Source organism: Nuphar pumila, chromosome 4 (genome assembly GCF_984573655.1).
Source record: "Nuphar pumila chromosome 4, dmNupPumi1.hap1.1, whole genome shotgun sequence".
Classification (NCBI taxonomy): domain Eukaryota; kingdom Viridiplantae; phylum Streptophyta; class Magnoliopsida; order Nymphaeales; family Nymphaeaceae; genus Nuphar; species Nuphar pumila.
This window is the reverse complement of record NC_143252.1, coordinates 1,746,915-1,871,235: the sequence shown is the minus strand read 5'-3', so window position 1 is coordinate 1,871,235 and position 124,321 is coordinate 1,746,915. Positions and strand designations below refer to the sequence as shown.

The 124,321-nt window shown below is 36.8% G+C and overlaps 3 protein-coding genes across 3 annotated transcripts; 1 reads left to right on the top strand and 2 right to left on the bottom strand.

The window, feature by feature from the left end:
• Positions 1 to 506: 506 nt before the first annotated feature.
• LOC149839029 (FKBP-like peptidyl-prolyl cis-trans isomerase family protein) lies at positions 507 to 9,425 on the bottom strand. Its single transcript, XM_090003973.1, has 7 exons — positions 9,309 to 9,425; positions 8,085 to 8,362; positions 5,793 to 5,876; positions 5,083 to 5,132; positions 4,027 to 4,075; positions 1,919 to 1,993; positions 507 to 866 (listed from the first exon to the last, which is right to left on the bottom strand). The coding sequence occupies exons 1-7, from the start codon at positions 9,334 to 9,336 to the stop codon at positions 747 to 749; spliced, it is 684 nt and encodes a 227-aa protein (XP_089860099.1). The 5' UTR covers positions 9,337 to 9,425; the 3' UTR covers positions 507 to 746.
• Positions 9,426 to 25,049: 15,624 nt separating this feature from the next.
• Positions 25,050 to 33,536, top strand: LOC149839028 (uncharacterized). The gene is made up of 2 exons (XM_090002233.1): positions 25,050 to 25,450; positions 32,940 to 33,536. The coding sequence occupies exons 1-2, from the start codon at positions 25,088 to 25,090 to the stop codon at positions 33,354 to 33,356; spliced, it is 780 nt and encodes a 259-aa protein (XP_089858359.1). The 5' UTR covers positions 25,050 to 25,087; the 3' UTR covers positions 33,357 to 33,536.
• A 20,953-nt stretch (positions 33,537 to 54,489) lies between these two features.
• LOC149839027 (Ypt/Rab-GAP domain of gyp1p superfamily protein) lies at positions 54,490 to 108,618 on the bottom strand. The gene is made up of 10 exons (XM_090002234.1): positions 108,368 to 108,618; positions 99,267 to 99,414; positions 98,936 to 99,119; positions 60,344 to 60,414; positions 59,332 to 59,469; positions 59,126 to 59,217; positions 55,863 to 56,134; positions 55,449 to 55,534; positions 55,169 to 55,270; positions 54,490 to 54,844 (listed from the first exon to the last, which is right to left on the bottom strand). The coding sequence occupies exons 1-10, from the start codon at positions 108,451 to 108,453 to the stop codon at positions 54,683 to 54,685; spliced, it is 1,341 nt and encodes a 446-aa protein (XP_089858360.1). The 5' UTR covers positions 108,454 to 108,618; the 3' UTR covers positions 54,490 to 54,682.
• Positions 108,619 to 124,321: the final 15,703 nt, after the last annotated feature.

Genomic DNA, 124,321 nt, shown 5'->3' with positions numbered 1-124,321 from the left:
CAAAACATTTTGGCACAATGTGTAGAAGCTTGGCAGATGATGAATGAACAATGGTCATCACATATGAAAGCAAAACATTCATGGGCCATGTGTTTATACTTAAGCGCCCAAATATCACTGCAGGTAGAGTCTGTTTTATGGATGCAATCCAGTGATTGAAGAAATATTCTCAGTGGATGTCCTAGTTGACAATCAAGTTAATTAGCACAGAGTTACTAGTTACTTGTTTATCAGTGTAACAAAGATTTCAATTTTGAGGTACAATTTAGCATGAGTTAGTAGTAATTTGTGTATCACTTAATATGAGAGATACAATAGCATGTTAAAACAAGCTTTCTTCCCCATGTTTCTTTTTCCCGTAAAATCTTTATATTTTTGTTTTCTCCATTTTTTCCAAGACTCAGTTTTATTTTTTGCCTTAAACAACCAACTGCACCTTGTCTGGCTTATTGGCCTTTACAACTATCCTTTGCAGCTTCCCATGAGTTTCTATAACCAGTCCCACATAGCAGCAAATTGATTTTTGTTTTCACTAATTTAACAAAAAAGAGTATTTTAAGATTCTAGAGATTGACAACAGATACAAATACACTCATTTTATGGGGAAATCAGAAAAGGGGAAAAAGAATGCCCTTTAAACCAATAAACAAACGGAATATATCATTCAAGAAGTAATGAAATGGATTGTGCACCCATTCTGCAAGTTTGGCTTTGTACTTGAAAAGCGAAATAAAAAAGATCTGAATTTATTCTTCATCAGCTTCAAGACCAGGTATGTACTCCAAGCTAATATCAAAGACCACCGGGCTGTTGGGAGCTACTCTTGGCCTTCCTGGAGCTGAAGTGAGGCCTTTTGGGAAAGCCAACTGTCGAAAACAGCAAGCATCATTTCCTTGCAATGCATATATCACATATAGGGAAAATACAAGAAATGAGAGACAAAATAACATTATTTGCATCAATGCATATGATAGTTGCACATATTTACCACATACAAGGGATGTAACAATATTTTTGTTAACAAAAATATTTTTGAGACTTTGATGATATGAATCTCAGTGAAGCCTACTTGTCTTCTATACAGGTAATACGAAGCAGGGTTGCCAATCAGATGGGCATAAACAATTACCAAAAAAAAATGGTACGTGTTCCCTTCTGAGAAAAAAGCTATTGCATGACTGCATTTGTCTGTGTGTGTGTGTGCAAGTATCTATTTTTCCCTTAACAGTTCCACATCGGTATTTTGCTCAAACAAATAAATAAGCTATTTATTTCTCCTTTTCCCTGGATTTCCTCATAATTTTTCTAATCAAAATGACGTTACATCTATCTAGAGATCAACAATCATATGAAAGCTCTGATTGCAACATGATCGTCATATGAGAACAATGACACCCTAATTGATAGCATAGTCACCAATATCATTGTCATCAATTTCTCACCGAGGGTTTTTTCTAGAAGTTTTTTTTTTCAAAAAGTGGTTTTTCTTGAGAAATTTTTTGAAGTATTCAAAATTGAAAAATATAAAGAATAATAAGAAGATAATAGGTTTTGTATTATTTTTATTGCAAAAATATAAAGAAACAAAAAAAAAACTAGGCTTAATATATATATAAGATTTTTCTAAAATATTGCAAAAATATCATGATACTATTACAATATTATGTATTCTAGTGATATTTTGAAAATATCATGATATTTTGCCAACATTATTGGATTAACTTGAAATGCTAATTATATCACAATATGTTCAAAATATCAGCTATCAGTGACTATGATTGGTAGAAACCAATAAGGACATTACAGCAGAAGCATCTATGATTAACTCTCTATGATTCACTAGTTACAACCAAATAAAATAAAATTCCAGCACACAATATTACCAAAACATCTGTAATGAATCATGCCCATTACTTACAGATCCTGGAATATAGAGACGACGCTTCCCTCCAAGTTTCATGGTCAGAATGCCTTCATCCAGACCCTTGATCACCTAATGTCATATGAAACAAGTTCAAGCTAATAAGCAAAAAGGATCTCACTGGATTGAAAAGAAAAGTAGAAAAGGTTGGCTGGAGATGAAAAATAAAAATCAGAAATGTAGATATGATCAAGTGCACATTGCCTAAACAAATACCACAGTACATACCGATGTGCTTGCTTGGTTATCAGGCTTTTAATTTTCTTTCCCATCTCATACATCTAATCTCCCCTAAGCAGCTCCTCAGGGATGCCAAGTTACTTAGGAAGAGCATTGAGATGTCTGGAGGCCCCGGACATCACGAGTTTGATTGCCCCCTGGAATCAAACTCATGACAGGTTTGGAGCAGCACTGTGGGGTCATTCCACTCTCAAAGGATTTATCACTATAAGGTGGGGGCAATTTGGTTCAATCCTGGTAGGCTCCTTGTCCCCAAAACAAAAAATATCCCCTGGTCTGCTGCTTAACATCATACTCTTTATTCTGACAGCTTCACTGTTTGACTTTTTCTACTTCCCCATTATTTCTTCAATAGACTGAACACCATTTCCCTGTCAGAATGCCTCCATTCATCATGGTCAGAACCAAGGAAGCCACTCGATCAGATGTTTTCCTCCGGAATTCTCGCTGCTAAAGGGTTCACAAAGAAGGTAGCAATATAACAGGCAAACCAACTTTTGTGCATACATATCATGTTGAGAGATTGTCATTGGCAACAAATGGATCTATATTGAAGGCTACAATAGACCAATGTCAGGCTTCCCTTTGGTAGGAAATATGATCGGTAATATCATCTTACACTATAAAGGAGAACAGTGCTCCTATTGCCTGAATGGCTACTTATTTCACTATTCCTGGTGCATTTACATGTCTTGTACCATTAATATTAGTCTCTGTCTTCTACAAAAGTTGGATGTGAGTGCTCATAAAGAGATGCAGTCTCCTCCAAGACATTCACTTTCCTTAGCAGGGTATGTTTTTGTGAAAGGAATTCACAGAAATATACCTGAACCAATAGGTCCTTTACAATATGCACCCGAGTAACCGACGCACAAAACAAATGCATGCTTAAAGCACTTTATACCCATAATCGATAACAGCTCGAGACAACATGGACTTGAATTAATTCATACCCCATACATACAAAAAACAAGCAAACAAATAAATTTAAACCCGACTCAATTTGGACTCCATGTTGCTAATCAATATCTTCCTAGTATCTTCACACAATGCTACTTACCCTTAAATTGATGAAGCTTCTTAGTCAACATCAACCCTCTTAAACCTGTTTGAGACCAATCCAATTGCAACCTCCTCAGTTCATAGTTCATACCCAAAATAAACTGAATTGTCATAGGCTCAAATGACTTAATGTCTGAACCAATGCCCATAAACCCCATTCTCATGAAAATATCGATGAGGAAAAATTGCATGATATTTTGAAAAGCCTGTTTTTTCTGGAGAAAATCTCCAGAAAATATCTTCACATATAAAAATATAAACAATATAAAAGGCACTGAAAAATGTTTTTATCATGTTCATCATGAAAAAAAAAAACAATACTTTCAAAATAGATGGTATTTTTAGAATCCCACGTCTTTTTAGTATTTTCTCAGCCCTTGAAGATATCACAATAAAATCGTGAAACTTTCAAAATGTCAGCGTTAACTATGACATAGATCTGAACTGATTCTAGTCCAGACCATCACAAACCAAACCCACCCTATTTAATGCTTGATCAAATATTTACTCTATCCAGTATAAACCCAAAATTGATGACCATATGGGTCTGAAATAAATAATATATACACCTGTTTGAAGTGTCTATGCAATAATATCATGATATATGGAAATCTCATGATAATAACACTGTATTAAAAAACATTAGAAATATATTGATGGCCAGCAGATAATTTTGCAAAGTGAAAGCTCACAAGAATTGATTCAAGGTTCTCCAGGATCATGTTTAAATCCATGTAAGCAAGAGGAAACAAAAAAGAGGAAGTTCCATTTCATTAAACAATATTTCCACAACATACAAGTACCTGGCCAGAGCCAACACGGAAGATGTAAGGCTGCCCTTTCTCCAACGAGCTGTCATGCAAAATGGAAATGAAGTAAGGGCCCACATGTTTCATAAACTCAATTAACTTTTTTGTAATACAGTGGAAATTTTGGTAATTAAGTTAGCATCAAGTGAACATAATTGTTTCCCATTCCATAAAGGGATTATTTTTGGCTAAGAAGTATATGTTCAGAGCTATTTTTGGTTTAATGTCTTTTGCCCAATCTGGTCATTTACAAATTCACCAGTGAAGCTAGGAATGCACATTACCCAAGGCAAGCTTGAGCCTGAGCTGTTTATGCTCAGCTCAGGATGTGGCCAACCAGGCCAGCTTGAGCTCAAATTGTCCTTGAATATATATATATATATATATATATATATATATATATATATATATATATATATATATATATATATATATATATATATATATATATATATATATATATATATATATATATATATATATATGGGTGACTGAAATACGTTTACCAACCAAATATGTTTAATGGTATGAACCAAGATTTTCATAGTTTTTTTTTTTTACTTTTTTCGAAAATTATACCGTAAGGATGTGATCTAGATGCTTGGTTTTATAGAAACGGACTCTTGAATCATCCAATTATAATGTATAAGAACGATCTTTTAAGGGTTGAAAATCAATGGCTTAAAATGTTCATAAATATTTAAGCATAAAAAATCGCATTTTTTATCCGATTACGATGATCCAACAGTCGATTCCTAGCAAATGGACCACGCCGAATGCATCTACAGGGTTAGATTTACAAAAAAACCTATGAAAATCTCGATTCATACCAGCAAACATATTTGGTTGGTAAACATATTTCAGTTTCCCATATATATATATATATATATATATTTATATTAATCTCTTCATTGTTACTTTTCAGAAAAAATATCTGGACATAGCAAGAATATTTTGGCATTGTGAGAACCTCATATTACATGAACGAAAGAAATGCTAATGAGAATACTTCATAAGCATGAAAATGTGTATACAGGAACATATTAATACCTATCAAATATCTGCCCAGATGATACCATGGCCACATAATTTGCTGCAACCTGGAAGTGCAACAATTCGTTAGATACTAGAACGCTACTTAAAATAGAGTTTGTGTTATAAAAAAGCTTGTGATACAACAAGCAGCATGACAAGCACGGGAAGGTAAATATCTAGTATCCAAATGAATTAGAGTTATAGAAATTGAATAGTAACTTCGATATTAATTAAAAAATTATCAATATAGTAAGGCCATCATGGATCCCTTTCTCTTCCTTTAAAGGATACAAATGGTAAATAAGATACTGTGCAATTAATTCTGGTGGGCACTTCCACAGCTTCCACTTTTGTCCTGTGGCATGGCTGATGATTGGATAAGTCGGGTTGGAAGCCAGTGCACTGGACTTGGCCTTCCAACTTTAGAAATACGAGTTGTTCTAGATATATATTTGAAATGACATTTCATAGTTCATACTCAGAAAAGTCCCAACCATGCTTGTTTCCAAGTATTTCAGTTGCTCCAAAGTCATCTTTCTCTAAAATCACATGTTAGCATGATGACAATCGTGCAGGCTTTTCGAATCAAACATCACTTCCTGTACATCCATTTGTTAACAGTAATTTATCGGATCAAATGTTCAGATGTTATAAATGCACATCCAACATTTGATATACATTCTCATATACCAAAATTTTAAATTGTCAAGGCCTAAAAAATATACCTGAAAGCCAACAGGTGGACTGGGGCCAGCACCAACTTTAATGTCCTTATACTGTAGACCAGACTCAGTAGTTACCATAGGTACCTATGTAAAAAAGAAATAATAATGATAATAATTAAACTTGAACAGAATTTAGTGCATGAATTTAGTTGTTAGGAATACATACAAGCATTTGCAAAACTACTCTTAAAGATCGAAATTGAAAAAGTAGTTGGTCATGCAAACCAATCTATAAAGTGTATGATAGTTCTTCTAATTGTAAAAATCTATTGAATTGAAAAATAACAACCTACAACAACATATATAATAGATGTAATGGGGTCACACAGCAATAACTTACGTGTATTTCGATTAAAGTAACTGTGACTGTTCATTTATCAGAAACTATTAAATCAAGTCATAATATTCCAAAGAAAGAGGTAAATCCATGCCAATGAAGAAAAAAATGAATTCATGCTTTTCGGATTTCTGCAATGTTCCACCCTTTATTTCAATTTTCAACCCAACAACTCGTGCCTCAGTATAACTTAATAGATGCACTCTAATCAAAAGTAGAGATGAACAATGACCCTGAATTGACTAATTTAATTTAGGATCCAAGAGTTTTAATATTATAACCCCTATAGTACACTGATATTAAACCAAACATGCAATCCTCAGTGACATTTAAGTACAAATCTGAGTAAACAAATATTGAGAACGCCGCGAATAGGATATCCCTGAAAAAAACTTGATCTTTTATTTTGAGTTCCATGAAATGAAAGAAATTGAGTATTAATGTACTGATAAGAAAAGGGCTAATACAAATCCAAGTTAGAAGAACTTGTACAACCAAAATCATAGACGAAATGAAGGAGAAAACTCTACCATTTACTAAAGAAAGACCATCATATAAGTCACTTTTAGAGTCAATTTCTTTGAGTTTAATCAGTTCAAGATCCAAATCACTTTTTCCTGCTACAACACTTGATTGTATAAAAGAGGGTTACCGGAAGTGCCATAGGGCATGGGGAAGCGTGCTTTCCCGAAGCGCATTTCGGAAGCGCGAAACGTGGCGCTTTCGAAATGTGCTGGGAAGCGCCAAAATAAATTGGGATGCACGCTTCCCCTTTTTTCATTTATTTTGGTATTTTCATTTTTATTTTTCTCTTTTTTGCTTCCCCCTCGTTTCTCCCTTGCTTTCTAGTCGCTTCCGGTTCGCTTCCTATGTCACTTCCGAGACGATTCCTGGTTCGCTTCTATGTCGTCCTGCACTTTCCATTTCCTAAAATTTTAGAAGTGCCTCACTTCCAGCTTCCGCTTCCCGCTTCCCCAACTGGCAACTCTGGTATAAACAAAAAAAATGCTGGATGAAGGCTCCACAAACTCATATTGTCTATGTGCTATCAGAGTAGGGATGTCAATGGCATGGGTCGTCAGATATCTGACTGATCCAAACCTGTCTAGTTGGTTTGTTAAAAGAAATAATAAATCTGATTGGTTAAATCGGGCCAGCTTTGGTTTTACATGGTAGAATCTCAGATTTGGATCCTTAGAGCAATCAGGTTATATTCTTATGAATTTTCAAAAAGGTAGGCATTTGAGAGGCTTGAACCTGAGACTTGACTTAAAATGATGTCTTTAAACAAGGTAAGCTAACCACCCACAAACAGTTCAGATTGTTGTAATTGTATGCAAGCACTTTTTCAATAAAAACTAACAGCGGGTCTGTCCAAAAAGCAAATTTAGGTGAACTTCAATTTGAACTCAGGTATTATGCTCATAGTTGAACTTAGATTCTGTTTGGGTTATTGTATATTTGAGTTTGAATCTGAGTCCAATAGTGTACATCTAATTAGTTGGTTTTGGCAATATCCACAACTGACCCAAATCCAATCCATTTATATCCCCTGTATTAGAGGAACAGAGCTGTACAAATTCAGCTTGATGAAAGGAATAGAGAAACTTTCCCGGGCTACAGTAGTAAGCCTATGCCATCTCATAAGGTCAAACTAAATATACGGGAGGATATTTTCTGGAGTAGAATCATGTAAAAATTTGGCAATTTGCTGTCATTTCCATTAAACTTGTTGCACTAGCTTCTACAAGTGCTTCAAAAAAGCTTCTAGATTTTAAAAGCTTTAAAAACAAAGAAGCCCCCAATGATCCCAATAAAAACCAATTGGTGCGTTGTCTTCCTCATTCGGGACTGGGTTGGTGGATATCAGTGGTTAAAAATCATCATGATACTAATGCAGTGAACACATACAATGAACAAGAAATTGTACATAGGGCTACGAAATCTCACCATACATTTTCAAGCTCCTTTTCACATGCATCATCACATAGCTTTGCCTTCTCTTCTACAGGTAATCCAGCTCCAACAGCATCAACAACTTGGCTGCCCAGGCCAGACAAAAAGAGAAAAAATCCAAATGCATCCCTCCGAGAGACAAGAGCACATTGTTTTTCACACTTTACTCCACTCACAATTCCATTATCCCTAGTGGTGCACTGCATTTTCAGAGCATGAATCGTATTCCCATCAAATGTACCATAGTGGGGAACAACTTTCTTAGCAAATCTGCATCCTGGAAATAACACAAAGCTACATTATGGCCATTACATCTCTCCAAACACTTTCCCCGACTCAATAAACTTTCAGAAGAAGAAAAATTATTTCATATGGAAACTAATCAAAATACTACCCTTTTGAAAAAAAAAGGAAAAATCCACACACTTATCAACAGATTCAATGTGCTGGACTTGCAAGTTGCTTGTGTGACCACAATACTGAATTCTATTATAACATCACTTAGAGTTGTGTTAGTCAGAGGCTTATGATTCTTTCGGCTTTAATAAATGGACAAGTTAAACTTATACCCACATCAAAAAGTAACTGCATTGGTGTAGGTTCATTTGAAATGAATTTATGCCCAAAGCGATATACCAATAAAAAAACTGCGAACAACTAGAAATAAAAAAACAGACGAAATGTAAAAAGCACAAATCCTAAGCCGCCTTCCCAAGAATTACAACCTAAAATTACATCCCCACACTGCTAAAAAATGGAAAACCCATAAAACCAAAGTCAATGAGGTGCAACTCTTTCATTTCTTTTGATAAAACAATAGAATTCTAGTCCCTTCCTCTCCCAAGAATCTCATTGCCATCAAATTTTCGGATCCATAGATTGACGAGAAGCTGGAGAACAAGTGAGAATCAATGCCCTTTTCCATTCTTCTTACAAACTTATAGCGAACCTAATCACAAACAAGTACCTCCATGAAGCGGCAGATTTTTTTTTTTGAACGAAATAGCGGCAGAAAATCAAACACCCATAAAAAAACTTAAATTGATTACGACGATTTGGGATGGCAAGAATGGTTTGCAGTGCAGTTTTGCATTGAAACCATCTTAAGACACTGAAACAATAGCCAGATTTCAGAGTGACTTTTCTGTATGGTACTGAAAAAAAGAATAAGAAGGAAGAATTGAAGGGTACAGAATGAGAAAGAAGGAATTAGGGAATTCTACCCAATGGGAGAAGAACGGACGTCGACATCGTCCCTTTAAACGCTACTCTGGAGAGCGGCAGGCACGCCAGTTAAGTGGATGCGTTTGGATAACGTTACTCATGAACGATTTCCTTTTGTATTACAAGAGCCTTTCTTGGTCGTTATATATGAATATCGTATCATATTATTTTCATATTAAATATATGGAATATTTCAGTTAGACCCATCTTTTTTCTGTCATTTAAAAGACGACTCCTGTTTTCTGAAAAGACAGATCAAGACCCATCTTTTCAATGTAACTTTCAAATAAGGACCTCAGTTACATCAACTCAAGTTAAAACAATATAAAAATTACTGAACTACCCCTGCTTTGATAACATAAGCAAAACATTTTTTTCCAAACAAAGGTTAAAAGTTAGTAATGATACCTTGTATGTGTTTTATTTGTGTACGTAATCAAGCAGGAGTTAAGCATCAAGCAGGAGTTAAGCAGACCCTTACCAGATATATACACAATGGTTGAAAACTAATCCCCCATGATCACTACAAGGAAAACCCTGATTAGCGATAGATATTTGCGACGAATTTTTTTCGTCACAAATTAGCGACGGACTTAGTGAGAGAACATTATTCATCACCAATCTTTGAAATATTTTTGAAATTAGCGACGGTACAAATTCTGTCTCAAATCTGTCGTTAATTATCGACAGATCGACGACAAAAAAATTTTGTTGCAAAAAACTATAGGAAATTAACGACGGAATTAGCGAGGGAATTTTTCCGTCGCTAATCTATCGCTAATTAGTGACGGATTAGCAACGAAAAAATTCTCTCGCTAATTCCGTCGCTAATTTTCGATTTAACCCGTCTCACCTAAGGCGCGAAATTTTTCCTCTCTCCCCCGTTCAAAATTTAAACTGATGTTCGATTTAAACCATTCCCAAACGAGCGTTCTTGTAAGCAATTTCCCTGCACGTCCTTGTGGGTTTCTTCCTTAACCAGAGTACTAAGAAGATGGCAGTGAAGAAACTTGTTCTTATATGTCTTTTTTTGGTGTTAGTTGCTGCAATCGATGCTGATTTCTTCACAGACTGCCCAATCTCCAACTGCATAGGGGAGAGGCCGGAGATCAGGTGCCCTTTCACTCTCCTAAGAGAGACAGGCCACCGGTACCCGTCATACTGTGGCCGCCCGGGCTTCGAGCTAACCTGCAAAGGTAATAACACCTTGCTCAAGCTCCCATACTCAAGAGACTTCTACGCGCATAGCATAGAGGCGACGTCGTCGGTGGACCCGCGGATGCTGGACGCGATGCTGCCCTTCTTCACTGGTTACTTCGGCAACCCCCATTCCCGCACTCACCTCTACGGCTGGGAGTCGGACGAGGCGGTCGAGCGCGCCAGGGAGCAGGTCGCTTCCACGCCACCTACCTCCCCGTCGGCTCTGACAGCCTCCTTGACCTCGACTGCCTCCGCGAAGCCATCCGCCCCAACACCGGCCTCGTCTCCGTCGTGGCCGTCAACAACGAGATCGGTCTATTCCGACCTCTGCGAAACCCAATCGGAGATCTTGGGGCCGAGGGAGTACGACTTGTTGGGATCCGGTGGTGGGTCGTCTTCCTCCTCTGCCGCCGCCGACGAATCAGTCCAAGTCCGGCCTATTGCTGCCGGAATACCGCCCGACAGGGAGCAATTTTTTTTTTAAATGTAGCGACGGATTAGTGACGGATATTATCCATCGCTAATTTAAAATAGCGAAGGACTCACGATGGATATTATCCATCGCTAATTTAAAATAGTGACAGACTCACGATGGATCATTTCTGTCGCTAATCCATCACAAATTAGCGACAGATAAGTTTTGTCGCTACTTAGCATCGAAAAAATCGCAATGGAAGCTATCGGTCTCTAATCTGACGCTAATCCATTGCTAAACGGATTAGCGACAGATTTAGGTCGTCGCTAATCCACAGGTTTCTTGTAGTGGATCTTTTATTCCACAAAAGTCTTAATTGTAAACATCTTAAGGTTTTTAGGTGTTTATGCTATGCTCACAATATAAATCACTCCCACAAATTTGATAATAGAGAGAAAATTTATTTTCATTAGATATCCATATGGCCAAGCTCGTTTGTATGGCCTTGAGTCCCATGTTACTTTTACCACAGACATGATCTTTCATAAACACATTTTTCCATTTCAATTTGATACATGTACACCATCTAATGATGGAGATATTGTCTTATCCATTCCTTCTTTTGATTCCACACTAGATGATCTATTTTCAATCCAAGAAACTGATACCCAAGCCAACATTATGCTAGATTCTCTAAATCACAACATACCGAGTTCACAAGATTGTCCATCTGAACATTTTCCTCCCTCTCTAGTCAATCCAAACCCTTCTAGTTTGACCTAGCCAGGACCATTGGTCTCTGTTCCAATCAGGCGATCCTCTAGGGAGAGAACTCAACCCACTCATCTCAAGGATTATAAATGCTACGTTGTGTTTTGCTTGCCCACATCGAACGCTCAGAGTGTCAACCAAAAAGGTACAAGGTATCCACTTTTTCATTATCTCACATATGAAAAATTTTCTCAATCTCATCATGCTTTTCTTGTAGCCATTAACAAAAACCCCAAACCTGAAACCTTTGCCCAAGCTATAGGGTATGCTCATTGGAGGAAAGCGATGGTAGCCAAAATTCAAGCCCTCGAAGACAACCACACTTGGACGGTTATAAATCTTTCACCAGGTAAACATCTTATCGATTACAAATGAGTTTACAAGGTAAAGTACAAATCTGATGAGACCATTGAGTGTTATAAAGCACCTCTTGTTGCAAAAGGCTATACACATATAGAGGGCCTTGACTACCATGAAACATTTGCTTTAGTGGCTAAGCTCATCACTGATCGGTGCCTATTGGCAGTAGCTACCATAGAATTAGGTTCTTCATTAATTTGATGTCAATAATGCATTTTTACATGGAGATTGTGACGAATAAATTTACATGAAATTGTCTTCTGGTTTTAGTCGACAGGGAGAGCAGCGAGTTTGTTGGCTCAACAAATCTCTCTATGGCCTTAAATAGTCATCTCGAAATTGGTTTGCAAAATTTTTGAGTTTTCTTAAAGCGATTGATTTTATCCAATCTAAAGTTGACTATTCATTGTTTTCTTGCTTCACAAAGCATGGATGTATATTTGCTCTCGTATATGTCGATGATATTATTATTGCTGGTGACGACACTGCGAAAATCAATCAACTAAAGGTCCTTCTAAACAATGCATTTCACATCAAGGACCTAGGCTCACTTAAATATTTTTGGGAAATCAAAGTGACAAGATCTAGCAAGGGCATTTTCTTATCTAAGCATAAATACGTGTTGGACATAATTGGAGATCATGGATATTTAAAGGACAAACTGTCGAATTTTCCCATGGAGCAACATATGAAACTTAATTTAGAGGAAGGAGAACTATTGAATGACCCAAGCCATTATCGTCGACTAGTGGGTCGGTTGATATATCTTACTATAACACAGCCTGATATAGCATATTATGTCAATATCTTAAGCTAGTTTATGTATACACCAAAAAGGCCACGTCTTGACGTAGCACAAAGGCTTTTGTGATATCTCAAATCCACGCCCGGCCAAGGCATACTATTGTCATCCGACAACAAGCTCCAATTATCAGTTTATTGCAATTCATATTAGGCATCATGTTTAAAAACTCGAAGATCTACATCCTGTTATTGCACTATGTTGAGAAAAAGTCAAATATCTTGAAAAACAAAGTAATAGACAATTGTATCAAGATCGTCAGCTGAAGCAGAATACATATCGATGGCTCTTGCTAGTTGTGAGCTAACATGATTGAAATATTTATTGACTAACTTAGGAATCAAGCATCCTCAACCTATGTTAATGTTTTGTGATAATCAGGCAGTATTACATATTGCGGCAAATTCGGTGTTTCATGAGCATACTAAACACATAGAGATTAACTCTCATGGCATAAGGAAAAAATTTAGTGGCTTAATCAAAGCTCAGTTTGTTCCCACAAATCTACAGTGTGTAGATATGTTTACCAAGCCTTTGGGATGAGATTGGCTTCTTCAGCTCAAGTGCAAGTTGGGTGTCATTAATCCCCACACTCCAACTTGAGGGAGAGCATGTTGGAGATAAACCAAATCTCATTGATTGGTTATGCGGAAAGCCATGGATAAGCCAAATGCTCAACAACTTGTGCGTGAAGCTATGGATAAGTCAATGCTCAACAAAGGGGTTGAGGTTAATGTGGACCCTCAATAAGAATTGTGGATGTGAGTGAGGGTCATGTAGTTGGATCAGATGCAAACTTAAAGACTGAAGTTAATGTGAACCCTCTTCAAGAGTCCGAGGTTGATGTCGTAGAGGAGAAATTGCAAACTTCGAGGAAAAAGTCACAGGGGGGAAGAAGGTTTGGTGCTCGTGAACAAATATTTTGTTCATTTGTTATTTTGTAATCATTGTCAATTTTATATTCAATCATTGATTAAATTATCATATATATATATCATTAATTTGTTTAATGTTGCTACTATCTATAGATGCAATTGATTAGTTTGTCATGTATGTGTGAAACATGTAAAAATACATATTTGTATATGTGTGTAATTCATTCAATTTTTTGACTGATTCCAACAAAATTAATTTTGATTGCATGATCTACAACCAATTGATTTAGAAAAACCAACATCCTACATGCACTGATTCTACTGGAACCAAGCACACTAATGGTTTGTAACACTAACGAAGGAAGCGAAAAAGTTGCTGGATCGAATGAATTTTAAAAAATTCTTGAAGATCACACCATATAACATCAGACACTCCCTCTTAGAGGCCGTTATGCAGTTTTGGAATCCGACAACTAACATATTTCAGTTTAGAGATCTTGAGATAACCATTACATTGGAGGATATGACACGAATCACTGGACAGAAGTGCTATGGGGAGCCAGTGAGTTGACAGCAGTGGAGAGATTTCAAGCACTTGTGTGATATTTATTTGCAAGCAAATGATGATGTGTTCAAATGCAAAAAGACCATGTTTTCATGGCTTAGGAGCGACTATGTCCCTCATAGGGTAAGGAGGATGAAGATGAAACTACCGTGCGTTAGAGGGAAGGGCGGTAGTAGAGTGGACAATGCGATAAGAAAATTCATGCTATACTTCATTGGCTCATGCTTATTTATCGACACTGGTGGAAAGTTGGTCTATGCATCGCATATCAAACTGTTGGTGCACTTGGATTGCATCAATCAATATGCATGGGGAGCAACCTCACTTGCACACCTTTATGCAAGTTTAAGTAGCACAAGGAGTGAAAAAAAATATTATCGGGATGCTGGTATTGTTGGGGTATTTATTTCTTTATTGTACCTAAACTTTTGATTTATACTCATACATCATTTAATATTATACTTGCATATTGTGTATTAATCCTAAAGTTTTTATTTATAGATATATATTGTGTATTAATCCTTGCAGCTTTGCATATTGGATTACATATCCATTGAAAGACCCCAGATCCATGACTTTGTCCATGAATTTTCATGTGCCACAATGTAGAGTCGGTCATGCAACGAAGAGGGCCATGATCGAAGAGTGGTAGGTCCTCACATGTCACATGCCGAATATGTTGCATCACTTCACAAGCTGACCAGGGTAAAAGTAAGTATTGTCGTTGACATTTCTTACATTTTTTTATAAATGTATGCTTGTAAGCCTAACCAACAAAAAAATATAGGTAAATTGGTGCCCCTATGAAGGGACAAAGGAAGAAGAAAATGCCAATGTGGTTGTGGGGGCGAAGAACATTGTGAGTAAGGATATTTGGTTGCACAACATGAATAAAGTTGAGCACCAAATGACCAGCCGAGTCGTCTGGTAGTTTGGGTTTATTCAGCAACCACCCAGTCACCCTCACACAATTAGCAAATCTAAGTCACTTTTCACAAATGATCAAATGAAGGATTACCTCACGATATTCCTCTCTGAACTTCAAGACTGGTGTGAGGATGAAGAAGACATCGACTTGTTGTCTATGGTACATACACCAATGATGATTTTGTAGTTACTCAATAGGTTGCATGTTTTTCCTCCGCAAAGAGGGTCTTTCAAAAGAAGGATAAAGTTGGGGTAAAGCACAAAAGGACCTTAAGTGAATTATAAGCAAAGTTGGCTCTTGCACTTAAAGAAATCTACATGCTAAAGAATATGATATAAAGTCAAGCTGGCCTTCATGAGAACACAAATAAGGTCATCGAGGAGCTATGATCATGTCATTGACAACATCCACAACATTGTATTCATGTGATAAAATTTGGTCTTTGTAAATTTGTATTGTAAAATTCAAACATTAAGGTCCGAACATTAAGGATGTACTATAAACTTCAAACATTAAGAATGTAAATGCACACACACATATGAGTTATAGACACAATTGTTGTTCTTTTGTTATTGTTTGTATTGTTTAGATTCGATTTTTATGGTTTGTACATGCAGACACACACTTGTATGAATGAATAAATGCACAATGAGGTTCAATTTTTATGGTTTTTATGCAAATATTTACTGGAATGATGAAGTCTGCATAATTTGTATAATTTTGCAACTATTTTATGCGTAATATCAAGTTGCACAAACATGTTATGTGGAATATCAAGTTTCGCAACTATTTTACGCAAATATGAGACATGTCACATAAAATAATTGTGAAAATTATCAAATTTTGCAAATATATTATGTGGTCGTCTTCCTTCCACATAAAATAATTGCAACACTTGACATTTTGCACAAAATATTTGCGAAAGTTGAAAAATATTTGTGTCATTATCATCACAAATATTTTTCAATTTATGCAATTATTTTATATGGCATGCCTCATATTTGCGAAAAATAATTGCAAAACTTGATATTTCACATAAACTAGTTGCAAAAATTGATAAATATTTATGATAATGACACAAATAGTTATGTAAATTATAAAAATTATGAAAATTGATAAATATTTGCATAAATTGATAACTACAAAAACAATTACGGAAAATGACAAATATTTATGACAAGTAGTTGTGGAAATTGATATTCTACATAAAATATTTATGAAAGTCCATAAATATTTGTGTTATTATCACAAATATTTATCAATTTCTGTAATTGTTTTATGCAAAATATCAAGTTTCACAACTATTTTTCTCAAATGTGAGACATGTTGCATAAAATAATTGCATAAATTGACAAATATTTATGATGATAATGACACAAATATTTTTCTATTTTCACAAATATTTCATGCAGAATGTCAAGTGTTGCAATTATTTCATGTGGAAGAAAGGAAGAAGACCGTATAATGTATTTGCAAAAATTGATAATTTATGTGGAGTTTCTATTCTATAGATTTGCATACATTTATTAGCATTCATTTATTGAAAAATATACATGCCCGTACATGCTGATACATTCATTTATGTTCACACATATAGTTATTCATACATGTCAGTGTGCATTTACATCCTTAATGTTTGAAGTTTATAATACAAATTTATAATGAACCCATAATTGTCCACAGCTCAGTTACCAAGACAGCAACATCTAACACCTCACAGATCGATGTCTCAGCTTTTGTCTTCTCATTAGCCTTCATACCCTTCGAAGCTCACTTCTTCATGTGCTTATAGAAGTTGATTATATGATTCCTTATATCTGTAACATGTTGCTGAAAAAGAGTTATTACCAAACAACTGACTACAGAGAACATTTCAAAGAACTAAACTGACATATAAATGCATACTTGCGTAAAGTTAAATCCTCAGTTTTTGCCCAAGTACTGCATATACTCTGTGACAAATATATTATAATCATTAACAAATAAATGCAAAGTAATTACTCGTTCTCTTGTTGAGGAATACCCTCCATGGTTTGCGTCATCCAATCTTTACAACAATTAAACCCAAATTGCGCTAAGATAAAATAAGCATGCAACACATATGTAAGAAAATGAGATAACAAACATACACAACAAAGGGAGTATATTATTGAATATGTTATGTTATCATACTATTTATTTAAGGTTTTTATCTTCTAAATATGTGTTCTGCGTGAAATTGTATAGTCTGAAGTTCTTTTCCTTCATGTTCATTTCCCAAAGAATCCAGTGCTCGTTGCCCTAGTTGAAAGGAATTAAGAGTTGTAACATAAATCTAGTATAAGGTCATTGTGCACGTGAAAATTTAAGTTTTGTAAGTATGCAAAGTTATGTAAGTGATACCTTGTCAACTTCAAGGAAATGATACAGCAAGTCCGTGCTCTCCAAGCAGTTAGTTGCCCCACTTCACTGCCCTTTAGTTGCAATCATTTACTACAAACAAACAAGGTTTACCAGTTAGTTTTATTAATCAGTAGAAAAACAATATAAACATCTCTTTTCAGTCTCACAGAGAAATATAGGGTAAGGTGAAAATGTCTTTTGTAAGTTTGTTTTTTGTCCTGGTTGTGGGCCGCTTGTAGTCTATCTACAAATCTTACTAGATTCTACATAGTATAAATTTAGTGTAGTACATTTATGTTTGATTCAAATGAGTCTGCATGCAAACGTAACAAAAGAACAAACAAACAAACATACAGACCTAACACTTATATCACTTGCCAACAAAGTTTTTTTACCAAATTCATACTCTTTTGGCTCTTTTGTGTTCTGCTGTACAACTTTTTCTTTCAAATTTAACATGTTCTTAACAACAAAACAAATTATATATGATTCACATACATGTATAGTACGATAAATATATACACATGACTCAGGATATTGATTATACCTTATACACCATAATTTGTTTCGTGCACTTTAAAACTCGGGGCAGTTTGGTACCCTTTCTGCCATAGTAACCTTTATAGTCATATATTGCGAACCACCTAAGATATACATAAAAGATATACGACATTGGAGTAATTTATTAAAAAAATACTAGATATACATGCAAAAAAAATAATTCATTAAACAATGATCAACAAATTCTATATTTTAAAAAGTAATTCATTAAACCTGCATACTTTAACATACTGTTATTCGTGCTTTTGCATGTTGTGGCTAACCTCACTACATACACTGCACTTGTATGGCACAACTTCTTTGTGTTATGTTTTCTGTCTATTAACCTTAGGTCGCCTTGCTTTACGAGCCACTTATGGTGGATAGACAATTCTAAGATTAGATGTAGTGATATGTGAGACATTATCCGCCATCGAGAAGAATGAATATTGATTATATGTAGCTTAATATGATTCAACCATGAAGAACTTTTCACAATAATCCTTTAATAGGTTGCCCTCATATAAAATGCATGTGATCGCATGTTCGCAAGGAATCTCTCTAACCTAGTGCTCTTTACAAGAACATAAGTCATTCTAAAACTCAACATTATAACTGTGAGGTCGATCGTGAGCTTTGTACTGATGTCGGAGGCAATGCACTACTTGCACATGTATTTGTTGTGGCTTTTTCTTTGGTTCTTCTAGCTTTTCTTTTATCTTTGGCACCACAACACCTGTCATTCTTTCTTTTCTCAAAATGTTTTATCATCATGAGATAAAGTTTTTCAATAAGATGAATTAGGGGCTTGTCATGTATGGCGAGAATTCACAAATTGAAGCTCTTGGTTGTATTAGACGTTAAGTAACCATATATTTTTGCTAGAAAATGATAATTAGTCCAATGTTTCAGTTCCACATCAGTGGCAATATAATTGTATGCGTATTTGTTTTGTTTGTTAATTTTTTAAAGAAAATAAATGCATTATTTTCTCTTGGCTACTCTAGTTGTACTCCACCAAAGTGCACTGAGTAGTGAACCAAATTTCTTTAAAAAGTTTTTTGTCAAATGCTTTATGCAAAATCCAACATGACATGTAGGTCATGTGTGTGGAACAACATGTTTTAAACCTTTATGCCTATCTGAGATAACTGTCAATACTTCTCTCTCTCTAAACTCGTCAAAGTGTATCAATTTGTGTTTTAGACACTCTAAAAACCATGCCCATAACTCATTGAACTCCTTATCAACAACTGCAAATGCTAAAAAAAATATCTCACCACAATGATTAATACTATGGGTCGACAATAATATATTTGCATATCTTCATTTTTGAAGCATGTCATCTATCATAAGAACCGGAGGGCATCCTTTAAAAAACTCATTGATGCTTGGATGAAAGGATAATAAAAGGTACTGAAATAAATCTTTTTGATCGGTCTGAATGTACCCTAGCGATCCTCGATTAGCCTTCATCAGATGATCCAAATAAGCGAAAAGCATCTTGAAGGACTCTACGAATGAACCATATAGTGATTCATTAGTTTGTTCCCATCCATGCCATGCTTGTTTGTAAGTTACCTCCACACCTTCCTTTCGAATGATGTCATTTATGATTTTTCTTAGAGTTATCTTCGGGTTATCGTGCATGCATTTGTGAATAACACTTGAAAGACACTTTCTCCACTACAAGGTTGCTTAATGATCCACTACATGTATACTCGCTTTGATACTTCTTCACTTGAAAGAACTCTGCTCTGCGTACCTTTATGCAATGGATCTTCAAAGAAAATCAACCGCCATCTGTGAGTTCTTTCTCATTTATACTACAATGAGTCTCTTATTGCAACTCTTTAGAAATTTTGCTTTATAGTTATTCTTGATCACATAATCTTTCAAAAACTTGCAGCAATATTGGAGATCATTAAACCTTTTACCGAAAGTAAATTTTCAATTGTTTGAGTCTATTGTTAGCTATTGAAATTGTTCACAATTATTAAGCTTTTCGTTATGCAATTGGTCATACAAATGAGATGTCTTCGCTTCAATAATTTTCAACTGCACTTCATTGTATGAGAATTCATTGAACAAGAACCAAAGGTTCGACTTCTCAAATGTCATTGGTGCATCGCTATAACCCACCATTATTTGTCTCATGCTATCATTGTCTTAATCTTATCCCATCGATATGGTATACCCATCAACATCTATATCATCTAATTCTTTATTGTCAACATGATCGCTGCTATTGCTAATTGACTATTCAGTTTTACAAACTAAATAAAAATTCATCGTATCTATCGCTTTATTTGTTTTCATACATGCAAGATTCTTGCATTTTTAACATTCAAGATTAACCATCATGATCACACCTACCTCTCAACCATAAATTACATCAAAAATTATAACTTATACCTAGCTTTGTCGTATGTCTGGTAAGACTGCATCTCATTCAAATTACTACGATAAAGATCACTGGCATTGGTTTACCCATATGGCTTCACATTCTTTACAGTCATCCTTTGATCATGTACAACATCAATAGCATTCACTGTTTGAGAGAGTTGGATGATCGATAAAGGACTTAGCTCAATAGATGGTGTTTGAGATAGATGCACATTCTCCACTTATTCTTTATCTTTGTGAGCAACTAAGTAAATGTCACCACGAAATAACATCGATTTCACATCATCATCGTCTAACACAACCATCCATATATGTTGGATATCTAGGTTAGAAGAAAAACTATATCGAAGGATCATTGACTCTTTCACATATCCGGTTTTACGAGACACCAAAGCCATAATTTTTATATAGCTACTATTTTTTAAGACGATTATAGATCGTCAAGTAGGGTAATCAGTGCTACGGTAATATACTCTAACCATCTTAGAGTCCATTATTAAACTACTTATACCAACCAAACAACATATCATTCATCTAATGAAAATAGCATATGAGAGAAAATCATCTATATACACTTCATACCAAACATAAATCATCTATAATAAATATATATATATGAAAAAATACTAGACATAGCAATCCCTAAACGATAAATCTGAAGAAGTCGATGACAACACAAAAAAACATACAAAGAACATCCATAGCAACAACCATACAAAAATATGCATGGGGCTATTAAATGATCATATATATAAAAAAAGTTCAAAGTGAAAAATAAACAATATGCATTATTAACTGCCAAAGGTTCGACTTCTCAAATGCCATTAGTGCATCACTTTCACCCACCATTTTTTCTCACATGCCATCACTTTCTTCATCCTCTCCTATCGATATGGTATACTCATCAACATCGATATCATCTGATTCTTTATTATCAACATGATCACTGTTACCGCTAATTGACTGTTCGGTTGCATAAACTAAATAAAAATTTATCGTATCTATCACTTTATTTGCTTTCATGCATGCAACATTCTTGCATTTTTAACATTCAAGATTAACCACCATGATCACACCTACCTTTCAACCACAAATTATATCAAAATTATAACTTGAACCTAGCTTTGTCGTATGCCCAGAAAGGTTACATCTCCTTCAAATTACCACGATGAAAATCACTAGCACTGGTTTGCTCACATGGCTTCACATCCTTTGCAGTCATTCTTTGATCATATACAACATCAATAGCATTCATTGTTTGGGATATTTGGATGATTGACAAAGCCCTAAGCTCGATAGATGGTGCCTGAGATAGAAGCACATTCTTCACTTCTTCTTTATCTTTGTAAGCAACTAAGAGAATGCCACCATGAAATAACATCAATTTCACATCATTATCCTCCAACACAACCATCCATATATGTTGGATATCTAGGTTAGGAGAAAAACTGTATCGAAAGATCATTGACTCTTCCGCATATCTGGTTTTACGAGACAACAAAGCTATGAATTTTATATAGCTACTATTTTTTAAGACGATCATAGAGCATCAAGTAGGGTAATCAGTGTTATGATAATATACTCTAATAATTTCAGAGTCCATTATTAACTATCTATACCAACCAAACAACATATCATTCATCTAATAAAAATAGCATGTGAGAAAAAACCATCCATATACATTTCATACATTCAATTAACATAGCAACACACAACCACTCTGAAAATCAACTACCAACAATAAACTCTTAACCCCTAATTCAATGGAGCTCTGTTACACCAACACACAAACAACAAATATTAACTCAAGGATAAGAAACTAAACACAAATCATTTACAACATATATATATATATATATATACTAGACATAGTAATCCCTAAACGATAAATCCGGTGGTTGGGAAAGTTGATAACAACACAGAAAAACATACAAAAAACATTCATACCAACAACCATACAGAAATACACATGGGGATATTAAATGATCATATCTAAAAAAAAAGTTCGAAGAAAAAATAAACAATATGCATATATATATATATATATATATATATATATATATATGTGTGTGTGTGTGTGTGTGTGTGTGTGTGTGTGTTATTTGTATGAAACTAACCTGTAGATGAAAAAGTCGATGACAAGGATGTTACCGCAACTTTCTCGAAATACAGTGCCAAATTACACGGGAATCACTGTAAAGGGAGACAAATAATGCAAAGGGTTCTACAGGGAAGATCTTTGCAGACACAAACGAAAAGAAAAAACTCTAGGTACAAAAAAGAGTTTATATATGATTTATGAACTCCACAAATAATAAAAAAATTCATATATATGTAATAAATTTGCAAATATTTATTACGGATATTTGCATTGTTGTGACGTCCAGTTTAAGTGGTGGTTCATACAAATATTTTTGCGAATTCGTGAAGCATTGCGAATAAGTAAGATATTTACGATTTTAGTGGTTTCAATGTAATCGAGTATGCCCAAATAAAGAAAAAAATGATTTCTATTCATTAGTTCCATACCTTCACTATTCACTAGTAGCCAATATTTACCCATTTGAGTCAGATGAGATTCGAAATTGAGTTGTAGTCATGAAGTATCGAGCAGAGTACGATACCATTCTAAAAGCAGTCATTTTACGTAGCTTGTGATTATGCATTAGCCAAAAATATATGCCCTCCTCATGTTTACTGCCCTCTACTTTTACCACTCTCACTATTTTGTATTATTTTTTTATGTAAAGATATATAATTTCCACAATCATTTGTAGTTATAATTTAATTGGTAAGGATTTAAACATTTAGGATTTTGGATCGCAGAATACATTGGGGAGTTTGATCGAATAGAATTTGGGACAACCAAAATTTGCAGTCCTTTATGAATCCCATCATTTTGCAACTCTACTAATTGAGATCTTCTTATGATGCAAGTTGTTTTGATCCAATTGTATAGTCCATTTGTTTGAGATCGACATTTAAACCATGTTTTTTCTGTAAATTTTTTTTCTTATATTGACGAAATTTAGTGTGTTTATGATTGTTGATTCTTGTAGCCAAAAAACCTATGTGCCCATTTGATTTTAGCGATTAGTGTTGTTAAAAATGCGCCTCAAGGCATAAAAAGTGTGCCTTGCCTCAGGGCGAGGCCCCTTGTGCCTTGAGGCGCATGTATAAGGCGTAAAAGCCAACGCCTCAGGGTGAGTTGTGTCCCTTTTATTTGTTTGTCCCATTTGACCAAAAATTGGGGGAAAATAAAGAGGGGCCCGACCCTAATTAGGGTCGGGGGCCTCCCACTCTCACTCTCCCTAATTAGGGCCGGGGACCTCTCACTCTCGCTCTCCCTAATTAGGGCCGGGGACCTCTCACTCTCGCTCTCCCTATTCTCTCGTCTCTCCCTATGCTCTCGTCTCTCAAGGTACTCTCTCTCTCTCTTCTACATCTCTTCTTCTGCTCTTTCTTTTTTTTTTCTCTTTTTTTATTTTTCCCTCCTCATTTTCTTCTTGTTTCCCTCCTTTTTCTTCTTCCCTCTCTTCTTCTTCTTCTTCTTCTTTCTTCCTCATCTTTTCTCATCCTTCTTTTTCTTCCCTCCTCATTTTCTTCTTCTTCCCTCCTCCTTTTTTCTTCTTTCCTTCATCGGTTGCCACTTCTTCTTTCATCCATTTCTTCTTCTTCTTTTTCTTTATTCTTCCCTTACTCTTTTGTTCTCCTTCTTCTTTCCTCCTTTCTTCTTCCTCAGCTGACACTATTTCTTCTTCTTTTCTTGCATTCATGTTACTTTACATGTTATTCTCATATTTTTTATACTTATTTGATATTTTTGCTTTATGAATAAAATATTTTTTATATTTTTACATTTTTTAAGTTTCAACTTTTTTTTGACAAGTGTACGCCTCGTCTTAATTTTTGGTTGACCGTTTTGCTACGCCTCAATGCTTATGCTTTTCATAACGTTGTTAGCAATCCAACAGCCAGTTCCTACTAAATGTAACTACACTAGACCTAATATAACCCGACCCTGAACCCAAACCCGAACCCAACTACTAATATTTTTGGCCCAGATCAGGTACCCAATCAATCGATAACCAAAGTTGTGACCAATAGCGGACCTGTATCCACTTCTAGGGGTGGGCATCTGGAAGGGCTTGGGCCCATATATTAGGCCCAAGCTCGGCCCAAACTGTGGCTTTTGGCCCGGTGGCCCAAACTAGGCTGACACTGCCAGTCTGCGGCCCAGCTCAGTTCATGTGTGTATATATATAATATATATTATGTGTAATATAATAGGCTTGGCCAGGCTCGATTAAGCCCACGGTGGGCTGTGGGCCGGGTTTTCCCAACAGGCCGGCCCATCGTTGAGGGGCCAGGCTGTTCACCGGGCCGTTGGCCCACTGCCGCCTAAATGGCAGCTGGTTCGGATCGATCCAAACCCGAACCATTTGGAACCCTTTTTCAGTACTAAGTACCAACCAACAAGAATAAACAACTGGGAGATGGTAATCGACTAGAATTCTTTGGGGGACCTCCAAAAATGATGGGTCTCTTGCAAATTGGTTCTTGTGCCCTGGTGTTGAAGAAGAAACAGTCGCAAATCCATGAAGGTATTTCCCACACCCACCTCCTGTCTGCAGCAAATGGGACGAGGAGGGCCCTCCTCCTCCCAGACGTAACCTGTAGTCTGAGAGGTGGGCCAAGGAAGCCACTGTGGAGAGGGAGGATGATGAGCAGTGAGGCAATACAAGCTGTGCAGTCCCTGAAGTTGGCCAAGTCCTCCTCCCACACCCATAGGTTGGCTTCAGTGTTTGAGAGCAGGATCAGCAGGCTCATCAAGGCAGACCTCCTGGCCACCTTGTCTGAGCTGCAGAGGCAGAATGAGTGTGAATTGGCCATCATGGTAAAGTCCCCCACTACATTATTGGTTCATAGTGGTGGTTATGATGACCATTATTTTTTTAAACCTTTTATTGTGCTTTTCCTATGTGGTGGTTTTGTTTCCAGTCCTGGGTGTTTAGTTAGGTATTAGGGATACTAGTCTTTTTTTTTAAACAATATTAGGGAAACTAGTCTTGCATGGCAAAAACATCTCTTTGGTTTTTATGTCTTGTGGGGTTTTGTTTTCATGTCTTAGAACTGTGGTGTGGGTTGTTTTGAGAATTGTTTTATGTGAATGGATCATGTGGAGTAGAATTGACGTTTCGGGTTCTCGGTACTTGGGGATATTGTGATGATGGTGATGATCTTTCTGGGATGATATATCTGTTTTCGTGTTTTGGCATGTACTTCAGTTCATGCTTGCATCTTGATGAAATCTTGCTGTTGAGAAGTCCTTATTTTTCTCCTAACAGTTGATTTTGAGGTCGGTTTCTGTTTTTTTTGCAGTGTTTACATGATTAACTAGTTGCGGTCTTATCATCTTGTCCTTGGAAGGTTTTTTTTTAAATGGATGATGACTTTTAAACGGAACGAGGAGATACGTAAGAAGGTAGGTGTTGCACCCATTGAAAATAAGATGCGAGAGAATCGTTTACGGTGGTTTGGACATATTCGGCGAAGGCCTAATGATGCTCCAGTTAGAAGGTTGGAGAAATGGGAAAATATATTAGTTAAAAGAGGTCGGGGTAGGCCTAGGAAGACTTGGATGGAGATGATAGGAAAGGATATGAATGCTTTGAACCTCACCGAGGACATGGCATTGGATAGAAATGATTGGAGGAAAAGGATTCATGTGGAAGACCCGAAATGAATTTCTTTTTTGGTTCATATCGCTGACCCCAATTGTTTTGGGATGAAGGCATAGTTGTTGTTGTATGGCTTTTTTTTTTCAAAATTTTCCCTTTCTTGGTAAACTGGTTAATTTCAACTTGTTTCTATGTGGAGTAACTTTGTGGCTAAAGTTAATTCACTGTGGTAATCTATTGGGATAGATTGGAGAATTCATAGTTTATGTAGTTCTTGAATTTTGTGTGGAAAGAAAATTTTGATCAATTTAATGATGAGATGTTAGCATTCTGTTCCTTTTTTTCCGTCACTGAAAAGTTATCTTCATATTCCTGTTTTTTTTCCTTTTTCTTCTCAATTTATTAATTGAAGGCAAAACATCGTGTATTTTTGGTATACCTGAAGGGTCCATTTGAATCAAGTCAGAGTTATAAACTTTTGTAGTGTGTTCTATCAGGAGTCGTTATTTGCATTTAGCTTTTACTGGTTTTGGTGGTATTATTAATGGTGGTTTTAATTGTTGATCTTCATTTTCAAGACGTTATCTGATCTTTTAAATGTCATTTTTACATGTGGTTCACGTTGAGGTTCTAATCGTCCACTTGAATCAAATTCTTAATGTAATTTTCTAGATTTTGTGAAAACGATATTTTTGGATAAATAGTTCATCATGTTTTTTTCTTTGCTCCATAGCTCAATCAAATTGTAACTCTTACTTGCATGAAATGGATATTTTGGTTTCTTGGATCCCTTTTCCTCTACCTAATTAGAACCAAAGTGTGCATGATGGCTTATTATAAGTTTCATGTGTGATAATCCTTATTTGGCCGTTTAGTTTCTCTTGCATTTCATGTATATAAAAGAAGGGTTTTGGCTTTCCCCTTCACTTCATTCCTATATTATGGTTTTGTTCTGCTGGTTGAGTTCTCAATTAATTCTTCTTTCTTCCTCTTCTAGAATGTGCTTTGTATGCCATAGAAAATTGCTTGTTATGCATTGTCACGGGCCTACTTCTTCAATAAGCCAGTGCGGCACGACGGTCCTTCTTTACCATCGCAAGCCTTTTCGGTTGCTCGCTTGCCACTGCTTTGAGTATAGAGAGTGCTAGAGAGCGAAAGAGAAGAGAGGGAGAGAAATTGCAATCACTTGAAGGTAATCACAACTAGGGTGAACAAAGAAAGCTCAACGCATTTACATTCATTCACAATTTTGCCCACAAGCTCATTACAGTTCAGATCTACGTGCTAACCCTTTAGGGTACTGATCAAGGGTGGCCCGGAGAAAGTTATAAGTGACTCAACACTTACATCATGACTCAACCAAAGCAAAACAAACTCTAGACACAACTGTACAAAGTAGGTCACAGGAGAACATGCTCTCCCTTTCAAATCATGTGCTGCCCTCGGCGCCATCTGTTTCATGGTAGGCCCTGACTTCATCTGGATAGCGGCTCTTCATCTGGAATGCTGGCTTCCACGTCGGTTCTGTTGTTTCCTCCCACTGCACAAAATACTTCTTTGCTTCGCCCAAGTAGTTGACCTCGTGGCGAAGGATCTTGCTGAGACGCTTCTCGGTCCGTTGTGTTGTCGGGGCCCTTTGCAGAATAGGAGCGCATTCTGGCACGCTACGTTCCTTATCCCCCTCGTTCGTATAGAATGGTTTCAGGTTGCACACGTGAAATATCGGGTGCACCTTAAAGTCTGGGGGCAGGTCCAGCTTATATGCCAACTTGCCCATTCTCTTGGTGATGGTGAATGGCCCCTCGTACTTTCTGATCAGTCTGTGGTGTTGCCTACGGAAGATGCCTGTGCAATCCGGGTAAAGCTTTACCAACACCTAGTTCCCAACACGGAACTCGACATGTGGACGACGCTTGTCCACCCACTTCTTCATCCTCGTAGCTGCCTTGTGCAGAAACGCCTTCGCCAGCTCGGTCTGCTCATGCTAGTCTCGAACGAACTGATAGGCAAAGGATGTTCTTCCCTTCTTCTGTGCGGCTAGAGTATGCAGAGTTAGCGGTTGCTGCCCCGTAGCTATCTCAAACGGGCTGTGATAGAAGACTCACTCTTCTGAAGATTGTAGCAAAATTGGGCCACGTCCAAGAGCTTCACCCAGTCTTTCTGATTGGTACTAACAAAGTGCTTGAGGTACTGCTCTGCTCCAATAGTCTCTTGATGCACTCTGTTTGCCCATCCGTCTGTGGGTGAAAACTTGTTGAAAACAGTAGATCGGAGCCGAGTAGCCGAAACTCTTCACGTCAGAATTTGTCCATAAAGCGAGCATCGCGATCACTCACAATGCTTCTTAGTACACCTCAGTGCTTCACAACATGCTTAACGAACAACTCTGCAGTCTTCTCTATAGGACACTATTTAGAAGCTGGGATAAAGGTGATATATTTAGATAAATGATCCACCACCACTAGGATGGAGTTGAAGTCATCTATCTTCGGTAGACTAACAATGAAGTCCATGAAAATGCTTTCCCAAGGACATTCCAGAATAGGTAGAGGCTTAAGGAGGCCGACAATCTTCTGGTTGGTCCCCTTGTCTTGCTGGCAGACGAGGCATGTTCACACATATCCCTCCACATCGTCTCTCATCTGCGGTCAATAGTAGCCGCGCTCAAGGAGTGCTATGGTTCGCTCATGTTCTGGATGATGGGCCCATAGTGTATCATGGCAGTTCGCGGCGAAGGCTTCCCCACCGCGGCACGAAGACGCATCCCCCTTTAGTTACAAGGAAGTCATCCCATAGCCAGAATTGTCGAGTTTTTCTCGCTTGCGCTAGAGAGACAAGGTATTGTGCCGTTATGTCCTGCTGCATACCTTCGCGGATGCGGTCCAGCAATGCGCCCTCCAAGTGAACTTCGGAAGACTCTGCCTGCGCACCGCCAGTTTCGCCTTGCGACTCAGGGTGTCAGCAATAACATTGGTCTTCCTTACCTTATACTCCAAAGCGAAATCGAACTCCGCGAGAAACATTTGTCATCGAGCTTGCTGGGACATTAACTTCTTATGCGTCTAGAAATAGCTCATGGCGACATTGTCCGCCTTGACGATGAACTGGGCACCCAGAAGGTAGTGCCGCCATGTCCTAAGGCAGTGCACGATGGCCGTCATCTCACGTCCGTGTACAGTGTAGCACCTCTCCGCATCTTTTGATTTTTTACTCTCGTAAGCAATCAGATGACCCTCCTTCATAATAACTCCACCGATGGCGAAGTCTGAAGCATCTGTGTGGACTTCAAAGGGTCTTGTGTGGTCCGACAACCGCATCACTGACTCCCTCACCAAGGCCTTCTTCAAGCCATCGAAAGCATCTTGGAGTGAGTCTGTGAGGGGCTCAACAATGAGTGAGTAGCCTTCGATGAATCGTCGATAATAGTTTGCTAAGCCAAGGAAGGATCACAACTCTGGCACTTTGGTTGACAGACTCCATTCCTGGATGGCTCTTATCTTTTGTCCGTCCATGCGCAGCAAGCCATGCCCCATGACATGGCCAACAAAACTGATATCCTCTTGGCCAAAGAGACACTTCTCTCGCTTGACACAGAGGTCATTCTCCTTCAGCACCTGAAACACCGTTCGCAAGTGCTCGGCATGTTCTTTCATGCTACTTTTGTAGATCACGATGTCATTAAGATAGACTACCACAAACTTGTCTAAGTAAGAGTAGAAGATTTTGTTCATCAATGTCATGAATGTAGCTGGAGCATTCGTTAACCCGAATGACATCACCGAAAATCCATAGGCACCATAGTGAGTGACACAAGTTGTCTTTGGCTCGTCACCATCTGCAATCCTCACTTGTCAGTAACCCAATCGCAAATCTAGCTTCGAAAAGACACGGGTACTGCATAACTAATTAAACAAATCTACTATCAGTGTCAACGAATACTTGTTCTTCACCGTGACCTTGTTCAGTCACGGTAATCCACATAACCTTTTAGAACCATCATGTTTCACCTGAAAGAGCACAGGGACGCCAAAGGGTGCTTTTGAAGGACGAACGATGCCTGCTTCTAACATCTCGTCCAGCTGCTTGTGCAGCTCCTTCAATTCAGTCAGTCTCATGCGATAAGGGACCATGATTAGGGGCTTTGCTTCCGTGGTTAACTCAATCCTGTGGTTGACCTTGCGTCTCGGCAGCAGATGCTTCAGCAGTTCTGGGGGCATCACTTCTCAAAACTCCGCCAACAGTGGAGCAAGGGTCGGCGGCATTGTTGCTTCAACCTTCCTTTCTTACGTGCGCACCGCAACTAGAAATGTTTGCTCTCCCCGCTTGATACCCTTTTTCAATTGCATAGCAGACAACATTGAAGTCTTGCCTCTAAGAGTAAGGCACTGCACCGTGTGCGAAGAGTTTAGCCCCATGATTGTCAATGAGTTCGCCTTCGGCAACATCATTACATTTTGGCTGCGAAGAAACTCTATGTTTAAAATCGTCAAGGGGCACCACTGAGAAGTTGGCTTTGCCGACCCAACTCTCAATTTGGATAGCCACATCCTTTGCTTCACCAAGGATGGGCTTGGCCTCAGAATTCACCGTCTTTATGATCCTCTGTTTTGACCTCAGAGACGAAGTTATGTGTGGTCTCGGAGTCTACCATTACCATAATAGACTTCCCATTGACAATGACTTTCAAGTACATGAGTTATTTGCTGACCAATATGCTTTTCATTGCACAGCTTCTGACCGCATTTATGGTCTTCATGGCCCCTATCCTAGGCTGCACGACCTTGGTGTCTCTACTTTCTGCCTGTATTGCATTGGCCTGTGCGTCGTCCTTTACGAGGCGCTTAGGACATTGCCTTGCGATATGCCTATCGCTACAGAACCGACAAGTCAAAACCCGCCTTTTGTTGTCGTTATTGTTGTACTTCTTGTAGCTCTGTTTCCTGTCAAAATGGTGTTGGGTCGACACCTCACCCTTATTATCGTGCCAATCCTCTTTCTTGCCTCCATGATCTGGCTTCTTTCCGACCTTAGTCGATGGAGTGAAGGTCTTGTGTTGAGTATCCACTAATTGCTCGGTCGTCACATATGCATCTTTCAAAGTCTCGAGATTGCTCATTTCCACTTCGGACTGTGCCCACGGCCATAGTCCCACAATAAACCAATTGAGTTTGTCTTCATCTGACATATTGGGTACGTCCAACATGTGCTTCTAAAACGTCCTGATGTAATCAATCAAGGCTCCAGTGTGCTTCAATTTCGACACCATTCGATATGCTTGACGTTGTGTATTCCGCAGCATAAAGTAGTTTCGTAGCTCAATTTTGAAGGCCTCAAAAGTATCAATTACACAATACCCTCTTTCCATATCGCTACGTTTCCGTCTCCACCTGGCTATGGCATCTTCGTCAAACAGAGCTGCTGCAGCCTTCACTCTGAGGTCCTCGGCCAATACGTTCTAAATATCCAGATAGTCTTCCATCTGGAACAAAAAATTCTCTATGGCCTTGTTGTCTCTGGAACCATTGAACTTCGTTGGCCTCGACACATCTATCTTTGATGGCCTATCACCATTTTCACCATTTAGGGTCACCGTCCATTGTAAAGTGTGGTTCTTCAACTGAAGCTCCCCTACTTCAGTCTGCAGGGTGGTCACTGTCATAGTTAGCGAAGTAATTTGTCTCATCAACAAGTTCACTTGCTCTCGCAGGCTTGTTACCTCATCGTCCATTGCTCTGAACGACTCAACTGCGTGTGAAATCGCTTCTTTATGCGAAATCACATTAGCCACCAGTCTATTGACAGTCTTGGTCATCTGCTGATGGCCCCGAGGTGAACCCATCTCCTTGGCTTCGGCAAATGCCTTACTTTTGGTGCTACGCAAGTAGTATTGGGGCGCCACGTTGTCTTGCTCACAAATCGCGACCTATTGGCTTGTCTCTCGACACCGACTTCGAAGTCTCTTCTCTAGCTCGAGAACGGGCTCTGGTACCACTTGTCACGGGCTTACTTCTTCAATAGGCCAGTGCGGCGCGACAGTCTTTTTTTACCGCCGCAAACCTTTTCGATCGATCGCTTGCTGCTACGGAAGCTTTTAGTATAGAGAGTGCAAGAGAGCGAAAGAGAAGAGAGGGAGAGAAATTGCAATTGAAGGTAATCACAACGATGGTGAAAAAAGAAAGCTCAACGCATTTGCATTCATTCACAATTTTGCCTGCAGGCTTATTACAGTTCAGATCTACGGGCTAACCCTTTAGGGTACTAGAGAAAGTTACTAAGTGACTCAACACTTACATCACGACTCAACCAAAGCAAAACAAACACAACTATACAAAGTAGATCACAGGGGGAACATGAATAATCTCTCTTATTTATTTTCTTCCACCATCTTTGTGCTTCTACTTCTAATTTCTTGTTCACATGGATAAGGCATCTTCTTTTTCCCTTTGGACAAGAGGCTTTGCTGTTACTTAGTATCTGAAAGTGATTCTTCTAGGATTTTATCCTTCTCGTCATGAATGGTAGTTAAGATTTGCGATCTTTTGCAATGTGTTCTTCCAGTCATTACCATGATCTTTGTATTTCTTTGACCTATCCCTGTACTGGAAATGAAAAGTGAAAATGTCTTTTTACTTGGCTGTTGCAACTTTGTTGCATGATCTGTTGTTGTTGATCAATCAACTATCTGAACTGGAACCATGTTTTTAGGTATTTGATTTTCTGCGCAAGGAAGGGTGGTACAGACCAGATCTCTCGTTATATTGTGATATGCTGTTTATGCTGGGAAAGAACAAGCTGATCAAAATGGCAGAGGAGCTTTTCACTGAACTGAAGAATGAAGGTTTGAAACCTGATACCAGGGCCTATACTGAGATGATAGGAGCCTTTCTACAAGTGGGTATGGTAGAAAAAGCAATGGAGACATACATAATAATGAAGGAGGGAGGTTGTGAACCAGATGAGCTAACATTAACTATTCTTATAAGAAACCTTGAGAAGGTGGGAGAAAAGGAGCTCGCATTGAATGTCAAAAAGGAGTGTGCAAAATATATGGATTTCCCAAAGAAGTTTCTTGACAAAGTTGAAAGGGAATATGTAAGAATCGCCAAGCCTTTGCATATGTGAAAGTCCTCTCTCTCTCTCTCTCTCATTTACATAAACTTTTGCTTTATTTTGACACAGTCTGAGGATATTTTTACCACTTAGAAATGAAAGTGAGAGTGAAGTTACTCTGAAATTTCTGTAAAACTTACGAACTGTATATGGTTCTCTGTTCCAGGAAAGATAAAAATCATGGTTTTCATTTGGGACTTGGCAGGTTGGTTTAACTTTGGTCTCATTCACTGTGCTCTTGTTAGAGGTTGAGTCTCTGTTGAGAGTCATAGGGCACTTGGGAAAAGTGCCTACATGTGCAGGATCATGGATCAATATCAATATCAATATCATGTGGCTAAAGTTAGTTCACTGTGGTAATCTATTGTGATATGATTCGTCTTATCCTGTCTCTAAGGTTTCATATTAAGTGTACCATTTGAGTCCCATTCATGTAACTTCCCTCCTTTATATGAAGCTAATACTAATACTGTAGGGAATTGTATGACCGAGCTATACTTACCTTGGTGTCTTCAGCAACATATGACAAGTCCGTAGATGTTTTTTCTCTTCTCTCAACATATAACAAGTCTACATTTCTTAGAGAAAATGATAATCGCCAAAATTTATGAGGTTTTCAGCAAAGAACTTTTTGGGATATAGAAACAATAAACAGCGCATCTTTTTGTTACACCTTGGTCCTTCTACAAACATTACAGTAACTTAACTGGAGTCATATGGCGGCACTATTCTTAACCAAGGGGTCTGGTTCAAATCCTTTCATGGATCATCCCCTGCGTGTTTATGAACAAGAGAAATGCAGACCTACCATTCTAGCAAAGAAAGAAAATTTACTGAAGAGATCTCGCAATGCTGCACCTCTGTATCACCACAAGGATCGTCTCACACTAAGATTATGTGCTATGTATTTTCCATCCTTTTTAATCATCTATTTTCCAGTTTCTCCATTTACATCTGATTGTTGTAATGGAGTACTTGTATAATTGTTTAACTCTTTTTTGTTCATTTGCCTTTGCCATCCCTTGTTTACTTTTTACCAAGCTTGTAATTATCATATCGTTACCTATATCGGTCGGGTCCAAAATAAGATATGTATTGTATCGTAAAAAACCATAGAATTTTAATGCAAATTATCCAATTTTTTTAAAAAAATCAAAAAAATTATCCAAAAATCTAAAAAAATCATAAGTTCATAACACATGAAACAATAATGAATTATACAAAATACAACCATAAAAGAACATATAAAACATTTATGTCTCTATGAGTTGCATAAGACATCATAACCAAGTTTTTTAAAAATAACACATGAAACAATAACTAAGTTTTTTAAAAATATACCATTAATCATCATCGTCGTCATCATCATTATCTTCTTCTTCTTCTTCTTCTTCTCTTTCAACATTCACATTATCTCTAATGTATGTGGGCTCTTCATCATCTACATCTTGAGCTCCTTTCACATTTATCTACTGAATGTCCTCTTTATTTAGAATATATGCTTGTTCTTAAACTCATGCATCCAATACATTAAAATTTTTTGAACTAATGGGATAAAATTGCTCTTTCTGCCTCATTGATGATAATGTAATGAAATAGTGATATTCAAATATCGCCACCAAAGTCGACCAAATGGATAGACAAGTGGACAATCAACAAAGGAAAATTCACAATGGAGTCCACACACAAAAACCCACAAAGGGGTATTAAACTCATACAAGGGTCACACAAGAGACAAAAAATAATATTATTTTATTAATGGGAGAATGCAAGAATGCATAGCTACAAAGAGGGGTCATCCCTTTTTATATACAACAAGGGAGGCTCATAGAGCTGTTGGAGCTAGTTCAATGACTTATTTATAGTCAACTTAGGTTGACCAGAATAAAAAGAAGAAAAAAAGAAAAATTAAAAGATTATATACAAAATATATATATACATAATATATATATATACATTTTAACACTCCCCTCAAACTTATGGCATGATAACCGAAAGTTTGCCTAAGAGAGTGAAATTGAGGAGCTACTAGTGGTTTGGTGAAGAAGTTTGCAAGCTGGTACTCGAATGTAACATATGGTAGAACGAGTGTCATTTAGATACTCCTCTCAAACATAGTGATAGTTCATCTAGATGTGTTTGGTGCGCTCATGAAAAGTCTGGTTGCTGGCAATGTAGATGAAACTTTTGTTGTCACAGCACAACTGTGAACTCCTGCTATCTGAACCCCAATATCGACCAACAATCTCCTAAGCCATACTACCTTCATCGTTATTGTAGCCATGGCTCAGTATTCAATTTCAGTTAAGGAAAAAGAAACCTTCTAATGCTTCTTGCATCGTCATTTCAGATTCACCTAAGAAAACACGAAAACTCATGGTTGAGTGTCTGTTATTAGCATAGTTGGCAAACTCGTGACTCAGATTCGGATCACCCAACTCTTGACTCATGAGTGAGCGGGTTGACTTGGTAACTCTGACAAATTAGGACTGCATTTTCTAGTGTTAAGATATGAAAAAAATCAAAATTCATATTGTATAATCACTAAATTTAGCACATGACATCAAAGACTAAGCTATATAAGTATTTAACTATACATAATTGTTAATATTTATGTTTTAAAAACATATAATTCTTTATAACAAGTATTCTTTTATGGGAATTATGCATTAAAATCACAAAAATCATGTAAAAACACATAAGAGGCATGTGGATCGGCAGTCCTGAATCGGTAACCTAGTTGGGGTCCAATCCATGTCGGGCGATTTCTGAGTCAACTCGCCAGGTTTGCCAACTATGGTTATTAAGATTACCTTCCTAGTTAGCATCAAAAGAAGTAGTTAAATCCAAGATAGACGAAGCAAATAAGAAAAGGCCTTGATAAATATAATGCTTAATATATCTAATAATGTGTAAAACAACTTCCATATGAACAAAAGTGAAAGCGTGCTAAAATTGGCTCGATGTGTGTACACCATGTGTTATATAAGGTCTAGTGATTGAGTGATAAGAAAGAGCTCTGATTAGCTGTCGGTAGGGTGTAGGATCTGCAAGTGGTTCTCCATCTTCAATTCTCATTTTTGCATTAATAATCTTTGGAGTATCAACTTTCTTGTCATCTGTGATACCAGACGTGAAAACAACATCAAATGCAAATTTAGACTGAGACAATAGATAACCTCTAAGAGAGTAAGCAACTTCAATTCCTAGAAAATATTTATAAATTCTTAAATCAATAAAGTCAGCCTTGAGATGCAAATTGTATACCCGTGGGCCAAAATCACTTGATGAGGTCATCCAGGTAGCAATCTTGTTGGAAGAAACTCATCAGAATTTTGTGGCTCAGCATTTATGTGCCATCTGATCCTATGTTAAGACATCCTGAACTGATTCAGCTTCAACAATTCATTAATTCAATTCAATTTGTCACCATTGTTACTGGTTATTTTAACGCTATGAGGACAAATAGTGATAAAACTGTAAGGCCACCATCTATATACGGTTGTCTAAGATTCATTGAGTTTATCTTAAACTATGCCCTTAACAAAATCTCTGATCCCAAACAGCATATTCATGTGAATGAATCATCGAAAAGGGAAATATCATACCATTTGTAAGGTTGGTGTTTCCTGAATAATGAATGGTTGCTTGAGATGGAGACTAATCAACAAGAATTCCATCTTCAATTTCTTATCATAGTCCCATTGTTTTCACTCATTTTTTAGTTTTGCTTGTTATAAACCTTTAAAATTCTTTGAGTGTTGGATGGATTGTGATGAATGCACCAGAATAGTGGAGACTTGTTTGAGATATCATTTTAGAGGATGTATTATGGAAAAAGCTATTCGAAAATTATGTAGCATTCCGTATGATTTGAAAATATGAAACAGGCAGTGAGTGGGCTACATTGAAAAGAAGGTTTAAATTATTCGAGAATATATTGAGCATAACCACAAGGAGGTGGGTTAAGTCGATGAGGCTGCCATAGTGAGGGATTTCAAACTGCATCAAAATATCAACACAGTGTTGAGAGAAGAAGAATTATACTGGAAATTAAGTTTGAGAATTTCATGGTTAAACAATGGTGATTCTAATACCTCATTTTATCATACTATGGTGAGGGGCCAACATAAGCAGAACACCAGTTATTTGGATTTGTAGCTTTGAGCAAGCAGAAACCTCTTTCTTCCATAAGCTATTGTCAAAAGAATATTCGAGTGACAATATGTTTGACAACATGGTTGATGGGCTAGTAGCATCGTAGGAAGAAAATGAAAGTGATGCAGGGCATCTTGAAGATCAAAGCTTTGAAGACGAATTGGATTCAAATCCAATTCGCAAGATCCAATCTAGGATGCAATCTAGGGCAGATCCAATCGTGCAAGACTATCAGGGTCCAATTGGATCTCTGCCAACCCAAACCCATTTTGATTATCGCGCTACAATATCTGAGATATTTTGCATCTTTTTCAGAGATTGTATTTTTATTATTCGATTTCATTTTGGCATGTGAGGAATCACGTTAAATATGTTTTTATTTGTAATCTTTATTTTTTTATTTTTTTAGGAGCCGGATTCTACGGATCCGGATAGTTCTGGTGCCCTGTAGGATTCTTTTGTGGTACTAGAGGGTGGATGGGGAATGCGGGTAGTTTTTATTTTTTCGCATTGTATTTTCTAATGTATTTTTGGTGTAGGATCCAATTTGCTGCATGATCCAGATTTGGATCTCGATCCATCTCAGTGGAGCCCTAGTTGGCGCCACTTTGGGGTGGACCAATTTAGGCCTGGTTTAAATTCAGTTTTGACTATTCCAAGTCAAAAATAGCTATTAGCCCTTGTTAATGCTCATGGCCAAAAATATGCTAGTCAAGCTCATTTTTGGAGCTTGGCTTGGGAAGGCCATTTGGCTCTTTAATGTGGCCATTTCCCAAGCCCCAAGCCTATTAATGAAGAGAGAAAAAATTATGTTTTGGTGGCTGATTTTTTTGAGAAAAAAACTTCTTTGGTGAAGGTGGAACCGAAAGTCATTTTTGGTATGAAGGTGATCTTGTCAAGATCGACCTTGGCATGTTGACGCTTTTTGGTTCGTGTTGGTTGTTGGTTCAAGCTGCGGTTCCAGAGATTTCTTCCCGATGTCAGCTGCTTCCCAGCGACATCCATTATCATTTTTCTCCAGATAACTAAATCCCTGGTTCATTAGTTAGAGTTCATTATTATTTTCCTATGTTTCTTGTTGAATATTGCTTGAAAGTGGCAAGTAAACCATTTGTTGTTTGATTGGAATGAATGTTTGAAGTATTTTTATTGAGAAATGTCTCCAAAGAAATGATCGTATCGGGCTCGATACTAGTCGGTTTTCAGCGTTTTTTAGCTTTCCGAAAAGTTAAAACATTTTCCTACAACTTTATAGTTAAGGTTATTTCGTGAATCAGTCGTTTGAGTCTCTGAAAAGTGTTGTCAAAGTCTCATACTGACAGAAATCCACTGTCACTTGTTTGGTTCAAAACACTCCAAATGGTATTTGGTATTTTTCAATTATTTGGAGATTCTCTACATGAAAATTTGTTTTGTTTGATTATGTGAAAAGCTAGAACCTAGATCTAAAATTTTTATGTTTTGAGTTTTAATTGAATCTCCGTGTAAATGCCTCAAAAATATTAATCTCTCTGTTGTTGTCGAATATTTGAAGTTTTAATTCCTTTGATAATATCTCATATCATTTTCCAAAATTCAAAAATTCGTAGAGCCTTAAAAAAAACTTAGAAAATTCCGAATTTTAGTTCGTTGGAAAGGTCTAGATCTGATCTTAGACTTCTCAGTTGGGAGCTTTCGCAAACTTCACTGTTTGCAGGGTCGAAAACCTTGTCAAACAGATTGTTTGCAGAATCCGAAAGTCTGTCATAACCTTGTTCGTCAGTCCCCGTTTTGAGTCCGTAGAACTGACACCGCTGACTCGAATCCAGTATTTTTGGATTCGTTGGAAAGCTTTGCGAGTCGCGCACAACTTTTATTTGGACCGCCTCTGTCGAAACAGAGTGCACGGGTCCCAAAAATCTATTTTCCTGAGTTCTTGTCGGACTCATCTTCGTAAAAGCTTCCTCGCGTGACGAGATCCATTTAGATCTTGGATCGTGGATCGGTGTGTACCGAGTCCACATCGTGATATTGCATCAGAAAGTAAGTTATATCCATAATCTAAGGTTGAAGTAAAGAGGGTTATGTTTCAAATGATTGGTGACAAAGCACCAGGGTCAGATGGGTATCCCCATGTTTTTTCTAGTATTATTGGACTGTGGGACATATCTAAAGCCATTAAAGATTTTTTTTTTAGGAAGGGGAAACTAGTTCGAAAAATTGACTCGTTCCAAAGAAGTTGAGGACTGATAATTACTCGCTTCATGGTGAACCGCATGAGAGCAACTCTCATTAGAATTATATCAAGTAATCAAGGTGCCTTTTTACGAAGGATGAATATCCATGAAACTATTTTGCTTACACACGAAATGTTGGATTCAATCATGGCCCATTGTGCTCTGACAGTTTGTCTTAAAATGAATTTAAAGAAGGTTTGTGATCTTAATAATTGGGATTTCTTAGAAAAGGCCATGCTTGTGCTGGGATTTCATCCTATATGGGTTGAAATAATAATGTTGTGTTAAAACAGCTTCTTTTGTAGTTCTTGTTAATGGTTCTTCCAGGCCTATTTTTTTTATAGCAGTAGATGAATAAGACAAGAGGATCCTTTATCTCCTTACTTTTTTCTAGTGGTCATGGAATGCCTCACCAGCAAAATCCAGATGGATATTGATGCTGGCCTTATAAGGGTACCAAAGATTCACAAAAGATTATCACCAGTGACCTTGTGTTTGCCATGATGCTATATTTTTTTCACCTGCTCATGAAGGATCTTTACTGCAACTGAAGAGTTCTCTTAAGCTTTGTTTGAGAACCAGCAGTTAAGGATACATTCATAAAATCCATAATTGTTCCCAGAATTATGGATTTACCACTTCTCTCTGTGCCTGTTTGGGAGCACCAACAAGAGATTTACCAACTTCATGTTTTCGCTGTTTGGGATATGCCAGGAACAATTGTGGATTCAGCATTTGCAACACCATCATCTCCCAAACACTGCCCCTAATTTGACAGAAAGTTGTTGACATTCTTATAGCATGGTGTTCAAGTTTTTTTCTTGCAATAAGGCAAGTGCTATCTGCAATCAAAACAAGAGATGAATGCGAAACAACAAATAAAAACCAGAAAAAAAATTATTTATATACAAAATAAATAAATTACAGAAAACATAAAACTGAAATAATATATTTGCAGCATACCCTGTTTCCATTAGGAAACACTATGTAGTCAACAAATATGCGAACAACCCTAAGCTTACTAGCTCCTCTTACCCCAAATTAGAACACAACAAACATGTGCCAAAAAAATTGAGTTTTTTATAACAAAAACACATCACAAAATAGGATTTTCAGAACAAGATGCCCAAACACAGACATACATCAAAATAACTCAAGGAAGAAGATGAAATAGATGTGAGGCTGCAAATGTGCATAGAAATGTAGAGAGGAAAAGGTCACATCAATCTGTTATGTTTTTAACCCAAAGGCTAGGTATGAGAGGCAGAGTAGTCCCTTCTCAAGGCACTTTCTGGGAGATATATATATATATTGGCTACTAATGAAGGTAAGGAACTAATGAATACAAATCAATCTTTTCTTCAAAAAAATCTAATTTTTTATAGATCAAATGTTATGGATGTGAACTACATGGTTTTTTTTTGTGGGAAACTTGTTTTGAATCATGTGATTGAGTCGATACAACTTGCACCTATGATTTCTATCTTATTAGTTCTTTACCTATATTAGCAGCAAATAATATATATATATATATATATGATTTACAAAGATTTTAGACCATTGATTTTTTGAACCTTATAAAAGCCCACCCATGTATCGGAATCGAACTCTTCAAGAGCTGATTCCTATAAAATCAAGTACGTTGGTCAGAATTAAAAAAAAAAAACAAAAAAAACTTAAAACCCCCATTAAGCACTCACCCCTCACTATATATATATATATATAGAGAGAGAGAGACGAGTAGGGTGTATCATCAAACACACATTTTGTTTGACATAATAAAATGAATTTGTGCTGCTGATTGTGTGTGAGATTGGCGCAATTTTTTTTTGCACTGAAAAAGCTTTTTAGCACCGCTGCTAAAGACTTGGGCGGAAAAAGCTCTTTAGCGGGGGTCATGATCGCTGCTAAGAGGCTTCTTTTTTATACACGATGCATGGCCAGAGGCGTTTGCTTGTTCTTATATATATATATATATATATATATATATATATATATATAGAGAGAGAGAGAGAGAGAGAGAGAGAGAGAGGTGCTTGCTTGATGGGTTTTTTTATTTTATTTTTAAATTCTGACCGTACAGATGTGATCTATGTACTTGATTTTATAGGGATCAGCTCTTGAAGTGTAAGATTCCGATACATGAGTGGGTTTTTATAAGGTTCGAAAATCAACAGTCCAAATTTTTTGTAAATTTTAAAGGGTCCAAATATCATTTTTTTTCATCGAAAACACATGATCCTTGTGTGGATTCCTGGTAAGTCAACCATGCCCAACACATTTATGGGGCCGAAACTGTGAAAAAAACATCAAAAAACAGAAAAAATCAGAAAAAATCCATCAAGCACCTAATGTTCAACCTTCTCTCTCTCTCTCTCTCTCTCTCTCTCTCTCTCTCTCTCTCTATATATATATATATATATATATATATATATATAGAGAGAGAGAGAGAGAGAGAGAGAGAGAGAGAGAGAGCGTGGAAGTGTCAAGGGCGGTAAGTGAGGAGATATCGTGTTTGTTAGGAGGTCCATTGGAAAGTCAGGGAGAGAGTCGGAATACCGTCGGTGTAGGCGTCGATGATTACCACCTCCCATGAAAGGCGGGCGGTTTGTGGATTTGAAGTCGGCACTTCCTACCTGAACACTCATAATTCCCGCTCTTCCATGCTCCCAAACATCATCTGGCACACGGTGGATTCCTCTCCGATCCGGCGACCTCCAACGGTCGGCTCCCAAACAGCACCTTAGTCTATTTGAACAGGGTGCTGGCATGAAGATCAATGTTAATATAATGGTCACGATTCCTCTCAATCTATCAAACCATCAATTTTTTGTTATAAGGGAAGACTGCATTGGATGGAGTGTTGGGCACCTACCAATTAAGTATTTAAGTCTCCCGCTGTTCCATGGGAAGTTTTCTGTTCAATTATGCACTAACATATTAAGTATTTAAGGCTCCCTCTGTTCCATGGGATGTTTTCTGTTCAATTATGCACTGGCATTCTTTTTAAGGTTCAGCAAAGGATAGATGGATCGCAAACTCGTGTGCTTTCGTTTGCAGGAAGAGTGTCTCATCAGGTATGTTTTAGCTAGCCAACCTCTTCAATGGTTGTTATCATCCAAGTTACCGCACAACCTATCATCAGAAAACTTTAGCAAGTCTTCTGTAATTTTCTTGTGGTACGGTATCGGAATGTAGAGGAGATTACGTTTGGTTAAGTGGAGTAGGATTTGTATGCCAAAATTAGGTGGCATTGGCTTGAGATGTGTGGAGGATTAAGCAGAGCCAATATGACTTATTTGGCCCGCCCTTCAAACAGTGCAATCAATCAAACTCCAAATGGGCTGTTTTTTTTTCAGAATTAAATACTTCTATAGCAGGAGTATATGTGCTTGTCAATCTAATGGGAAAGGGTCATGGGCCTGGTCAGGAATTTAATGGGGTTGAAAAAGTATTGAAAGAAACATCAGTTGGAAGTTGGGGAATGGTTTTAAAGCTAAATTCTGGACTGATTTTGTATGGTCAATCTAGGCTTATTAATCAGATCCCTGGGGCTCAATATGGTTTGATTCAGAATGATCTAAGGCTTTCAGTAGCTGAAGCAATTTGCCTCTATCTACATGAACCTGTTATAAGATCCTTGCTTCCTAGTTGGATTGAATTGCAAGTCCCAAGTGTCAATGTTTTCAAGGCATTGAGGCTGCAGATCTTTGCCGTTTGTTACCATGGAATGCAATCAGGAAAAAAGGTCGAGTAAAAAGATGGTGAATTCATATATGGCTCAAAAAAATATCTTCCAAGGGCAGTCTGGACTCTGGACCTTGTATTTAAGGTGTGAATCTAAGCTTCTCACATTGGATCAGTTACAAAGAATAGGAATCCCTTTTAGTTAATCGGTGTTATTTCTGTAATCAAGAGTAAGAAGGCAATCATCATATCCTGATCGAGCATCCCATTGTTGCTGATATTAGGCATTATGTAGTAGGTCACTTTGGACGAAGTAATTGCTCATCAGAGCACAATTCAGGGACTTCAATGGTGGAAAAGTATGAAGTTCAAAATAGGGTGGTGGCTTCATACTTGTTGGAAACAAACTTTCCATATTGTCGCGTGGAAATTGTGTGTGCGGAGAAATTGTATAGCTCACGATAGAATGCTTTTTTGTCTTTCAAATATGAAGCAGGACATATGGGGGACCCTGTAAGGAGAATTTTCTTAAGCTCAATTGGAAGGAGGATGAGCGTAGAGCAATCAAATGCTGGTGTAAATATAATATCACTAAGTCTCATGGAAAACATTATGCAAAATTTTATATGATACGACTCTGAAGCCAAGAGACACTTCCACCTTCTCTCATGGGATCAGGTTTGTCGCCCCAAAGATGACGGAGGGCTTGGTATAAAAAACTTGAAGAACCATAATGCAGCATGTCTATCTAAATTAGGATGGGATATTCTTCAAAACTTGGACTCAATTGATACGAAGTAAGTACCTTCTTAATAATTCTATTTGGTTTCCTAAAGTTTCAATACAAGGTTCTCATGGATGGAGAAGCCTAATCCATGGGCTCAATTTTATTCGAGAAGAAGTGAAATGGAAAGTGGGAAACGGTCAAAACTTTTCCTTCTGGCTAGATCCATCTTCAGATTCCAATCACAAGATTGTTGGTGTGGTTCCTTTTGCCAATTCTAGTAGCAATTTGAGTAGCAGGCATGATGGAGTCTTCTCATGACACCCTAGATCCTCTCCCTGAGAACATTCAGCAAATAATAAACGGTGTTAGAATTAACTTCCATGCCATGAGGATACAAATTTAACAACAGGACCATATCCTGTTTGGCGTAGGTAAGATTTTTTCTACAAAAATTGCCTGGCAAAGGGGACGTGCATCAGGATCCAAGCACCGTCTGGCTCATCTTATATGGTGCAAGAGTCATTTTCCTAGGGCAGCCTTAACCCTTCTGTTTGTGGTTGAAAACAGACTTTTGTCTCAAAATCGGCAACAACATTTAGGTTTCCACCTAGCAAGTCGATGTTGCCTATGTCCAATTCTGGAAGCTATTTTTGAACCAGAGGATTGTAAGTTTTTGAACATCTCAGTCAATGCAAATAATCTTAGGTGGATTGCATGGATGTCGACCACTGCATATAGAGGACACATGATTATGCCTTTGTTATCGTTGGTGAAATTCCTCCTACCTAAAAGCACGTTTCATTTCTGGGAACCTGACATTTTGTATGTGTAGCTGCTTTGATATTTTTTTCCCAAATGATGCATTATATATACAGTGGAAAGACAAACCACCCAATTGGGCTTTGTAGCAGGGCAATCAACACTTAATTTTTCTGATGGTCAATTTTATGATTAAAAAAAAAATCTCGTTTTTCTTATAGTCCAAGTAAAAAAACAACCCTTGAGGCACATGCTAACAGATAGGTATTTGAATGAAATTGCTGAATTCCCGACATTATAAATCAGTGCGAACTGCTTGCATAAAAAAAATTATAATTAACATTTGATGGCCCTTGGAGATTTAAAAAAAAATTAGGGGAATTCCCAAAAAACAAACCTAAACTGTGGGTGATAATAAAAAAAATACATAAGCTTTTGATATTGTTAAACACACAGCTAACTTTTTCACGGTTAATTGGTTTACTTCTGTAAAAGCTAGCATTAAATGTTTGCTTTAATTGCCAAAACTTAAGTGTGCTTTTTATTATCGCCATCAGTTTAGGTGTGGTTTGCATTTTTTTTTTCAAAAAAGGAATTATTGTTTTGAGGGTAAATCAGTAACTTTATCCTATTTACTCAACTTGGGTTAATAATAACCCAAGTTAATTTGAAGGAAATGTGTCTTTAGTTAACAAAACATAAATTTGTGTGTTTGTTTATCACTTATAAAATTTTAGGCCCTCTTTGGATCTTTTTTTTATTTATAAAAAATGATTGTATTATATGACAAATTTGACGTGTATCTTCAAATGCCTCACAAATTTTAAAATCCGCTTGACGTCCAATTTCACAACTTTCTAACCTTTTTAGGACCTTTTTACCCTTAGCATGAGTGAATCTATCAATTTTTGTGTGTTGCATCGCAATGTTCTCTCGATCTCGCTAAATCTAACTAAAAACAAATTTGCATGATATTTTTTGTAGAAATCATGAATTTTGTACAATATACTATGTGAAAATGGTTACTTTACATCCCAACAAAGTAGATTCGTATAATGAACACACACATCTTTTCTGCCTCGTAACCCCATGCGAAAATCCCTTTCTTGTGAATTTCGTCAAGAGTTTTATGTTGGTAATTGCGAATGTCTACTTTAGATGTAAAATTAATAGACTTTCGCATGCTTTCAACTTTAAACAATGCGAGATTCTATTTTAGCATACAAATTTACCTGTATATATAAGCATTTAGAGTGCAAAATTTGTTAAGAGTTTCACATTGGTGGTTGTGGAATTTCTAAAATGTTTGCAGAATTTTTGAAAGGTTTGGAAAATCGTGAAGTTTGGTCTGTGGTGATGCAAAATTCCTTTTTAGCATGAGAATTTTGTAAGCATTAAAAGCAACATTTTGTTTCTTAAAACCTTTTATGCGCAACACAGGGTTATTTTCGCATAATCTAGGGTTCTTGTGGTCCCCAAACCTCTTCCTCTTGAAAAAAATTCTTATGACTATTTTTGGTGAATATTTCTGGCAGAACACACATCGGTGGCACTTCATTGACGACTATTTCAGTCAATCCTTCAAGTTTTTTGGGTAAGATCATTTTCGTCAATGAATCAGGTGCAAAAACAAGGTGTGAATATATGTTTAACGGTTAAAGAAAGGACAAAGGAGGTTCACATTTATTTTATGAGGAAGACCTCACAAAGTCCGTATAAAATATAGATGAACTGTCATTTTATAAGTATCGAAGTCCACGTAAAATATATCATGTCACTACGAATATGCTTTTTATATGCAGCTTTCTTGAGGAATTTACGGATTTTCCTATATATCACAAATAATAGTGATGAATACGATATGAATTTTCTTCATATTTGCATATTTTCGTACAAGCATAGTATAAAAGCAAAACTAGGGTTTCATATAAACTAGAGTTTTTGTGGTCTTCAATGAGTTAGAAATTATGGTTATTTTCTCAAGGCCAAGCATCGACAATGAGAAGATCGGTGACACTTCATCGGTGAAAAACCATCGATGGTGAGTTTTTTGGACAAGCGCATCTTATAGTATGTGTTGGATAGAAAATGAAAGTCTGTAAGTTGTTCATGAGTGCTATAGTTGATCATATGAAAACGTGTTCTTATCATAGAGACCATGAACGATAATGATGTAGAATCGATAGGAGAGTATGCGACTTTAATGAATTGTGACAGCCAAATACATATGTTGGACAATAATGATATAGAATCGATGGTATAATGTATTTTTTCTCCATCAACACAGTGTCAACGTATCTCACAATTAGTATTCGATCACATGATATGGGTGGGATAGGAAAATTCAGGAAAGCAACACAGAGTGTAGAATCAATGATAGACAAATGGATCTTCATCTCACGTTTATACAATTTTATCATCTTCCTGTAAATAGATACATCATTCTTAAAAAAGGGGTTATTAGTAAATAACTAACATCTTACATAAAAAAATATGACATACAACATATCTACATGAAATTTAATTCTTCGCCTAAGCTCAAGTATTGTATGTACATTAGGGCACATGTTCTACAATCATATACCAAGTCAATGATAGGTACATGTATGAATTGAGTTAATAAACATGTGCAAAGTAATTATGGATTTTCTTGCTAAACCATTATACAATACAACATTTAACCTAACGAGTACTTGAGAAAAATAAACACATTATTAAATAAGTAATATTATCATACCATACCTCCAATGTTTTGATCAGCAAGATATACACGATGAACATAAGACATTAGAGAAATTTATTGAAAAACACTATATAAATTACAAAAAGGCAATTCATTAAAAACCACTAGCTAAATACTTTCACAAAGCATAGAATACTCATACATACTTTTATGAGTATTTTTGCTTGTTATGAACAACCTCACCACATACACTGCACTTGTATGACACAACATCTTTGTGTTATGTTCTCCATCTCTTAACCTTAGGTTGCCCTGGTTTGCATCCAACTTTTGGTGGTTACACAGGAACAAGGGTTAGAGGAGCGGCATGTGGGACGTTAGCTACCATAAAAAAATGGATATATACTATATACAGCTCGATACGATTCAATTGTAAAGAACTTGTTACAGTGATCCTCTGGTAGTTTGCCCTCGTACAAAATGCATGAGATCGCTTGTGAGCATGGAATCCTACTATCATGTCACTCTTGAGAAGAGCATGTCTGCTTCTCAATATCAATATTATAGTTGTGAGATCGGCCACGGGATTCATACCGACATTGAGGGCAATGCACTACTTACACATTTAGTAGTTGTGGTTTTCTCTTAAGTTCATCTAGCTTCTCTTTTACCCCGGGAACAACAATGCTTGATATTTTTTGTTTGCTAATCTTTCTCTTCTTATAAAGTTTCATCAATATGAGATGAAGCCTCTTAACAAAAGACACTAGAAGCTTGTCACATATGGAAAGAATTTATGAATTAAAGGTCTCCGCTATATTAGAGGTTAAGCACTCTTACCTTCTTGTTAAAAAGTGATCGTTAGCCCAATGTTTTCTAACCACTTCCTTAGTTACATACAGGTATGTGGCTTTATCATGCTCCAAGATCTTTTCTATAAAATAATTGCAATGTTGTCTCGTAGCTGCTCGGGTTGCGCTCCACCAGAGTGCACTGAGTGGTGAACCAAATTTTTTAGAAAAGTTCTATGTTTGGTGATTCATGCAAAATCCAACTTGACATCTAGGCTATCTGTGGGAAATAGCATATTGAAGCCCTAAGTGGCTATCTGAGACAATTATCAACTCTACTTTATCTTTGTATTTATCATCATTGAAGTATGAGAATTCTACATTCAAATGCCTCAAAAACCATGCCCATGACTCCTTTGACTCATTATCTACAAATGCAAATGCTATAAAAAACATCTCACCTCTAGAATCAATACCATTAGTTGACAACAATATACCCCATGTAATTTTCTTTTAGAAATGTATCATCTACCATAACAACTGGAGGACATTTTTTTATAAACTCATCGACATATGTACAAAATGATAATAATAGGTACTGAAATTAATCTTTTTGATCGGTCTTGATGATGCATAGCGATCCTCGGTTAGCCATCATCAAATGATTGCAATAAACAAGAAGCATCCTGAAGGACTCTTCGAATGAACCATATACTGTTTTCCTAGTCAATTCTCGTTCACGCCATGCTTGTTTGCAACTAACCTCAATGTCTTCCTCGCGACTTATGTCATTCATGATTTCTCTTGGAGACTTCTTAAGGTTATGGTGAAAGCATTCATAACTAACACGTGAAATCTACTTAGAAAGTACTTTTTCCACTACGCGGTTGTCCACTGGTCCACTATATGTATATTTCCTTTCATACTTCTTCACTAGAAAGAATGGTGCTTTGCGCATCTTTGTGCAGTGGAACTTTCACGGAAAATCAATCATAGTTTATGGGTTTTTTCTCGTGCATGCGATAGTGACTCTGTTATCGCAGTTATTAACAAATTTTGCTTTATAGTTATTTCTGAACACATGATCTTTCAAAAACTTGTGACAGTGCTCAAGATCATTAAACCTTTTACCGTAATCAATTTCTTTATCGATTGAGTTTATTGTTAGCCATTGAAACTGCTTAGAATTGTTGAGTTTTTCGTTGCACAACTCGTCATACAACTCAAATGTCTCTGCTTCAATGATTTTTAATTGTTCTTTATTGAATAAGAAATCATTGAACGAGAACCAAGGGTTTGACTTCTCAAATGTCAATCGCATATCATTTTCATCTGTTATTATTTATCCTATATCATCACTATCTTGATCCTCTCTAATCGTTTTGGATTTTTGCTTATCTGACATGGTATAGTCATCATCATTGCTATCATCTGATTCTCCATTGTGGTTGTGATCGCTACTATCCCAAATTGACTGATCGGCTTCACAAACTAAATCAAAATTTATTGTATATATCTCTCTCTTTACTTTCATGCATATAACATTCATGCTTTTATAACTTTCAAGATTAACAATAAAAATAACACATCCAGCTCAAGCATAAATTAGAAATTCCAACAACCTTTATCTAGATTTATCATTTGCATTAGAAGGCTTGGTGTCATCTAACTTACTGCGATGAAGATCACCAACATTGGTTTACCAATATGGTTCTACATCTTCTATAGTGATCATCTCATCATTAATTGTTTGGGACATTTAGATGTTCTCCAAAGGACTGAGCTCAATATATAAATGTGCTTAAGATAGATGTACATTATCCATAAGATTCTCATCATTTCATTCATCAATTTGTTCTTGTATATCACTTTTGACTATTTCTTGTACATCACTTCTAACTGCTTATTGTGTAAATTTACAACCAACAACTTATTTAACTTCGTAAACAATGACTTCTCAATTACCTTTACTAACACTTATAGCTTTACTGGCAACTAAATAAACATTACCACTATATAACATTGATTCTATAGTATCATTGTCCAAGATATGTATCCATGTATGCTGGCTTTCTAATTTTGAAGAACACTTATACTGAAGGATCATTTACTCTTCTGTATATCTTATTTTTTGACACATCAACGCTATAAATTCCTTATAGCTACTATTTTTAAAGACTTATATAGATCTCCAAATAGGTTGATCAGTGCTATAGGAAAATACCCCTATCCCTTGAGAAACCATCAAAATTGTGTATACCAACCATACAACATATCATTCAATTAACAACAACCACTCAGAAAACCAACAATTCACAATAAATCCCATAATCTCTATTCGTTGTTTATGCATAGTCAACCTCAACCACATCTATCAAAGGAGAAATGACCACGATTTAGAAAGATCAACCCCCAGACTAGCACCCATTGATAAAAGGATGATTTTTTGTTTTACAAATTACAAGTATTGGATCAATGAACAGATTGGGGTATGCCTAACCCTAGCTTGACCTTAAAAAAAACATGATATATATATATATATATATATATATATGCAAAAAAAAAACTAAACATAGTAATCTCAAAATGACAAATTCAGTGTCAACTATTAAATAAAACATAGGGTTACATAAATAAAACATCCATAACAAGAAAACATACATAATAAATCCACAACAATGATCAAACACAAACACTATAAGGCTATTAACTGCTCATATCTATAAAAAAGAAAGTTCAGAAATAATGGCAATCACCAAAATGAAGCAAAAATACTAATCAGAGAAGTCGATGAACGTCAGAATGGAGCGAAAAAACTTTCACAAGAATCGCCGCAAGAGTACAAGGAAAAAAGTTAGGGTTCTCGAGGAAAAGGGTTAGCGCTCTTTTCATATACAAATGAAAAAAAATACAAACGCCTATATATATATAGGTAAATTTGCATGCTAAAATAGAATCTTCATCGCTTAAAGTTGACAGCATGCGAAATTTTGTAAATACAATAAATTTTTTATGAATTCTACATCGAAAGTAAACTTTTGCAACAACCAACGCAAAACTTTTGACAAAATTCGCACCCTAAAATAGAATTTTGCATCGCTATAAGTCGATTGCATACGAAAGTTCATGAATTTCACAAACTTTTTATGAATTCTGCATCGAAGTGCAGACTTTCGCAACTACCAACGCAAAACTCTTGACAAAATTCACAATGGATTTTCACACGCAGTATCATGATATTCGTACTATTTGTTCAAAATTCATGATTTCTGCAGAAATATCGTGTGAAATTCGTTTAGTGAGATTTAGTGAGATTTGGAGAACATTACAACATAACGAGCAAAAAATGAGAGATCTGCTCATGCTAAGGGTTAAAAAATCCTAAACAGTTGAGAAACTGTGAAATTGGACATGGGAGGGATTTTAAAATTGGTGGGCCATTCAGCGAAACACATCAATTTTTTCTTACACGGTCATTTTTCATTTTATTTATTGTTTATATCCATAAAGTCAACCACATTTTATAAAGAAGACTGTTGCCTTTATTTTTAATCAGTTGAATGTTTAGATTACCAATTATTTAAAATAAAATAAAATAAAAAAGAGGCAATATTAGTAGTGATGATGGTGGAGGTGGTGGTGGTGGTGGTGTTAGTAATGATGCTGATGGTGATGGGCTGGTGTTGATTGTGGTGGTGGTGGTGGTGGTGGTGATGGAGAATGTGTCGGTGGTGCTAATGGTAATAGTGGTAGTGGTGGTGGTGGTGGTGGTGGTGGTGGTGATAGAGGTTGTAATGGTGGTAGTGGCGATGGTGATAGTAGTAATATTGATGGGGTGGTGGTAGTGATGATGACAGTGACAAAGGGTGTAATGGTGGGGTGGTGGGGGTGGTGATGGCGGTGATGGTAGTGGCTGTGATGATGGAGGAGGTGGTGGTGGTGGTGATGGTGACAGAGGGTGTAATGGTGGTGATGGTGGTAATGGTGATAGATGTGGTAATGGTGATAATGGTAGTGGTGGTGGTGGTGGTAATGGTGATAATGGTAGTGGTGGTGGTGGTGGTAATGGTGATAATGGTAGTGGTGGTGGTGGTGGTGGTGGTGGTAATGATGATGAAGGAGGTGATGATGGTGGTAATGGAGGTGGTCATGGTGATAATGGTAATGGTGGTGGTGGTGGTAATGATGATGGAGGTGGTGGTGGTAAGGATAGTGATAGAAATTATAATGGTGGTGATGGTGGCAGTGGAAGTAAGAAAATAAGCAGTAAAAAAATGTCCTTCCCTATTTTTTAAAACATCACATATAAAAGCTTATTAAAAAAAAGTAAAAGTAGAAGATTCGAACACCAAAACTTGCTATTTAAAATAAGCATAAATGGCATCGAGCAATTTATAAATGGATCTAAACAGGGCTTAGTTTCGTTTCCGAAAATTCTCAGTCTTTTAAATTTGATTTCAAGCAGATCTAATGGCAGGACCTACTTGTGTCCCATCAGCTGGTAATCTTGGGAGTGATAGGAGGGGTCCAAGATCCTCATTCCATCATGGACGATACGAGCAGCCTTATTTTTGTCTGCAGAAAAATTGTTCGCGCAGATGCAATTTGGCCAAAATTCAGGTGCTTGATTTAATCGTTAAGGAATTACCTTTTAATTCAGAAGTAATGATCTAGACCAAAGTTATCAGTATCGCCAGTCGATACACATCGTATCGGTAGAATTTCAATACGATGTAAGCCTGAATCGGCTGCTTTTTAATAAATGTAAAAATACCAAAAAAGTACTTTTTAAAAATTATTTTAATGGTTTAACATGTGTCACGTTATGATTGACACGTAATATTTTTTATTATTTTTGGGCCGATACAGAATGATTCAGCTGAGCACAGCTGAATAGGTGGCCCAACGATTCAGGGTCAATACCGATACTGACAACATTGATCCAGACAAGCTGCAAAAGTTGGAGAGCTACTGTGAAGGTCATGCTTGGACGAGGATGGATTGTGTTATTGCATAACTTTGTAGAATTGTTCAAAATTTTGCATGCAGTCTACTAACTTCCTCACCCTACTCTTTGTCATGTACTTTACAATCCAAAAGCTGTAGGGGTTATGTATTGGAAACACAAACCACTGGATTGGCTTCTTTGTAATCTCATCATTCTTTAATGAAATTGGGGAGGGGACCTTTTCCCCAGCAGTTTTCAACAAAAAAAAAGAGAGAGAGAAACCTGCTTTCAGCTCTATATATAATGCAATCTACGTGAGGGAAGATGGTGGAAATATGAACATTATATTTCATAAGCCATAAAGTGGATGGTCTTCAAGATTGAATGTCTTGATAACCATGTGAAATCCATATCCAGATTCATTTGGACCTTATTCATGCTTTTCCATTATTAACTTGGAAAGGATATGGCCCCCAAAGGGTTAGCGTAGTTGGAGCAGGCCTTGGCTGGCACACGACCAGTCGGGGTTCGGGTTCGATTCCCACCGGTGCTACCTCCTTGCATAAGCCAAAGCCCAGCATAGGCCCCGAGGGGCGAGGGTCCCAGCCACATCATTTTTACAACCTCGATGGCCACCAAGTCTCTGTATCTGGGGATGCGGTTTCCCCATGTAAAACATGGAAAAAAAAACTTAAGAAAGGATAAGAATAGATAGAATTGGTTAGACCATCAAATTGATGACCTAAATCATAAACGAAAAGAAACATGAACTATATCCATTCCCATTTAAAGAAAAATAGTGGTCCTCTGTAAAATTAATGCCCTAAATCATAATTAAAGTGAAAACATGAACTATATTCATTCCCATTTTAAGAAAAAAAAAACAATCCTTTCTTTCGCAATCTGAATCATCGATATGTTGGTATTGCTTATCAGCAATGAAATGATCCCAAAATTCCCTGAAAATTTGTCTCAAACAATTCATAGTCGATTTGGCCAATGAATGGCCAAGTTCAGCTACAATGAGAGCATAGCTCAAGTTCACTCGTAACAGACAAACTGAACTCAATTGTGAGTAGGCTCATAAGAAGTTTGGTAAGCTCCCCCTTAAAAGTATTTGTCTTGTTGGTTGTCTTCAGCCAGTCATTTGATTTATTTGCAAACCATTTGCACGTCTTTGCAGTTCATAAACTCTCACGCAATGTCATCCACAACAGAGTTGTTACACACACAATAATCAAATGGACAAAAGGAAAAATTGCAGAAAACTTGTTTGCCATCATTTTAGTTACACGCAAGACATTGACAAAGGGGAAGATAAATGGGACACAAGGGGAAAGACTAAAAGGACAGTTAAATAATACATTCTCTAACTGGCTAAGTGACTTGGCGAACTATCAAACATGGTATGCCACATGTATGCTCTGGAAAGGACCATTTCCAGTTCTTGGTGTGTCCATCTCAGCGTAGGAAGGTGTTGCACAAACATAACCATCTCCTGAAATTCAAGCTTTTGAATGTTCTCGGACCACTGTGGCCAGTCAAAAGCATAAATGTAATCCCCATCAATACTAAAGACATCACAACTAAATGATCAAGACCAGCATATAGACTGAGCAGACAATCAAAATTAACAACAATTAGCTTGGGTTGATGGGAAGAATTTCCATGGCATCTAGACCAGATAACTCCGTAAAAAGACAAAGAACATTTGAAATTTTGAATACCACATTATGACTAGTGCTTGTTGCTTTAGAATATCTTGGTTTCACTGGTTTATCAGAACAGAAATCAATGACAAATTTGGAAAGAGAAATAGTCATATACAGAAGTGAGCAAAGTAAAAGAATCTTGCCGTTAGTAAGAGGCTGGCAGATATGTAGACAAGAAAATCAGGCAGAGCGTCTCCTTCAGCAATATATGTATCCCACAATCTGGTAACTAGATGGAAAGGAACCTGTCAAAGGTTTTTTTAGAATCGCAAGTTACTACATGCAAAGAAAAAAGAACTTTTGATTTAAGATAAGCATAACGGTTGCACTGACTCAATTGATATTCATGTCCAAGTGTGAGCCAAACTGGCATCCAGCCCAAGCCTCAGGCGTATCCAATTTCTGGGCTTTAGTTATACATACCTCACGTATCAAGAGACAGTTGAACCAACGAAAGGCAAACTGAAGAAACTCCAGGCCCTGCTCCTCCATGTGTCTTGAAACAGGTTCTACGATAGAAACAGAACAGTATGAGAGGACTAATAGAATGGACGTGACAAGTAATAGTGACCCACAGCAAAAGATCAACATACTATGTATCATCAAAACCATGAAACTGAAAAAAGGAGGAAATGGGTATTCAGTATTCATAAAGCTTATTGATTAAATGAAAAATGAGTGGCACTAGTTGAATACTTATTGCATGACATGGCACCAGAAAATATTTTTGCCTCTATGATACTCATAGAACTAAACCGCCTTAAGAAGTTAGTTTCACTCAAATCCCATGCAAATATAACATTGGAGATAAAAAAAATCTCACTAATGAAAGAGTACCATCAATTCTCCGAACCAATTCCTTCAATTTGAATACAAGTCGCTGAATTCCTGGTTGAGCAAATGTGTAATGATCATGCATGCTGTCAAGTAGCTTTGAAAGGCACCAATAACAGTCAGCTTCGATGTTTGATATCTTCTCTGTGGGTAGGTCCGAAAGAGTCCAATTCTCAATATTTTCTTCTAAATGCTCTGACAAGAAAACAACAAAAAATGGAGTAACAAGATCATTTATTCCCTGTACATATCCACTAGCTGGATGACGAATGGCCCTGCAAACAATTCACAATTTTGGCAATAGTGAGTATCTTCATGATCTGGTTATTCAACTCCAACTTCACGCTCAATAAAACAAAGAAGAGAGAAAAATGATATCCTGCATGTGCTCTGCAAGTATTACGCAAACAAAAACATGCATTTTTCACACACAAAAACCAGCATTCAGATATTTTGATGCAAGACTTTTTCTAAAAATTCTAAATTTATCACAAACGATTTAGAAAGAAAATCATTAGCATGTGTATTATCAACAAAGTGGATGAATCCAGTAGGAATACTTGCCTCTTTATTGTTATACAACTCTCCATTAAAATTGTCATGGCCACAATAATCCAAGAACATAGATGATGTATGACAGCATCAGTCCTAAATTTCCAGATATAAGCTGTGGTGAAGAAAAAGGTCTGATAATATTATTTGTATATTTTGGTGTGAAGTTGGCAATTTTCTTATAAAATATTTGCTACATGTTTATTAAGAGGTTGCCCCAAGGAGACTCTTGGTTAGTCACAGAGGACAGGGTATCTAAGAAGCTTCCATCTTGGTCAACTAACTAAATATCTAAAGCAGGGAGAGTTCCACAATGACTACTTTCTGAGAAGTCGACTGTTATATTAAAAAGAATTATTTTTTTTGCAGATTTTGCAGTAAAATGATTGCCTTACACACAATTTCCCGCAAAATTATGGGAATGAGAATGGTAAATATGTTTTGATTTCAGTAGATCTGTCAATCGCCTAATTCACCATTAACACATAAAAGTCAAACAATGGAAAAAGTAGAGCATTTAATGGATCACAATACATTCATGACCAAGGTTACTGTAAATGTTCGGAAAAAAATCAAAGGTTCATATTGCACTAAAATTTTAAGATAAAAAATCAAGTTTCTCCGTTAAATTAATTCAATCATAGCATGTCTTTAATAAGTAATTAAGTAATTATAAACACATCTAGGGTTCAGATGAAGCAAAAAACACCTGCAGCAATTATTTTCCTTTTAAGTGGTTAGAACGTGTTAGGAGGATAAATTGGTTAGGACCTCCCAATCCCTGATAGACTGATAGCGTTTGTTATCTTGGAATATCCATAATCCATCAACCAAACACATCCTTGAGATAAACAAAATGAGAAAATATACAAACAAAAAAAGAATTTTAAGGAAAAAAGGAAAATTAAAAAGAAAAATTCAAAAAGCAAACAACATATGATGAGACATGACAAAACAAAATAAAAATTGTTAATTAGCAAACAGAAGTACAGTATACTTGTAGATGGAAGTTTAGAGTTTCTAATGTTTGTCCACTTGTTAAAATATTAGAATATTTACCAGCAATAGAATAGTAGCATGAATCTGTAATTCATGTATACTAAAATTTTCATGATCATATTTGCTAACAAACAACTAAAATTGTGGATTCTAGTATTTGAGTTAATAATTAATTTCTAGCATGACCAAGGCAATACTAAAACTCCGTCATTTAAACAGTAAACTGTAGTGGAATGCACACTAAATCTTGAGAGCGAGCAGCTTTGCACCAGAACCAGATAAGACCTAGGCCTAAACTTCACTTGGCAATTACTAGGTGGGGCCCTGTGGGTTTCGTATAGCCCAAAAGCGTGAAAAGCAAGATCTTATCCATTCCAGATACCCATTTTTGGTGGTTAGAACGTGTTAGGAGGATAAATTGGTTAGGACCTCCCAATCCCTGATAGACTGATAGCGTTTGTTATCTTGGAATATCCATAATCCATCAACCAAACACATCCTTGAGATGGACAAAATGAGAAAATTTTCAAAAAGCAAACAACATATGATGAGACATATGACAAAACAAAATAAAAATTGTTAATTAGCAAACAGAAGTACAGTATACTTGTAGATGGAAGTTTAGAGTTGCTAATGTTCGTCCACTTGTTAAAATATTAGAATATTTACCAACAATAGAATAGTAGCATGAATCTGTAATTCATGCATACTAAAATTTTCATGATCATATTTGCTAACAAACAACTAAAATTGTGGATTCTAGTATTTGAGTTAATAATTAATTTCTAGCATGACCAAGGCAATACTAAAACTCCGTCATTTAAACAGTAAACTGTAGTGGAATGCACACTAAATCTTGAAAGTGAGCAGCTTTGCACCAGAACCAGATAAGACCTAGGCCTAAACTTCACTTGGCAATTACTAGGTGGGGCCCTGTGGGTTTCGTATAGCCCAAAAGCGTGAAAAGCAAGATCTTATCCATTCTAGATACCCATTCTTGGTGGCTCCTCTGAGAGAGAGAGAGAGAGAGATCTTTTGCATCACATATCTGCGATGGATTCTAGAATTTTCTAGTACCATCTGGTGGGTTGGCCTGAACCAATGCCACCATACTGCTTTCCAGCCAATTCGATGCCACCATTCTTTGCATCGCATTCGCAGTCTAATAACATTGAGACAGTAGAGGTGGTGGGAAATTTACGTGAAAAAACTTCTCTGCAGTTGCTATTGAGGCTTTAATTGAATCGTGGTCATTGCTTGTTACATGACGAATTACTGTCAACCCTAGCTGTGTGTGGTTCTGAACAAAGGGTGGCATTTATTTTTTCAAACTCTGTCTAAACCAACACATCTGTTGGCACCAAAGGCATCCACACAAAAGGGTATGCTACTGCCGATTTCTAGCCACAGTAAACCCAGATAATGGCAATAGTGCTGCCCTTCAAAACAATATCAACTGCAGTGTTTTCGGGGATCACCATTGCCAAAAACCAGTAGTGTATAATATAAGCAGTTCCATGTAGAACCATGCCTCATTTTATCAATATATACTTGCCCATACAATGTTCTAAAGCAGGAATTCTAACATTAATGTATTTTTTCTTGTAGCCCAATAATACACACTATGATGAATGTTGACAACCACAACATATCACATCACTTATGATTTTGATCTATCCTATCAAATGTATAGAAAGGAAAAAGAGAAGTCTAACCATGTGTAAAGTATTCGCTCCAAAGATTTTTGGACTTCTGATTGCTGAAAGAAAGCAACATCAGGTACAGTCCTTGGACAGTCCATAGATATCTGCGCATCAGAGTTGTTAAAGGGAAAAGGAGAAAAAGTGAGAAGAAAAAGCGGAAAGAGGAAAAGGCAAAACAAATCAGAGAAGAGACAAATGGGCATGGTTGTCTGGTTTACCTGCCGAAGCATATTAATCTCCTCATCTGAACGTTCACTATCAGGAATATCATAATATTGAGAAACACAGTCAACATACTCAAGGCGCTTCCGCATCAGAACACCATCCCTTCTATCTGAATTAGGGGGTTCATATCCCTGTAGTCAGTTCACGTTTCAAACTTCAAACAAACAGTGAAGCATACTATATTTCTTAAAGACTTCAATGCAGAAGAAAAATGGTGAGAATATCCATCCTTGCAATTGATCTTAAGTTAATTATGGGGATGCAGATGCTATCAATCTTCAATGAAAAACTAAGTCAATCCTGGCAGACAAAGTTCAAGAAATCAAAATTGAAGGTGAGTGTGGACTTTTAAACAACTGATTCATGAGAATGTTAGACTTTCGTAGGGAATGGCATCACAAGAATTTTTCCACATTGCTAGAACAAAATTAAACATTTGAAGAAGTCAAGCAACTGCAACCTTCTACATGCATGTAATCCGTGGAAAAGACTTATATGAGTCCTTTAAATATCTCAGTTAAAATGCCAATGCAGCAAAATTCCAGGTACCAATATGCAAGGGAATAGTTAGGCCAGATTACATATCATCAAATATATGGTTCACAAAAAGGAAAAAAGAAAGTCTTGTCATTAGGTGCATGTCAATACTGTCTTCTAAAAGCTAACAAAAGTGATATCACTAAGAAAGCCGTGTCATTAGGTGCATATCAACAAGAGTGATATACCATTTGTATCCATGCAATGAGTATAATTTATAAGAATACAGATTAAAATACACCAACAATATAATCATTTACTAGCTGTGCAAACATGTACTAGAAAAGGAAAAGATATGCATTTACACATGCAATCATAGTGTTTAAACTGCACTTTTGAGCTTATCAGTATGAATATTTTTCGTGTACATAAATTTCTCTTCTCGCTTTCATTCAAAAAAAATATTTTCATTTTCAGACCACTATTTCATATCACAATTAGGGAAGGATGAAATGTTCTGGGCCCTACCAAAAGAAGCCTCCATACAGTAGGACGCAGATATGGTGGCACACCACTCCAAGCAAGCTGACGGAGTGCATCTACACAGTGGGCAAAAAGCATCAGGTTAGATTTCATATATAAAATAACATACATATATGTATGTATGTGTGTTTTGTAAAGATTCACAAATTCAAGATAGTATTAACTAGTCAAGGTTTAGGAGTCATATCACTTCATGAGTCAATACCAAGAGATAAAAAGGAAAAAACAAGATATCTGAAACCTTGCTTCAATCTCATGCTTAGAAATCAGAAATATGTTCATCGCTCTTTCATCAGTTGGGGGCAGCAATTTTAAAGGATGAAATCACACAACTGCTGTGTTCTGAAGAAAGATCCACAATTAATGATCTTATAAAGATCTATATAGCTATGCTGGCTGGGTCATTCGCAGTGGAAATAAGTCATTTTCTTGTGAATATCATACTAAAACAGGTGCCAAGGTTAACGGTAGTTGAATGTTTTCTAATTTAGATAGTGACATGTTCAATCATTTTATTTAGTTAGATAAGATAATTACCAACTGAAAGCTACAATTATTCTTCCATTTTTCCTCCCTTTCAAGGCAAAGACAAAGAAAATCAATATAGCAGCTTCATAATGATCCAAGTTGCTAGAGCAAGAAGAAAAAGCGAGACGAGGACAAGAATCAGGAAGCAGTAATTTTAAATTTCCAGGGGATTCTGGAAGTGGGAACAAATAGGAAGCAGTATAGGAATCATTTAGGAAATGATATTTGGAATCATTTCGAAAATTATATAAGATTTGTATAAAATACCAATGTTGTAAGTATCGTACCATAATGATATGATATGATACGCATCATTACTATGGGAAATAAAGATATGATATACACTTGTATTGTGATACGAGTATATATCGTATATGTATCGTACAGTATTGTTTCGTACGATACAGGATATACTTTAAAAAGAGTTGAATCGTAATTTTTTCTTTGTGGAGTTTTAAAGACAGCTTGAGAGTCGACACTCTCATTTGTGTAGAGGCCATTAAAGGAGAATCCACGTACCCTAGGAGTTGCGAGCACGATTTGGGAGCTGATTTGTGCGCAAGGGAGAGGATTTTTGCGATTTGCTCTAGTAAGAGTGCATTTCCACTATTTTTTCACTCAAGTGGGCTAGGTCGTCGCCCAGAAGCGACGCGTCACACCGGCGCCCGGGTGTGGTGTCAAATAGGCAAGGGTTCCCTCACTTTGTTGGACGGGTGGGGGTAAAGAAGTTAATCCAAGACCATAAAATTAGGTTAGCCACTTGGAACATAGGGTCTTTAACTGGTAAGTTGGTAGAGTTAGTAGATGTTATGTGTAGGAGAAAGATTGATATTTTATGTCTTCAAGAGACCAAATGGGTAGGTGAGAAAGTTAAAGTGATAGAACCTTGGGGATATAAGATTTGGTATACAGGAATAAATAGGAATAGGAATGGAGTAGGGATTGTTATGAGTCGTCAGTTTATAGATAATGTAGTTGAGGTCCGTAGGAAGGGTGATAGAATTTTACTTATTAAATTAGTATTAGGTACGGATATTATTAATATTATTAGTGTTTATGCACCTCAAGTAGGTTTAGATGATTCCATTAAGCATCAATTTTGGGAAGATTTAGATGGAGTAGTACAAGAGACATCTTATGGAGAAAAGCTTTTCATCGGCGGTGACCTTAATGGACATGTAGGCATTAGTAGGGATGGATTTGAGAATATCCATGGAGGCTATGGTATAGGAGAAAAAAATGAAAGTGGAGAAAGGATTTTAGATTTTTGTTTGTCCTATGATATGATCTTAGCAAACACTTGGTTTAGGAAGAGGGAGTCTCACCTAGTAACATTTAAAAGTGGGGTTAATACGAGTCAGATAGATTTTTTCCTACTTAGAAAGAGAGATAGGGGTTGTTGCATCGATTGTAAGGTTATACCAGGAGAAAGTGTAGCTACACAACATAGAGTCTTAATTTTAGATCTTAGAATTAGACAATGCCGCAAAAGGGATAGACATAGGATAGATCCTAGAATTAAGTGGTGGGCACTGAAAGGAGCTAAACAAGGAATGTTTGTAGAGCAGGTAGTTAAGGAAGTTGATTGGTGTCTCGAGGAGGATTCAGAATCAATGTGGAATAAGATAGCGGGTGGTATGAGAAAAGTAGCTAAGGAGGTATTGGGTGAGTCTAAAGGCGGTGCACCACTAGGTAAGGATACATCATGGTGGAACGAGGATGTCAAATTAGCTATTAAGGTTAAAAGAGAGTGTTATAGAAATCTAAGTAAGAGTCGTGATAATGAGAATTTGGAGAAGTATATGATAGCAAAGAAGGAAGCTAAAAAAGTTGTTCGAAACGCGAGGGCTAAGGTATATAAGGAGGTTTATGACAAGTTGGATACCAAAGAAGGCGAGAAGGATATTTATAGGCTTGCAAAGATGAGAGATAGGAAATCGAAGGATTTGGGTATGGTTAGATGTATCAAAGATGAAACGCAAAGGGTTTTAGTCAAAGATGAGGAGATTAAGGAGAGATGGAAAGATTATTTTGATAAGCTATTTAATGATAGTCATGCTCAAGATCTTGGAGACTTCTCCATTCATTTTCATGAGATAAATCGTGACTTCATGCGCAAGATTCAAAAGAAAGAAATTGCAGAGGCTTTGAAGAAAATGAAATCAAGAAGGGCAGTTGGCCCAGATGGTATACCTATCGAGGCTTGGAAATGCTTGGGAGAGAAAGGTTTAGAATGGTTGACAAATCTTTTTAACTTGATTTGGCAAACAAATAAGATGCCTAATGAGTGGAGGAATAGTACTTTGGTGCCTTTATATAAGAATAAGGGTGATATACAAGATTGCACAAACTATCGTGGTATAAAACTCATGAGTCATACTATGAAACTTTGGGAGAGGGTGATTGAGTCTAGGTTGAGGAAGGTTGTCATGATATCGGAGAATCAATTTGGTTTTATGCCTGGAAGATCAACTATGGAAGCTATACATCTTCTTAGACAACTTATTGAAAGATATAGAGAGAGGAACAAAGATTTGCATATGGTTTTTATTGATTTAGAGAAGGCATACGATAGAGTACCTAGGGACGTTCTCTGGTGGACAATGATGAAGAAAGGTGTTTCTCTCAAGTACATTAGTATAATTAAAGATATGTATGAAGGAGTAGTAACCAATGTCCGCACTTGTGGAGGGGTGACAACCAATTTTCCGATAACGGTTGGGTTACATCAAGGATCTGCTTTAAGCCCTTTCCTATTTGCGATAGTGATGGATGAGCTTACGAGATCAATTCAAGAAAATGTACCGTGGTGTATGTTGTTTGCTGATGATATTGTTTTGATTGATGAGTCTAGAGATGGGGTTAATGCTAAGTTAGAATTATGGAGACAAACATTGGAAGCTAGAGGTTTTAAGTTGAGTAAGAGTAAGACTGAATATATGGAATGTCGGTTTAGTAAGCAACGAAGTAGTGATGGGAGTGTAGTGAAGCTTGGTGAGCAAGATATACCGGTGAATGATTATTTCAAATAGTTGGGATCCATCATTCAAAAGTATGGAGAAATTGATGGAGATGTAAATCATAGGATAAAGGTTGGGTGGATGAAATGGAAAAGTGCTACTGGAGTGCTGTGCGATCGTAGAATGCCATTGCGGTTGAAGGGAAAGTTTTATAGGACGACTATTAGACCCGCTTTACTATATGGTACGGAATGTTGGGCTGCCAAGAGACATCATATTCAAAAAATGAGTGTAGCTGAGATGCGGATGCTTAGATGGATGTGTGGAAATACAATAAAAGATAAGATTCGGAACGAAGAGATACGTAAGAAGGTAGGTGTTGCACCCATTGAAATTAAGATGCGAGAGAATCGTTTACGGTGGTTTGGACATATTCGGCGAAGGCCTAATGATGCTCCAGTTAGAAGGTTGGAGAAATGGGAAAATATATTAGTTAAAAGAGGTCGGGGTAGGCCTAGGAAGACTTGGATGGAGATGATAGGAAAGGATATGAATGCTTTGAACCTCACCGAGGACATGGCGTTGGATAGAAATGATTGGAGGAAAAGGATTCATGTGGAAGACCCAAAATGAATTTCTTTTTTGGTTCATATCGCTGACCCCAATTGTTTTGGGATGAAGGCGTAGTTGTTGTTGTTGTTGTTGTATTAAGTTTTTTTTAGAAGATGGCATCAAATAATCTGGCATGGCAATAGGGTACTCAAGTAATTAGTGAAAGCCGATTGAAAATAGAGTGCAACTATTGTCATGATATTGTTTCGAGTGGTATCTCTTGGTTAAAGCATCATTTAGCCGGGACACATCTCAATGTTGAGGCCTACACGTTAAGGATTTTTTTGGATGTCAGCAATTACTCAGTCTGAGATAAAAAAAGGCAAGAAAAAAAAGATGAACGAGGCAGAAATGGGGTATGTGCAGCCTTTGGAGGACGAAGGTGAGGTCCCTACTTCTAATCCTAGAGCCCTTAGCATAGCATTAGAAGTAGGAAGTTCTGCAGCAATATAATTGTGACATGCCATTTGGGCAGTCATAGCCATGTCGACACGGGTATGGGTAACGGACGCAGTGCGGGTATGCCGTGGGTCGGGTCCCGCACTGCGCCGGTTCAGGTCGAGTCTAATTCAGACCTGAAACAGAAAAAAATAAAACAAAACCAACCCCCCCCCCCGAAACCCTCTCCTTCCCCCTTCTCTCTCGCTTGCTCCTGAAACCCTCGTCTCCCCCCCCCTCTTTCTCTCGTCTTCTCCACTCTTTGTCTTCTCCCATCTCTCATCCCCCCTCTCTCTCTCTCTCATCTTCTTGTAATGAAAAGAGGCGGAAGCACCAATAGAGCAAAAAGTCACTCTTTAAGAGTGACTACTAGAGCCAAGAACACAAACACCAAATGTGCACACACAAAACTCACAAATATAGAAAATGACTTAAAGTCATAAGTTGGATATTATTGGAGAAAGGAAGAGAAGGGTGTAAAAACCCATACATTTACAAGGGGGAACCTCCTCTTTATATAGGGGAGGAGAGCACTAAAGGAAGACCATAAAGGGGGCTCCCTTCTAGTCGTTGGGAGCCCCAACGGTCATAAATATGACTGTTGGGGCCCCAACGACTAGATAGGTGGGGCCCCTTTATGGTCCAAAAAGTAAAAACAACAAAAATAAAAAAGGAAAAGGAAAAGGGGAAAAAAGGAAAAAAGGTAAAAAGGTAAAAAGCAAAAAGTACAAATGGAATTACCAAAACACCCCTATCGGGTTTTTGGTTTATACAAAACAGAAAAAGACTATATTATTATGTATATATACATATATACGTATATATATATATATATATACGAATGTATATATATATATATATAAGTATATGTATATATATTTATATATACATAATTTAACATGCCCCCTCAAACTTTACGGGGAGAAGACCGAAAGTTTGCCAAGAAGAAACATGAATCGTGGAGTTGGGAGCGCCTTGGTGAAGAAGTCAGCCAATTGATACTCTGAAGTGACATATGGCAATGTGATGGTCCCTTTGAGATATTCGTCTCGAACATAATGGCAATTCATTTCGATATGCTTGGTCCGCTCATGAAAGGTGTGATTGTTGGCAATGTATATCACACTCTTGTTATCACAACAGAGCTTGGTGGGAGTGGAAATGGGGATGCCCATGTCACCAAGGAAACTTCTGAGTCAAACAATTTTCATAGTTGTCATCGTCATAGCCCGATATTCAGCTTCAGTAGATGATAAGGAGACATTTTGCTGCTTCTTGCATCTCCACGAGATGAGAGATTCACCTAAAAAAATACAAAGACCTGTAATTGAGATACGATCATTGGGATTTCCTCCCCAGTCAGCATCAGTAAAAGCAGTCAATTCAAGAGATGAGGAAGAGGATAAGAAGAGTCCCTTGGAGATGGTATTTTTGATATATCGCATAATTCTCATTACGACCGCCATATGAACCGTAGTAGGTGCGTGCTGAAACTGGCTCGCTGCATGAACCGCATGAGCTATGTCTGGACGGGTGATGGATAGATAGGTGAGGGATCCAATTAATTGACGGTAGGGAGTTGGATCTCCAGTCAGGGAAGCTGATTGGGCAAAGCCATAGAAGGGGTGATCTCTATTTTATGGACTTTTTGACGCTTCCATCTAAGTCATCTTGCAATCTTGTTAAAGACAAAAGTATTGGAATTTGGCATGAGAGACTTGGTCATCCAAATTTTGTAAAAATGTCTCTTTTCCCTTTTTTGAACAATACTTGTAAAGACAATCACATGACTTGTAAAGATTGCATTTTTGGGAAATCTAAAGCTACTCCATTTCCTCAAAGAAGTTACTTTACCACTCGACCATTTGAACTTGTTCATTCCGATGTGTGGGGTCCCTCCCCTATTTTGTCTAAAGGAGGTTTTTTGTATTATGTGGTCTTTATTGATGACTTCACTCGATTTACGTGGATATACTTCCTAAATCGCAAATCCGAAGTCTTCTCCTTTAAAGAATTTCATGCAATGGTTAAAAATCAATTTTTGGAAAATCTATCTATCCTTAGGTACGATTCGGGAGGTGAATATATGTCTAATGATTTTCAAAGCTACTTAAAAGAAAATGGAATTTGTCATCAACGTTCTTGTCCCAACACTCCGCAACAAAATGGTCTTGCAGAAAGAAAGCATAGGCACATAATAGAAACTATAAGAACATTATTGATTTCAAAAAATATCCCAAAATCCTTTTGGGCCGAAGCGGTTCTAAATTCAACATATTTCATCAATAGAATCCCTTCATGGAGTAGCTTTAGATTTCCCAAAAATGCAATCTTTACAAGTCATGTGATTGTCTTTACAAGTATTGTTCAAAAAAGGGAAAAGAGACATTTTTACAAAATTTGGATGACCAAGTCTCTCATGCCAAATTCTAATACTTTTGTCTTTAACAAGATTGCAAGATGACTTAGATGGAAGCGTCAAAAAGTCCATAAAATAGAGATCACCCCTTCTATGGCCTTGCCCAATCAGCTTCCCAGACTGGAGATCCAACTCCCTACTGTCAATTAATTGGATCCCTCACCTATCTATCCATCACCCGTCCAGACATAGCTCATGTGGTTCATGCAGCGAGCCAGTTTCAGCACGCACCTACTACGGTTCATATGGCGGCCGTAATGAGAATTATGCGATATATCAAAAATATCATCTCCAAGGGACTCTTCTTATCCTCTTCCTCATCTCTTGAATTGACTGCTTTTACTGATGCTGACTAGGGAGGAAATCCCAATTATCGTATCTCAATTACAGGTCTTTGTATTTTTTTAGGTGAATCTCTCATCTCGTGGAGATGCAAGAAGCAGCAGAAGGTCTCCTTATCATCTACTGAAGCTGAATATTGGACTATGGCGATGACAACTATGAAAATTGTTTGGCTCAGAAGTCTCCTTGGTGACATGGGCGTCCCCATTTCCACTCCCACCAAGCTCTGTTGTGATAACAAGAGTGCGATATACATTGCCAGCAATCACACCTTTCATGAGCGGACCAAGCATATCGAAATGGATTGCCATTATGTTCGAGACGAATATCTCAAAGAGACCATCACATTGCCATATGTCACTTCAGAGTATCAACTGGCTGACTTCTTCACCAAGGCGCTCCCAACTCCACGATTCATGTTTCTTCTTGACATATCTCGGCAAGGGCATCTTCAATAGGTAGGGCTTTGCTTCTATGGAGAAGAGATGCCCTCACTTGTTCAAATTCCGAGCGAAGACCATGAAGGAATTGAAAAACGTGCTCCTTTTCAATTTGTTCCCTTCTTAGCTCAATATCTTGGGGAGCAACCCATTTAGGCTCAAGAAGGGCAAGCTCATCCCAAAGAGGAGTTAGAGAGCTAAAATAGTCCCGGACACTCATATCCATTTGTTTGGTGGAACGGATTTTTTCTTGACAAAAAAATTGCTGAGCAAGATCTTTTTGGGTATACATACCCTTAAGGAAAAACCAAGCCTCATTGGTCATTCTAAATTTGGCAATATTAGCACAATTTTTAAGGTCTACATTGTTCATAAACCATGCCAAAATTTTGGCATGGTTACTTTCCCAATCCTCAATTTTGGATTGATGTTCATTAATGGCTTTGATGCGCTCATCGCCATCTAAAGTTTTTTCAACTTCATTTTCAATTTTTGTAAGAACAAGAGAGGGTTCGGGAGTAGTTCCCATAACAAAGCCCCAAAGTTTCTTACCTCTTAGATGATTTTCCATAGCGGAGGCCCACATGAGATAGTTGGACCCATTTAGCTTAAAAGAAAGCTCCACTTTAGAGTCACGTTCCATCGGCACCAAATATACTTCCTTTCTTCAAAACTTTGAGAGGCACGCGTTCCAAGGTAACAAAAGAAAAGCCCAATCACCAACCGAGCTTTGATACCATGTAATGAAAAGAGGCGGAAGCACCAATAGAGCAAAAAGTCACTCTTTAAGAGTGACTACTAGAGCCAAGAACACAAACACCAAATGTGCACACACAAAACTCACAAATATAGAAAATGACTTAAAGTCATAAGTTGGATATTATTGAAGAAAGGAAGAGAAGGGTGTAAAAACCCATACATTTACAAGGGGGAACCTCCTCTTTATATAGGGGAGGAGAGCACTAAAGGAAGACCATAAAGGGGGCTCCCTTCTAGTCGTTGGGAGCCCCAACGGTCATAAATATGACTGTTGGGGCCCCAACGACTAGATAGGTGGGGCCCCTTTATGGTCCAAAAAGTAAAAACAACAAAAATAAAAAAGGAAAAGGAAAAGGGGAAAAAAGGTAAAAAGCAAAAAGTACAAATGGAATTACCAAAACACCCCTATCGGGTTTTTGGTTTATACAAAACAGAAAAAGACTATATTTTTATGTATATATACATATATACGTATATATACTTATATATATATATATATACGAATGTATATATATAAGTATATGTATATATATATATATATATTTATATATACATAATTTAACACTTCTCCCCCTCATTGTCTTCTTCCTTTCTCTCTCTCATCTTTCCCCTCTCTATTGATTTCTCTTCTCTCCTCTTTGTCTCCTCTCTATATCTCTTGATTCTTCCCCCTCTCCACCATAGACTCTTTATCTCGTCTTCTCCCTCTCCCTCTGTTTTCATCATATGAATGAAATGCATATCCTCGTGCACAAAACAGAAAGCAAAAGAAATTGTAGATATTGTATTTAGAAGTGAATTATGAGATTCATGCATGCATTTGTTGAGAATAACTATACTTTGGCAAAAGCACTCCGATTTGTTGACAGTGAAAACAGACCAGTTATGGGTTATCTCTATGAGGTCATGGATAAGGAAAAAGAGGTCATTAGAGATAATTTGAATAGAAAGAAAAAATTATACATACCTATATAGAACATCATTGATCTTAGGTGGACTGCGCAATTTCATCAACCTTTTTATGTTGCAACATATTATTCAAATATTATATTTAGATACTCCTCTAAGTTTAAAATGGACAAAAAAGTCAACGAGGGACTTTTGGTTTGCATAGAAAGGTTGAACCCTGATTATGGCATTCAAGATCAAATTCATAAAGAAATGAAAATTTATGATAACGCATTGTATGATATGGAGAGAGCTACAGTAGTGCGAAACTATGTCACGATGAGTCCAAGTAATTTATTTTATCTATTTCAATTTTAATTTAATATTGTTATTTAGTTATGATGTTTAGTATGATTGTATATGTTATTGTCTTATTGATTTCTCATTTTCTTGTGTTTTTTTCAACCATGTGGTGGACCAGGTTTGGAAGTGATGTTCTAATTTTGAGAGTTTTTGTCATTCGCATTCTTAGTCAAGCATGTAGTATAAGTGGATGCGAGAGAAACTGGAGTGTCTTTGAGCAAATACATACAAAACAAAGAAATAGATTGGAGCACAAAAAGCTCAATAACCTCATCTGTGTTCGCTACAACTTATGATTGAGGAAAAAGTATTTAAATTTATAAAGTTTGTTTGTCATTTTCATGTATTTATTTAAAGTTTTTTTATATCATACAAAACTCAACTAATTTTAATTTTTTCATATCATCTTTTTACTTTTTAAGCAACTAATTTTGATGTATTGAATGCATGGGTTCAAAAAGAATCAAACATTTTGAATAAAAGGAACATTTAATAGATCAACGTGGAATGAACACAGGAGGTAGATGATGAAGAGCCCACGTATATTGAAGACGATGTGAATGTTGAATGAGAAGAAGATGAAGAAAATGATGATGATGATGATGATGATAATTGAGGATATATTTTTAAAAAACTTGGTTATTTCATTGTTAAGTACTCATAAACTTGGTTATTTTGTTTTTGTTTATGTAATATGAAAGTATGAGTCTTATGTTCTTAATTGAAAGATATTTAATATTTTGCATTGTTCTTGTTAGATAGTTGATGTTTGATGATGTCTTATGCAGCTCATAGAGACAAATTTTTTATATGTGATTTTATGGTTGAATTTTGTATAATTCATCATTGTTTCATGCATTATGATTTCTTTAGATTTTTTGCTAATTTTTCTTGATTTTTCATGATGTTTTTTTAATTTTTGGAAAAAAATAAAATTTTACAATTTTTTACGGTACGAGACGTATCTTATTTTGGGCCAGACCGATACAGGTAACAATATGATACTTACAACCTTATAAAATACTATGAATTTGATGGAGGTATGAAAAAAACTTTCAAGAAATTATCATAGTCAATAGCTATATTAGTCGGTATAGCATTTGTTACCCTCACGGGTAAGGAACCCCTTAGTTGGAACTCATAGGGGGGGGGGGGGTTGTTTAAAACAAATCTGACCTCATGGATGTGTTCAGCATGGTTAAAATAGTAGGAATCAACACTTGGATCATAATTTTTCAATGTAAAAATATTTTTTGCAGTTTGAAAATTTTGTATATTGTAGGCCACTGTTTTTTCAACCCTCGTAAAAATCTGACATATATGTTAGAAAAACAAGATCCAAACGTCACTTTCTACTAAACTTAATATGTAGTTCACTTTTGGAGGGTCAGATGAGCAAAAAAACTGAAAAAATAAAAATATTACATTTTTTCACTAGAGGGTTCCTTACTCACGAGGGTAGCAAACATCACCCCTATGTGCCTATCAAAAATTCTCCATATCACTTGTCCAAAAGCATTCTCACATAGAATAAAAAAAGAAAAAGAACATTGAATCTGGTGGATAGGACTGGTAAACGAGTAGAATGAACAGAATAGGGCATGTTCATCTCAGCTTGTTTACCAGTGGACTGAGCTTGTGACTCACCTCATGCTCATGTTTAGCCAAGCCAAGCTCAAGCTCGTCTCATCCTTGAACGAGATGAAACGAACACAAGCTAGCTCATGTAAAAAATTTCATGGTATTTATACATGGAATATATACTTTTTATATATTATACTTAAGGGAAATGAAAACCTCCCCAATGGACGTTTTATTGGATTTTTGGTGTTTTTTCAAAATTCTGACTCTGCAGATGTGATCTATATGTTTGTTTTTATAGAAATCAGTTCTTGGAGCATTTGATTCCGATGTATGGATAGGTTTTTATAAGTTTCAAAATCAATGTATTGGAGGCTCCAAATACCATTTTTTTTATCCAAAATTCATGATCCAAGTGTAGATTTATAGTAAATCAATCATGTTGAACACATCTGTATGGTCAGAATTTAAAAAAAATAAACACCAAAAAAATTTCATTGGGGAGGTTTGGGAGGGTTTCCATTGAGGAGGTTTTCATTCCCCGTATACTTGATAGTGTGTGTATATATATATATATATATATATATATATATATATATATATATATATATATATGTGAGAAGTGTTACCATGCACAACCGTTTGTACATTTCAATAATATGCACAATTAATTTTAAGACATAATTTGCCCTTCAAAAAGACTTTTTATAATTTTTTATATTGGTTTTGTTGTTATTTGACAAGTATACTTTATTCAATTTGAACACCCAATGTCCAACCTGCCCTCCCTTTAAAACCGCTTGCCTTTTCGCTGACCCCTCATCCTCCTCACTCGCCAGTTATCCACCATCACCAGAAAATCGCCGGCATCAAATCCTGCATGGGTATCGGTTTGGTTGGCCTCGTTAAACTCTCTCAAAAAAAAAAAAAACTGATCACCATGATGACAAGAACTGCATGGGCTTGACCATGCACTTGAGAGCACTCCTTTATGCTAGAATCAGAGAATCCCCAAAGGATATTGTCACCTTGTGAAGGGATACATGCCCCAGATTTCAAACACTCAAGATAATTTATGGATTTATGATTTTAAAGTTAACAAAACCATCAAATCTCAAGAAAAATATTCACATTTTTATCTGTATTTGCTTTCTTAACAGTCATCCTGTAACAACCTCAAGCCTACCACTCAAGAATATCAAAATCATCCAAAAGCAAGACATCATTTTACTCCACTAGAATCCCAAAAATTTCAAATTTGTATCCCATAACCACTCGACTTATATTTTTTTTTTTTCAGATGCTGAAAATTGCAGAATTAAACTGAAAAACAAACTACAAAATTGACACAATACTGAAAGTAAACTGGATAAAAAAATCGAATTTGAAGATTTCCAAAACAAGAATTTGTCTGTCATTTGAAGATTTAACAGAAACGTACAGAGAACCATTTTTGGAAACTGAAATGGATAATCTGAGGATCAAAATCCACCCAGTTGGCAGAAAGTATCCTGAGCATACAATTGGTTGGGAAAAAAATAAAAACGAGAATAAGATGATATAAAAAATTGTTCACAATGAAGGGTGAATAGGTGGGAAAGCAAAAACAAGGTGATAAAAGAAGCAGAAAACTTAATCCTTTCAACAACCAATCTACAAAAGCTAACCATCAAACAAATCAACCGAATTCTCAGGCTGAAATTATAATGAAGTATGTGGAAATATAACCCAAGCATGCAAAAGCATTAACCAAATCCAACAATGGACATGCACGATGGCACAAGGAGAATACAAACAAGAAGTCCATGATGGGACAATACAAAAGCCTAAAAAGGCAACACAAACAAGTAAAAAATAGAAATCTTTATTGAAGAGAGCTTAAGAAGCTTGAGAAATACAAGGGGAGAGGTCCCCCTATTTATACACAAAATATGAGAGAGTGAGAGACCATTGGGGGCTCCCACATCCCAACAACTCTACGGTGGGACCCCCAATGTAATTTAAAAATAAAAAAACAAAAAGTTACATGTAATTAAAACAAAAATAAATCTAACCTAGTAAAATAGTTATTTCTAGAAACAACTATGTGAAAAGACAAAAATATCCCTATCGGGTAATCTAGACAATATATATATATATGCATGTACATATATTTTAACACCCCCCTCAAACTTTACGGGAAGATAACCGAAAGTTTGTTAAGGAGAAAAATAAAACGAGGAGCAGGAAGAGCTTTGGTGAAAAAATCCACCAACTGGTACTCTGATGTGACATGGCAAAGTAATAGTTCATTTCAGATATTCGTCAGTCCATCTCAATTGTAATGAAATATGCGGAAATAAAAACAATGCCCTACAATGGACATTCACATATAAAAAGCAAAAGAACAAGTCCAACAAAGGACATACACAAAAGCCAACAATGGCTTGCAAACATAAATTCTTATAAATGCAAGAAAGGGCTTGAAGAAGCCAATACTTTACAAAGGGAGATACCCCACTTATTTATAGGCAAGAAGGAATGAGAGAGAGAGGGAGAAAAGTAAGAGAGAGAGACCGTTGGGGGGGCAACGACTCTTGTTGGGACCCCCAATGTGAATGCATTAAATGCATTTTTAGGAAAAATAAAACAAAAAATAAAAGAAAGAAAAAGGAAAATAAGAAAAGAAAAACAAAACTGAAAAAAGACTACAATGTCTCTATTGGACAGAATTACAGGAATACCCTTATCGGGTATATATATATATTGATTACATGTATTTTAACACCCTCCCTCAAGCTTTACGGGGATATAACCGAAAGCTTGTTGAGAAGGAACATAAAACGAGGAGCAGCAAGGGCTTTAGTGAAGAAGTTCGCCAACTGGTACTCGGATGTAACGTAAGGCAGTGATATGGTTCCTCTTAAGTATTCATCACGAACGTAATGGCAGTCCATCTCGATGTGTTTAGTACGCTCATGGAAGGTGTGATTGCTTGCGATATAAATTGCGCTTTTGTTGTCACAACACGTCTTCGAAGGAGTAGAAATGACTATGCCCATATCACTAAGAAGACTTCTAAGCCACACAAGCTCCATAGTTGTAGTGATCATTGCACGATACTCCGCTTCTGTTGAGGACAATGATACTTTGTGTTGCTTCTTGCATCTCCAAGAAATCATAGTCACCTAAGAAAACACAAAAACCGGTAGTTGAGACTCTATCATTGGGACTTCCTTCCCAATCAGCATCAGTATAAGCAATTAAGTCAAGTGATGACGAAGAGGAAAGAAAAACTCCCTTAGTTATGGTGTTTTTGATGTATATGACTATCCTTAAGACTGCACTCATGTGCACAGCTATAGGTGCATGTTGAAACTGACTGACTGAGTGAACTGCATGAGCTATGTCTGGCCGAGTGATGGATAAGTAGGTCAGAGACCCAACAAGTTGGCAGTAGGGAGTAGGATCCTCGAAGAGTGTTTCATCTTCCAACCTTAACTTTGCATTGATAACTTCAAAGGTTTTTGTCTTCTTATCGTCGGAGATGCCAAACTTGGAACAAATGTCAGCAGCAAGTTTCGTCTGAGAGAGAATGTACCCTCGGGAAGAGTACGCTACTTCAATTCCTAAAAAATATCTTAAGAAACCAAGGTCAAACATGTCAAAATTTTCTTTTAAAACTTTCTTAATATCATTGATTCCTTGCTCATCACTTCCAGTGATGATCATATCATCAACATAAAGTAGTAAAATAACTATTGAAGGACCTTCACTTTTCACAAACAAGGCAGTGTCAGTATAGCATGAGCGAAAATTAAAACGTGTCATTACATTGCTAAATCTATTATGCCAAGCCTTTGGAGTTTGCTTTAACCCATATAATGTCTTTTTAAGTTTGAGAATCATAATTTTCACCAATACATACTCCTACAGGAAGATCCATGTAAACCTCTTCATTTAATTCACCATTTAGGAATGCATTCTTAACATCTAATTAATAAATAGGTCATTTTTTAACTGACGCAACCGCAATAAGAGTCCTAACACTAGTCATCCTAGCTATGGGAGCGAAGGTTTTTTTATAGTCTATACCGTATTCTTGAGCGAATCCTTTTGCTACCAACCGGGTTTTATAGTGTTCTAATGACCCATCATTTTTAGTTTTAATTTTGAAGACCCATCTACATCCAATAGATCTCTTTTCAGTGGGTAAAGAGGTTATTTCCCAAGTTTTTGCCTTTTCAAGGGCACTAAGTTCTAAGTTCATGGCTTTAACCCACTGAGAAATGTTTTTGGCTTTATTATAATGTGAAGGTTCATGAAAAGAGTGTAACGCAATTAGACACGCTCTATACTTTGGTGTTAGAGACTCATAGGAAACAAACATATTAGGAGGATTGGAGATTCGGTTGGATCTCCTTAAAGAGGTTTCTTCTATGTTGGACCCTTGAGAGTATTTTTCTAAGGCACTCATGGGAACTTGTTGACCACGCCTAACATAGGTTTGGATAGGTCTATCATCTTCATTTTCAATATTGTTAAGAGGAATATCCTCTAGATCATTCAACAAATCATTACAGATTACTTCTTCTTGAGGAGTCTCATCTTCTTGAGAGAGAAGATCAAATAAGAAAGCATATTCGCTTTCGCCAATATCTTTAGTTTTCTCAAAACCATTTTCATTTTCTAAACAGGTTACATCTTTAGACACATATAGTTTGTTATTTTTAAGGTCGAAGCATCTAAAACCCTTTTGATTTTCTCCATATCCTAAGAAAGCACATTCAATAGCTTTAGGAGATAATTTATCTCTTTTATGTGTAAGGACAAAACATTTACACCAAAAAATTCTTAATCTATTGAAATCGAGTGTTCTTTCAAATAATTTTTTATATGTAGATGTATTTTGTAAGGATAAAGATATCATTTTATTTATCAAGTAAGTTGAAGTTAAAGCGGCTTCGACCCAAAAGTTCTTTGGAATTTCTTTGGAAATAAGAAGTGTCCTCGTGGTTTCCAAAATGTGTCTATGCTTTCTTTCGGCTAGATCATTTTGTTGGGGAGTAATGGGGCATGATCTTTGATGAAAAATTTCATTTGTTTCCAAATAATTTTGAAATTCATTTGATAAATACTCTCCACCCGAATCGGATCTAAGAGTAGAGATATTACTTGAAAATTGATTTTTGACTATCATATGAAATTTCTTGAAGAAGTCAAAGACTTTGGATTTTAAATTAAGAAAATAGATTCACACATATCTAGTGTAGTCATCAATGAAAGTAACATAATAGGAGTATCCTCCTTTCGATATGACCGGAGAAGGGTCCCAAACGTCCGAATGGACTAACTCAAAAGGTCTTTTGGACTCAAAAGGTCTTTTGGACACAAAAGTTCTATTTGGAAAAGGAGTGGATTTCATTTTTCCAAAAATACAATTCTTGCAAACAAAATGTTTCTCATTACAAAATTTCTTTCCAAAAGGAAATAAGTACATTTTTTAGAAACTTGGATGTCCAAGTCTTTGGTGCCAAGTTTCAATATTTTTATCTTTGACATGATTACAAAAAGAGTTAGTGGGAAGTTTCAAGTTGCTCATGTAATAGAGATCTCCCCTCCTATGGCCTTGCCCAATCTGCTTCCCGGACCGAAGATCCTGTATAGAGCAATCCTTAGTTGAGAAGGAGATTTCACATCCATGATCACATATTTGAGAAACAGAGAGGAGATTTAAATTAAGTTGAGGTACCACTCTTACGTTTGGCACAAAGAAATCTTTGGAAAAATTTAAAGTTCCAAAACTTTTTACTTGTAATAATGTACCATCGGCGGTTGAAAGTTGAAACATAAGAGTTTTTAGAGTTATTACACAACTCGCAAAGCCCATTTTCAAGAGGGGTCACATGAAAGGAAGCTCCAGAATCAAGAATCCAAGAAGATATGCCTGGAGGAGAAGAAGAAGCTATGGCGGTGTGAAAATATCTCAAAAAGAGATAAAGTGTGTGATAAGCACAACACCACCAATGTGCACAAATGCACAAGAACACTTAGAACAAATGTACACAAAGGTACAATAAAGAAACTCAAATGCACAAAGGCATACAAAATATAAAGAATTTTATTGAGAAGCTTGGAGAACAAAAGCTCCAAGAAGTAAGTATTACAAAGGGGGAACTCCCCTATTTATAATGAGAAAGGAAGCCTTGGAGGGGCTCCACTAGCTGTTGGAGCCCCTCCAACGGTTAGAATTCTATTCTAACCATTGGAGAGGCTCAACAGCTAGTGTTGAGCCCTCCAAGTTGACTTTAAGTCAACACAAAAAAAGACAAAAATGAAAAAGAAAAAAGAAAAAGAATAAAAGTGAAAAAGCAAAAAGAATTACAGCATATTCATAATTATGAATATGCGCAAAAGGTGAATAACTAAAATACCCTTGCGGGTTTTACAAGAAAAGAAAAGAAACAAAAAGAAACATACATATTTACATATATATATATAAAGAAAGATACATATACATATATACGTGATATATATATATGTATATGTATCTCTCTTTATATATATATGTAAATATTTACATAAAGAGAGATACATTTTAACACCCTCCCTCAAACTTAGGGCACAATGACCGAAAGTTTGCTAAGGAGAAAGTTGAATCTTGGAGAGCAAAGCGCCTTGGTGAAGAAATCTGCCAACTGATATTCTGACGTTACATAAGGAAGGTCGATGACTTTTTGTAGATATGCCTCTCGGACATAATGGCAGTCCATCTCAATATGCTTTGTCCGCTCATGAAACGTGTGATTCTTAGCAATATAGATTGCACTCTTATTATCACAACACAACTTTGTGGGTTCTTGAATTGGAATCCCCATGTCTTGCAACAACTGATGAATCCAGACAATCTCCATAGTTGTAGACGCCATGGCTCGATATTCTGCTTCGGTGGATGATAGAGACACCTTCTGCTGTTTCTTACATCTCCATGAGATCAGGGATTCACCTAAGAAAATGCAAAAGCCTGTAGTGGAGTGACGGTTATCTGGGTCACCTCCCCAATCAGAGTCAGTATATGCAATTAAATTCAACTCAGAAGAAGAGGAAAGGAAAACTCCCTTGTTTAAAGTTCCCTTTAAGTATCTGACAACTCGGAGAACGGCACTCATATGAACGGATGTAGGAGCATGCTGAAATTGGCTTGCAGTATGAACGGCATGAGAGATGTCCGGCCTTGTGATGCTAAGATACATTAGAGATCCCACAAGTTGCCGATAGGGGGTAGGATCCTCCAAAGGTTTCCCATCATCGATTTTCATTTTTGATCCCACAACTTCAGGGGTCTCACAGATTTTATCATCAGTAATACCTGATCTGTCAAGAATCTCACAGGCAAGTTTAGTTTGAGACAAAAAATAGCCTCTATGAGAGTAGGCTACCTCGATACCAAGAAAGTAAGTCAGATACCCCAGGTCTGACATTTCAAACCTTTCTTTTAAAGTGGTTTTAATGTTTCTGATGCCCTTTATGTCACTACCTGTTATCAACATATCATCAACATACAACAGTAAAATCACAATTCCTGCATCAGACTTTTTGACAAACAGAGCAGTGTCAGTGTAGCATGAGGAAAAACCATTTTGAACCATTACATCATTAAATCGATCATACCAAGCCTTAGGGGCTTGTTTTAAACCATAAAGCGCTTTTTGCAAACGAAGGACTTTCCCCTTTGGTACGTTCATACCAGGAGGAGCATCCATGTAGACTTCTTCATTAAGATCCCCATTTAGAAATGCATTTTTAACATCCATTTGGTAAATATTCCATTTTTTAATAGATGCAATGGTGATCAAACACCTTACAGTAACCATTCGTGCAACAGGAGCAAAGGTTTCTTCGTAATCGATGCCGTATTCTTGACTATATCCTTTTGCGACAAGACAGGCTTTATATCTTTCGAGAGTGCCATCACTCTTGGTTTTGACTTTAAAAACCCATCTGCATCCTATTGTTTTCTTTCTTTCTGGAAGACATTGAAAAACCCACGTTTTGGCTTTGTTGAGGGCTCTAAGTTCGTTGTCCATGGCATCCCTCCATTCAATCATTTCCTTAGCTTCTTTAAAATTTCTAGGTTCTTGATATGAGTGAATGGCACTAAGGCATGCCCTATGTTTTGGAGAAAAAGACTCATACGATATAAATCTAGAAGGATTTTTCCTAGATCTTTCAGTTCTTCGAGAATTGTTGGAAGATTCACTAAGATCACTATATTTCTCTATTGCACTTCTAAAAGTGCCTTTATCTCTATGAGTATAGGTAATGGGTTCATTTATCATTTCTTCTTCATCATGAATGGTTTGAGGAATGCTTTCACTTATATCCTCATTCTCTTTTAATTCATCATCGCTAAAAAAATCTTCATTTCTAGATAATAGTTCAAACAAAAAAGAATAATCGGCATTATCTTCATGATTTTTGTGTTCTTCAAAACCACTTATGTTTTCTAAAAAGGTTACATTTCTTGAAACATATAGTTTATCATTTTTAATATCATAACATCTAAACCCTTTTTGAGTTTCCGAATATCCCAAAAAAGCACAAGGAATAGTTTTGGGAGATAATTTATCATTCTTATCGGTGAGAACAAAACATTTACAACCAAAAATTCTTAACCTATTGTAGTCGGGTTCTTTTATATACAAGATTTCATATGGAGATATTTGATTCAAGTTTTTGGATGGAAGTCGGTTGATGAGATAAACCGATGCAAAAGCCGCTTCGGCCCAAAATCTTTTTGGAATTTTTTGAGAAATTAGTAAAGTTATTGTAGTTTCAATTATGTGTCTATGTTTACGTTCGGCCAACCCATTTTGTTGGGAAGTTTTGGGACAAGACCTTTGATGAACAATCCCATTATTTTCAATATAACTTTTGAAATCATTTGAGAGATATTCTCCCCCGGAATCGGTTCTAAAAATTTGTAACTTACTATTGAATTGATTTTGTATTAACATGTGAAAGATCTTGAAAGTAGAAAAAACCTCATGTTTATGTTTGAGGAAGTATATCCAACTATACCTTGAAAAATCATCCACATAAATAACATAATATGAAAAACCTCCCTTAGACACAACGGGTGCCGGTCCCCATACATCCGAATGCACAATTTCGAAAGGTTTGGTTGAAAACATAGTTCTTTGTCCAAAAGGTAAGCTTCTCATTTTACCAAGAATGCAATCATTACAATTGAAATTGTCTTTACATAAGGTTTTAGCAAAATGTAAATACGAAAGCTTGACAATATTTGGATGCCCAAGGCGTTTATGCCAAACATTTATATCCTTATGTTGGGCAACATTACAAAAAGAGGTTTTTGGAATTTGAAGAAACTCCATGAGATAAAGATCTCCCTTCCTAGAGCCTTCCCCAATCAACTTCCCGGACCGGCGATCCTGTATCCAACATTTATTTGATGAGAATTTGATATCACACCCATGATCCGATAGTTGAGAGACGGAAAGCAAATTTAAATTTAGTTTTGGTATAAATCTAACTTTTGAAATAAAAAAACCTTGTCTTTCAAAATCACCAATTCCTTTTATTTCAAGAGAAGCCCCATCCGCATTAGAGACAAAAGAGGCTGACAAATTTTTTGAGTATTTAGAAAGTGAAAAAACATTTGGAGTCATATGAAAGGATGCACCCGAGTCTAAGAGCCAAAGAGTCTTACCGGGAGGAGAGAAGGTGGTCATGGCGGCTCCGGAAACGGATCCCTTGAGGAGTGGTTGAAGAGCTTCCATGATTTGATTGAGAGCCAAAGTAGCATGATTGGAAGTAGAAGGACCTTCCTCCTTGGTTAATTGGAAAGTAGTAGACATAGCCACCATCTTCTTTCATTTAGGGCATACCGGTTTAATGTGACCCGGTTCTTTGCAAAAATGGCATATGATCTTACTATAATCTCTCCTTCCATAATGCCCACCATTTTCTCTTCCTCCTTGATTTTTGTTAAAATGAGGGGGTTTATAGATTTTAACATTATTCCCCGGTCTTGAGACGGCATAAGCACCCTCATCCTCATCTTTAGAGGGGACAGCCAACACACTTAGATTGGTTTTATTCATTCCCAAGCTAGTTTTTTCTCCACTTAATTTGGTAAGCACATCTTCCAACGGAGGGGAAGAGAAAGAAGATAAGAGAGGGGATCTAGTTTGTTCAAACTCGGGTCTAAGCCCGTTTAAAAAATTGAAGAAATGATCTTCTTCTAATTGTTTGGCTCTCAATTCAATAGCCTCACCACTCAATTTAGGTTCTTGGAGGGCAAGCTCATCCCAAATAGTGGATAACTCGGCGAAATACTCTCTAACGGACATTTCTCCTTGTTGAAGGGTTAAGGCCTTCTTTTGGAGATAGTATTTATAGGACAAATCTCTTGAAGTATACATTCTTTCAAGATATTCCCATACTTGACATGCCTTTTTGAACTTTAGAATATTGGCATTAATTTTGGTCTCAACCGAAGAGAAGAACCATGAGAGTATTTTGTAGTTTTTCATTTCTCATTCTTCATGCTTCTTATTGTAATCTTCAAAAGCCTTTTCTCTTTCTTCTCCCTCAATAACCTTGATCTCCCCTTTGTCAAGGGTAGTAATTTTTGGTACGGGTTCGAGAATAGTTCCTTGAACATATCCCCAAAGACCCTTTCCTTTTATATGGGCCTCCATATTCCCGGCCCATACATGATAATTCGTTCCATTCAATTTGAAGCCAAGAGAGAAGTGAGAATCCTTTTCGCCCATTAGAGAGGATACAAAGAGAAATAAATGCAGAGCCGAGTCTTCACTTCAACCACCACAACTTAATGGCATGCTTTACGAGGTATTCCAACGAAGAGAAAAAAGAGCACGATCTTCTTTTCCTTTAAGCCTAGCTCTGATACCATGTGAAAATATCTCAAAAAGAGATAAAGTGTGCGATAAGCACAACACCACCAATGTGCACAAATGCACAAGAACACTTAGAACAAATGTACACAAAGGTACAATAAAGAAACTCAAATGCACAAAGGCATACAAAATATAAAGAATTTTATTGAGAACCTTGGAGAACAAAAGCTCCAAGAAGTAAGTATTACAAAGGGGGAACTCCCCTATTTATAATGAGAAAGGAAGCCTTGGAGAGGCTCCACTAGCTATTGGAGCCCCTCCAACTGTTAGAATTCTAACCGTTGGAGAGGCTCAACAGCTAGTGTTCAGCCCTCCAAGTTGACTTTGAGTCAACACAAAAAAAGACAAAAATGAAAAAGAAAAAAGAAAAAGAATAAAAGTGAAAAAGCAAAAAGAATTACAGCATATTCATAATTATAAATATGCGCAAAAGGTGAATGACTAAAATACCCTTGCGGGTTTTACAAGAAAAGAAAAGAAACAAAAAGAAACATTCATATTTACATATATATATAAAGATAGATACATATACATATATACGTGATATATATATGTATATGTATCTCTCTTTATATATATATGTAAATATTTACATAAAGAGAGATACATTTTAACAGGCGGCACCCGAAGTTGTTGGCGATTTGAGTAGAATTTGAAGTGCTTCTGATAGTTGAGCAAGAGAGGACTCCTTCCCTTTGATAGTCCCCTTCTTCTTTTGAGTAATTTCTTCAACGGAGGCAACCTTACTTTTTGGTGCTTCATTTAGCTTAGGGTAATTAGGTCTTATATGACCCGGTTCTTAGCAATGATGGCAAATGGCTTTTCTATAGTTGCCATTATACTTATTTTGCCTCCCAAAGTGTGGAGGCTTATAGGCTTTCACATGATTGTCGGGTTTAGACACGGCTAAAACTTCATCTCCTCCCTTAATCATGCCAAGATGAGTTTCTTCTTAGCATATTTCGGCTATGGCATCTTCCAAAGGAAGAGGCTTAGATCTATGAAGTAGGGAAGATCTAACTTGTTCATATTCGAGCCTAAGCCCATGTAGAAATTGGAAAAAGTGTTCTTTTTCCATTTGTTTTCTTCTTAATTTCACATCTTCATTAGAAACCCACTTTGGTTCTAGTAGAGATAGCTCATCTTATAAGGGTCCAAGAGTGCTAAAGTACTCTCTTACACCCATTTCCTTTTGCTTAATGGTCCGGATTTTTTCTTGGAGAAAGAATTGACGAGCAAGGTCTTTTTTAGTATACATACATTTCATAAAGAACCATGCTTCGTTTGCCATCCAAAATTTAGCAATGTTTGCGCAAATTTTAAGCTCGACGTTGTTCATGAACCAAGCAAGAATTTTTGCATACTTGCTTTCCCAATCTTTCAATTTAGATTGGTAATCTTCAATGGCCTTCATGCGGGCATTTCCTTCAAGAGCTTTTTCTTGATCACCATCCATCTTGGTGAGTTGGAGTTGCAGTTACGGAATAGTGCCCATGACGTATCCCCAAAGCTTTTTACCCTTGAGGTCGTTCTCCATGGCGACGGCCTACATCATGTAGTTGGAACCATTAAGTTTGAAGGAGAGATCAATCTTTTGTTCTCTTTCCATATTTAAACTCAGGAAGACAAACCAAGAAAGAGAAATACAAAATGGAAAATATAACTAGTCAACTAGCTATATCAAGAATCAAGAGCAGACACTTGGCTCTGATACCATGTAATGAAATATGTGGAAATAAAAACAATGCCCTACAATGGACATTCACATATAAAAAGCAAAAGAACAAGTCCAACAAAGGACATACACAAAAGCCAACAATGGCTTGCAAACATAAATTCTTATAAATGCAAGAAAGGGCTTGAAGAAGCCAATACTTTACAAAGGGGGATACCCCACTTATTTATAGGCAAGAAGGAATGAGAGAGAGAGGGAGAAAAGTAAGAGAGAGAGACCACATTGGGAGGCCCAACAAGGTGTCGTTGGGCTCCCAACGGTCACAATCTATGTCACATGGGTGCGGGTGCGGGTGCGGGTGCGGGTGCGGGTGCGGGTGCGGGTGCGGCAGGGGCAAAAATGTAAAAAAAAAATATTTATATATATAGAAGGGGGGTCCAAAATTGAAACTTCTAAATAAAATCATTTAAAACTTCAAAATATGGGTTTAATTTACACGTTGGACTTTAGGGGTGTTAAAATATGTAATCTCATATAATATCTCATATGTAATCTCATAGACATGTAATGTTTTATCTTTTTTCTAGTTAGGATTTTTTGTTTAATTAATTCTAGTTAAAATACAACTAGAATTAGCCAAACCAGTCCATCATTGGACTGATTTGGCCTTTACCTTTTTGACTAGTCAAAAAGGTACCTTTTTGACCAAGTCAAAAAGGTAAATCCAAAAAGAGTTGTTGGACTCCCCAACAACTCTATTAGAGTCGTTGGAGAGTCCAACAGCTCTCTTAAGGCTTCTCTCTACCTCTCTATAAATATGGGGCTATTCCCCTTGTAAATACTTACTCTTGTTTTGGGTTTTTATCTCAAATCAATAAAATTGTTTATTTTCCATTTTTATACTCGTTTCGGGTTGTGTGTATTCTTAAGTTCTCTTTGTGAACCTTTGTGGTTCATATGATGTATTTGTGAGAACTTGTTGAGAGACATTTGTTGTAGCGTATTTTTCACTTTCTTACATGGTATCAAAGCAAGGTCGGTGGACGTGTATTGGGAAGCGTGCCATGCAACTACTCTTCAAGAAAGTGAAGTCTCTTTGAAGGAGTGCTCGTGTGTAGCCTTGAAGGGCGTGGAAGGCTACTTATTTTCGATCTTTGTGGTTAAAATATTCCTCTTCCCACTTGCTTTTCTTCTTCCCCTCTCATTCCCAAGCTTGTAAAATGGATGACAATGATAATGTCACCATTAAGTCCATAAAACTCAACGATTCAAACTATGTAACATGGGCTTCAATCATGAAGCATCTTATTTGGGGAAAGGGTCTATGGGGCTTAGTTGATGGAACCGATAAGGAACCTAAACTAACGCTCACTAAAGAAGAAGGTGGAAGAGAAGTACCTCTTTCGGAGGTGGAAAAAACTAAGGCCATCTCCACATATGAAAAGGAATGGAAAGAATGGAGAATGGGTCACGCCAAGATCATGTCTTGGCTAATTTCTAGTGTAGACATAAAGAAGTGTTCAAGTCTCGCAAAATTTGAACATGCTAATGATGCGTGGGAATATGGTAGCATTGTCCACAATACATTGAGCTTCGCCAAAATCAAGTAAATGCGGAGCATTTTTTTCAATTTATAAATGGGTTGAGACCCGAATTTGAATCAACCAAGTCCGCTCTTCTACATCGGGGAAATGTTCCCTCTATTGAAGATACCATTGAAGAGCTAAGTATGGAAGAAAATAGACTCAAGAAACGAGTCGACAAAAGCGATGATGATACAGTTTTAGCTGTATCTAGACCAGGTAATCACATTCGCACATACAAACCTCCACATATTGGGAGAATAAACAATGAAAGGCAAGGAGGCGATTTTGAAAGGAGAAAAGTTATTTGTTATTACTGTCATGAACCCGGACATGTTAAAACTTATTGTCCAAAGTTGAAAAAATCTTATGAGAAGAAGGTAGTTGTTGAATCAAAAGAATCAAATGAGACATCCATTGGAAACATGTCCCTGTCTCAGCTGGTGGAGGCTCTACAACTCTTCTTAAAGGAACTTCTCCCTCAGCTGGAGTTGCGATCTCTTCTGTTGGCACCTCTGATCCAGGTAAACCCCTATGGCTTCTTGACTCTGGTGCTTCTTTTCACATGACACCAAATTTAAAATTACTGTCGCATTGTTATGACTCAAGTGGATCGAGTGTTTTTACTGCGGATGGAACATCCCTTGATATAAAAGGAATAGGAAATTTCGAAAATAACTCTCAAAACTCAAAAGGATTTTGTGTTCCAAAGATTAGATATATCCCCAAACTTAATCTAAATCTCTTATTTGTTTCTCAATTAACTGATCATGGGTGTAATGTTTCCTTCTCTTCTCATGATTGTCAAGTACAGGATCACCAGTCAGAGAAGCTGATTGGGGAAGGCCATAGAGAAGGAGGCTTATATTACATGGATTTTTTGGAATTACCCAAGAAAACATTATGCTGCAATGTTCAAAAAGTAGGCTTGGATCTTTTCCACCAAAGATTTGGTCACCCTTGTATATCCAAGCTTCAGTACTTTTCAAACATGGAAAAAATTTGTAATTTTGAAACTTTCACTTGTGAAAAATGTATTCTTGGAAAAATGAAACGACTAGCATTTCAAGAAAGAACTTTTGTCTCCACTCGACCACTTGAATTAATTCACTCTGATGTTTGGGGTCCTGCACCAGTTACGTCAAAAGGTGGGTTTTTATACTATGTAATTTTCGTGGATGACTTTACACGATATACCTGGATTTACTTTCTCAAACACAAATTTGAAGTGTTCTCTTTTTTTCAAATATTTCATAATATGGTCAAAAATCAATTTAAGAATGATATTTCAATATTTCGCACTGATTCAGGGAGAGAATTTTTATCAACTGAATTTAAAGAATATTTGAACTCACATGGAATTTCACACCAAAAATCTTGTCCCTATACCCCTCAACAAAATGGGTTAGCTGAGAGAAAACACAGACACATTATAGAAACAACTAGAACACTACTTATCACACATCAAGTTCCTAAAGTTTTTTGGGCCGAAGCTATTTTAACTGTTGTGTATCTTATTAATAGGATGCCCTCATCCTCAATAAAGAATATTTCTCCTACTGAAAAGCTTTATAAACAAAAACCTGATTATTCTAGACTGAGGGTGTTTGGGTGCAAGTGCTTTGTTTTTACAGATAAGAATGATAAATTTTCTCCCCGTGCTATACCCTGTACTTTTTTAGGATATGCAAATAATAAAAAAGGATACAGATGTTTTGACCCTAAAAACAAGTTATATGTTTCAAGGAATGTATCATTTCTACATTTCTAGAAAATGAAAGTTTTTTTGAAAACAAAAATTCTACTGAAATAGATGAGTATTCCTTCTTGTTGGATCTAGTTCCAAAGGATAGTGAAAGAGAAATTGATCTAGATGATCAGATGGATGTGATTGATTCTGATCCTCATAGAAATAGTCAAGATTGTATTCAATACTCTAGACGAGGAAATTTAGAAAGACAGTGTGCCCTGGATAAATACACAAGGGAACATGAATCTGCCTCTTCATCTAGAAAATCCACTAGGATCTCGAGGGTTCCTGCAAAGTTTGTGTCATATTAGTCTTTTTCACCAAAACATCAAGCCTTTATTGCTCTAATTCATTCATATGAAGAACCTCCCAGTTATGATATAGCCAAGGATCAACCAGAATGGGTCAAGCCTATGAAAGTCGAATTAGAAGCCTTAGAAAAAGCAAATACTTGGACCATTCAAAACCATCCTCCAAACAACAAGAAACCTATTGGTTGTCGCTGGGTGTACAAGGTGAAAACCAAGAGTGATGGCACTCTTGAAAGATTCAAGGCCTGGTTGGTGGCAAAAGGCTATTCTCAAGAATATGGAATAGACTATGAAGAGACCTTTGCCCAAGTAGCTAGAATGACCACTGTTAGAATCCTAATAGCTCTTGCATCAATAAAGGGATGGCATATCTTTCAAATGGATGTTAAAAATGCTTTTCTAAATGGAACTTTAGTTGAAAAAGTATACATGGACCCACCACCATGAATGAATATACCTAAAGAGAAAACACTTCGCCTAAACAAGGCTTTATATGGTCTCAAGCAAGCTCCAAAAGCTTGGTATGATAAGTTTAGTAAGGTTATGCTTGATTTTTGTTTTCGATTTTGTCTTACTGATACAGCTTTGTTTGTTAAGAATTCTGATGCAGGTATTATCATCCTTCTACTCTATGTTGACGACATGATCATCACTGGAAGTGATAAACAGGGAGTTTATGATATTAAAAAATTTCTCAAAACACATTTTGAAATGAGTGATTTGGGTTTTTTTGAAATATTTTCTTGGTATAGAAGTTGCCTACTCACCTAGAGGTTACTTACTAACTCAATCTAAGTTTGCATTAGATATTGTTGTCAGGTCAGGTATTTCAGATGAAAGACATGTTGATACTCCTGAGATTGTGAATGTCAAAATGAAGATTGATGATGGAGAGCCACTCGAGAATCCGACTCTGTATAGGCAACTTGTTGGGGCTCTATCGTATCTATCTATCACAAGACCTGACATTACACATGCGGTCCATACAGCTAGTCAATTTCAACATGCTCCAACTTCTGTTCATATGGGAGCAGTTTTGCGTATTATTAGATATATCAAAAATTCTATTTCTCGAGGATTATTTTTATCCGCTTCCTCTAACTTAGAATTGCTTGCTTATACTGATGCAGATTAGGGTGGTGATCCAAATGACCGCCACTCAACTACAGGTTTTTGTGTCTTTTTAGGAGAATCCTTGGTGTCTTGGCGATGTAAGAAGCAACAAAAGGTCTCTCTCTCATCAACTGAAGCTGAATATAGGGCAATGGCTACAACTACTATGGAATTAATCTGGCTTCGACGTCTACTTTCCGATATGGGAGTTGAAAGTCCAAAAGCATCAAATCTGTGTTGTGACAACAAGAGCTCTATCTATATTGCAAGCAATCGGACATTTCATGAACGCACCAAACATATAGAAATGGATTGCCATTATGTTCGAGAGGAATTTTTGCGTGGCACCATCAATCTTTCCTATGTTGCTTCAGAATATCAGTTGACCGATTTCTTCACCAAGCCTCTCGCTGCTCCTAGGTTTCACTTTCTCTTAGGCAAACTTTCGGTTATCCAACTGTAAGTTTGAGGGGGAGTGTTAAAATATGTAATCTCATATAATATCTCATATGTAATCTCATAGACGTAATATTTTATCTCCTTTCTAGTTAGGATTTTTTGTTTAATTAATTCTAGTTAAAATACAACTAGAATTAGCCAAACCAGTCCATCATTGGACTGATTTGGCTTTTACCTTTTTGACTAGTCAAAAAGGTACCTTTTTGACCAAGTCAAAAAGGTAAATCCAAAAAGAGCTGTTGGACTCCCCAACAGCTCTATTAGAGCCGTTGGAGAGTCCAACAGCTCTCTTAAGGCTTCTCTCTACCTCTCTATAAATATGAGGCTATTCCCCTTGTAAATACTTACTCTTGTTTTGGGGTTTTATCTCAAATCAATAAAATTGTTTATTTTCATTTTTATACCCGTTTCGGGTTGTGTGTATTCTTAAGTTCTCTTTGTGAACCTTTGTGGTTCTTATGATGTATTTGTGAGAACTTGTTGAGAGACATTTGTTGTAGCGTATTTTTCACTTTCTTACAAGGGGACCTTTCCTATTCTCAATGAAAGCTTTTAATTTCCAAGATAGATTTTAGGAAACTGTTTTCTATTATCAACACTTTCCAAAGTTGCCTTGTTGAGAAACTCGTTTTATGTTTTTGGTGGATGAGAGGAAGTTTTATTACTATTAAATGAGAGAGAGAGAGTTTAATGAGAATTTATTCACTTGAAAATAATGTTGTTCAATGCATTTTAAATGAATTTAAAGCAAGGGTCTCTTTTTTTATTTTCCAAAGCATATTTTTTTAATCCAAAAACCGGACCAAAATGACCCTGGGTGTTGACCGCACCCAAGGTTGGGTTGACCGCACCGGGTGCCGCACCCGCGTCGCATCGACGCGGGTGCGGCACTTGTCTTGGCGAATCCCTGTGACATAGGTCACAATTGTGACCGTTGAGGGCCCAACGACTCTTGTTGGGACCCCCAATGTGAATGTATTAAATGCATTTTTAGGAAAAATAAAAGAAAGAAAAAGGAAAATAAGAAAAAAAAAAAAACTGAAAAAAGACTACAATGTTCCTATTGGACAGAATTACAGGAATACCCTTATCGGTAAGTTTGAATATATATATATATATATATATATATATATATATATATATATATATATATATATATATATATATATATATATATATATTGATTACATGTATTTTAAGAGTCCATCTCAATATGCTTAGCACGTTCATGGAAGGTCTAGTTGCTTGCGATGTAAATTGCACTTTTATTGTCGCAGCACATCTTCGAAAGTGTAGAGATGACTATGCCCATATCATTGAGAAGACTTCGAAGCCACACAAGCTCCATGGTCGTAACGCCTAATGCATGATATTCGGCTTCAGTTGAGGATAGAGATACTTTGTGTTGCTTCTTGCATCTCCATGAAATCATAGTCACCTAAAAACACACAGAAACCTGTAGTTGAGACTCTATCATTGGGATTTCTATCCCAATTAGCATCAATATAGGCATATAAATCAAAAGAAGAAGATGAGGAAAGAAAAAACCCTTTAGTTATAGTATTCTTGATATATCTAATAATTCTTAAGACAACACTCATGTGCACAGTGGTAGAAGCATGTTGAAACTGACTGACTGAATGAACTGCGTGAGCTATGTCTGGTCGAGTGATGGATAAGTATATGAGTGATCCAACAAATTGGTGGAAGTGTTGTGAAAAGCACTGAGGTGTAGCGAGGCGCTCCATCAAAAACTGAGGCAAGGCGTAAAGCGTAAGCCTTAAAACAAATTGAAAACTTTAAAAAAATATCCAAAAATACAAATAAATAAAGAAATGTTTTATTGATGAACAACTAATAAGAAATAGAAAATCTCAAATCAGTACTAAAAAATATAAGATTAACATATAAAAGTAACTAAAAAACTGATTACATAGCTGGAAAACTAATTATATAATTAAAATATATAATATCCTATAAAGCAACAACCAATAAGCAATAGAAAATCTTAAATAACTTGAAAACTGATTATATTTTTTTTGCTCCACACCTCAGGTTGGCGCCTTGAGGCGCAGAGGGGTAGGATCTTTAAGTACAGTCCCATCTTCCAACCTCAATTTGGCATTAATGACTTCAGGAGTTTCTATCTTCTTATCATCTGAAATACCAGACTTAGTACAAATGTGAGCAGCAAGTTTCATTTGAGAAAGAATGTACCCTCTAGGAGAGTACGCAACTTCAATACCTAAGAAGAATCTTTTAAAACATTCTTAATGTCATTGATTCCTTGTTTATCACTTTCAGTGATAATCATATCATCTACATAAAGTAGAAGAATAACAACCATAGAACCTATACTTTTCACAAAAAAGAGCAGTGTCAGTATAACAAGAATGAAAACCTGGATGAGTCATCACATTACTAAATTTATCATGTCAAGCTTTTGGAGCTTGTTTTAGACCACATTAGGCTTTTTTTGGTTTAAAAATTTTTTCTTTCCCAATGCAAACCCCCGACGGAGGATCCATGTAAGCTTCTTCACTTGATTCACTATTTAAAAAGGCATTTTTCACATGTAGTTGATAAATGGGTCATTGTTTAATAGATGCAACGACTATAAGGGTCCTAACACTAGTCATCCTAGCAATCGAGGCAAATGTTTCTTCGTAATCAATACCATACTCTTGAGAATATCCCTTAGCCACTAGTCTAGCTTTGTATCTAAAAACCCATCACTCTTGATTTTAACTTTGAAAACCCATCTACATCCTATAGATTTATTTCCTATGGGTAATGAAGTTATCTCCCAAGTTTTAGCTTTTTCAAGAGCACTAGGTTCTAAATTCATAGCTTCAACCCATTGTAGGAGATTTTTTGCTTCATTATAATGAGATGGTTCATGAAATGAATATAATGCACATGACCTATATTTTGGTGTTAATGTGTCATAGGATACAAATCTATTTGGTGGATTGGAAATACGATTGGATCTCCTAAGAGAGGTTTCCTCTAAGTTTGAATTTTGGGAATATTTTTCTACAGCATTTAAAAGATTTCTTTGATTATGTCGGGTATAAGTTTGCATAGGTCTATCTACAATATCATCAATTATATATATTTCTTCTTCCATATTTTCATTGACATTTAGAGGATTATCCCCTCCGTCATTTAAGGAATTATCACAAGAGTTTAACTCTTCTTGTGGTAAAAGATCAAATAAAAAAGTATATTTAACTTCATTGTTGTCTTTTGTCTTCTCAAAGCCATTTTCATTTTCTAAAAAGATTGCATCCTTAGAAACATATAGTTTGTTGTTTTGGGAATCAAAACATCTATATCCTTTTTGGTTTTCTCTATAACCTAAGCATACACATTCATAGCTTTTGGAGACAATTTATCTCTTTTATGAAAAAACACAAAGTAATTCCAACCAAAGACTCTTAATCTATTGAAGCCGGGTGTTCTTTCAAATAACTTTTCATAGAGGGATATGTTTTGTAAGGATGATGAGATCATTCTATTTATTAAATAGGTTGATGTTATAGAGGTCGCGGCCCAAAAGCTTTTTGGAATGTCTTTAGAAATAAGTAGTGTCCTAGTGGATTCCAAGATGTGTCTATGTTTCCTTTCGGCTAATCTATTTTGTTGGGGAGTTCTACCACATGATTTTTTATGACGAATTCCATTGTTTCTAAATAATTTTGAAACTCAATTGATAAATATTCACCACCCGAATCAGATCTAAGGATAGATATATTGCTTGAAAATTGATTTTTGACAATCATATGAAATTTTTTAAAGAATGAGAAAACATCGGATTTGAAATTAAGAAAGCATATCCATACATATATAGTGAAATCATCAATAAACGTCACATAATATGAGTATCCTCCTTTTAATATGACAAGAAAAGGTCTCAAACATCTAAATGCACTAATTCAAAAGGTCTCTTAAAAATGAAAGTTCTATTTAGAAAGGGAGTGGATTTCATTTTTCCAAAGATACAATCCTTACAAGCAAATTTTTTCTCATTACAAAATTTGTTTCCAAAGGAAAAAAAATACATCTTAAAGAGACTTGGATTATCAAGTCTTTTATGCCAAGTTTCAATATTTTTATTTTGGACATAATTAAAAAAAGAGTTGGTAGGAAGATTTAAATAGTTCATGTATAAGAGATCTCTCTTCCTATGGCCTTGCCCAATCAGCTTTCCGGACTGGAGATCCTGAACGGAGCAACCCTTAGATGAGGAGATTCTACATCCATGATCGAAAATTTGAGAAACGGAAAGAAGATTTAAATTTAGTTGTGGAACTCTAACATTTGGCACAAAAAGTTTTTAAAAGAATTTAAAGTTCCAACACTTTCAATTTGTAAAGATGTTCCATCGGCAGTTGAAATATAAAAGGTTTTTAAATCAGTGCATAATTCAGATAAACCACTCTCAAGAGGTGTCATATGAAAAGAAACCGCCGAATCAAGGATCCAAAAAGACATACCTGGAGGTGAAGAAGAGGGAATGGCAACACCCGATATGGATGGAGATTTGAGTAGAATTTAAAGTGCCTCCGATAATTAAGCTAGTGAAAAAGAATCATTCCTTTTGTTGGTTTTTCCTTCTTTGGTGTAGTTTATTCGAGGAAAGCAACTTTGTTCTTTGGGGTTTCGTATAATTTGGGACAATTAGGCCTTATGTGTCCCGGATCATGGTAATGATGGCAAATGGCTTTCTTATAGACTCCATTATAGACATTTTGCCTCCCAAAGTGTGAAGGTTTATAAGTTTTAACATGATTGTCGGGCTTGGACACGGCTAATACTTCATCTTCTCCATTTACCAATGCCAAGACGAGTTTCCTCTTGGCATATTTCGACAACGGCATCCTCTAAGGGAAGAGGCTTAGATCTATTAAGGAGGGAAGATCTAACTTGTTCATATTTGGGCCTAAGCTCGTGTAAAAATTAGAAAAAGTGTTGTTTTTCTATTTGCTTTCTTCTAAGTTCAACATCTTCACTAGCAACCTATTTGGGCTAAAGAAGAGAAAATTCATCTCACAAGGGACTAAGGGTTCTAAAATAATCACAGACACTCATGTTCCCTTGCTTAATGGTATAAATTTTTTCTTGAAGAAAAAATTGTCTCGCAAGGTCTTTTTGAGTATAAATACCTTTCATAAAAAACCATGTCGTGTTTGCTTTGCGGAATTTGGCTATATTGGCACATATCTTAAGCTCCACGTTGTTCATAAACCATGCAAGGATTTTTGCATGTTTACTTTCTCAATCCTCTATCTTGGATTGGTGATCTTCAATGGCTTTGGTGCGAGCATTTTCCTCTAGAGCCTTTTTCTTGTCCTCCTTCTATTTTGGTAAATTTGAGTTGTAGTTTCGGAATGGAGCCCATCACATATCCCCATAGCTTATTGCCCTTGAGGTTGTTCTCCACAGCGGATGCCCACATCATATAGTTTGTGCCATTTAACTTAAAGGAAAGATCAATCTTATGCTCATTCTCCATAGTGACTTAGAGAGAGGATGAGCAAACAAGTATGGAAGAGATTCCCGAATCACAAACTATCAATAGATAGCTTTAACAAAATCAAGAGCACAACCTTAGCCTCGATACCATGTAATGAAGTATGCGGAAATATAACCCAAGCATGCAAAAGAATTAACCAAGTCCAATAATAGACATGTACGATGGCACAAGGAGAATACAAATAATAAGTCCACGATGAAACATTACAAAAGCCTAAAAAGGCAACACAAACAAGTAAAAAATAGAAATCTTTATTGAAGAGAGCTTGAGAAGCTTGAGAAATGCAAGGAGAGAGGTACCTATGTATACACAAAATATGAGTAAGAGACCATTGAGGGCTCCCATATAGTCGTTGGGAGCCAACGGTCATATTTATGACCATCGGTAGTCCCAACGACTCTATGGTGGGACCCCCAATGTAATTCAAAAAGAAAAAATAAAATAAAAAAAACAAAAAGTTACATTTCATTAAAACAAAAAAGATCTAACCTAGTAAAATAGTTGTTTCTAGAAACAACTATGTGAAAAGACAAAAATACTCCTATTGGGTAATCTAGACAAGACATGTATATATATATGCACATACATAGATTTTAACAAAAATAATCTATACAAAATGTTCAGCAAAACCCTAAAACCCAAATCAAATACCTTAGTCTGAGATTGTCTAGGAATGTAGAGATAGGAAGACTGCAGGTTATTAAAATGCACAAATGGTTGTGCATTGTAACACTTCCCTATATATATATATATACCCGAGCCAAACACCATGCTCATTTATGCCAAAGGAGCTGCTGGTTGGTAGCTCCAGTCACTAGCTATATGAACCGATCACGAATGAATTTGTGATGAGCCAAACAGAGTCAAGTCACGAGCTGCTTAGTTCATTTACCAACCCTAATGGTTGACCTACTTTGGGTGGGTTCTTTCCGCATTTTGGATTATGACTATGCACTATGCAATTTATATTTTCTCAAGTAATAAGCACTTGAAAAATCTGATTATAGTTTTTATAAAGTGATAGTGATATAAGATACTATTTGAATGTTAGATTATTTTTTGTAACTTCCAAAATAATAGATATGTTTCATAATTGCTCCATAAGCTTGCCATTTAGATGAATGGATTTTTTACTTTTGGCATTGGACATCATATCATCGCAAGTATGGATCTATAAAACTCTTTCCACCTTTAGGACTTTTTTTCAGTTGTTCAAAATATCATATAACAGTTGTGTTATGCTGTTAGGCTTAGTAAAAGTTTCCTAGATATGTAATATATGTTATAAACTCTGTCAGATAGGTACGAGTTCAGGTATGGGTATTTAGCGTCATCTTAGGACTCATTTTCATAGGATGTGGCTAAAGTTTCACGGCCGTTTGCCACTGATGCCAACCCTCCTTTATCCAGGTATGGGTATGTAAGGGTATGACACAGGAATTTCTAGATTTATGAGTATGGGGGCACGACTATACATGCATATATATATGGGTTTTATAGAAAAGTATAAGTGTCAGTGTTATTAGTACCATATTGTATCGTGTAATATGATATGTTATATCATACAACATTGTCCGTGTTGAAAAATTTACGATTATCGGTTTGTATCGGACTGTATCATATGATACAGGGGTGTAGCGTATTGCATGGTATGATACACCCCGTGTTGAACAAGCCAACTTTTTTTTAGATTTTCGGTGCCAAAAAAGAGCAATTGGCCACTTATAGGGGCCTTTTTAGCCTCTAAAGGTCATTCTGACCCCATTTTTTCGTATTCCCTCTTCCCAAACCTCATTTACAAGAAAATCCATTGATTTTTTATATCAAATCCACCTCAAAATTGGGGGTTTTGATAGATCTGAGCCCTAGAGGTGTGATTTACCTCAAATCTCTCATTTTCTTCCTAACTAAAATCTGTTTGGCCACTAACCCTCAAAACTGTCATGAAAGAGCAAAAAATACAAATAGATGTCTCTTATGGGCTTACAAGAACACAATGACCACTTATGGGTCAATACAAAACTCATACACATAAGTCACTTATGGGCTTGAATCACAAGTAAAAATAATGAATATTATTGAGAGATTGGGTGCTTGAGAAAGCAATACCCATCTAAGGGGAAGCACCCCCATATATACATAAAGGAGAGCCAATATAGTTTTACAAAAACAGAAAAAAATAGTGGATGATATAGCAATAACTTTGAATAATGAGGCACATATTTCACATGTCAAAAGGCTGCTACATGACAAATTTTAGATGGTGTTGAGACCATTGCACTATTTCCTTGGGACTGAGATTGAAAAGAGAGATGATCGATTCATTCACGCAACATAATTATGCTCTTGACTTGCTAAAATATATGGGTATGATTGACTGCAAACATATGACAACTCCTATGGCATTGAATACTTGCTTGAGGGATGATGAAGGAGAAGTACTGCTTATGCTAGAGTACAGAAGTATGGTGGGGGCCTGGTAGTATTTAACTTTTACTCGCTCTAACATAATGTAATAATGTATGCAGTCGATCAATCCTAGAACTTCTCATTTCGAGGCTGTTAAGAAACTATATAATAAGCGACATCTATAGAGGGCCTTATTTATGGAAGAATGCAACTGTGTACATCCAACCTATACATGACAATAGTAGCATATTTTGATGACAAGTGGGCAGGAGATTCCAAGAACAGGCATTCCATATCCAGCTACTACATGTTATTAGGCTCACACTTGGTGTCTTGGATTAGCAAGAAAAGCACTGTAGAAAGATCTAGCAAGGGAACTAAGTTGCCGATCATGACTTCTGTGACTATAGAGATTACTTGAATAAGGAGCCATATTGTGATAATCAAAGTATAATATCTATATCTCTAAATCCCTTGACACGATAAGGCAAAACATATTGAGATTGAAAAGTATTCCACACGTGAGAATATCGAAGATCAAGAATTGGAGCCATAATTCATTAGCACTCAATTCCAAAGCGGCCAACACGGTTGTGAGTCTTGTGACAAATAGATGTCCAGTGGTATTTTCAGCATTTTATACAGTATGAGAATTTTGGTCATTATGCATTACTCCAGGAACAAATATATGTTTCTGTAAAATATTGGATCCGTATTATGTTGATGTAATATTCCATCATGATGTCAAATGTACTAGAGTCCTACCTAAGGGGTATTTCTCTAATACAGCATATTCAGCCAGTTAAATATATAAAACATATGGGGACACCAAGAGGACTCAGTTTTAGGGTCTCTTCTTGGCAGCAAATAGAATCCTCTCCTTCTTGTCACATTCTCCTTTATTGCTCAACATACACGAAAATCCTTCAGCTGCATCTGAATTGGGCAAAAGAAATAGATGGGCACAGAACCCTGGTGCTAATATAAAAGTTTGGGAATTTCATCCTAAAATAGCCACAATCTTTCATGAATCAGCATGATAACCAAACAAAGGATATTCCTCCATTATGAGTGGGAAGAATCTATAAGGGCTACAACAATTGATGAAATTAGGTTATATGATTTTACTTTCATAACAACTGTATGTCATGATTACCATACACCAATATCTTTCTCCATTTTAAATCAATCTGCAAGTCAATATTGTCTGAGCATGTTGAATGATTTCTGAAGAATAAACACCAAAACAGAAGCTCATAGCCAAAAAAATTGTATTACAGGCAACAAGAGTTGCAAATTTGAGAAATTATGCAACATAATTCAGCAAACATTTTCTTCTTTCCTGCTTTACACAAAAGAAAAATGGAACAAACAAAATGATGCAAACTTGACATGTTGCAAAAGTAAGTAAACTTCATATTTAAAGAGGATAAGTGACTTCAAGTTCTAGTCAGAATGTACCATGAACTGGAATGATTACCTAATATAACAGTAGGACCAGACAATTCTTTTGTAAACTTGGCAATTCTTGCTGAATCAGTAGCTCTTGTCCCGGACGGAGAGCTTTGGGCCTCACAAAATTTACTGTCACTGCGTACAATTGATGCTTTTGACTTCTGAGGGATTGCAGAGCTTGCAATGCTTCCCGTGCTCTCAATTTCTCCCTGTGGAAATGAAATACCCTTTTAGTGCAAGAAATAAGTGCAGTTCCTGAAAAGAAATGTCATGTTGCAAATGTTGATATGCTACATTACATGGAAAGTATAAGCAAACTGCGAAACATTCCCTGAAGAACTCCTCATCTAGATTACCTCGTAGAAATTATCAGCACTTTCACTGCGTACAAGATTATTCTCTGAAGAACTCTCAATATCATGATCAGGGAGACTGAATTGGTTTTGAGGGTCAGACTTTCTAGTTAGTAGAACTTTACCAGGAAAGCTACGACCTTTGAGTAACCTGATAAAACAAATATAATCTTCATTTACAGTCCAAATGCAATCAAGAACCAACCTTAAAAGATGTTAAAATGGAACAGGGAGTAAAATTGTATATGTATTCACCACAGATGCATGCACATACGCTCACTTCCCTCCCCATCTAAGGTCGAAGAAGGATGCAGTCAGAAAAACAGATAGAAGAAAAGAATTCTACAGAAGATGTGAGCAGAACTCCACAAATCTGCCTACAAGCTATGTCACATGGGTGCGGGTGCGGGTGCGGGGATTCGGCACTTCCAAAAAACCCGGGTGCGGGGGTGCGGCAGGGGCAAAAATGTAATATATATAAGGGGGTCCGGGGGTTCCCCCGACGCAAGTCGGGGGTCCAATTTTTTTTGCTGGTGTGTTTGTTTGAAGACTCGTTACCCACGTTCTGCTTGTTGTGTACTTTGAGGCAACGGGACAAAATTGATGAAACGAAAGGATTGGCAATCCGATCGACCCAGCCTGCTGCGTTCTGCTGACTGTCATGATTCAATCATGTCTGAAACTCCCTGGTCTTCACGAAAAAAAATATAAGCTCAAGGTTTGATGTGGTTTGTTGGAGAGAGAGTCTTCATGAGGCCTACAACTCCACTGCCACGCCATAGGATTCTTCAAATTTCATTTTATATACAGTTGCACGACAGCTAAAAGAAATTTATTGGATTGGACATGTAGAAAAGAGAGGTCTACACAAGGCTACAGCTAGAGCACCCATCTCGTCAGGAGGCTACCACCATCATTATCATTTATTATGGAGAGAGAAAATCCTTTACGAAAAAGAAGGATCTGGATTGAAAAGGCTCTTCAATTTTAGATGGTTTTAAAAGTGCCCCTTTATAAAACAAGCAGATTTTTTTTTTAATTCCGCAGCCCATTTCATAGGGCAAATTTTAAAAAAAAATCCAAAAAAAAATGGACCTAAATGATCCTGGGTGCAGTCAACGCACCCAGGATCGGGTTGACCGCACCCGCGTCGAGTCGCGTCGACGCGGGTGCGGCACCCTGCTAGCCGAATCCCTGTGACATAGCCTACAAGTAACTGCCTAGCAAGAAAGAACTTTTCCTTAGCGAAAGAAATGAGAAGCAAATTACATCCAATATAATACAGCTGCACGGTAGCTGTCGTGGCAATATTAACCAATTGAATGGACATCAACCCTCTCATGGGCTTTATGTAACATTAAATTTTGCAAGATAAGAGAAGGACCATACATGGCACATGCAAGCAGTTAAAATTTGCCAGTAAAGGTAAGTAACAAACACACAGATATATGTAGAGGCATGCATGTGAGCGCACAAAGCAAAAAACAATTTCTAACGTGAGCAGGGAAGAGTGGTTAAGGTAATGATGAAGAATTACCACCACTTCTCCTTAAAAAACAAGATACAAGCAAAACCAACAGTGCATGTAGGAAACCATATTATTACAAAATCAGGATTCAGCAGCATGTACAGAAGTAACAGAATGCACATAATTTTCTAAAGACATGTAAAATGAAAATTTATTAGAATAAGCCATAAAAAATGCCCACCAACATGGGGTCATGGTCAAGTTAAAATGATAACAGTAACTACAGACATTACAGCAACTAAACCACCAAGATCTTGTTAAATTATGTAAATCCAATTTGTAATTTAGTATATATATTTTATATATATAAGGTAATACATATACATATATTATACATATGTATATGTATCTACCTATTATATATATATAAAATATATATATTCCTATCTTTAGTCTTAGGGGTAGTTTAGACATTTTACACATATTCTTTTTCGTGAATATGTTTGTATTTTTATTTTCCTTTTTCTTAATTTCTTTTTTCTTTTAATAAAGTGTTGTGTACTTGCCTTGGGAGGCGCCCAACCCACTAGTCATTGGACCCCTCCAACGGTCACATTTGTGACCGTTGGAGGGGCTCCAACGACTATGTGGAGCCCCTTCCAAGGCCTCCCAATGCCCTATAAATATGGGCACTATTTCTTATATTCTCTCATGGGTTTTGGGACTATTGCCCAGCCTTTTGTTGTTTATGAATCTTATGAATGCATTTGCACATTTGTGAGTTCATGTTTTGTGCTTTTTGTGCACAAGTGTTTCAAGTGTTCTTGTTGTGCGTATGTGCACGTATTTATGTTCAAGAATATTGTTTTATTGGTTGTAGTATCTTCTTAAAGATACTTTCACATGGTATCAGAGTCTCGTTGAAGAAGAAGAATTGCGAGTCTCCTCCGTTTGAGTGCCTTGAAAATCGTGCATTTAAATTTTCAAAGTTTGAAGTGGATCACCTTCTTCGGGCAATATTTTAGAAGTCTCTTCTATCAAGAAAGACGTGAAAAATATTTGAGGTACGTATTATTTCTTGTCTTCTTTCCTCTCTAATGGGCAAAAAAGACTCCCACTTCTCTCTTGGGTTTAAACTTAATGGCCCAAACTATCATGTTTAGGCCGGTAATATGGAAGCTCATATTATAGGAAAGGGGCTTTGGGGTTACGTTCATGGCTCAATACCGGAACCGGAACCCAAAATCACCATCATTGAAAAAGGGGATATTAAGATCCTTGAAGGGGAAGAAAGACAAAGGGCTCTTGAAGAATATTCTAAAAAGCATGATGAATGGGAAATGAAGAACTTCAAGATCTTATCTTGGATTTTTTCATCCGTTGAGACCAAGATAAACGCCAATATCATCAAGTTCAAAAAAGCTTCCGAAGCTTGGTTGTATCTTGAGAAAATGTATACTTCAAGAGACTTATCTCACAAGTACTATCTCCAAAAGAGGGCTTTGACCCTCCAACAAAATGAGATATCATTCGTGAGTACTTTGCTGAATTGTCCTCTATTTGGGACGAGCTTGCCATCCTTGAACCAAAATGGAGTTGAGAAGCTATCGAATTAAGGCATAAACAACTTGAGGAAGACCGGTTCTTCAAATTTCTAAATGGTCTTAGACCCGAATTTGAACAAATTCGGTATTCTCTTCTCTTCACCTTCATATCTCCCTCACTTGAAGATGTAATCACTAAGTTAAGTGGTGAAGAAACCCGTATGGGGATTAACAAGAATAATCCTAGCATTCTTGTTACCTCTTCTACTCAAGAAGATTGTGAAGTGGTTAATGTCGTGTCAAGACCGGGGAATAATGTGAAGACCTATAGACCTCCTCATTTCAAGAATCAAGGTCAAGGAGGAAATGATCGGTATGGCAAAAGAGACTATAGCAAATTGAATTGCCATTTTTGTAAAGAACCAGGGCATATCAAACCCATGTGCCCTAAATGGAAGAAATTAAATGCAACGGCTATGGCATCCCAATTGGAGGAACGACCTTCATCATCAAGTGGGTCTCTTTCTCTTCAACAAACCGTAGAAGCATTACAACATTTTCTCAAGGGAGGCATTTTCGGAGCCGCTATGTCATCTTCCTCCCCCCTCCGATAAGACATCTTGGCTTTTAGATTCCGGGGCATCTTTTCACATAACCCCAAGTACTTGTTCTCTTTCAAACTTTTCTAAAAATTCTCTTCCATCCTTTGTCTCAACCGCGGATGGAACACCTCTTGAAATCAAAGGAATAGGCAATTTTGAAAAACAAGATTTCTTTGTTCCAAAAATTCGTCTTATCCCAAAACTAAATTTAAATCTTTTTTCTGTCTCTCAACTCTCAAACCATGGTTGCGATATAAAATTTTCTTCTACTAAATGTTGGATACAGGATCGTCAGTCCGAGAGATTGATTGGGGAAGGCTCTAGGAGAGGAGACCTCTACTACGTTGATTTTCTTCAAGTTCCCAAGAGTCAATTTTGTAATGTTGTTCAAAACAAAGATATTCATGTATGGCATAAGAGATTGGGTCATCCCAATATTGTTAAAATCTTCTATTTGCCTTTTATTAAACATCTTTGTAAAAGTTATTTTTTATGTAATGAATGTATTCTTGGGAAAATGAAGTGTTGCTTTTTCCTCAAAGATCCATGTTTACGACAAAACCTTTTGAACTTGTCCATTCCGATGTATGGGGTCCGGCTCCTGTGATATCTAAGGGAGGATTTTCATACTATGTGATTTTTGTGGATGACTACACTAGGTTTTGTTGGATTTATTTTCTTAAACATAAACATGAAGTTTTTTCAACTTTTGAAAATTTTTATATGATGATTTTGAATCAATTCAATGGAAGCCTAAAAATTCTTAGGTCCAACTCATGAGGAGAATACCTCTCAAATGAATTCAAGAGTTATCTTGAAAGTTTTGTTATTCTTCACCAAAAATCTTGTCTGAAAACCCCTCAACAAAATGGGTTAACCGAACGAAAGCATAGGCATATCATTGAAACAACTAGGACTTTGCTCATTTCACAAAACATTCCAAAGAATCTTTGGGCTGAGGCAGCCCTTACCTCTGTCTATCTCATAAACAGACTTCCATCAAAAAAATTTAAGCAAAATTTCCCCCTTTGAAAAATTATACGAAAAGGAACCTGATTATAGCAGGTTAAGGGTCTTTGGGTGTAAATGTTTTGTTCTTATTGATAAGAATGACAAACTTTCCCCAAAGGCCATTCCTTGTGCTTTTCTTGGCTATTCTGAAACCCAAAAGGGTTTTCGTTGTTATGATGTCAAAAGTGATAAACTGTATGTTTTCAGAAATGTGAGTTTTTTGGAAAATCTTAGTGGCTTCGAAAATTGTGAATCTCATGATGAGAATGTAGATTATTCTTTTCTATTTGATCTACTAAGTAAAAACGCTGATACTAGTGATGATGAGTCAGATCAAAATGACTTCAGTGATGTTGAAACTGAGGAAAAAATTTCCTTGCTCTCTTCATCTCATCAACCTATTGATGAAAGATTACCTAGAGATCCTATCACCTATAGTCATAGAGACTGAAACACCTTTAGAAGTGCTCTTGAAAGATATGATAATGCTAGTCCAGGAGCTCCTCAGAGTGAAGTGATCCCCCGTAGAACCGAAAGAAGTAGAAAAGCTCCTTCTAGGTTCATTTCCTATGACTCTTTTTCACCTAAATATAGAGTCTGTCTTAGTGTCATTCATTCTTATATAAAACCTAGAAACTTTGAAGAAGCACGAAAGTGCCCTGAATGGATTACTGCAATGAATAATGAACTTGAAACTCTAAGAAAAGCCAAAACTTGGGAGTTTCAAAATCTTATTAAAGGTAAGAAAACAATAGGGTGTAGATGGGTTTTTAAAGTAAATACTAAAAGTGATGGATCTCTTGAGAGATATAAAGTTCGATTGGTTGCAAAATGATATAGTCAAGAGTATGGTATTGACTATGAGGAAACTTTTGCTCTTGTAGCTCGTATGGTCATTGTCTGATGTCTTATAACTGTTGCCTCTATTAACAAGTGGAACATCTATTAAATGGATGTTAAAAATTAGTGGGTTAAAAATAAAGGTGAAAATATGTTGCATATGAGATGATCATGCTTGTTTTATATCTGGAACCATACTTTTTCAGAGAGGGTCTAAGACTAGTTAACATCTTCCACATTCTTCAAAAACACACAAAACATGCAAGGCCTAAAACTCCAATTTCAGCTTCTGGCGTAACTTCATCATCATTAAACATTTAGAATACATGAATAGACAGAAAAGCCATCATTGATACATTTATTCGCTATAAGAAATATTAAACAAAAAAATGGATAAAACAAAAAAGAACAGTTGGGAATCAGGATCGAAGATATTTTCAACAAAAATCAAAAGAAAGATGAAAGGTTCATAGTAAAGCATAAAAGAAAAGAATGAAAAAACATTATCTGGTTGTGTACTCGAATGGGAGAGAAGGTGCACAAGGAGGAAGGACATGTGATAAGTCAACAGCATGGAGTAAGACATATTAAGGAAGGAGATAGGTAATGATTAGTTACCCAAATCAAACGAACATATCCAATGGTAACTATTTTCAATTGACGTCGTATGGAGGGATGTGATTCCAATTCCATTAATTTGGTGTTGATTGGATCAATTCCATTGACTTGAAGAGTAGAGACCACATTCTGATGTAAAATGTTCTGAAGTGGGAAGCATCCACTTTCAATTGAAAGTGAATCACTTCCACAGTTTCCAAATGCACCCTAAATGTTCTTTCATTCCTTTGCAACCAAATATAGCACTAGGATGCCTAAAGCTACCATGTTAACATTAATTTCTCTTTCTCCTACCTAACTAGTGAAAAGTATAATATTTACTTTTGTGGCAAAGAGGCCCTATCCAATTTTGTAAGAATTCTAAGAATTATTTTCCAAAAACAACATTGAATGATCTTTAGAAGATTGATACCACTTCCATTGGCCTTCGTACAATAAAGTGATGAAGAATTGATACCTACGTACAACAATATTACCTAGACAAATTTCAAATAAAACTCTTCCCACATGTACCTGTTTTTCTCAACTGTTATAATATAATCTCAATTGGGAGGGGCTAATGGCATTCATTTGGATTTACAAATTGGAAAGCCACAAGAATAAGACCAGAAAGCGATAACCTCCCAAACTGTTTCTATACAACAACAAAAACTACGCCTTCATCTCAAAACAATTGGGGTCGGCGATATGAACCAACAAAGAAAATCATTCTGGGTCTTCCACATGAATCCTTCTCCTCCAATCATTTTTATCCAATGCCATGTCCTCGGCGAGGTTAAAAGCATTCATATCCTTTCCTATCATCTCCATCCAAGTCTTCCTAGGCCTACCCCGACCTCTTTTAACTAATATATTTTCCCATTTCTCCATCCTTCTAACTGGAGCATCATTAGGCCTTCGCCGAATATGTCCAAACCACCGTAAACGATTCTCTCTCATCTTACTTTCAATGGGTGCAACGCCTACCTTCTTACGTATCTCCTCGTTCTGAATCTTATCTTTTATTGTATTTCCACACATCCATCTAAGCATACGCATCTCAGCTACACTCATTTTTTTGAATATGATGTCTCTTGGCAGCCCAACATTCTGTACCATATAGTAAAGCGGGCCTAATAGTTGTCCTATAAAACTTTCCCTTCAACCGCAATGGCATTCTACGATCGCACAACACTCCAGTTGCACTTTTCCATTTCATCCACCCAACCTTTATCTTATGATTTACATCTCCATCAATTTCTCTACACTTTTGAATGATAGATCCCAAATATTTGAAACAATCATCCACCGGTATTTCTTGCTCACTAAGCTTCACTACACTCCCATCACAACTTCGTTGCTTACTAAACCGACATTCCATATATTCTATCTTACTCTTACTGAACTTAAAACCTCTTGCTTCCAATGTCTGTCTCCATAATTCTAACTTAGCATTAACCCCAGCTCTAGACTCATCAATCAAAACGATATCATCAGCAAACAACATACACTACGGCACATTTTCTTGAATTAATCTCGTAAGCTCATCCATCACTATAGCAAATAGGAAAGGGCTTAAAGCAGATCCTTGATGTAACCCAACCGTTATAGAAAAATTGGTTGTCACCCCTCCACAAGTGCGGACATTGGTTACTACTCCTTCATACATATCCTTAATTATACTAATGTACTTGAGAGAAACACCTTTCTTCATCATTGTCCACCAGAGAACGTCCGTAAGTACTCTATCGTATGCCTTCTCCAAATGAATAAAAACCATATGCAAATCTTTGTTCCTCTCTCTATTTCTCTCAATAAGTTGTCTAAGAAGATATATAGCTTCCATAGTTGATCTTCCAGGCATAAAACCAAATTGATTCTCCGATATCATGACAACCTTCCTCAACCTAGACTCAATCACCTCTCTCAAACTGTTTCTATCAATGAAAATAAATTACTAGTTGCTATGTTATTCACATAAGACATGGTGATAATATCGCTAAGAAGAAGTACACACGTTTATGCACCTCCATTATGATCTTAATTATATAACCAGAAACATTCACCATATAGGAATATAAAAGTGAAATTTACCCTCTTTTCCAATCAGTTTCGCTACAGAACCTGCTGCTCTAGCTAACCGCCCACCCTTTCCAAGTGTTATTTCTATGTTATGTATGGCTGTGCCTCAATGGAAGTTAACAATTGGACAGACACACATGTCAATTTGCAATGCTATGAGGGAAATAAATCAACATTTGACTGGAACAAGCCAGGATATTGCGTTGGGGAGCAAAATGCCACATACAACTTATCCCAGTTGTCCAGACAAGTGGGCAGTGGGCACATCCAAATACCTTCTGATGTCAGTAGACAGATCAGAAGCAACATGTACCAAATTCGTCGATAGGAGTGAATCCCCAATGTTTCACTGCTTATTTTTAAATCATTTAACAATTAATAATCCACATGCGCCCAGAGAACAACCAACATATTACGAAAAAAAACACTCGTCTACACATCCACCGAAACTACAGAAATCAAATCTAACCCAAATTCTGAATCAAACAAATGAAACAGATAAAAAAAAAAGAAAAAAAGAAAGAGTACCAAACAGATCAACCACCCATCACAGTAAAGCTACATTAACAGATGTCTAGAAAACTAACAACAACCCACAAACATGCAGTAGAAACAGATCAAATAGATTGGAAGATGGTGAAAGCCTTTCATTTCTCTATGTGGTATGCCTTGAAAAAGGAATGTAACTATTTCAAAGGATAACCCATCCACCAAAAGTACTTGTCTTCATGAAATTGAAACGGATCAAACCCAGGCATGAGAGTTAAAAAGACAAATAGGTTGAAATCCGGCGAAATCAGTGAAAATCCTCCACTTCCCAAAATGGGTTTCAAAACATAATTTTTAACTAAACTAAAGCACGGCCCATCAAAGAATTCGCAATAATCAATGCGTTTTCTTCATGGAAACGGAAGGGATCCAAATGGGCAAATCTGAGTAGAGGAATTGGGGGGTTGTTACCCTTGCACATTTCTTAGAGTCTGATTGAACCTCCAGTCTAAATTGAGAGAGCTCTCCTTCTTCTCTTCATCCTTGTTATTCCTCATCCTCCGCGTCTGAAAGCTACGCACCTACCACCATAGTCTTCCCCTTCTCTTCCTCTTCTCTTTCTATAAGATCTCGTAATCGATCAGGAAAAGAGAGGACAAAAAAGAAGAAGAAGAATGATGATAAATGAATCAAAATTTTATGGCAACCCCTTGACCAACTCCTTTTGTCAATAAGCCCCCTTCAAATTTTTAATAATGATTTTGCTGTATTGGGTCCGGATCTTTTCAGGGTCCAAGACGGATCTAAAATTAAAGAGTATTTTTTTTACTCGGACAAACCGCCCAACGAGCAAAGACCTAGCCGTGCTGGCTCAGCCTGCTGTCCATGTTGGCGTAAAACTCCTAGCACTACTCCTCAACCTCAAGGAGTCGCCGAGCTTAGTCTTACGCAGGCGGGTAACACCAGTGAGATTTGAACCTAGACTGCCGTCAAACGGTCTAGGCCCATCCCACTACGCCAAACCCCTTGGGTCTAAAATCAAAGAGTATTGGAAACCATGATCTAGGCTAAAACTTGGCAACATAATACCGGACCCTGTACTATGAACGGAAAAAGATAAGTGGTAGGCTTTTATAATAATCTTTTTCGTAGATGGGAAAAGAGGAAATGGCAAGGGATGTTCATGTTGTTGGAACCATGTTTGGATCCAATAGGACAAACAGTGGATAAGGAACGAATACTAATTTCTACCATATACATATTGTACATATCCAACTCTCCTCTCATGCATATACAGCATGGACTTCTGCCATTATCTCTCTCTCAATAACACAATTGGATATGGTTTAGTTTTGGGTTTTTCCAACACCATGTCACTATTATCGATGGTGATTTGAAAACGCCATGATCTTCTTGTGATATTTTTAAATGCTGATATATTACTGGAAATTTGTACTATTTAAAAATTGTCACTAATATCTCTTTTTGCTTTTAGCATAACCAAGGAAAACCACCCTACCCGCACAGAAGGTGTAAAACCTTAGGTCCCCATTGTTTTCTAGGGATATACCTAGTATAACATGGTTTTCAAACTCATGACATCCCTTGAGCTTGATGATGTACACAAGTTACCCTCGTTTGTTGAACGAAAAATTATCACATTTTTTCTCAATATATAGCAGACAATCTCTCTCTCTCTCTCTCTCTCTCTCTCTCTCTCTCTATATATATATATATATATATATATATATATTAGCTACCTATTTCGATATGTGCCTAGCGAGCTTCAGAAGCTTTTTGTTTATAAGGTTTGAAAATCGGCAATCTACAATTTTGATAAACATTCAAGTTGATAAAAAATCATGTTTTTTCATGAAAAAATATGATTCAAATATCTTTTTGTAACAAATAGACTATGCTGAATGCATCCAAAAGGTAAGATTTGCAAAAAACAACCCTAAAAATCCCAGTTCGCTTGTGGTATGCTCCTAACTTAGGTAGGCACCTACTGCCAGTGTAATGCCTCAAGATTTTAACTTTTTTTTAATTACATAAAAAAAATGACAGCAAAAATATTTCAAAATATGATTCAAAACCTCAGATGGGTTACATACTACTCAACAACGATTATACTGAATTAAGAATGAGGATAACATGACACATGTAAAGTTTTTTTTTTAAGAACAAAATATTACAAAACTAACAATAATATCATGTATCTGAATTTAGTTCTCGATAAATGAAAATGATTTGTTCATTGACAGCGCCGCAGTATCCCACATCTGTTCTACATTGTATTCTTTACTTGAAATCGTCTGCCTATAAAAAGGGTCATACTTGTAAAAGCCTAGTAGGGATCCATATCAATTTCAAGTAAAAGCATAATATTTAACATTTATGATACAATGTTTACAAATCTAGAAATCACAGTAAATTTATATTATATATTTCAAAAATTCAACAGATATGCAAAAAACAACGAAAAAATATGATTTCAGAACATTAGTACGCTAAACAATAAGACAATTCAGATGTATGCATAGATTAATCAAAAGAAAGAACATGATTTAAGTTCAGTAACTCAATAATTAGTGTGAAAAAAAATCTTATGTTTTGATATTTAACCCCCACTGTGGATACTCACATGGGTAACTTCGAGTTGCATGTGAGACCGTACAAGAGTTTATTATGCTATGTATTTTAATACCCTGAACGACTAACTGACTATGTAACTCCACAAGGGACTGTCCAATGATTAGGAAAGTAGTCTACCCTGGGCAAAAAATAATGATGTGCCCTAACCTTTTGCAGAAATGTAAAAACTACCAACCTAGGAAATACTTGTGGTAGATTTTGTTTCCTATCTTTGATGACTAGGGACGTTGAGTCATTGTCACTCGATGAACATATTTCATTAACAATAATGTCAATCAAAGTTGTACCACTTACCATCTCCAAGGTAGGCATAGACCTACATGGGTGACAGAGAGTTTTTCTTTCTTAACAAGTGTTTTATTATTACATGTGTATCCCATGAGCATTTCAGGGCACCAAGTGCCCTTGTACTTCATCTAGGTAACTAACATTTAATGTTTCAGTAATATGTTTCTTCTTATCCAGTATTGTTTTGTCTCTTTTGGCGCTTAAGAGCACATCACTTATGAAATCATATTCCTTTGCTCGTATGAGCATTTCGCCTAAGAATGTGGATCCTTTTAAGTATATGTGTAAGCATGCATTATTTTATATTTCAAAATTGCTCTAGCATTATTAGCCCTTTATGAACACTTTGCCTTTGAAGGTGGATCCAAGTATCACATAAATCATGCATACACATTCCACACATAATATGATATTCAGTTCATATTATTGTGGTTCCTTTGAACCTTGGCTCTGTCTTGAGTCGAACTTATGTTTGCATGTCAAAATTCTTGGGCTTTACATATATATGCATCCATATGGCCCATAAGGTTTCATGAACCCTAGTTTGATGGTTTGATCTAATCATTTATGCGAGCATGAAATAATACGTGTAAAACTTGTGAATGATTGCATGTAAGCACTGACTATGAAAATTTATGATTTTATATAAGCTATTGCATGCGTGCATAAAGCAAGACATACAAGTCATTACACTTGATTTAAAAAAAAGGGTATATTGTACCAACACTTCAATTACATGAATAAGGAGCCAATTAAGTATGGGTTAACTTTTACCAAACATGAGTCAACCCTTGCTAAACAAAGTGATTTGCCAAAGTCATGAGTTGACTCTTGCAGTGCAGGAGTCAACCTTGAGGTTTCAGGGGTTGAGCCTATTATGGCATGAGTCTACCTTGTCCATAAACCAACTTAACTACACATGGGTAGACTTCCCTGGCGAAGAGTCAACCTTTCTATGCATTTGATTGAGCAGAGGTCGACTCAACTCTGCAGAAGTTGACCCTTGCTTAGGTCAGAAAAATAAGTAGGGGTCAATTCTCTCTTCAAGGGCCGACCCTTGTTGTAACATGCATTGGCTGAGGGGTCGACTCTTTCTATAGGAGTCGAGCCTTGCCTAGGTCAAAAAAATAAGCATAGGTCAACCCTTCAGATTGCAGAGAAAATGTAGGGGTCGACTGTTGTTCCAAAAGGTTGACCCTTATAGTAATATACATTGACTGGGAATCAACTCTCTCTCTCTCTCTCTCTCTCTCTCTCAGCAGGAGTCGACCCTTAAGAATGCCAGAACTTCAGGGGTCGACCATGTTAGAAGACTAGGGAGTGCAGGGGTCGACCTTGTCATAACACTAGGGAGTGCAGGAGTTGACTCTTTATTCAAGGGTCAACCCTTGCAACAATATCATATAAGCAGGGGTCGACTCCTTTCTTCAAGGGTCGACCCTGGCTGCCAATACACAGGCTGGGGGTCGACTTTCTCTGTAAGAGTCGACCCTCCAAAGTGTAAGGACCGTAGGGGTCGACCCTCTATAGGGCAGAGCTCAACATTGCCAAACCAAACACAACAAGGAACAGGGGTTGAGCCTTATAGACAAGGGTCGACCCTTGCTGCAAATAGGGAATTGACTCATTGCATGGCATGAGTTGACCCTGAGCAAGGCAAAGCTCAGTATTTTTTTGTATAAAATAAAATTTAAAACACAGTTTGTGAAATCACATGAAATTTACAAGCAAAATATTACACACAAACACATATGAGCATGGATCATACATAAACCATTGTATGCGAGAATGGATTCTACGTAAACTATTACATGTGAGCATGGATGAAGCACAAATCATTGCATAAGAACACATAATAGTACATATTTCTTCAAAATATCACATATGCAAGAATATTTTGCTCAAAGATAACAATTTCTTCATAAAATATTTACTTTCTTATTAAATATTCATAAAATATCTATTTTCTTGTAAACTATCTATTTTTCTTTGTAAAAGATTCATTTTCTAAAAAATATTCGTACAAGTAGATTAATAAAAAAATATCCGATCGTAAAGTCAAACATCATAAGTTTAGGTGCATTTGGTAGGAAGAGACCCTACCTTGGAGCATGTGTTGAATTTAAAGAGACGGAAAATTTTCAAAATATCCTGATTTTTTTTTTCTTCAAACAATATGTGAAGTGTGATTTGTCAGATGACGACCCGGATGCAATGGTGACTCGAGCTCTTCGGGTGAAGTGTAACTTGGTGAAGGGTTGGACCGAGTAAAGTGAAAGTGATATTAGCCGAACCTAGCTGGGGGACTCAACAAAACCAGGCCGAGGTGACCTAGGCTTGGAGGTGCGTGCATGTCTGATCGAGAAAGGGTACAGTGGGCGCAGAACCGAGTAGCTAGAAGGTCGAACCGAAGTGGAGATGGAGTCGGGTCATGTGAGCAGGGTGCAGTGGACAGCAGCTCGGTGCAAGGTGGTGAGACTGAGCCAAATCGAGTGGAGTTGGGGTTCAGTGAGGGATCGGGCAGAGGTTTGAATGGCAGCTCGCTCCTACAAGTCCACTTCGATAACAAAATAGGGACATCGGGTACTGCTTATGCTAGGTATAGACAACCATCAGTTTGTAACTTCCAGTGGATCTTCCCTTAAGAGATTAGACGTTACTCTTGCCCTTTGATCCTGACAAGGCTGCCAAAAAAAAAACAGTTTAGTGTTGAGCCTCTCCCTGACACAGTGTTGGGCTAGGAATTTAGCAGGCTATTAGGAAGAGAGAGAGAGAGAGAGAGTGAGAGTGGCGAGAGAGTGTAGGAGAGTAGGAGCTAAGCTCGACTGATGAAAAAAAACGAGAGGGAGGGGGGGGGGGGGGGCTTTAAATAGGGAGGGTAAGGGGCAAGCAAGAGACGTGGTTGGTCCTTGGTTAACAAATGTTAAAAGTGTTTAAAACACTTGTTAACTTTGCAAAACCGAGGGAGTAATACCATGAGTGACTTGGGAGGGAGGTTGTGGGTCTGGATCTTGGGTAATATCCAGATCCAGTTCAAACCCAACCAGATCTGGTCTAGTAGGTTGGGGTGTTCAGTCTCACTGACTAGATCTTAGTTAGTGGAACTAAACCCCGAAAACCCACTAAATAAATTGCTAATTAAATATTTTATGTAAATTTCAAATATCCAAAATTTATAAAAATATCGTGTACCTTACAACGATGCCGCTTCGCTTATATCCCTGAACTCATAAATATTCCCGATTTAGTTCACGATCATCGATTATGCCATTTTGATTAAAAATTTACCTTTTTCCCTTGGTGTGGTCAAGCATGGTTTGAGCTCATGCGAACTTCGATTTTGGCAAAATCACCATTGTTCTCTTCGAATTTTCGATGTTAACACAATTGTACATAAATTAGATATTTTTTAAAAAAATGTCTATAAATTATGGCTTTGTTATTACTTCAAATTGGATTAGATCCGAACTTAATTTAGCTTTTTAATTTAGATTCCCCATTAAATAATAATTTAGTAGGTCATTCGATAATCGGATTTCTCCTAAAATAAATATTATTAACTATAACCACTATATATCCAAGATTCAATGATTCAATATCTTTAATAAATACCAGAATATAAAATAATTTGATAATAATAGTTAATGATAATTAATTTTATTAATTCTACCAAAATAGTTTATTTATAATCCCAAAAAATTTGTGGTTGTTACGCCCTGTGATAGCAAACATTACCTCCATATATATATATATGCAATAATAAAGTTTTCCATTAAAGTGACACTAAACATGAGATTCCTTGTCAAATAACAACTATATAGTTATGTAGAAGATAAAATGAGAGTTGGGAGAATGCTTACATGCATGTGATATTTGTACATACACTATTAAAGAGGTATAGTCCAACCCTTTCACGATTGCATATCTAGCGTACATCCTATTAACAGGTAATCGGTATATCAATATTGATTAGAAATGAGATCTGTTATCAATGATACTAAGCACGCGTGAAGACTTACCTAATCACATAATATAACATGGTGCACATATTTGCTTTTTTCATTTCACCTTGAGCAAAGTATCAAACTTTTTCCTCGAGTTTAAGTACAGTTCTATATTTTAAAATAAAAAAAGAACAAGTTCTACTTGATCTTTTGCGAATTTGTCGTTTAGTTTGTGAATTTGCTTTTACAGGGTCCAAGTCCAAGTAACGTCAGGTTGGTTGGGTAAACCCAATCCAGTCACAGTCTTATTACATATATACCCACAAATCAAAAGATTTTCTTTGGGGTTTACTTAGTGTACATACTAATGCTTTACTTCTTCTTTTTTATTGTCCTATGCATGCTGAAAATCCCTAACATCTTTTTCATGTCCACTTGCTTATTTTCTCATTTCAACTGCCATAATTATTTTATGCACATGGGGGTGCATTATGCCCCCACATTTGGATGCTTGTTTCTTGAGGAAAGTTGGGCATGCAACATATCATTTGTTTTTGGAACCAATAATGAATGCACTAGAAAAGCAGATCATGTGTTGTGCTACATGGTGCCACTAACCAGCACTCAAAAGGACCCTCAATGTTTTGCATTGATACTGATGGATCAGATTCGGTGGAGCATTTTATCTGAATACAGCACATTATCGGATATGGATTTTTAAAATAGGATCCAAATATAGTTTTGTATTGGATTTGTACTTATATGATCAGCCTCATTCTTAATTCAATTTGATATATATTTTTTCCCACAAATCTATGTTTAGATTGAGAATGAATTTGATCATGTAAAATGTATAAGTTCAATCATTTCCCCTGATCTGGTATTACCATATGAAACTCTATTCAGATTAAACTCTACTGCATCAAGATCTAGTTTAAGTTCATTTTTGAATCAATTGAATCGGGTCCATATCAGATCTGTTTGCACCCTTAAGGACAGTTTGTATGTAAGTATCCAGTATGTGAACCAGACTGGGCAAAAATGCCTCCACCTGACACTCTTGGTCTGGATCCACATCAAACCGAATTCAATTCAGATTCAAACTGATCCATAGTGATATGTATGGTTGGCTGGATCGTGATCCATTGGGCTTGCCATGACCTCTTTCATGTTCAGTTCTTGTGGTTGGCAAGCCAATCCATGAGCAGCTCATTAAGCACAACCGAGTTAGGGTTTCGGCTGGGCTCAGCTTGTGAGAAAAACAACTTTGAACATCTGTCTCATGTTTGAATCTATTCTTCACAACTTTGAAATCCAGTCAAAACCTTTTTACACGAGCTAGCTTGTGTCCTGGTTCGGCTTGGCACGAGCCTGAGCATGATTCAATGGTAAATGAGTTGAGCCCGAACAAACCTGTTCAGTTTGTTTAGCTCGTTTAGCAGCCGCAAATGGCAGACCGTCAAGAGCCAGGAACAGAATGCCACATCTGTTATGTACCTTTCGAGTCTAATTAAGCAATTTAGTTGACCTGTCCAAGTCCTAGCCTGTGCTGTCAAACTTGAGTGTAGGTGAGATATTGATCCAGGCAATTGCACATCTAAGTATGTCCTTATATGTAAATACTTGCTGGATGTAGGCCTTGATCAAAGATGCTTTACACTGTCCAATCTGGATCCTCGATATACCCATTAATGTGCTTGAGGCGGATATGGTATACCATGTCCTAATCATGGATCAAGACACGCTCATGTTCATTGGTCTTTAAGTCCAACCAAATTGCAACTTGGCCATAACAGACATACTGAACCATTTGGGCTGGATCCAGATCAAACATGTGATGGATTCTGATACGAATTCAGTGTGGTCAAATGGGTCTCACTTGGAATCTAATGACCCACTTAAGTAACAGGCCATTGAGATAAGATTATTGTGAGCTCTTTTCACATTGCATTCCCAGTATGTTTGAGAATCCAATGAAACAGTTAGGGCTGGATAACGACTACCCAGAGGATGTTAAATTTTCAGCTCATGCCTCTGCAACAAAAACACTGAAGAGGTCTCGGTATTTTTATCAAGGATCTCCCCTGAAGCAAGCCGTAAAATGTCAATTCTTCTCACTTATTCTCTTGTCTTCACTACAAACACCCCGATCTAAGTCCCTATAGTGGTATTAGAACCAAGTTGCAGGTGTGTAATAAGGATGTCGCTGGTTAGCATTAAGGATGTCGCCAGAACTCCAAGTTGTCACTTCTGAAAAGACAGCATCCGACAACTTCTCGCATATGTGACGTTCTTGGCAGGCGACAACGACAACTTTATGAAGGGCCTCCGCAAGGTCAGCTCTGCCCACCCGCTGGTAGTGGCCATCCTCCCTGACATCCTGTAGAGCCACTGAAAAACCCTCCAGTCTCAGGGTTGCATCGTCCAACAGATCAAGCCTATCTCCCAACCGAAAAACTAGACTCGGGCTCATGGCACTAGTCCACCGATCTCTCGAAGTCGCTGTTGAGGAGCGACTACGACTCCGCACAGAACCTCGAGTCGAAGCAACGACGTTGTAGCTCATCAATGGCGCAGATGGTGGAGGGGCGGTGGTGCGAGCCACGCGCCCCGACGGTGCCATCACCCTCTTCGATGAGGCAGAGGATCTCCATGAAGATGAGCTCGTCGCAGGGGATGGCGATCGGTCTGTCGTGGTTATAGCCATACACCTCTTCATCCTATGTGTTTCAGCTCTACCTCCAGCACGTCTAGGCCTTCTCTGAGGACATCACCGACCATAGACCCCTCTGTTGGTGGAGCAGAGGAGGCTGAGGACCGTTCGCAGTTGTTGGACCCTTTACCACGATGACGACCACGGAGAAACCTGAAAATATTGGTGAAACAAAAAGAAAAAAATTAGGTTTTCCTGAAGGGTCGAGAACCCTCCGGGTTCCCCTCTTTTACAAAAAGTAGAAGGAAGGGATAAATTATTTTTTCAGGAAGAAAAGAGGGTTCAGATTGGCAAATGTATCAACAGAAGAAGCCATCCGGAGCCATGGCTGCAGTGGTTGCCTCTCAAAGAAGAAAAGGGATGGCCATCCAAACCTGCCCCACCACCGAAAAAGTTTGCCTCTAAAAGTATGAAAGGTGGAGGATATTGCAGTGTTAGAAGGGAGGAGCCCAAAAAGCTAGAGCAGTTGTGAATCGTTGATGATGGTCGGGAGGGATGCGACAGAAAGACGACAATGGAGGGTTAATAAAGATTCTATCGACATGCGCAAGCCCCACCTCGAGATACATAGGTTTTGCCATACGTAAAGGGAGGAGAAGGAATGCCAACTGAGATGATCCTCCCGTTGCCCTGACTCAGCTGGTCGATCAACAGAGTTTTCGACGAGTCAGTGGCGGTATAGGAGTACCCATCACCAGAGTCCTAGATCATCCTGCTTGGTGTGGTTATGACCTTCAGAAGGGTCCTCCTCTGGCTGGATTCCGATGAAAAAACTGTGGAGAAGTTGGTGTTGGAGCTCGTCTCATCGTGCGTCGAGGGACAAACAACGATCTACGAGTCATCGGATTGCGTCAGGAGGGTGCTGAAGGGGCAGCAGATAGAGATCACGCTGACGGTTTCACCGGAACCCAACAACTGTTGTCGAACTTCACGACAATGTCAGCGATAATGGTTACGACTATCACCTCCCATTCCTCACTCTGTTTTCGCTTCCCGTAAAAAGGGGGAAACCTTAATGAGTCTCCCTTTTATGGATAAAAAAAAGGTTTTGAAAAGGAGGTGCACATATCACCCCTGTCTTGTTCTTTTTTTTAGAAACCCTAAGGCAACTTTTGAAGGGATTTTTTTCTTCTTACGAGGGTAGGGAGAGCCAACACTGCATGACCCGGGACCAATTGAACCACCCCGAACCGAGACATGTTGATAAGGTCTATGGTGAGATCAGAGCAGATCCTTAGCTTTAGCCTCTGGCTCAGACGATCAAACAATATCCAAACAATTTTTTTTTTGTGTTTATAAAAAAACTGTGTTAATTTCCTTTTAAAGAACCGGTTCAGTTTAAAAAACCAGTTCAATTCTTCTTTACTCAATGGGTTCATAAAATGTTTTGATATTATTTTTTGAAATCTCTATTATTTTTTAGAATAGAGGCTCTAGTTTTTTAAAATTCTAAAAATAAGCTTGTCTTCTGGTTAATACACGAGACAAGGACACATTTTCTGAAATTACAAAATACCACTTGGAGTTTTCTGTTTAACTCAGAGTTTTTAAATATTATGTTCTGGATTGTTGATTTTACCCAGAAATGTTTTTTACTTTTTTTATTTTGCAGAAGAGTGGTTCTGGTTAGCAAGAATAGCTCAAACAGGTTTGGACCTGGACTGGAACAAGCTATTCAGGTAGCTTCTTATAAACTTGGTTGGATCTAGTAAATTTTTTGGACCTATTTATGAATTGGTTTATATCTCTATATTAATATTTTTGGATCCAGAAATATTGTGTCTGCATATGCTTTTATTACATGCATTAATATTTTGTTCATGTCAATATCTGAACCGAGTATGGGTTTGATCCAATTTTCTTTTATATAGATCAAGTTTAATTATAAGATCTATTGTTTGGGTCAAGTTTCGATCTGATCGGTATTAGATCAGATGTTTGGATCTAGTAAGGTGTTGCAGACCTTGGTTTGATCTAGTAAAATATTTTGGATCTGCTTTAACTTATATGGTTCTGGATAGATGAAAATGAGAATACGTTCAAATTGATTGAGTATAGATTCAATTGAATGAGTTTAGATTCAAGCAATGTTATTGGATCTTGTTGAACTTGAACAGATCTAGTGATGGGTTTAAAAACCAGGATATGAGATATGGATCTAGTTTTGATTCAAATTTATGATTGGATTCGGTTGAGTGTCATGCTCGGATATGAAATATGGATCGAGTTTGATCTAGTTTTGTGATGGATCCAAATAAGTATGGATCTAAAATTGATTCAGAGATAAATCTAAATATATATACATGTACTATATGAATTTAGATTTGATCCAAGTTCTATGTTGAATCTGGATAGTATCAGGCCGGATATTTGGATCTTATAATGATATATATTTTGTATGGATCCGAGATTGACACGGTTAGATCCAGATAAGTAAAATGTTGGATGTATAATATGGATCCATTTGTATTTGAAATATATGATTTTGGATATGAATTTGAATTATAATCAAATTCTATTTGATTCATGATTTTATTTAATCTTATATGAAGATCCATTTTAATAGGGATCATGTTAAACTTGATGGATAACATCTCAAGCCGGTTTTGGATATGGACTCTTATAAACCCAATAAATATATATATATATATATATATATATATATATATATATATATATATATATATATATATATATATATATATATATATATATATGGATCCTGTAATTGATTTGAACTTAAATGTTCAAACTTATGGTTTGATTAAAGCCTTGTAATTGGCTTATCATATTTGGCATATCCAAATGATATAATAGATCTGACGCATATCCAAATTGGATTTGGGTATGAGATTTATTACTTACTTCTTGATGAAAAAATGACCTAGTTTGCGAATAACCTCATAATAGAGATATATCATGAAGGAGAAATCCAACTAGTGCATGTAAAACTACATGATGTCATGGCTTAATGCAAATATTGTATAAATGCAATGCATTGAAAAAGTGAAGGCAAAATTATAATTTTATACATGCATGTGAAGATATTTATGTGTATATAATGATAAATAATAATGCTTCCTATGGTATGTTTGTATAAATACATAAAGGAATATTTTGTTTTCATGCATAAAATGCCATGTGATATTGATGAGTCATATTTATAACTATTTGGATCTATATATGCTGATCTAAAATGATCAGATAGTGATTAATATGTGATAATGCATATGGAAAGTGAGAGTACAAGATTTGAAAAGTTTGAGTATTTGCTATGTTTGGCAAAACATATTTTATGAATTAATAAATTCTATATTACTCCGTTTGTGTGCATGCCTCTGATATAGTCATAGAAGAGTCAAAGAACCCCATGACTATGTGGGACCCACACTATAATGTATTAATGGATTGCATGACTTAGTATGCAATGAATGGTGAATACTTGAAATCTATGGCATGGTAAAAAAATAACGTAGTTTGTTAACAGTCTCATGATAGAGATATATGATAAAGAAGAAATTTAACTGGCGTATGTAAAACTTCATAATGTCATGAGTGTAATACATAATGTACTGGTTATGCAAAAATGCTGGTATTTATGTCAAGGTGAGAGATGATGGATCATGTTACAGACCCAATGTGGCCAAATGTGTATCACTTGAAATCAAATAACTCACTTGAGTAGTGGGCCATTGAGATAATTGCTACTTGGATTATGGTGGGCTCTTTCAACATGTTTGAGAGTTCAATGAGACAATTAGGTCTGGATAACGGCTACCCAAAGGAGGTTAAATTCATAACCCCTGCTTTTGCAGCATAACACTGAAGTGGTCTCGATATTGCTATCGAGGATCCTCCCTGAAGCAAGCTGTAAATCTCAATCTATTCTCACTTATTCTCTTGTCTTCACGAGAAACACCCTGATCCAAGTCCCTACAACATGAACCCATTGACCAACGTACCCCCTTATTTTCCTAAAAAGATCAAATGTAATGTGATTGCATACTTTTAGTGTGCCGCTACAACTGATCACCCTCCATCTTGTGAAAAATTGAGGTGCAATATAATTGCACACATATTTGTGCATTAAACACTTGATCACCCAACATCTTGGGGACCGGGCATGCTAATTGTGGGTCCATGGCCTGATGGCGGTCAATCATGTGCTTAATACACAAATTTTGTGCCATGTGATTGCACCTGATCCAAGCTCCTCCATCTTAGGAATAAGGCCGGTAAGTTGTGGAGCGGCACATTGCACCTTATCCTCCCTCCCTCCCTCTTTTCATACAATGTATGGTCTCGTATGTGTTAGTGTGTCTCACAAACAAACACACACAAATGGTGTGTCAAGCAAAGGGGGTGTGCACCATGTGCAAAATGGATGTGATGGGACCATCTATGGTTTCAACATGAGCTAAACCGGTGGATATTGAGGCACGGGTACCAGGCCCACCTCCAGGTTAAGGGTGCAAATGGATTGGTTTGGGCAAGATCATGTCTGAGTGCGAAATGTGAACCATAGATCTAAATCTAAATCTGGATCTGATCAGATCCAAAATATATGTGGTAATACTGGATCCGGTTAAAAAAAAGAGAGAGTAAAAATGCAATCTATTTACATGTAACAAATGTAATCAGATTGATTTTTATCCAAATCACAATTAGATCCCACTTACCATACCGATCAGAATCTGATCTGAATAAAAAAAAATCCCATTTAACAGATCCAAATCCAATATGAATGCACATACGGATCATAGTTCAGGGATCTGAATCCGGAAATAACATATCAAACTCAGATGGGATATCGGATGGAATCCGATCCATTGCACCCTTAGTCCAGCTCATACTGGACCTGTCTTAGACATGACCAGATCCCCCAGACAGGATCTACATATCACTGGGATCTTGTGGGTCTATGCTGGTTAGCTAGTCGGACCTATCTTACTAGGTCCAGACCTTAATTATACCAATGGGTCAATTTGGGTTCAGCCTACCCGACCCGACCCGTACGTTGACAGGCCCAAGAGCGTGGTGTTGGATTCCAGTCTGTTCTTTCTTCCCACTCACTCCTCTCGCTTTATTTTAAAGGCGTGCTTCCCAAAACCGCCTTGCTTAGAGTTTAATCACAACTGACACGGGTTTGTTTTTCAGGGTACAAAAAACTAAGCATTACCAGATTACCATAACACCCCTGAGTGGTTCACTTCAGCCACAAAGTGGACAAAGACAAACCTTCCATTTTTCAGCAGTACGAGAAGACGAGGCTGCTAATGGGTTTGGATCTCATAAGGATTGGACCCATAGTCCACGACCACAACATGGAATCTACTGTTGGATACAAACAACAAGAGTTTAAGGTGAAATTTCATAACTACCTTTAAAAAAAAAATGACAATGGGTTACGCCCCCCAACCCCTCATCTCAAGGACAAGGGATCGACTTCCATGCAACTCCCTACCAACTTATCACAAAGTTGGATCTGCAAAAATTTATTATTTTTCATAACTAAACTCCACATTCCTCCGACAGAAAAGACAGGAGTCAAACCTAATTTTCTGTTGTTGGTGAAAAGTGACAATTCTTGCCCATTAGGGCTCTTTACATACCTGGCTAGGTCAGGTGGGTTGGCTTAAGGCATGATGAGTTAGGTGTACATCTATTGTCACAAGGCCTAAGCTAAAAAAAATAAAAATAAAAATAAAAATAAAAATAAAAATTATTATTGGCGAGCAAATAAAGGAAGAGTACTCTTGAAATTTTACACGAACAAGTCCACTGTCAATGCGGAACCTCTCGGCCCATAACCAGACGTTCGAATTACATAAAGATGGTTTCTCCTTCTTATCCAAACAAAGAAGTGGCTGCACTCTAGACTCGAACCCATGTTAATTTGCATGCTGACAGCCCGAGCAATGACCTTCACTAGAACTGCGCTGAATTATCATTTCAACACTGTTAGAATCATAAAAAATGAACAATGATATTTACGATAATTTTATGTTTAAAGAAGTAGAGTGCATTTAAAATAAAATAAATCCTCTTGGAGACTTATCACCTAACTTAGATACATAACATTGACATCTTACAATAAAAAAACAAACCATCAAAGCTGCCAATATGTTAGGCTTATGTTAGGTATTCTACCTGACCTAAACCTAATTTTTCAGGTATGAACATAAAACTGTTGCCCCGAATATTATTTGGGCCTTCTAAAATTTAACCCAAATAAAGATATTCAGCTCGCACGACTCAAATCGGACTCGAGTACCTTATATGTATTTTTAAGTATATATATATATATATATATTTTAAATACTCTTTAGATTATGCAGATTGGGTTTAGGGTTTCATTTTATTGGCCTGACATAACTCAGAACCTGAACTCTATATATATAGAGAGAAACCCGTATCTTCAAACGGCTTAAGTGTCCAAAAAATTTGGACACTTGTGCAACATTGATCTCGCCCGCACATTTTGAAAATTTTTGGAGGTGCGACATAACACACCGCATCCAAACTGCGTTTGAAGAGAAACCCGTTCCAAGATACTACTCTCTCTCTCTCTCTCTCTCTCTCTATATATATATATATATATATATGCGGGTTTGGGTGCACCTTGATGGGTCGGTCGGACACATGAACCTTTGACACTCCTATATACATCTTACAACACAACAAACATTATGGTGGCTCTGGGTTCTTATCAGACCATGGACATACAAGACAAACCCGATACTTACAAAACCCCACCAAGACTGTCCCAGTCGCGGAAAGACGGATCTCCAAACCCGACCTTAGTACGCTAGGAAGAATGATGGG

Excerpts from the sequence above, each read along its gene's own strand:
- LOC149839029 (XM_090003973.1), bottom strand. The coding sequence starts at position 9,336 with ATGTCGACGTCCGTTCTTCTCCCATTGG. Across the intron at positions 5,133-5,792 it reads GTCCACCTGTTGGCTTTCAG|GTTGCAGCAAATTATGTGGC; the intron begins GTATATTTTTTA and ends TTGCACTTCCAG. Across the intron at positions 1,994-4,026 it reads TCCGTGTTGGCTCTGGCCAG|GTGATCAAGGGTCTGGATGA; the intron begins GTACTTGTATGT and ends ATATGACATTAG.
- LOC149839028 (XM_090002233.1), top strand. The coding sequence starts at position 25,088 with ATGATGGGTCTCTTGCAAATTGGTTCTTGTGCCCTGGTGTTGAAGAAG. Across the intron at positions 25,451-32,939 it reads AGTGTGAATTGGCCATCATG|GTATTTGATTTTCTGCGCAA; the intron begins GTAAAGTCCCCC and ends CCATGTTTTTAG.
- LOC149839027 (XM_090002234.1), bottom strand. The coding sequence starts at position 108,453 with ATGAGGAATAACAAGGATGAAGAGAAGAAGGAGAGCTCTCTCAATTTA. Across the intron at positions 99,120-99,266 it reads GTGCTGATAATTTCTACGAG|GGAGAAATTGAGAGCACGGG; the intron begins GTAATCTAGATG and ends TCATTTCCACAG. Across the intron at positions 56,135-59,125 it reads GAGCGAATACTTTACACATG|GGCCATTCGTCATCCAGCTA; the intron begins GTTAGACTTCTC and ends AATTGTTTGCAG.